Raw genomic sequence first — 139197 nt, 5'->3', positions numbered from 1 at the left:
TCTGGGGCAGAAAAGGGTCTTTTCCATCAATGGCGACGTGGTCCTTTTAAGCTGGAGATCCCGGGATCGAATCTGGGGCAGGTGCCCCACCAAGAAGCTACATGGGAGTCCCTCAAAGGGGTTTTGGGACCCCAGAAACTGCAGCCCATAAGAGCCCCCTTTTTAAATTCTCCTTCCCCGGTAAATCAAGGCAAGCGCCTCACAAGGAAAAGGAGCCAAATTTAGCCAGCGGAGTGCCTTCCCCCATTCCTCTCATGAGGGCTTTTGAAGGTAAATGCCAAGGGATATATTGGGGCCACGGTGGAGCGCCTGTTACTCAAGCGTAAAACTTGAAATGGATGCTGCTGAAATTAGCCCAGGATTTCGCCACTGTCAGAGAGAACAGGGCGGCCCAAACCGGAGGCAGCAACCAGCCAATTTAAGCGAAAGAGATGAACAAGTTCTACCTGTCTTAGAGAGATTTAATTTTAATTCTCACCAGGGCTGAAGCAAACAGCCAGTTGGTGCTGCTATAGTACATTTAAATCTGAAATGTCAGGAAAGCGGACTGCTTTCCTGAATGCAGACGCGACACAGTAGGGCAAAACTGAGATGGTGGGATTTGAATCCCACGACAACGTGGAAACCGTTTTCTTTTCTGTCTCTCACCCTGCCGCACGGCCTCTACGCAAGTTTAATCCTCACGGGGTTGTTGATTTTTCGTTCCCCGCACCCGCGCCCTTTGGGTTTTTTCCCCCTAGAGACATTTTTTGTGTTACTGCAAACCTTGGAATTTCTCCAAGCCTCCCTGATACCTCCCCGTTGGGCACAGTTGGTGCCATCTTGGCTACCTACGCAACGGCACCAGCACCTGAACACTGGAAAGAGAGACGACAATTAAGGGCACAACCTTATGCAGGCGTTGACAGCAAAAAAAGTCCTAGAACTCCAGGCATGCCCCAGGGAGCATGGAGGGATTTGGGCAGCTGTAGGACTTTTTTTCTGTCTAAATGTGATTGCACCTTAAGCAGCGTCGGCAAACAGGTCTCTGCACAGCAAGACAACAATAAGCCAAACCAAAGCTGTAGGGGCAAAAACAATCCTAAACGCCAGACAGCCAAAAGCCGGCTACCTCGGTCAGGGCTGTGTGGAACAGAAAGTGCTCCTTAGGTAAAGAAAAGGCGATAAAGCCTCTCTTGTAAGCTGCTTTCCATTTGACTCCTGGAAATAGTTTCTACTCACCTCTTTGCTTTTGTTTTGCATTTGCAGAACCTCAGAGTCCGCACAATGGGAGGGACGGAGTTTTTCACCCGCTCGGCGACGAGATTCAAGGGCGCTTTAGCTCAGAAGTTCATGTTTGTGGACGGCGACAAAGCTATGAGTGGGTCGTACAGGTATGTGCCTTCTTAGCAGCCAGCCTTTGACACGAAGGAGAATTTGTTGCTTTGCCCACAGCACGTGATGAAGAGCTCTGTGCAACTCAAAAGCTCGCAGCACTTTTACTCCAACACTGTGTTCCCCTGCCTTCACTACTGAATTTGCTGCTGTGATCGGAGCAAAAGAGCCATGCCAGTTTAGCCGGGAATTGAAACTTGCAGCCTTTCTCCAAAGAGATCCCTGCAAAATGCCCCCTTCCACCCAGCAACTCGCAGGGTTCACTGCTTTCACCCACATTATGAGCCCTCAGTGTCTTTGACAGTTGGGGCAGCTGAGACACCAATCCCCAGTTTCGTCTCAGACCTATTTGCATGGCCAACAACCAACATTACTGTTTTTAATTAGAAAAAGTCCTAGAAATATTTGGAAATGCATTCTCACAACAGACACACGCCTCACCCCCTAAGGAAATCTGCTTTGCTTAACAGACCAGGGAGCAAAAGCTGAAGACAAAATGTGGGCACATGTAAGTCAGCAAAAGTCAACACACCAGCACTTCATTCCCATTCTTGCCACCTGCAATTCAGAAGTTAATTAAAAGGAGGGCTCTTTCCAGCAGAGGTAGGATTTGACGAGGCTGTTCATTTGCTTTCTGGGAATTCCCATTACGCTTGTAAGGTTTTCTTCTTCAGGATTCTGCTAGTTGGTTGCAGGTTCGAGTAGGCTTTTTTATTTTGCTCATTTCCCCCCATCTTAGTGGTTTATTTTGAGCTTAAGAAAAGAGGCAGGCTGTAAATCCCCCCCCCAAAATGATTCCTGGTTTGTTCTCACCCAGCTTCACCTGGTCAGCGGCAAGAACCGACAGGAATGTCATTTCGGTTCTCTCGGGTCAAGTGGTGGAGACCTTCGACAAGCAGTTCCAGGAGCTGTACCTCCTGTCGCGGGGAGTCAGCCTGAAATCCATCCCCATGGATGAGGAGCCAGAACCAGAACCGATGATCCTGCCGTCAATCATGCCCGTGAGCACAGCCAACGCCGTGGTGAAGAAAATCGTCAACCCCAAGTACGCCCTGGTCAAGGCAAAAAGCGCCGACCAGATCAGCAACAGCGAGCCAAGCAGCGTCAAGAACGTCACAGAGCAGCAAAAGGTGGACGTCAAGAGCAAGGCCATTCCGGAAGGCCGGGTGTCCGAGCGCCCCAGCGACCTCCTTGACATGACCCCTCCGATCCACCCGGGTCTCCAGAACCTGGAGAAAGCCAACATGTTTGATTACTTGCCGACGTGGGTCGAGCCCGACCCGGAACCCGGGAGCGAGATTTTGGGCTACATCAACATTATCGACCCCAAGATTAAAAACATCCAGCTGTCCCAAATGAACCGCATCAAGGTGTGCGACGTCTCCCAAGCCAGTGCCCAACACAGGCTGATGCTCAAACAGAAATCCCAGGAGGCTAAAAAGGGTCATCACGGCAAGCCGGCCGCCCCAACTTCTCCCCACCAGCCGGACGCCGCCTCTGCCCCAGGGCCGACCCAGCAGGCCCCTGCTCCCAACGCCGCTGCGGCCAGCCCCACGGAGAAGACGCACGGGGAAACGGCCGACGGAGAAACCTTTGCCACTTTGGCCAACAACCAGCACTTGAAGCAACTGCTGGACCCCCAAACTCATGACCAAACCGACGCCAAGGGCACGACTCCCCCAGTGCCCAAACCGAGGACTGTCCACGTGACGGACTTGATCGCCACGAAAACCACACAGGCCCAGGAAGGAGCTTCCCCGGCAGAGGATGCCCAAACGCAGCAGTCGGGAACCAGCGGCACAAGCGCCCGGCACAACGAAGGAACCGGGCAGGTTCCGGATACGGGCCGCCCCTGCAAGCTGAGCAGGCAGGTGGCTGTGTGCCAGGAAGCGGTGAACGGGCTGCCGGTGGCCGAGGCTGAAGAGGCCGAGGAAGAGGACTACATCACCCTGAGTGACCACGGGAGTTTGTCTGGCGGCTCTGGTGGCCACAGCCGCCGCTACTCCGATGCCTCCTCCGTCTCGGACGAGTACTTCGAGGTGAGAGACCGTTCGGGGCCTTTGCGCAGGACCAATTCCGACTTCCTCCCCAACGGTGGAGGGGCGCACAGCCCTCAGCACCGGCCGCCCTTGCAAAGGAAACTGAGCGAGCCTCACATGAGCCGGGGCACCTTCGTGAGCCCTCTGGGCAGTCCTCAGGCCCTGCTAAGCCCGGGTCTGGAAGAGGCCAGCCAGAGGAGGAGGCACAGCGACAGCATGGAGGAGAGTAGGTGCGTTTTGGGAAGGGGCCGGAACCGGCACGTCTTACCCGACGGCCACATTACCTGTCTGAGCAATGCTCCACAGGTAGGATTATCTGTTGTAACTTTCTATGCTTAGTTTGTCTGTAAAATGATGGTTTTCCCTTGCAGGAAGTATGGATGTGATATCGATGAGGCCCAGGGCAGACTCAGAGGTGTTCTTGCTGTCATGGCCGCAACTGTCCCACGATAGCTGTGCCGTTTTTATTTTTCATTGCGCTAAACCTTCCATTTTCCCAAGAGCAGTGGACTTTGAGATCATGGTTGAAACGTGAGCGGGTGCTTAAAGCCCCCCTCCCCCCTGTGTCCACATATCCCTTGAAGAACTGCAAAGACGAACACTGAGGAGAGTGAACATGCGTCAGCCAGCAATGGCAGGCTATCACTCGACAGCCCAAATGCGTGACACGGCCCAGGCTTTCAAAGTTACCAGCCCCCAAAAACATACACTATGTCCACCTATATTTACAGGAAGTGGGTCTTTCTGTGGCAGAGTGAAAGAACCTCGTTTGCCCAGTTTACGAAGGATTGCCCTTTTCTGGTCACCATGGAAGTGAGTGTTACTCACCCCAGGTGACCAGAAGAGTTGCTCTTTGCAAGCCTGGCCTAGATCACTGTGGTGATGACCCAGGGGAGACTATTGCCTCCTGCTATCTCAGGCTAATCCCCCTAAATCAGGGGCAATTTGATCTTTCCCTGGCAGTCCAATGGAGGGGAAGGAAGAGGGAGGAGATACGGTAATGGGAGAAAAGGAGGGGGCCGCCCCTTTTTGGCTCTGGCCACACCCATCATGGTCTTTGGTCCCACCCACTGCTGACACGTAGCCCCCGACAAAACCCAGACAAACCTACAAACCCATCATCACCACCAGACGGTTGAGGCTAGAAGCACGAGTTTCTGAGCTCATCCTTGTGGACTCAGGTAACCAGCTCGTAAGAATTCTCTGAGTAATAGCAGCCACTCAGCACTTAAACGGGATCTGTACTATAATTAAAGTTGCTACCTATCCCCCACCCACCCCGGGCAAGGTTGTTATGCTTCTGACAGGCAGAAGCTCAGTAGGCAAAACTACAGCTCTTGAATTTGTGCCTGGCTGCAAAAAAACAAAAAAAAGTGTTCATGGAATCAATAGTCTTTATTTCTGGGCAAGTTGTCAACTTTGCTTACAGTCTCTGGTCATTCAGGTCTCCATGTGCTCAGAGAGAATTGTGGTGCAGCTCCGAAGTTTTCATCCCTGGATTTAATGGACGTGTGACGGGGCCTTTTGGATGGGCTGTGAATTATTCCTAATATTTCTCTTCGCCCCCCCCCCCCAACATCCCATGTTTTGCAACAGTTTGTAAAATGTTATGTTACAACGAAACTGACAACCCTATTTAAAGTATTATACTTTGACCTTGTGCAGTTTTGCATTTTAAACTCACTTAAGTCATAACACAACTTTGGAAGCGCCTTGGAGAGCTCCTTTATTGCTATGGCTCTTTCTGACTGAAACCTGGAACGGATTCATCGCCCCACTGGCATCAGAGTCAGCAGCCGCTACTGGCTGGACTACAAATACTGTCATTCCGAGACCAGGCGGTTGAACGCCCATGGAGGGCACCAGGTTGCAGGAGGCCGGTGCAAACAACGTCAACAGCCATCATAGAATCATAGAATAGTAGAGTTGGAAGGGGCCTCTAAGGCCAACAAGTCCAACCCCCTGCTCAGTGCAGGAATCCACCCGAAAGCATCCCTGACAGGTGGCTGTCCAGCTGCCTCTTGAAGGCCTCTAGTGTGGGAGAGCCCACCACCTCCCTAGGTCACTGGTTCCATTGCCGTACTGCTCTAACAGTCAGGAAGTTTTTCCTGCTGTCCAGCTGGAATCTGGCTTCCTTTAACTTGAGTCCGTTATTCCGTGTCCTGCACTCTGGGAGGATCGAGAAGAGATCCTGGCCCTCCTCTGTGTGAGGAGGCCCAATCATGGCCAATTGGCCCAAATGGTGGATGGATACAGATTCCAGAAGGGTAGACGTTTCGTCAGGGAGAAAATTATGAGAAGGCAAGGCTTGAAGCCATTCTCTCTCTCTCTCTCTCACAATCCCCACTAAACTGTATGAATACGACGTTTTAACTTCTCTGGCTTTCCCATCAGTCAGATTATAATCATTTCATGATAATCGTTTAACTCCGTAGCACCAGAGGCAACACGTCTGCCAGTCCCTGAATCCACCTCACACCTCTGGCATGCCATAGATGCCACCTTACGTAAGATCTCTTTCCCTCAGAGATCTTACGATTTGGAAGTGGCTGTCCCATGCCAGCCACTATCAGCAGCCTCCATCTTCCCCTGGGTTTATCACCAAGACTCTCCCCACAAATCGCTGTGCTTCGGGCGGAGACTGATATGTGGTAAAGAGATCCGAGGAGCGATCTCAAGAGCGGCTGTATTTCGGGCTTTTATTTCCCCTCAGCAAGGAAACTCCGCTCACCAGCAAAACAAGAGTGATGTGGGTTCGTCATCTATGCAAAGCTGAGGCATGGCGTGGCTTGCCCACAGAAGCACGCCCTTCTCAGCTGGGTTGTTCTTCCACTCCTTCCCAAACACGGGCGTCGGAGGCATAAACGCTTGGCTCCGTTGTCACCCAAGAACCCACCTTAAAACAAGAAGGATGGTGTCACTTCAACTAACATTGCCGTGGCCTGCTCGTGGGAATGCGAAACCAAGTATGCCTTTCAGACAAAGTCGGGGCAACCAGCTGGGCTTCCAACAAAGGTGAGCGGAAGGTAGAGTAGGACCTCCCAGGAGATCTCTGGGCAATTTACAGTACATTGGGAAGAGCTCCTGACAACAGAAACAAAACCAAGGGTCCCCTGCGCATCCTAAGTTGGGCTGCGAAACTGAAGAAAGCCAGGAGTTTTCGACAAACATGTTTGCCATCACTGCACAATCCCCAATTTTTTTCAACTCAAATTGTACTTCTGGGGAAAAGGTCAGAAGGAGGAGGAGGAGGAGGAGGAGGAGGACATCATAACGCTCATAGACCAAAAAAAGCACATACCTCATCGACATAGCAATAACGAATGACAAAAATGTTGTTGAAAAGGAAGAGGAAAAGAGAGAAAAATATACACCACTAGCCATGGAAGTCAAAGAACTATGGCAACAGGGAAAGGTCACTATTATTCCATTAGTCACATCAGTCACTGGCATCACAGCAAAAAACTATACAGAAAACCTTCAGAAACTGGGCCTACCAAAATACATCCACACCAGCATCCAGAAAGCAATCGTACTTAAAACATGCTCAATTGTTAGGAAATTCCTGAATCTGTAAAAGACAGCATGACTTGGCAAAACGCGTCATGTCTGTCTAGAAAAACTGCCATGGGCGAGAAAGAGAATGATGATGATGATGATGAAGATGAAGTAAGAAAAGCCGGGCCAACCTGTTGAGTAGTGCCCCATCGTTTCCATGGGTCTACAGAAAGCAATGTCCCTTAATTCAGAGTGCGTCTATTTAATTTATTTATTTTTAACTTTATTTTTATATCATTCTTTTTCAGTAAAACGAACACAGGCTAAACATAGCCTGAAAAAAGGTTAAAGACAACGAACACCATCCAATTCAATTCGAGTGCATAGAGTACAGAATTGCAAAACCTTCAAGCTGAAATTATTTTCCCTTAATAGGTCAGCAAAATCTTATAATGATCTGCAAGGGCTTGGTTCTGGGATGTAGGATTAACGTCCCGCAAAAATGGGTACCACCTTGCATAAAACGTTTCAGGTTTCACATGACCTTTAACAACTTTTATAGGGCAGGTAAGCTTGTCCATTAATAAAAGACCCCAAAGCCTCTGAAACTAAGCCTCAAGAGAAAAGTCCACCAAACATTTCCACTTGCTTGCAGTTTGGAAATACATCTGTGAGCTGTGCAGGCTGATGTAGAGACAATGAAAGAACCCGGCGCTCTGGATGAAAGCAAAATTAACTGGCCCAAGCCCGACCTGTGATTTGCCGGCACTTGGCCACCAAAGATGTTATTGGCATTCTCAATTCACCCTAGCCTTGCCCACGGGCCAGCTGGGTTTTGCAAGGCTAGGCGTGCCAATGTCTTTGAAGTCCTGACACAGCAGCGTTGGTGTGATGATGTGTCCTAATTGACTGGGTCAGGCTGATTTCTGTTATGCTTGCAACAAGTTTCGCACAGCGATTGTTTTGCACTGTCCTGATGAGACGCCCGCTGTCCCGCAGAGCGCAAAAGCCCTCTTAAAGTCGCCTCCGAGGCCAAGCTGCCGAAATGTGGGTTTTATTTCAACCTAGTGATAAACCAGCCAGCTCTGTTACCCCCACGGTACAAACACTGATTCACAGGATCTTTGATTTTCTTTCCCCCCAAGTCCCAACGGACCTCTCCAATAAATACAGATTGAATTTTATTTATTTATTTATTTATTACATTTTTATACCGCCCAATAGCCGAAGCTCTCTGGGCGGTTCACAAAAATTAAAACCATAATAAAACAACCAAATATAAGGTTGAAAGCACAAATATAAAATACAGTATAAAAAGCACAACCAGGATAAAACCACGCAGCAAAATTGGTATAAGATTAAAATACAGAGTTAAAACAGTAAAATTTAAATTTAAGTTAAAATTAAGTGTTAAAATACTGAGAGAATAAAAAGGTCTTCAGCTGGCGACGAAAGGAGTACAGTGTAGGCGCCAGGCGGACCTCTCTGGGGAGCTCATTCCACAACTGGGGTGCCACAGTGGAGAAGGCCCTCCTCCTAGTAGCCACCTGCCTCACTTCCTTTGGCAGGGGCTCACGGAGAAGGGCCCCTGTAGATGATCTTAAGGTCTGGGCAGGTACATATGGGAGGAGGCGTTCCTTCAAATAACCTGGCCCCAAACCGTTTAGGGCTTTAAATGTCAATACCAGCACTTTGAATCGGGCCCGGAACTGGACTGGCAGCCAATGAAGTTGAAAAAGGACTGGTGTAATGTGATCTCACCGGCCAGTCCCTGTTAGTAAACGGGCTGCCCTGTTTTGTACCAGCTGAAGCTTCCGGACCGTTTTCAAAGGCAGCCCCACGTATAACGCATTGCAGTAATCCAAACGAGAGGTTATCAGAGCATGGATAACTGTAGCTAGGCTATCTCCGTCCAGATAAGGGCGTATTTGCACCCATTAAACTGGCCTTCCCCAACTGGGGTGCCTTCCAGAGGTGTTATGCTGGCTGGGAATGATGGGAATTGCAATCCAACACATCTGGAAGGCACCCCTGTTGGGAAAGGCTGCATGAAACCCATTTTGTGAACGGCTTAACGCATGAACCATCCAACTGGTCATTTCTAGAGAAGTGCAATGATGTGGGTGAGGAGATACCAAATGAAGCAATTACGCCTAATACTAGATGGGTGCCCAGGGTCCCTTATGACACTGAGGTGCAATACCACGGCGCCATTAAAACAGCATCCCAAAGATTCTTTTTTTTAGCCATCTTACAATGAGATCACTCAAAGTTTCCCAGAGGTAACTGGGGGAAACTGTAAAGGATTTCTCCTATATGGAGCTCTCCCTTCACTCAAAGCATCAGGGGAGGTCTCACTCTGTATCACTATCACTATCTGAAACACAAAGAAGGATCATGGGAACTGTAGGCCAACAACAACAACCCAGCCTGGAGGGCCGCCATTTGCCCATTCCTGCTTTAAAAGGGGCATTAGTCAAATTCATTAGTCAATCCATGGCCACTAGCCATGGTGGCCAAATGCCAGTCGCTGCAGGACAAGAGTGGAGTAAGGCGTTTGCCCTCCCGTGGCTTCCCCCACGGAGACCCCTTGAGCACTAGGAAAACAGGACGAGATCGGCCGCTCTGGCATTTCAGCTTCAAGGGTTTAATTGCACCTTACCTGGGTACAGCACACGGCTGATCATTCCTGGCATGATGATGAGGACCATGGGAAGCATTTTTAAGTAGCTGGCTAGGATGGACCCGGCCTTGGCATGGCTGAGATTCTTTGCAGAGAGAGACCTTTGGACAATAACCTGTAAAAAAAAAAAACACCCAGCAAGGGTGAGACCAAGGGTGCTGGTTTTAAGCGGCTCGACACCACAATACCTGTAGCTGTAACTCAGCGGTAGAACTCTTGCTTCACATGTAGAAGGCCCCAGGTTCAATCCTATCCAGGTAGAGTTAGGAAAGAACCCTGCCTGAAACCCCGGACAGCCCTGGCTGCCAGTCAGTGTCGGCAATACTGGGCTAAGATGGAACAGTGGTCTGACCCAACATAAGGCAGCTCCCTACGTTCCTATTTAAATCAGACCGTTAAATCAGAACCATGTGGACTGGAATCTTAATTTATCTTTAGGGAGAAGGACCACAGCTTTGCAGGCAGGAAGTCCCAGGTTTGATTCCTGGCATTGCCAAGCAGGGCTGGAAATATTCCTGCCTGACGCCCTGGAGAACCATGCTGCCGGTCAGTGTCGACAGTAGTGGCCTACATGGACCAAGGATCTGAGTCAGCAGAAGGCAGCTTCCTAGGTCCTTTTGTAATACCTGATGAAGTGCCTCCGCTGGGGTGAACCTACCCTTGCCCTACGGATCAACATGTGAGGCCTTCCCCCGAGGGACGCTCGGAGGATGGCAACCAGGGGGAAGGCCTTTTTGGTGGTGGCCACCCTGCTAGGGAAAGCTCTCCCTAGCAAGGCACTTGTTGGATATAACAGGTTCTTTTAAGCATCGGTTGAGTAGTCTGTGGTTGTCACTAACGTATTAGTTGTTAAATGGCAATTTGATGGAAGATTGTTTTCATTTTGTAGAAAGTCGCCTTGAAACTTTTTTTTCTATTTTGCTAAAGGCGCCTAAGAGATTTTAATAACGGCAATAATGCTAGGAGAGGGGGACAGGATGTAAACACAAAACAAAAACACACTAACCCCCCCCCCAAAAAAAAAACCAATCAAGGAAAATGGTACAATTAAAGCAGCTAACCCTCAGCTAGCTTATTCTGGCACAACAGCCCCCCTCACTCCCTTGCAGTTTTGAAAGACAGCAGACCCCCCCTCCCCCTCCCACAAACACAATTTTCCTTTTCAAAACTCCAAAGCAAGAGGAGCGGGTGCAGCCAGGGTGCCCCCTCCCCTCCCATTTTGCCACAAGCCCCTCTCCCCAATTTGATTTATCCGGTGGTGTTGCTCTGGAGATGCATTTTAGCATTTTTGTCTAGAGAACAGAGCTGTGAATGGAAAAATGGCCCCTGCCCAGATTTCGCCTCGGCTACGGACTGGGGACGAAACCACTGGTGATGACAGCCACAGATCCTGCGGGATACCTGGGGGTCTCTTTGGTATTAATTACCCCCCCTCCCTGTCTGCCAGCACTACAGGAGGGTTGGGATGCTGCCAAAGGTGATGAATGGATGATTAATACAACAGGGGAGAGATTCAAAGAGCTTCATAGGCAGACCTATGAACAAGGCCCCGGAAGGTTTGCTCTTAATAGGCAATGAGGAGATGTGCGTGTCTGGACATGCCTGTTCCTTGCAGCTTGCAAAAGCCCTCTTTTGACCCACATGTTAAAAACTGCCTCACTGCTTTCTGTGCAGTCAGGAGCAAGCATAGTGGCGAGTATCGTGCTGAATGCTGCAACCCTTCGTGCAGTTACAAGAGAGGAAGCCCTACTGAACTCAGCAAAGCTTACTTCCAAGTAAGCACGCGCAGGATAATGTTGCGAGGTTTGGGTGGAGTTCCTGGCACGGAACACCACAATGAGGCTGTTCACACAACTCGCTAACCCACACTCAGTGGTTGAGTGTGAGTTGTCGTGGAACCATGGGTTGTTTGTTCAACTGTGGGTTAGAGTGTTGTTTGAACCCAGGAGGTTTTCCGCAGGCTGGCTGGTTTACCATGCAGCGTGGCTTATTTTTTCCCCGAACAAGCCACCTTGAGAACCCATGGTTTGTGGTTGGGTTATTCAGGGCAGTTAACTCAGCTGCACTGCAGACACACGATCGGTGATTTGGGTCATGGAAAAGGCACGTGTGGGGTGGAGGGTTAAACACCGACCCATGCATTAGCAACGCTGCCTAGAGCCGATCGCTGCTGATGTAGCAATGCGTAGCCCCTAGACCAGCCTTTCTCAACCTGGGGCGCTCCAGATGTGTTGGACTACAACTCCCAGAATGCCCCAGCCAGCTGGCTGGGGCATTCTGGGAGATGCAGTCCAACACATCTGGAGTGCCCCAGGTTGAGAACCACTGCCCTAGACTAAAACCAGAAGGGGAAAATCCCTTGACAAAAGGTAACTCCCAATAGTTGCAAAACAATTATTATTATTAATAATGTTTATTTATATAGCGCCATCAATTTTCATGGTGTTGTGCAGAATAAAATAAAACACAATGCAAAACACCCTGCCGTATGGCGTACATTCTAAAATCACAGTAACAAACAGGGAGGGGAAAAGCCAACCAGCATTGGGGGACAATAAAACAAGTAATAAAAACTAGTATCAAGAGAAACCAAGGCAGGCAGGGACTCCAGTAAACAAGCAGAAAGAGAATTCACAAATCTAGTTTGGGTCTTACTGGAAGACCTGGGAAGACCAAGGAGAACCGGGTGGACACCTCTTCTCCCTGGTGAGCTTATACCTTCCTCCCACCCAGCACAAAAAACTTGGACCGCTTTTGGAATCCATCATCAACGTCTGGATTTCTCTCCTAGGGCAGAAAACAACATGACAAACCATTGCTTCCTACGGGATCGCAACAGCCTGACAGCTCGATTCTGAGGGTGTTTACTCAGAAGTTTGGTTCCCACCACACTGTGGGACATACTGCCTTGCAAGAGCGTAAAGGAACGGCAGCTCAAACCTCCCCGAGGAATGAATATCAGCAAGGTCACGTCCGATTCCCGACTGCCAAAAAAGCCAGGTGGCAGTATTAAAATGCAGGTGGATTTTGCAAGCTGCCTAAAGCAGGGATGCTCAAACGCCCTCTTCGCCTCCGACGCAGGATGCTGGCAGTCATTATCTCTTGAAGCGCATCCTCCCAGGCCTTACTCACGGGGCTCTTGCGCGATTGCCCCCATTGCGCAGAAGAGGAAGACTGAACCAGAGTCTCATCCTCTTCCGAAATCCTTCCTTGCATCTGATAAACGGAGGGAAACGCTGAGGGTGAAGAATGACGACATTCCAGGAGACCTGTGACTCACAGGAAGCGGGTGATTCACCCCAGTGTGCTGCTTGAACGGGCAGTGCCAGCCTGCCCAGACTTTTCCCTGGCACAGAGGTTTATCCTGAGTGATCCATGACATCTCGTTCCTCCCCCCTCCCACTTTAAGGCAGCCTTTCCCAACCTGGAACATCCAGGTACGTTGGAGTTCACATCATTCCCATCATTTGCAGACGCTGCAAATAATGCAAGTTGCAGCCCAACGCATCTGGACGGCAACAAGTTGGAGAAAGTTATTCTCAAGTTACTCACAGAGCAGGAAAGGAGGTGATTTTCACCCATGGGGGAGAAAGGGTTAAACCTCCCTCCCCCTTGCCCACTGCAGTCCTGTTGAAAATCCCCCACCCCCTCATGAGTTTAACTTTTTTTAAAAAAAGAAAAACTAACATATTTGCACGCAGCACTACACATTTAACATAACGGGATTCTTAGAGGCTTTAGCAAGGAATTAGACAAATATATGGAAAAAGAAGAGAGGCCTAACCATGATTATGGTAACTTTGAGCTCCATCAGACGGGCATTTTATTGCACTTTCATTACTGGGCACTCAAGGATTTTCGCGGGTCCCTCTCATGACATCATCTGCCTCCCGCCCCTTCCAGCCTTCTTTGTGCCACAAAAAATAAAAACAAAGATGGAAGTTGCCGCTACCCGCTGCTGTGTGCAGGAGAAGCAGCATGATCAAAACGGCTCAAAGTGGTTGTGAGGTTCCTTATAGCTGGCAGCTGAACATGATCAGGGGTCTGGAAACAAAGCCCTATGAAGAGAGACTGAAAGAACTGGGCATGTTTGTTTATTTTATTTATTTATTTATTTATTACATTTCTATACCGCCCAATAGCTGGAGCTCTCTATCCCAGTAGCCTAGAGAAGAGAAGATTGAGGGGAGACATGATAGCACTCTTCAAATACTTAAAAGGTTGTCACACAGAAGAGGGCCAGGATCTCTTCTCGATCCTCCCAGAGTGCAGGACACGGAATAATGGGCTCAAGTTACAGGAAGCCAGATTCCAGCTGGACATCAGGAAAAACTTCCTGACTGTTAGAGCAGTATGACAATGGAACCAGTTACCTAGGGAGGTTGTGGCCTCTCCCACACTAGAGGCCTTCAAGAGGCAGCTGGACAACCCTCTGTCAGGGTTGCTTTAGGGTGGATTCCTGCATTGAGCAGGGCGTTGGACTCGATGGCCTTGTAGGCCCCTTCCAACTCTGCTATTCTATGATCCTATGAGAGACTGCTGGACAAGATGGACATTTGGTTTGGTCCAGGAGAGCTGGATCAAGCTGGTTGGCAGAGGGCAGGATCAGGTAGATGGTACATCAGGGAGTACTGGTAGAACAGCACGGATTCCCTACCTCAATTGCCAAAACACGCTTCCCCCGCTCTTAAATTAAGCTGCAAGACAGCTTGCAGGGGATTTGTGTGTGAGCTCTAACCGTGGTACTGAAAACCGGCAATTCTATGTCTGCCTTTCTGGGCCACCATTTTGCACCTGGCTCTGGCCAGCAGGTCTTGGGGTTCTAGTGAAAAACAAGGCAAATCCTGCAAGCCTGGAATAGAGTCAACGGGACTGAATATTACTATCAATGACGGGTCGTGTGAACATTAAATCATTGCGGTTAACGAGTGGGTCGTGACTGGACATCCTGTGGGTCGCAATCTTACTGGGCAATTGGGGAGAATGCTACTTGCATGTATTTCTTAGATCTCCATGACCAAGAGAGGACTAGCAACTTGATTTTTCTTTCTGCTTTTAATCGCAAGCTGAAAATCCAGGGAAGGAACCTGGAATATCTTCAAGGATGCCAGGCAAACCACCACCCCTGCTCCCCCGCCCCCCGGTGTCTTGGTATAAGGCAGCTCCCTGGGCCTACCCCCTCACCAGTGAGAGACACACACACATCCCAAATCATAGCATGAAATCCCAAATCATTCCCTGGTTGAGTCAGGGAAGAAAAGAGAAAAACAAAAACGTTCTCTAGCAATCAATATCCAAGCCTCACCCAAGTCTTCCGTTTTGGGCCCTGTTTGTGGATTAGGTGTGGCAAAGCCCCAACCGTTTAAATATTTGCTATTTTGCTGGGTTGCTGCAACACGTCTAAAGTCTGTCCTGAGCTCAAAGGTTTTAGCACGGCAGGCAAAGCACCTCTTTGGGGACAGGCCACAGCGGTGGTGGGTGTGCCTGTCAAATGCTAACTATGATTAATTGATTCATGCATTCATTAACAATACAGCGCCTTTTCTGTATTCAGCACATTCTGCATGCTTTATCCAAGGCATCCTTACAACAACCCTGTAAGGCAGGCTAGCATTCATTTATCCCTGTGTTGGAGATAGAGGAGGCTGGGAAAACAGGGGCTTGGCCTAGGGACACCTCACAAGGTCAGAGCAGGATGGAGGATCCAACCGGGAGGACGTACGATCCACAGCTCAGACTGAGACCCTAAATCAAGGGAGTTGAATATCTTTCAGCCCAGAGCGGTGTCCGCAGGTGCTTTCTGCCCACAGGCACCACCTTGAAGACTCCCAGGTGTAACGCCTCTGCTCTCTCGCTCCACCGGCCTCTGCCTTCAGGAGGTCTCCTGTCCCCTCAAATAACCACATTCTTTCTCTCTTGCTGCCCCGATGCCTAGAACTCACTCCCAGATCCCCCAAGATCCCATCTTCCTTCTGCCCACTTTTCTTTGTTGCCTTTTATGCTTAGAAAGGCCTCCCAGAACCCTCCTCTGTCTCCTTAGAACAACCTTTTCCATGCCGCTTTCGACACAACCTCCCTGGACCCCAGACCGTAGAGTACTCAAGCCTACGCCCATGTAAACTGAAAGCAATGTACAGTCTTCCTCCTGGGTATCCTTGCCTCTGTTTCTCCCCTGTGTCGAATTCCAGATTGTAATCCCCTTGGGGCAGGGATTGAAATTCTTGTACTTCCCTAAAGCAAAGCCATACGCATCGTTGGCGTGGTAGCAATAATGGCAACTCAGATCTTTACTTTTTAATGCACCAAAGCCAATGCTCGCTGCTAACTGACTTGTCCATTCTTTTACGCTCCGTAAACAGGGCCCACAACTGTTCTGCTATGGAACCAGGGTGCAAGTGTCCACCGGAAGAGGAAAAGGCAGCACCCGACAGGGGAAAGCTCCGGAAGACGGCAAACACCAGCGGGATGGATTCAGGGCAAAACGTTTCTCCCCAGGCCCAGCCAGCCAGCCCTACTGGCAGAGCAAAGCCTTCAGCTCCAGCAAGAACTCGCAGCCCAGTCGCTTCTCCCAAGGCGGAGATTCACCAAGAGCAACCTGCAACGCGCTGTCCCCATTCCAAGAAAGCCAGAGGGCCCAGGAAGAGCTAAGGACACCGTTGGGCATCCCTTTGTCCAAACTGTCACAATCCAAACACCTAAAGAGCAAGGCGGGCCAGTGGTCGGATTCCAAAAGAAGGCACCAAACCGCCGTCGCCCGCAAGGATCAATAAGACCGTGGGAGACGTCCTTCAGGGACATTTGGGTGTTTGAGAGAGACACCACCCCCACCACCCCGCGGTCCAGAGACCCAAGGAAGGGGCACCTGCGGTCGTGCTTTAGCCCAGGAGGGAAGAGGGGATAGTTGCGTTTACATTTACCTGGTCTGTGCACCAGTACCACATGGCCAAAACCGAGAGCCCAAACGTCATGCCGGTCCAGGGAAGGTCTCCAGAGACTGGATCCCGGAAAAGGTGCATCGCGTCGAGACGGGGCAGGTGGCACGTGGCGTTGGGGATAGTCTTAGACGGGATGGCCTTTAAGTAGGCCTCTTCCAGGTTGTGGTAGCCGCCAATCTCGTCGAAAGCTTTTTAAAAAAGGGAGGGGGAAATGGTGGGAGGAAGGAAGAGGAGGAGCCAATTCAAGACAGATGTACCAAATGGCCGACGGACCGCAAGAGCATGGCTCAGGTATTTCCCCTTATTCCAGCCTACTCCAAACGGGTTGCCCTCCAGATGCCTCCAGACTACAGCGCCCCATCCTACCCAGCCAAATCTGGGAACGCAGGTTCAGGAATTCCCATTCCTGAATCTGCTGCCATCGGTTTCATTGGATAAACCCCGAAGTTCAGTATGGCGAGGGAGGGAGGGAACCGTGAATTCAGGACACTCCGTGGCAGCAAACAGCAGACCGTCGCTCCCTAAGAGGGCACCTGCTTGGCTTGCAGAAGGTCCCAGGTTCAGTCCCAGATACCTCAAGTTGAAAGAATGACAGGTAGCAGGTGAGACAACCGTCACAGAGGACAAAACCATCTGTGGCTACTAGCCCTTATGGCTATCTGCTTCCACCAGTATCAGAGGCACTAAGCCTACGTACACCAGTTGCTGGGGAACATGGGCAGGAGGGTGCTGTTGCACTCAGGTCCTGCTTGTGGGTTTTCCATTGGGGCAGCTGGTTGGCAAAGGTGCAAACAGAATGCTGGAATAGATGGACCCTCGGTCTGATCTAGCCTCAGGACTCTTCTTCTGGGATAGGAAAGACCCGGACACACCCCTAAAACCCTCAAGAGCAGCTGCCAGTCAGTACCGACCAGACGTAAGGAACCCACGGCCCTCCCAATGTGGTCAGTCCCTTCCAAGTCTACCATTCTAATTCCCATCATTGGTCAATGCCGGCTGGAGCGGAGGGAAACTGGAGTAGACCAAACTGAGGCTAGATAGACCCGTTTTCCGACTTGGCATGAGGCCATTCACAACCGCTGAAGCAGGAGAAACAGGGTTTGTTTTGGACAGAGAGCTGCAGCGGTTGAACCAGTGGAGGCTGGTCGCTGCGATGCCAGACAGGCAGCGAATCCACCCTGGGTTTCAGTCAGAACTCTAAGGGAGCGATCCACGGTGCTCCGCGTGGGCAGTGGCAAAGAAATACGGGAGTTGCAGTCCATCAGATCTGGAGTGCACCAGGCTGGGGAAGGCTGCAGGAGACCTACTAGGCGAGGGAATCCATGGCCGGACTCCACACGCCGTTTCAGATGCTGCCCTGATCCTCAAAGGAAATTGGAAAGAACTGAATCACCGTGGGGAGAAAACCATGATTCAGCCACACCAGGCTTTGCGATTCTTCCAAGGCGAGTCGACGGTTTCCCCAGACAAAAACAGCCACCCCTGCAAAGAGGTCACGTCCCAGACCGGCACCAGCACCCACAGGATTAAAGCCGCCCCTCTTGGCATAGTTAACGATTTAAAGGAGTTTGCAAGGGCGGGGAGGGGAGTGAGGAGGGCATCCCGTTGCAAGCGCCAACAGGAATGTGCGTTTTAGGCTCTTTTCAAAGCCTCGTCATGGCAACCCAACGGCCAGCCGCCCAAGCAGGGCGTGGAAGGCATTACTGCATTATCCACTCCCACTGAGTGTCGGCGTTCGGTGCCCGCTGAGGAGGAAGGGCACTTTTCATGGGCTGCGGGGCCGGTTCAAGACATCTGGGTGTGTGAGGTCAAAAATCCAAAATGGCGCCCGCAGCCGCACCTATCAGACGCAGCCCATCTTGTCTGTAATGGATCATGAAGAAGCCGGCGTGGAGCTCTGGGCCAGTGCCTTTCCTTCGCGGGGCCTCTTCTCAAACGTGGGTAGATTTCTCCAAGCCAGGCCAGTGTTGTGGGTGGCCGTACCTGCATCCAGATCTGGACTGGGTCTCTTTTCTCCTCCAAGTCAGGCCCACCTACCGTTGCTGGGGAGATTGAACTGATGCAACAGACCCAAAGACTGAGCTGCCCGATGGCATAAAGCCCGCTCAGCTCCTGCTATTTATACCAGGCTTGGCCAATCCGAAGGCTTGACGCTGCCTGCCAATCATGGAGGCCGATGTTCACACCCTCAGCTCCTATCACAGCCTTCCCCGACCAGGTGGGTTGGACTCAGTGGAGGCTCCGATATCAGTGAGGCAGTAAATCCAGTCCGGGTTTCAGTCAGAACTCTAAAGGAGCTCGTTAGCTCCTTTAGAGTTCTGGCTGGTTCTGACTGAAACCCGGAGTGGATTCACTGCCTCACTGACATCGGAACCACCAGTCTCCACTGGTTAGACTACAGCTTCCATCATCCCCGTTCAGCATGGGGAGACCGCACTAGGGTAGGCCCCAAACAGAAGTCCCTGAGGGTTGCACCCCAGGATCCCTGCGTGACAGGAAAAGGCAGAGACATGCCAAGGTGAAGCCTCTTTGAAGTGCACACCTGAGCGATGACACCTCCTAGTGGGGAGGGCTCTTCAAAGCGTGCCCAAGTGCTTCTTTAGCCCTTGATATTCGCAGGAGTCCCTTTTTACAGCTACCGTCACTTCACAAACAAGAAGAGGGTTGTGGTTTTGCCTGCTTCTAAGCTGCTCATTCACTCTGCCACTTGAGCACATCCAGACAGAAAATGTGCAGGATCAGGAGGAGGAGGCAAAGCATCGCACCGGTGCGCTGTGGCCAGGTGTGCGCATCTACGTGCCTCTGCAGCACAATGGACGCACCCACCCACCCACCACCTATCGTTCTTAGCTTTCAGGGACCCAGAGAAGGGGCCCAAAACTTGAAGAATGCCCATTTCAGCCTCCCACGCGAACCACCTTTTTTTCAAGGCATCCTCCCAAAATCTATCCAAAAGACAAAACAGGGGATGATGGAGAGATACCTGGAAAAGATAAGATTGCCCCCGGTAAATACAGACATTTGGAGCATACGCAAATGCGGTCTCCTAAAGTACCCCTGCACAGATGGGGAATAGGTAACCTTGCTACAAGGTTATTATACATTGTGCTGCTGTTCTCAAACCTTCTTCTTTTAAAATTTGGCAAGATGTGCATGCCAGAGCAACAGGGTCCTAAAATGATGGACGGGTTGCTGCTGCACTCACCTGCCTCGTTGTACAGCCTCCAGAGAAATGGTTTACGAATTTAAACAATAAAATGAAAACTTCCAAAGTGCCGAAAACGGTGGGAAATTGTGTTGCTTATTCTCTCTCTCTCTCTCCCTCGCCCGATAAATAGCGCTGTGCCGTTCAGAGGCAAGGAATGAGAGGACGGACCCTGCCCCAAAGGGCTTACAGTCTAGAAGACAACAACAGAGGGAAGAGAAAGAGGGGGGGATAAAGGCCAGGGTTAGGCAGGAGAAGAAGAATACAGCACCATGATGGCAGTTTGACCTACTTAGGCTTAGTTATAGTCTATGGAGACTAAGGGGTTGTGTCACAGTCACAGAAAAGGTGAATTTTGAAGAGGGATGGGAAGGAAATGAGAGAAAATAAGACGTGCTGGGTGGATCAGATCAAGTTCTCCCTCAATCCTCCCAGAGTGCAGGACACAGAATAATGGACTCAAGTGACAGGAAGCCAGATTCCGGCTGGACATCAGGAAAAACTTCCTGACTGTTAGAGCAGTATGACAATGGAATCAGTTACCTAGGGAGGTGGTGGGCTCTCCCACACTAGAGGCCTTCAAGAGGCAGCTGGACAACCATCTGTCAGGGATGCTTTAGGGTGGATTCCTGCATTGAGCAGGGGGTTGGACTCGATGGCCTTGTAGGCCCCTTCCAACTCTGCTATTCTATGATTCTAGTCAACACACACACATACAGGGAGAGAGAGAAACACACACACACAGAAACAAGACTCACAGACAGACATGAGAGATAAACAAGTCACACACGCACACACACACGAGAGAAACAACACACACGCACAGAAACAAAACACACACAGACACAGACACAGACACACAGACGTCGCCAAGAGGGGTACAAAGGACATAGCCCTAACCTATCTTTTGCCCCTAGCACCTGTGACTTAGGGGTATACTGCCTCTGATCCTGGAGCTTCATTTGGAACATGCATGTGCTGCCCAATAACCAATTGCCTGCATGAGCAAATCAAAGCTGCAAGAGGCAAATCTGCCAAGCCTTTTTGTGCCAGTTCCCAAAAACAGCTTTGGATGTTTGATGGATGTGGGAGGGACGGAAGGTGGGGCGGCTCAGCCCAGCCCAGCCCGGACCTTCCTGCCCTTCCTCCTCTCTCCATGAACCGTTGCCCCCCCCTCCAGCGGTGAGCTGTGCATGTTCCCAATGCAGGGACTGCTTACGCATCTCTTCTCAGGTGGGCGGCGGGGTGGAGGGAAGAGGGCAGGCTCCTGGTCCTTACCTGTTACGGTTAAGATGATGGCTCCAACTACCATGATGAGGGTTTGTAGAGCATCCGTATAGATGACAGCCGCCAGTCCCCCTGCGAATGACATACAGGGAACGGGTTGGAGGAAGGGCCAGTACGGGGGGGGGGGGTTCCAGGCACAAGGATGGAACGCCCCCAACCCCCCCCCCTCTTCCTCTCCCCGTGTTTTCATAACTTCCAAGGAAAGCCTCCTGGGAGCACTCTCCCCATCTGAGATACAGCAGGGTCTTTTCAGTGATGGCATCCCATCTGTAGAACTCCCTGCCCAAGGAGACCGCTGCCCCCCCCACCATCTTTTTATTTATTTAGGTATTACATTTCCACATCGCCCAATAGCCGAAGCTCTCTGGATGGTTCACAACAATTAAAAACGTAAAATACAAGACGAACGAATACAATATAAAACTACAGTATGAAAAGAAGAAACAAATAGAACCTAGACGCAGGGCAAAGGTTTAAAATGCAATTCAGGAATTAAAACAGAAACTGAGAAACTAAAATGCTTGAGGAAATAAGGTTTTCACCCGGCACTGAAAAGAGCTCAAGGTAGGTACCAGGCAAACCTCTCTAGGGAGCCCATTCCACAACTGGGGTGCTACAGCAGAAAAGGCCCTCTTCTTAGTAGCCACCCACATGGTGTAGTGGCTAAAGTGTTGGACTGGGAGTTGGGAGATCCGGGTTCTAGTCCCCACTCAGCCATGGAAACCCACTGGGTGATTTTGGGCCAGTCACAGCCCAACCCACCTCACAGGGTTGTTGTTGTGAGGATAAAATGGAGAGGAGGATTATGTACACCGCCTTGGGTTCCTTGGAGGAAAAAAGGCAGGATATAAATGCAACAACCTCCTTTGGTGGAAGCTCCTGGTAAAGGATCGCTATGTATTATCTTTGGGTCCGGACAGGTGTACATGGGAGGAGACGATCCTTCAGGTCACCTGACCCCAAGCCATTTGGGGGATTGAATGAATGTTAATCCCAGCACTTTGAATCGGGCCCAGGCACGGACTGGCAGCCAGGGCAGACGGGAAAGTGTTGGCATAATTTGTTCACGTTAGACCGTGCCGGTTTAACAATCTCGCTGCCCTATTTGAATTCATGTGTGCAAGTGACATGATGCATTTGCCCTGCACTCAGAGATTTAAAATTTAGAGATGGTGGTGTGGAGTGCAGGGGGGGAGCTGAACTCCAAAGAGCAACGACGCCAGCAACTTATGCTAGCAATATTTTCACAGGGCATCTCCAAAAGGCAAGAAAGAGGGACAAAATCAGGGCACTGATTTATTGGGGAAAGAGACCAGAAAATAGGGGCTATCCCAAGTCAAGAGGGACAGCTGGAAAGAGTGAAGGACAATGCGCACCCCTACACCAGCCCCCAAGACCCAAGACTACATTCTAGTTCTCCAGCCCAAGGGCAGCCCTCAGGTCTTACTGGGCTGGGGCAGGCGTCATCTTACCCGCAATGGTGTAAACAGCCGTGACAACCAGCATCAGGACAGTGGAGAGATAGAGATTCCACCCAAGACAGACTTGGACAAACAGGGCTCCAGAGTACAGGTCAGTCTGCAGGCAAAAAGAAAATCAGATTTGGGGGACAATTAAGGAAAATTTAGGCCTGGGTCGCCACTTTTTCTAGACAGGGGGTCCTGTGCCTTTAACAGCTAGAAGTCAGGCCAAAATCCATAGGGAAAACCTTTCCTGGCACGGAGAGGGGAAACTTCACCTGTTGAATTCTGCCTGTCAAGTAGCGGTTAGAGGCTTGGAGCTTCACATCCACATCTGGAAAGAAAAGGGTGCTGGACTAGGTAGGCTTTTAGCTACGTTATTCGTCTATCAAATTAGCCTTCTGCTAATATGTAGGCAAAAATCAGAGCCAGAAGACAGACAGAATTTCAACCAGTGAAGCTGTTCCCATCGCCTCTTCTCCATGTCAAAGAAGGCTGCATGTGTTAAATTCAGCACTTCTTGCAACTGTTAATGGTACAGGGAGACCATAAGAAGGGTGGCTACTAATGCTGAAGCCGCAGGCAGAAATCCACAGGTGAAGCTGTTCCCATCCTTGCGCTAGGGGAAGCATCACTGGTGGATTTCTGCCTGTTATGCAGCTCTTAAAATGCGAGGTGTTAGGGGAAAAGGTGACGTCCCTATGCCCACTTCTATCCACAGCTGTTTTCACCTTTATTTATTGTATTTATGTATTTAGGACGTTTCTAATCCGCTGAATAACTCATGTTCTCTGGACAGATTAGAACTAGTTCATTGCTATAAGCTGGTGGTGGACATGCTGTATTTCAACAGACAAAAAATAAGTTCATTAATTTCATGGTAAAAGAAAACGAGGTTCCTGAGATGGCCGATAGCCAACGTCTATCCAGGCTGATGGATGCACCAAAGGCCATTCAAAATATTAACTCTTGGCTAAGCCAGTAGATTTGGATCAGAAATAGCACATCTGTTTCTAGATCCGTTTCTGGTTCTGATCCGTTTCCAGATCAAGAGAGAAGTGTATCACAACAGCTGGCAGGGATGAGGGTGAAGTTCATTTCTGAAGCTTAAACTCCTCCTCCTGAACGATGGGAGCTAGAAACCTGTTTCGGAGGAATCTTCCTTCTCAAGGATTCCAGTTTGGTGCAGCAAAGCAAGACGTGTTAGAAGTATGTAAACTGCAACCAACGTCTGCTTGGACCAACCTTCTGCTACCTGGTGCCCTCTAGATGTTTTGGACAACAATCCCCACTATCCCCCAACCAGGGATTGCCAGAGCCGCAGTCCAACTCTGTCCCAGCAGTTTTGTGGCTCAGCGAGGACTCAAACCCAGGTCTTCCCGGTTCAGGTCCATGTACTAAGCCATCAATCGACCAGGGCAACTAGAACGGTGCGCCTTTGTTAGCCAGATAGTTTCAGGCTGCTCCCTCAAGAGTTCAGGCTTGTCACCGCGAATTCTCTTGAACCTCTAAGCCTCTACCTCCTCCCAACAGGCACGGCCAAGGAGGCGGCTGTTTTTTTGCCGATTTTTCCTGCTGGCTCAGCAAACTCCTTTGCCGGCCTCCAGCTCCCACAGGGCCAAATGACGGAGGCAGCAACGCGGAAGGCGGCAGGTGGGGTGCAGCCGGGCATTTTCGCTCTTTCAACTTCAATGGGTTTTTGTTCCTTGCTCTGGCACCTGCCCCGCCTTTGAATGCGCTGCCAAGTTGGAGGCTTTTGCACGCTCAGTTCCAAACCCAACTGCGCTAGAGCTACAAAAAAGGTTCTCTCAGCTTCCCTGCTGTCCTTGGAGGAGGGATGTGCCAAAAGCTAGTAGGATCAGGAGGGATCTCAATGCCTGGAGGGGATAGCATATTCCCCCCCCCATCTTCAGGTCATACTTGGTTTGAACTTTAATTCATCCCTGAAAGGGCTACCAGAAAAACATAAGTGATCATGAGGACTAGTGTCATGGCTGGCATTCAGAATTCCCAGTTCTTGAAAAATCCCTGCCCACCACAAAGGCTCCTATCAAAATGTATATCTGCACAGTCAGCCCTACACAAACATAGATTCATTGAATGGCCTTGGGCAAGCTACCACGTCTCAGTCTCAGCTGCCTGCTTGCAATGTGAGGGTAATCACACTAGCCCGCTAAACGGGGACGTTGTGAGGATGGTGAAGACGATGTCCATAAAGCACTTGAAATGTGCTATAGAAACGAAGTCAATGCTACTGCTACATTGTCCTGAACAGAGGCCCAGTTCTGCTACAACCCCAAGTCCATAACCCCCACCAGTCACATCTCAGCCCAATCTGCATGATTCTAACTCCCACCACATCCCCTCCTCCCACACCACAGTGAGTTCTGCATGTTTAGCAGCAACTGTTGAGAAACCTTCTGATGTGCCCATTTTTGATCAATGTCAGAGATAACAACAAAAAGGGAAGAATTCACTTCGTTGCATGGAACCCGAGTGGACAAGCAATCCAGTCTGGCTTTTGTACAATATTTCTCCCCGTTCAAAAATCTTGACATGCTGCTCCCAAGGACTAAGAGGTTGAAGCTAAAATAGGCTCTGCAAACCTGCCTTATAGGCGGCAAAAGATGTTGGGGCACCGACTGGCGTGCGTGTTCATTCCCCCGGGAAACTGTCATGGACTTCGCGATCACACCAGGCAAAAAGGAAGCACAAGCCTAGGGTAGACCCACGCTTCCCCTGTGGCTACAGTAGGACGGCCAGCTGCCTTTTGAGGAAGAGCTTTCGTTATGGATAATGAAATATAACCACCCAGAGGGACAATGCAAGGTAAGGGAAAGCTGCTGCTTCTCTTATCTCCTCGCTCTTATCTCTGCTTGCATGCTCGGGGAGGAGGGGGGCAGTGAACAGGCCACGAGAGCAGCAGGGCTACAAGACTTGTGGGGTCAGAAGACAGTGGGCCTCTTGAAGGGTGGGTGATGCCAACCCCTACCTGTCTGACCCGTCCTTCCCCTCCAAACACAACTAAAAATCCAGCGTGTCACAAGACAGGTGTTCCAAATCACCCAGTTTTCATGCACTGCCTGATCTGCTTTAAATCAGGACAAGGAGGCAGCGCGAACGGATCCAGAACCCGCTCACCTCTCAGCGTTGCAGCTTGCTTTACACGCCCTCTCCTGCAGCAATGGGAGGCATCAAACGGGCCGCCGGGGCCCTGCCTGCTCTCAGCTCACGAGGCTGCAACCTCACACAGAGTAGGCCGTTCCAAATCAGATCACGCCAGCTTGAGGTCACCCAGAAATTTTAACGCTGTGCTATTTCCTCAAGGGAGTTTATAAAACACGCAACTCAGATGCTTGCCCAATTCCTCTTCTCAGATGATTCCACTGACCCAATTTGCCAGAGACGGTCCTAATACTTTCACGGACCCTATTGGGTCCCTGTCACTCAGGGATGCCTTGTTAAATTGGGTTTCTAGGCATTGCTAGTGCTGCATCTTTCAGGGCTGAGGAATCTCCCCAGAGTGTCAATCTCTGACTTGATTCCCACAACACAACAAGCCAGAATACGGGTTGAGAACGTGAAATGTCATTGAGCCATGGGTTGTTATTGAATTGCAGGTGGTTGTGTTGTGTGAGCCCAGCCACGCTAACAAACCATGGTTTATTAACCACAAACAACCCACAGTTCACAACCCAACAACAACCCATGGGTTCTCTTTTGTGGTTAGCAAACCATAGTTAGTTACCACGGCTGGGTTCACACAACACAACCGCTCACATCTATTTCTGAATGCTAATCCTTATGTTGCCAAAACAGTACCACCCGTGCACAAGAGGGAGGCATCAGCGGACTCGTCGTTGCTCCTAGATTTGCAGAAGTCCCAAAACATCCTGGGTCGACATTTTCAGCAAGCCCCACCACAGAAAGCTCGCCTCACCTTCTCAGGCTGGGGCAAGCGAGGGGATTTTCCTAAAATATGCTACCGCTTCATTTGAAGCGGCCCAGCCTCCTTCCGAACACACAGAAACACTTGTGGCCTTCCAGCAGGCCTGACGCTTGCAAAGAAGCACAGTTTCTGTTCCCAGAGCACACCCCTGCACCACATCAGAGGCAGCTGAGCCCTGTGGAGGCATTAACATTCTTCGTAGGATTACAGGCTGGTTCTGGTGCAACCGAGCGCAAAACGCACAGCTCTCACCCCTTCTTAGCGTGAAGACTCCCCACCCGCCTCCCCGGAGGCCTAGCTGGTTGGCAGGGGTTCAAGAAAAAGGGGAGACCTCACTGCACTTCATCGAATCATAGAATAGTAGAGTTGGAAGGTGCCTAAAAGGCCATCGAGTCCAACCCCCTGCTCAATGCAGGAGTCCACCCTAAAGCATCCCTGACAGATGCTTGTCCAGCTGCCTCTTGAAGGCCTCTAGTGTGGGAGAGCCCACAACCTCCCTAGGTAACTGATTCCATTGTCGTACTGCTCTAACAGTCAGGAAGTTTTTCCTGATGTCCAGCCGGAATCTGGCTTCCTGTCACTTGAGCCCGTTATTCCGTGTCCTGCACTCTGGGAGGATCGAGAAGAGATCCTGGCCCTCCTCTGTGTGACAACCTTCAAAAGTATTTGAAGAGCGCTATCATGTCTCCCCTCATTCTTCTCTTCTCCAGGCTAAACATGCCCAGTTCTTTCAGCCTCTCTTCATAGGGCCTCTGCAAACAGATCTGGTGACAAAGTGGCCGGCGCAGGAGCAAAGCAGAGAGGAAGGAGAAGCTAAGGAAATCTGTAGCAAGGACTTTGAACAGTAGCTGCAGAGATCAGCGAGGCTTGACCTTCACGTTTTCATGGGGAAGTAAGTAGAAAAAGGCTCATTTTATAACCGAGGGTTGGGCGGAAGTTAGATCTCCAGATGTTTGGGGATTCAACTCCCAGAAGCCCTTGCCAGCATGGCCAATGATCATGAATGATGGGAATTGGAAATCCAAAGCACCTAAAGATCTACTTACCGTCTAGCCCTGCCATAACCTATTGTTGCCCAAGACCTGTAATCCTGCAGTTCCCTACTTTGGTAACAAAGTCTAGCATCTCTATGGCCCCTCGTTCAAGAGCCACCGTGGGCCAGCCACCAACTGGCCAAAGGGAGGACCTGCAGGGACCCGCAAGAAAGCCTCTACAGAGGCCAGAGCAAATCACAAGACACTCCCCGAAGTCCTAGAAAAGCACGCCCTCTCAGGCTTACAGATTAGTTGGAGCGAAGGGGGGCAGGCTATGAGAGCCCATGCCTGTGAAGGACAGGGGTGCAAACTGACATCCTCTACAATCCCCACCTTTGCTTCTCCATCTTAGAACACAAGAAGATCTAGGTTGACCGCTTACATATCGCCCAGAAATGGAAATGCATCACCAAAAGGAAAAAGGGACACCAAATTGCACAATATTTGTATAAGCAAATTTAAATGTGTCGTGCCCCCTCCCCCCACCGGAGGAATTCTCCCGGAAATTTAGAGCACCACAGAACAGCCCATGTCAGAAGGCCAGGAGGAGCCCGAGTCCCCAGGGAAGATGGTCACAGGTCCAATCCTACAAGGCACAGGCAACTCCATCTCTGAGGCAGAGGCTGAGCAACCCCCGGACCTCCAGGAGCATTGTCACCTCAAGTAGGGTTCCCTTGAGAAGGAATCCTCAGTTACAAAGGAGGACTCCTCAAGAGGAAACGACTCCTCATGAGTAAGACTCTTGCCAGAGGGCTTTTTGTAAACCGCCCAGAGACCTTCGGCTATATGTAAATAATAATAATAATAATAATAATAATAATAATAATGATGATGAAGAACTGCAGCTGAGCCCTAGGTGGGGCTCAGGAGACTCTGGCTATATAAGCCTTCAGTTTCAGCCTAGCCGGTGCTGGAAACAACTGTTGCTGCAGGTCCTGTATATCTTGTACCCTGGCCTGTGTTTGGACCTCTGTGTTATTGATTTTTTTTACTTCTGCTGGACACAGCTTTTTGGAACTTTTGATTGCTACCCCATGTGTTTGACCTTGACTACATCTCTGACTCCCCTCAGGTAAATCCATGTTTGCCTGGTAAACTGTATTTGCTCAGCCAGTAGAGGTGCAAATTTAGAAAGAACTAGAATAAAAACAACAACAACTATAAAAGGTGGGCAACTTATGGCCTCTGTGAGTGCTTTGGCCTACAACACCTAACAGCCCTAGGCAACATAGCCAATGGTGAGGGATGATGGCGTTGCAGGCCAAAACATCTGGAGAGCCACAATTTGTGCCCCCAATCAAGCAGTATTCAGTGATAGACTCTGAACTTGGATGGCCCATTGAGCTCTCCTGGCTACTAGTGGCCAACAGACCCCTCTTCCTCCATGCATTTGTTTCACCCCGTTCTCTTCCCCTTCCCTGACCTGCCAGGAGTCAAATTTGGCAGGGTTCCGATAGCAGGTGAGAGCCTGAAGGGAGAGAAAAAAATATGTTTCATAATTACTCAGAGGGGTGGAGAGTATTCTTTAAGGAGCTGGCAACCATCTGCGCCCCATTAAAAATAATAATTTCTCGCCTTGGAATGCCAGAAGTCGAAGGGCGGAGGAGAGCGCATCACTCCAGCTTGTTAAGCGGAGTTGCAAACACAACAGCAGCCTCAATAAAACACGCACAGAAGAGGCATGGCCCATTCATAAAACAAAATCTGCAGCAGCTGTAAAAAGCGTTTGAAGTCAGCCTCAACAGCTCCTGGAAGGGAATTGCAGGTCCCTATATGAATCAATGGAAATTGTGTGGTTATTTAAACCAGGCCAAAAGAGCAAGGCTTCCAACCCCTCTCCAAGGAAGTTCTTGTTGAACCGCCCCAAAGGAAGTTTTCAAACCGAAACACACACTGCGCCCCTCTCCAGATCTTGATCTTCCTTCCATCAGTCCCCTCTTGGCCATGGAAGCGCACTGGGTGACTTTGGGTCACTTGCTGACTCTCAGCCTAGCCTACCTCACAGGGTTGTTGCAAAGAGGGGGGGAAAGGCAGGATATAAATGTCATAATAATACTAGAGGGACGGGAATCCTTATCGCTCAGAGTCCCCCAGCCTTTTCGGGTCAGGGGGCACATTTGGAATTCTGAGGGAGTGTCTTCTCAATCCTCCCAGAGTGCAGGACATGGAATAACGGGCTCAAGTTAAAGGAAGCCAGATTCCAGATGGACATCAGGAAAAACTTCCTGACTGTTAGAGCAGTATGACAATGGAATCAGTTGCCTGGTGAGGTTGTGGGCTCTCCCACACTAGAGGCCTTCAAGAGGCAGCTGGACAACCACCTGTCGGGGATGCTTTAGGGTGGATTCCTGCATTGAGCAGGGCGTTGGACTCAATGGCCTTGTAGGCCCCTTCCAACTCTGCTATTCTATAATTCTACGATCCTATGAGAGACTGCTGGACAAGATGGACATTTGGTTTGGTCCAGGAGAGCTGAATCAAGCTGGTTGGCAGAGGGCAGGATCAGGTAGATGGTACATCAAGGAGTACTGGTAGAACAGCACGGATTTCTTACCTCAATTGCCAAAACACGCTTCCCTCGCTCTTAAATTAAGCTGCAAGACAGCCTGCAGGGGATTTGTGTGTGAGCTCTAACCGTGGTACTGAAAACCGGCAATTCTATGTCTGCCTTTCTGGGCCACCATTTTGCACCTGACTCTGGCCAGCAGATCTTGGGGTTCTAGTGAAAAACAAGGCAAGTCCTGAATTCTATGATTCTATGATTCATGGATGCTCTCACAAAATGGCTACCATAGGACGTGGGGCTTGCCCAGTCATGGCCAGTCTTAGAACACTTGCTTCCCAGAAGTGAGACTAAAAGAAAAGAAAATTGTTCAAGAACCTACATTCTAGGCAGAGGTGTGGACTGAGCTGCAAAACACAAAACCACCCTTCTGAACCCAAATACACGTGGCGCTGGACAGCACCACTACGCTTTGCAGTATGCCAATTACTTAAAAAAAATAATAAAGAAATCAAAATCAGGGAGGGTGCGAAGACAGGTGTCCATGGCTACCACGTTGGAGCTTTAAGGCCTCAAACTGAGAAGCAGGTACCAGCTAGGTGTGTTACTCGCTGAGCCACCACCGTGGTAGCCTGCCAGAGGAGGGAGGCACTGGTGCGATTTCGGCTGCGCTCTAGCACCACCGCTACCGATGGCCAGAGAGTGGTATTGCAACCACAACCTCGGGGGGGGGGGGCTTGCACTGCTGTTCCGAGGCATAGAATTTCTGACCGTAAAAAAGCTGATGACTGTAAGCAAAATACCAGACCTGAATAAACGGCCCCGCCTGATTTCAGGCACCCCATGTGTCTGCAGAGATTTATTTCAGCAATTTGCTGTCAACAAGTTTATCCAAATTGACTGCGACTGGGGTTAGATGCTCGTTGAATCACCTGGACCAAACCATGGCTGAATAGCGAGTGACTCAGACAGCAGTTGCAATGCAATTAATAACAGGGCCCAGCCTGTTAGCTAGGGCAGGAGACAAGATGTCCTTTGAAGAAGCTAAAAGAAGCATCTGTCTAGGCCAGTGGTTCCCAAACTTCTTCAGGTCACCGCCCCCTTGGTTCCACAAACTCATGCCCAGTGCCCCCTATCCTACACTATAAAAGTCATTATTCAGAATAGCGGTTTTCAATGACCCACTAAGGAAGATAATAACAATAAAATTCAAAACAGTAACAATTAATTGAATATGTATTCAAAATCTAAAGCACCCGCTGCAGCCTTGTCGAGGGAGGGAGGAAAAAGAGAGTGAACGCCTCTGTTTTGCAGCCAGCATGGCGGGGCACACCAAACAGGGTATGTCTCTTCTTTAGTGTTTCGGTGCTTTTGAAACATTTCAATTTACCGTTAAAAGGACTCTTCTTAAACTGTATTAATACATGTGTGGATTCTTCCCCTATATGGCTTGGGACTAAACTACCTTCTCCCATAAAAATGTCCCTGGGTTTTAAGACCTTCTGGAGAGGCGCTTCTCAGAAAAGACCACCTCGAACGCCCCCCTGCCGCCCCTTTGCCTCTTAGCGCCCCCCCTGCTGCCCCCTTACCTCTTAACGCCCCCTATGCAATCCCACCACCCCCAAGGGGACAGTACCGCCCACTTTGGGAACCACTGGTCTAGGCAAAGAAAAGATCCAAAGGCAGGCTGAATGAGAGGAGCGGGGATGACAACGGAGAAGAGTACCAAGGTCACGCCTAGGTGCGACAACGAACCCCAAGGTCACAACAAAAGTTGGAACGTACTTGGTAGAATCTATGCCAGGGATGAGATGAAGATGAGAAGCTCAGTTTTTATCACGTCTTGTGTTGTTTCATACCTAGAGCAGCATCTTCCAACAGACATGGTGGACTACAGTTCCCATCATGCCCGAGCCAGGCATGCTGGAAGTTTTAATCCAAAACGTCTGAATGCTGTCAGATTCAGGGAGGCTGATGTAGCCTGGTTTCCACCCTGGTCAGAATTGAGTGTGATTGTGTGTGTGGGTGGGTGGGTGTGGGTGTAAAGTAAAAGGAGAAACTTCAGCTTTCACCCAATTTCACAATTTGCACGACAGAAGAACATACCGGCAAATCAAATATCTGGCCTCTTCACTGCATTACCCCCCTGGCCCATTTTTTTAAAAATGGTGGCTGTACATTTATCCATCCCTTCTTTGCCTTTTTAAAAAATATTCCTGCAAACTTAAAGAATTGCAAAACTGATCCAAGGATCAGGGGTGGTGACATCAAAGCTACAGCCAATAGGTGCCTTCCAGAGTCAGGTACTCCCTGTTCCAACTCAAAATAGCAAAACCAGATTTTCCAAGAGCTCACATCAGATGCTTATAGAGCAGTACGTCGCGCCCATCCTTCTCAAAGCCATACCTACGTATATGCACCCTTGCTAGCCAGCACCAGGATTGTGCCATCTTGGCCTGGCGTCGGAATGGGAGAACGCAAAACCATTTTTAAGTATTACAGCAGAAATGTCTGTGCTGTTCGCTTGGATGTATGAGCTCTCAGAGGACATGAATGCTAAACCTGGCATGCTCTTTGTGCAAATGCGGGCACTCCGCACCACCACACGGAAAACTGGCCCTGGGATAGGAGGCCTGGAGAGGCGACAGAGGCCATTTCAAGAGGAATTCAGTCCTTTTAATTATATTATTATCATTATCATTATTATTAGTATCCCACCTTTTGCCCAATGCTGGGCCTCAAGGTGGCCTTACAAAGTTTAAAACATACATTGGGGGAGGAGGGAGAACAAAACCATAAACGTTTAAAATACACAACAAAATTATAAGACATTAACATAGATGGAGGGCCAGATTATTCCCCAAAGGCCTGCTGGAACAAAAAAGTTTTAGCCTGCTTCCGAAAGCCCATCAAGGAGGGAGCCAGCCTAGCTTCCCCGGGAAGAGAGTTCCAGAGCACAGGAGCAGCCACCGAGAAGGCCCTCTCCCATGTTCCCACCAAGTGCGCCTGTGAAGATGGTGGGACTGAAAGAAGGCCTTCTCCAGAAGATCTCAAAGCACGGGCAGGCTCATAAGGGGGAATACGTTCTTTCAAATAACCTGGACCCGAGCCATATTAATTAGCTGCTCTGACACCTTAGAAAGCAGCCAGGAGGGCTGTTAACATTTCTGTGACCATGATAAACAATTCATTCATTCATTAATATTTCCTGTCTGGTTTTCCACTCAGTTCATCACATTGATCTAGCTACCAACTGTGTTAGGTCCCTCCTCTTTCCAATTAAACACTTCCTTCCAGGAAGTGTCTCATTACGTTCTGGATCATCAAGCCACTTTACACATCTTAGGATCAATTAATTAAGTATGTTGTCTCCCTCAGAACCTCTGGTTGTGACATTCTTACATTGTCCTCCAAGTTCTACTTCTCTCTCCAACTGAGAAAGATAAAAAACAACCCCAATTCCTATCGATGTCCCACCTGCTCACAATAGCTTAGAGTTTGCTGTGATGTACCTTTCACCATTACTCTCACCCTACCTATTCAACTTGTACGCAGAACACATCATGTGACGTGCTGGGCTTGACAAATCCAAGGCTGGAGTTTAAATCGCGGGAAGAAACATTAACAATCTCAGATATGCAGATGATGCCACTTTGATGGCTGAAAGCGAGGAGGAGCTGAGGGGCCTTATGACGAAGGTGAAAGAAGAAAGTGCAAAAGCTGGGTTGCAGTTAAACCTCAAAAAAACCAAGATTATGGCAACCAGTTTGATTGATAACTGGCAAATAGAGGGAGAAAACGTGGAGGCAGTGACAGACTTTGTATTTCTGGGCGCAAAGAGTACTGCAGACGCTGACTGCAGCCAGGAAATCAGAAGACGTTTACTTCTTGGGAGGAGAGCAATGACAAATCTAGATAAAATAGTTAAGAGCAGAGACACCACACTGACAACAAAGGTCTGCATAGTTAAAGCAATGGTATTCCCCGTAGTAACCTATGGCTGCAAGAGCTGGACCATAAGGAAGGCTGAGCGAAGGAAGATAGATGCTTTTGAACTGTGGTGTTGGAGGAAAATTCTGAGAGTGCCTTGGACCGCAAGAAGATCAAACCAATCCATACTCCAGGAAATAAAGCCAGACTGCTCACTTGAGGGAATGATACTAAAGGCAAAACTGAAGTACTTTGGCCACATAATGAGAAGACAGGACACCCTGGAGAAGAGGCTGATGCTAGGGAAAGTGGAAGGCAAAAGGAAGAGGGGCCGACCAAGGGCAAGATGGATGGAGGATATTCTGGAGGTGACGGACTCGACCTTGGGGGAGCTAGGGGTGGCGACGGCCGACAGAAAGCTCTGGCGTGGGCTGGTCCATGAAGTCACGAAGAGTTGGAAGCGACTGAACGAATGAACAACAACAACCTTTCACCACATCACCCTCACAACAACCCTGTGCTGTAGGCCACAACATCTAATTCACAGATGGGAGAAAGGAGGTTGAGAGATTTGTGAGCCAGTTGAGGCCATCAGTGAGTCTGTAGCTGATCATGGAGTGTGGAATAATAATAATAATAATAATAATAATAATAATAATAATAATAATAATATAGCCCTGCTAGATTTGACAGACCTGTCGTCTCATCCAAATTTGACTGGATTGTGCCTAATACCTTTAAACCTCACCTTGGAGCATAGATTCAAATCCCAACACATTTTCGGAAGAACAAGCAGGCACATGTGTGAGAGAGAGACCGTGATGCTGTATTAATAGCGCTGGATCATTCTTTCTTCCTTTAAAATTAATCTAAATTGTTGTGGCTGCTTTCAAAATTTAAGAAACTCTTTTGATGTGCGTTATCATTGGCCTTGTTGCGTTTCTTTTTATTGGGTACGCCGCCCTGAGAACTGAGGCTGTACGTGCTTTCGTTGCATAAACTGATTAATAAACAAATACCAAATGTAAATAAATGAGGGAAGAATAACATTTGACGCAAGAAACCAGCATTTGCAGGAGGCATCAAGGTTGCCGGCTGGGGCAGCAGCTCCCTCTGCTGAGGCGAGCGCTGCGTTACACCTGAACCATCCTTGGCAAAAGGTATGGATTGAGCCAGACGTATGATAAAAGCCGACTTAAACAGAGACGGAATATTGGTCCGTGCAGCCTGGTTTTGTCTTCCTTGGCTGGGAGACAGAGGCTCCCTCCAGAATCACAGGCCGATGCCTTCGTAGCTTTCCTTACATGGGAACCTTTTGAGATGGAGATGCCAGGAATCGAACTCAGGATCTGTTGCACGAAAAGCACAGGATCTATGACTGAGTGGGGCTCCTCCTCGTTGAACTGAAGCCCCTCCCCCAGAACTTGTTAGGGAGAATGCATTGCAGGCAGCCAAAGCAGCCGCCTCAGAAGTAGGCTGTTAATCGACTCTTAATCCGCTATATCTTTTTCCGGTTTCGTCGCAGAATTGAAACCCGAGCACTACACGAAAAGTGTTTCCTTTCCCTTCTTTTCCACTACATAACCTCTAGGTGGCACTGTGGTATAGCAGAACATCAAAAATATACCTGGGGGAAGCTGCCTTTTCTTTCACTTCTACAATTAAGTACTGCATTTTCCCTGCTCTTAAAAAACAAACAAACAAAACTCATCAGCAGTGCTGGTTAGACACAGAAGCAAAACTGGAAGGTCACAACATTGTCTAAAGAGCGGGGGATAAATGCCTTGGGTAGAAAAGCCCTAAATCAGTTGCTTGGGAACAACAGCCTGAGTTGTGCTTGTGGGCTTTTCGGAAGTATCTTACTGACCACTGTTGGAAACATCATGTTGAGCAAGATCAACCTTCCCTAACCCAGTGCCCTTCAGGGTTTTGTGTATGTGTGTGTTTTTGGACTACAGCTCTCACCAGCCCCAGCCAACATGGCCAATTGTCAAGGATAATGGGACTTGCAGTTCAACACATCTGGAGGGCATCAGGTGGGGAAAGGCTGAGCTAGAGGGATCCGTCACGTTTTTCCCATTATGGCTCCCTGTACCTCCACGTCCGCTCCAGTGTGAACAGTTCACGGAGCGCGGAGACAGGTACGCCTTCCTTGGTGTACCAGGTATTGAAACTGGTATATCTGAACCACAGCTAACAGCTTTTCCAATGAGCCAACGAGCGGCTGGCAAACGCTGCAGGTGCACTCAAGCTGCACAACCATTTCTGAGAGCCATGATTTCGCCAGCCGGCAGCTCCTCAACTCACAGATATCTTGGTGAAGATGGAGAGCAAAAGCGACAAGGACGAAAGATACATCTGGATTCTCTCCCCGCCAAACCTCTTCTGGAGATACTCAGGCATAGTGACAATCTGAAGGGGTTTAAGGGAGAATGAGAGTCAAACTCCGGTGCTATTAATGCAACGAGCCCTGATGAGAGATGGCGGAACCGGAAGAGAGGGGTTATGGCTGCGTTGAAGGCCGGATTCAACTTGTTTTGAAACCAGGCTTGCAAATCTGGTCGCCTGTGGTGAGGAAGGATCATCTTCAGGTGACTAGTCAAGGGAGAGGGTTCCACCCTCAAAGGCGGCCCCCAAATAATTTTGAATTAAATAAATAAAGAGAGATGGAAAACAGCTGTCCTCTTTGCAAACTGGAAAACAGCATTTTCCCTTCCCTTTTCAACTTTTGATGGGCTACGAATAACTAACGTTGGCCATCAATTTGGTGAATTGCTAAGTACTGAGTATTAAGTGCTAAGGCCATGAACCTCAGCAGGGTGTACCTATGAGGCTGGGAGGGCAGAGACTCACCTCCGGCCAGGTGCAAATATAGACACCTGGAGCTGCAAGAAGAGTCCAGCACAGCTAAGCATGTATTTTGTAAAATCCATTCTGTCTGCATTTCGCAGGTTGACAGGGGCCTTTTGTTCCATTGTCCGCTCATTGAAGGCATCAGTTTTTTGTCACTTTCCTGAATTTGTGCAAATTCACATGTGCAAAAATGCGCAAATCCCCTCAACATGCGCAAGCTCCCCCCCCCCCTCAAAATGCACATCTTTCATGCTTTAGCCTATGGCAGAAATGCACATTCTCAGCCAGTGTTCTTTTATTTTACATATTTTTCTATGATTAAATTTGTGTAAAATTCCATAAAAATAAAAACCGGTCCACAAGTGTGCAGGATCCATGCGTCTCAGGAAAAGCTGTCCCACTGCGTAATCTGGGGGGTCAGAATCATAGAAATCTGAACTCCTTGGATTCCGCTGAGGATTTCTCCAACATCTCTGAGCCCAGCAACGGATGTCTGAGTGGCAAGCCCAAAACCCAGTTCCTACTTACTAGGGCTGTGCTCCACTTCGCTTCTTAGAACCGATAGCGAAGCGGCGTGATCCGCCTCTGACAAAGGTGGAGACGGATTGGGTCGGGGGAGCTGCAGATCGAGACCAAGCGGATCCTTCGCCTTAATCCGGAGTTCCGAAAAAAAGGTAAGTGTGGCAGGACGGGGGCTTACCTGGCGCCGTCACAGTCCGTGCAGCGATGGTGGCAGAGTCAGGTAAGGGGGCAGGGGGGAAGGGGGCTTACCTGCCTCCGTCGCGTTCCGCCGGCGGCTTCAACTGAGCCCAAGGCCTCAAACAGGAAGACCAGGCCGCACGGGAAGGCCGCACGGCCTGGTCTTCCTGTTTGAGGCCTCGGGCTCAGTTGAAGCCGCCGGCGGAACGCGACGGAGGCAGGTAAGTGGTGAGGGAGGCCTTACCTGGCACTGCCATCTATGGGGGGGAAACATGGAGTTCCGATCCAGATCCGGAGCCACGCAGCGGATCGGAGCGGACTGTAGGCGGAACAACGCGGGGTGGAGTGGACCCGATCCAGAAGTTGCGGATCGGGATCGAGAGCGGATCAGGGGGGTCCATGCACAGCCCTACTACTTACCCCTGAGGAGACGTAGACGGGAACAAACACCCACGCCAATGCAAGAAGCACGTAGGTAGCCTGAAAGGAATCGAGAACCGGAGAGAAACGTAAGCAGGGAGGTTCCAGTCCTGCACACCACGTGTGTGCATGTGCAAAAGGATTTATGCCTTTGGTGTGCACATCTAGTCACTGCCCCGTTTCACGGCTTATATAAAGATCGCTCCGTGTGTCAGTGCAGTGGCCAGAAATGTCAGCGCTTCTAAGTTACATTGAAGGGCAAATCTGATGCGTGGGGTGGCCCTAATCCTGCTTTTTCTCCATCTCCTCTGTCGTCTTCGGCCCCCTCCACCACCAGAATCATTACTAACACCCATCGCAAGTATGTCTCGTTCTTGATTCTTTAACTACAACTTAATTAGGGGTCTTTTGACTCCAGTATCCGATTAATAAAGCCGTTCTTCTAAACCCATCAATGGTCACTCCAGTTGAGTTAAACTGTGAACCAGTGTTGAGAGAGGCAGTGTGGTGTAGTGGTTAGAGAGTTGGATTGGATTGGTTAGACCCTACTTCTAGCCCCCGCCCTGCCCTAAAACTCATTGGGAGTCTTTGGGCGGATCCTGACTCTCAGTCTAACCTACCACACAGGGCAACCAGGATGATCAGGGGTCTGGAAACAAAACCCTATGAAGAGAGGCTGAAACAACTGGGCAGGTTTAGCCTGGAGAAGAGGAGATTGAGGGGAGACATGACAGCGCTCTTCAAATGCTTAAAAAGGTTGTCACACAGAGGAGGGCCAGGATCTCTTCTCGATCCTCCCAGAGTGCAGGACACGGAATAACGGGCTCAAGTGACAGGAAGCCAGATTCCAGCTGGACATCAGGAAAAACTTCCTGACTGTTAGAGCAGTACGACAATGGAACCAGTGACCTAGGGAGGTTGTGGGCTCTCCCACACTCGAGGCCTTCAAGAGGCAGCAGGACAACCATCTGTCAGGGATGCTTTAGGGTGGATTCCTGCCTTGAGCAGGGGGTTGGACTCGATGGCCTTATAGGCCTCTTCCAACTCTACTATTCTATGATTCTAAGGTCGTTGTGTGGATAAAGCAGAGAGGAAGAGAGAGGCTATATAACCAGCAAACACACTAACACATGAATAAATAAACCGAACCCCCCCCCAGCAAAGCACCCCTTACGTTCCATTCGAAGCCAGCCACCGCTATGCCCCCCGCAGCGCCCGTGCCGGCCAGCCCAATGAAAAGTCCTGATCCTTCACTGCTGGCAAAGAGAGATGCGCCAATCTGCAGGCCAGAAACAGGCAAGGGGTTAGTTCCCGCCCCTTAACGCCTTTCAAGGCCCCCCTGTGCATTTTAAGACCATTATTTCACTTCGTAATGGCAAGTGTGCCAACCTGTTTGCATGCCAAACAGGGAAGTTGCATCTACTCACCGGCCACCAGGCAACATTCCTCCCAGCCAGGAAATAACCACTTAAAGTGTTTCTGTTTGCTCTGCAGGAAGACTGAGAAGGGGAAGAGATGGACACGACTAAGCAAAGGCACGTGGTAGAGCTTTATAAAGTAATGCATGGAGTAGGGAACGTGGGTACCTGTATTTTCCTCCCCCTACTACAATATTTGTATCTATTTATTTTATATCCTGCCCTTTTCGCCAAAAAATGGCACCAAGGCGGCGAACAATTAAGATCAAAACAGAGTTGTAATTAAAACATAACTATAAACAAATTAGTTAAAAACACAAGAAATCAACTCGTTAAAAGGAAAAGTCGTGGTTGATATTCTTTTCCGTTCCCTGTGTCATTTCCTACAAGTCACACCCCAGAATAAAAATTGCTTTTTTAAAAGGGAGCAGGCTCATAAACCTCAGCACCAGTGATCAACTAAAGCTTGTATAGATTAATAGACCCGTTCGACGAATCGGATGTTCCTGGCTTGGTTGCAAGGCCGCCTTACCCATATCCCCACCGACAAGTTTAAGACAAAATACACCACTACGACGATCACATCGGCAACGCTGAACTGAGAGGAAAGAGCGGCTACTTCAGCGTAGGAATCGCCTTCCACAGACATCGCGTTCGGGCCCAGCTCCGAGTTCCCCAGAGCCAAAAGCCAAGCAATCCTAGCGGCTTCCAAGTGTCAAGATATTGATCATTAAACAAGCCAAGGCTGGGGCGTCTTTGATTTGACGCGGTCTTGCACGTGAGCAGGCATGCTGTCCGTGGCTCTGGGGCTGCCCCCCCCCCTTTGCATCTCTGTGACTAAGGTTGACCCTGGGGTTAATCCAAGTTACAGGAGCCAGAAACCGAGTCCAGCGATGGAGTGAGCCAACAAGACATAAAACACCATTGGATGCCTCCAGTTGCAGACGTTTTCAGAAAGCAAGAACATCAGAAGAGCCCTGCTGGATCCGACCCAGGGTCCATCTAGTCCAACATTCTGTAGCCTGAGTGCAACAACCTAACCCTTCCGCCCATGTTCCCCAGCAACTGGTGTATATAGGTCTACCACCTCTGGCATTGAGGAAAGCTTCCTTCTGGAGTTTGGTTTCTTTCTGTTCATATTTTGATGTTCTAGGACACATCCTCAAAATCTTTGAGCTTGGCCTTCCTACCTAAAACTATTCTATCTTCTTCCCCATCCCTCAACAACGCACCATCTGGCAAAACTCCGAGAGTCATCTGAATGCAGACGTGACCTACAGATCAGGGCCCTAACCCAGCACTGGCGTTAGAAAGGAGAGCCGAACACGACAACATCTGTGACCCCTCTAAAACATACCTGGAGGCTTCGTAACCTGGAAGCCTCCAGGTATGTTGGAGACAAGTTGCAATCCAACACACCTGTAGGCCACCAGGTTGGGGAAAGGTGCACTGGAACGAAGCAACAGCTCTTCCTAAACTGGGGAGGGCTGTAGGGGACCCCCAATGTGAAATCAACAGAAAATCTTCCACTGACAGGCGTTCACTCATGTCTTCCAGGTGTGGAAAGACTGCCCTTTTGACAGTTCATAGCTGTACTTTTTCACACACACACACACACACCTGCAATCCACAAATGGTTTTGTTTTCAAAAAGCAAAGATCCCCATTATGGAGAACACACACTGCGCAAAATCTGTAAATATTTCCCCTTCCAAGGAGTCCCTTTGCGGGCTCACTTGCCTGCCCTCACTGACAAACACTAACCCTCTTTGTTAATGTGTTAACCTTTTCGTTCGCTAGTAAAACTGCTTAACAAGCCGCTCCCATTAAAGCGTAACCCTGCAACGCTGTTTTGCAACCCCTCCACACTTTAGGGCCTATGCCTGGCTCAAGACCAGAGGTCTCAAATTCCAGTCCGTTGCTCTCAGGCTGCGAGGTCTCACGCCCCAGTGCTCCAGGGGGAGCCGCTTCGGAAAGGTTATTTCGGCAGGCTTTTTAGTGAAATAACATTAGCGAGCAAAGGGAGAAGAGCAAGCTTGAAGTAGGGAAAGAAAAGGAACACCAAGACAACACAATGAAGCGTGTGGATCTTCTCTCTTGGGCAATGAACCTTAAGGAAACCAAACACCTTTTAAAACACAGGTGGACAACTAATTGGCCCAAATATCCAGAGGACCCCAAGATGCCCACCTGCTTTAAAGCAAAACCGTAAACAGCAAGAGAAGCACAAGGAAAGGAGAAGCAAGAAGCCGAGGAAGGCCATTTGTTCACTTTTCAGGCTCACGTTACAATTAAGGCCTGCCATTTTGTTCAAAGGCAAAACTGTAGCACGTGCAATGCCCAAGTTCAGTCCTAGAGCGGCTGCTTTGCATGCGGAGGCATCAGAGTACCATCCCAGGTGGGCATCTTCAGGTAGGGTTTGGAAAGACCTCCCTCCCCCTCCCCAGGACCCTGGACAGCTGCTGCCAATCCATATATTGAACTAGATGGACCAATGGTCCGCAGTAGGATCTACTTTGTTGTTTTACTAGAATCCTCAAGTCTACAAACCTGAGCCAGATGTGAAAATGTGGAGAGAGAGAGAGAGAGAGATGCTTAGAATTGAAGGACATGGATGTAGCTAAGGACATGTTCAGTCCAGGAATTTGTTTTCAGTTCCAGCACTGAGCCTTTTCACATGCACATCCACTGCTGATCTCACTCCATACTTCCTGTTTCAGCCACCTAGTTTAGGGGGGGGGAAAGAATGGGGGAAGAAAACCTTTTTGTTGTTGCTGTCGGTAAACAGCTGGGAGTCAGAAGTCCTGCTGGATCTACTACAAGTCACACAGAGATCTTCCAGTGGATAAAGATCTCAAAGAATTTGCTGTTGTGGCGAGCAAGAGGTGGAGGACTCTGTTCACTATATATTATACTGCAGATTATACAACAGCCCTAGGAATAAATATTTAGCTAGGTATTTGACCCCTATGGTGCATTTAACAGACCAAGCGAAATTAGGCTACCTACTAACGGCAGAGAAATCGACCCTACTGAATTTGGCCTATTTTGCGGTAACAGCTGCAAAAATTAGGAAGGAACAGGTTCAGGTGGATGGTTGTAAACAATAGATATACCATAGATATACAGAGTACAATGAGAAATTAGGATATGTTTACTGTAGGAGATGTGTGCTGATGGGGGTAATTGCTGTACGGAGTTCGGCTAATTTTAATTTTTTATGTAGTAACGTGTGATAATATGTGTTCGGCTAAAACTCATTTAGGGTAGCCATGAATAAAATTTGTAATTTGGATAAAGATCTACCTTCTGCCCGCTTCTACTTTGATACATAGCAAGCAGCTATGTTTTTTTACTCGAAAGTAAGCACTGGGGATCCGATCTGGGTGGGACCGCGGTGGTGGTGGGGATGATCCCACAGTTTGGCCTCTGGACCAAAGGAATGGAGTCTGAGAGTGGTCAACGCAGCACCAATTTTTAGAAAGGGATCCAGGAAATTACAGGCCACTTAGCACACTGTCTGTTCCAGGTAAATTGGTGGAAAGCGTTATTAAATATAAAATTATCAAGCACGCAGAAGGACAAATCCGGTTGAAAAGGAATCAGCATGGCTTCTGCCAAGTTAAGTCCTGTCCTGTCTAACCTTTTAGAGTTCTTTTAGAGTGTCAATAAACACATGGATAGGGGTATCCGGTAGATGTTGTTTACTTGGACTTTCAAAAGGGTTTTGGCAAAGAACCTCACCAAAGATTCCTGAGCAAACTTAGAAGTCGTGGGATAAGAGAAGAGGTCCTCTTATGGACTGGTAACGGGTTAAACAGCAGAACACAGAGAGCAGGAATAAGTTGTCAGTTCAAGAATAAATGGGATGTAAACAGTGGGATCTGAAGCAGGGAAATGCTTTTTAACTTTTTCAGAAATGCTCTGGAATTAGGAGTGAGCAGTTTGCTGACAACACCAAATTATTTAGGGTGGTTAAACAAACAAACAAACAAAGGGTGCAACGCATGTACGTTTCCCACAATGGTATTGTTCAGCCTAACAAAAACAACACAACCGCTGAACAAACGTTTCCTAAGAAGCTCACACAAAAACAAAATCTTTTATTCTTCTTGTTGCAGAAAATAAATACCAGTGCATATTCCATATGCTTTTCCTATAAAAACACTTCTACAAAAAATGTCACTGAACCGCGTACGACAGTGCAACCTTCATTTTTTTTTTTTTTTGGCTTGTCAGATGCAAATTCTATACAGTAGCTACCTTTTAATGTTATTAATCCTTTAAAGCACTCATAAGCAAGCTGCTTTTTGGGGGGGGGAGGGAGGCATGTTTCACTTAGGAGCCACAGCCCCCAGTGTGTGCGAGTGCGTTGCACGCTTGGGGGCCCCATCTTCTAGGGCATTCTTTCACGTAAGCTGAACCAGGAGTTGCACAAAGCAAGAGACTGAAGAGGGTATTTGCACCACGCTAGTGGCCCTTGTTCACTTTTGTGATAAACTGAGTTTCTACGGCGTGCGAGGCTATAATTTTTGCATACAAGCAGATGAGATCTGGGAAGGTCCTACGTGTCTGACCAGGAGGACGATTCCACATCATTGCCCCAGGGACACAATTCCTCTTCAAATAGTTCTCCTGGTCACCCAAGTTGTCAAGGGCGTGGGTGGGTGTGAACAGAAGCAGGGCTCTTGCACAATGCAACTCACTACAATGAGCAGAAGATTTCCCCAAGGAATATGCCCTTAATAAATGGTGCAGCTAATCTAACAGCAACTAGATTTTTTTTAAAAAAGCTTTTGGGGGGTTGGGTGGGTTTATTTGGGATAAAGTCCGTTTTTCTCAAAAAAATCGCAAAGAAAATAGCTCTGAAATTTTCATCTACTGAATCGAACCATAGGGGAGGAAGGGGAGAAGGAAGAAACTAAACAGAATGGGTTCCATTGAAATACAAAGTCCAAGCCACAATGCTTCACAGTTCGGTTTCTGTACATGTCCAGTTTGGCCCCTGAAAATATTGTCTTCTTCTTCTTCTTCTTCAAAGCCTCCCAAAAACTATCAGTCATCCAGTCCTATGTTTCTGAAAAGGTACGACATGGACTCCCCGTTGTGGATTCTGCGAATGGCCTCTGAAAGGATCATACTGATATCCACAGTCTTAATTTTGGGGCACTGCAGCTTTTGTATCTCGTGAGGAATAGTGTTGGTGACCACAACCTGGAAAGAAAGGGCAAAGAGGTAAGAAGTTGAGCTGCAGTATCAACCATACTACTTCAGGGTCTCACAACAGTTGTTTTTTTAAAAAATAATTAAAGAAGCTTGCCCAAAAAAGGATAATTCACCTTCTTCATAGCATGTTGGTACAGCTCCATTTATCCTAGCAACGCACTACGAGAGAAATCAGGAACAGGAAGGTTTTGTAGGTATCCCCCAGTTTGCTTTGTGTTGGGGTGTGAGGGAAGAGCACCAGAACAGCAATTGACCAGAGAGCCACTGTAGGGCAAAGCATGAGGCTTGGAGCAGGAAGACTTTGAGTTCAAATTCCTACTCAGCCACAAAGTTCATCACCACAACACACTTGGCCAGACAGACCTACCTCTCAGGGCTACCGTAAGGCTATTATTATTATTATTATTATTATTATTATTATTATTATTATTAGTATCCCGCCTTTTGCCCAATGCTGGGCCTCAAGGCGGCCTTACAAAGTTTAAAATATACATGGGGGGGGGGGGGAGGGAAACAAAACCATAAACAATTAAATAATACACAACAAAATTGTAAGACATTAACATAGATGGAGGGATGGATTATTCTCCAAAGGCTTGCTGGAACAAAAAAGTTTTAGCCTGCTTCCGAAAGCCCATCAAGGAGGGAGCCAGCCTAGCTTCCCCGTAAAGAGAGTTCCAGAGCACCGGAGCAGCCACCGAGAAGGCCCTCTCCCATGTTCCCACCAGGCACGCCTGTGAAGATGGTGGGACTGAACGAAGGGCTTCTCCAGAAGATCTCAAATCACGGGCAGGCTCATAAGGGAGAAGACGTTCTTTCAAATAACCTGGACCCGAACCATATAGAGCTTTATAGGTCATAACCAGCACTTTGAATTGTGCCCGGAAGCAGACTGGAAGCCAGTGGAGCTGTTTAACAGGGGAGTTGTTGTGTGCTCCCTGTAACCAGCCCCGGTCAACAATCTGTCTGCAGCTCTTTGAACCAGCTGGAGTTTCCGAACACTCTTCAGAGTGTAATAATTGCACTGGCCCTCACCCTCCGACCCACGTGTAGCCCCTCTGACCTTCTCGGAGCAAGACCAGGACGCAGGTACTGAAACCCTAATGGGAAAAGCAGCAGGTGAGGCATGAGATAGCTTAGCTCAGGTACTTTAAAGCCGGCCGGCCGGAGAGGCCACATTTTACACTTGCTTGAGAAAACCCAAAGGCCCATCGAGAGGGTGGGGGCATCCTGGCCGGAGGAAGCAAGGAAGTGCTTGTTTATAGCATGTTGTTTTGAAACCTTGTCAAAATCTGGATTTTCAAGGTCTCTGGAGAAGCTTTGCTGTGCTGTTCTGTTTCTATTTGCTTTACCCACTCTGCCCATTGCTTTTCATTGCTGGTTTTTAAGATATTTTGACGACCATCACTATATTTTAAACGCTTTAAGTATGTATTCCACTTTTTTTTTAAAGAAGCTTACAAAAATGATAATACAGGGTAAAAAACAACAACACCCTAATGTTAAGCAAGGAGTTGTGATGACTGTCAAGGGCGGATTGCTGAACGCATTTCTAAGCCACCTTTCAAAAACTCAAGAAACTTAACAGCAGCTATAAAAGCGGAGCACGCAAGTGGATTAAGGAGTGCAATCGCTGTTCCAGGATCCAACAGAAGGACAACAGATAAGAACGTAAGAAGAGCCCTGAGGCTGGATCAGACCAAGGGTCCATCTAGTCCAGCACTCTGTTCACACAGTGGCCAACCAGCCATTGGCCAGGGATGAACAAGCAGGACATGGTGCAACAGCACCCTCCCGCCCATGTTCCCCAGCAACTGGTGCACACAGGCTTACTTCCTCGAATACTGGAGATAGCACACAACCAATCAGGTCTAGTAGCCATGGATAGCCTTCGCCTCCAGGAATTTATCCAATCCCCTTTTAAAGCCATCCAGATTGGTGGCCATCACCTACAGAGTTCTCCCCTCCCGTCGAAACAAGTGTGCAACCTACAAAAGCTGCAAAGCTGAAAAAAGCAACAGAGAGGAACACTTCTCATGGGCAGGTTGATTGCTACCATTAGCATGGAGCACAAAGACCCAACCCTCCCAAATTTACAGCTGCATTTGAGGGAAGCAAATTTGTAGCAATTTTGGTGATTTGCTTTTGGGTGGGGTGGGGATGAAAGTAAAAAAAAAAATATGGTTATAACTTTAGGAGCCACAGAGCTATACGCTGCATGTTAACCCGCTGTTCTCCCTGTACTTGGCAGTTTTATACTGAAGTAAATCTCTTTGACTACAACAGAGCCCATGTGGCGTAGTGGCTAGAGTATTGGATCGGGAGTAGGGCAATCTGGGTTCTGGTCCCCACTCGGGTGACTTTGAGCCAGTCACACTGTCAGCCCAACCTACCTCACAGGGTTGTTGTTGTTGTTGTTGTTAGGATAGAAATTTAGTTATTTATTTATTTATTACATTTATATACCGCCCCATAGCCGAAGCTCTCTGGGCGGTTTGCAAAAGTTAAAAACAGTGGACGTTAAAAAGTATACAAAATTTTAAACCATCAAAAATATAAAAGCAGTATAAAACAGTATCCATTTTAAACAACAGTTCTGGGGTCCATTACAAAACAAACGAACTTAGCATATGTTGTTAAATGCTGTTAAATGCCTGGGAGAAGAGAAAGGTCTTGACCTGGCGCCGAAAAGATAACAATGTTGGCGCCAGGCAAGCCTCATCGGGGAGATCATTCCACAATTGGGGGGCCACCACTGAGAAGGCCCTCCCCCTTGTTGCCATCCGCGGAGCTTCCCTCGGAGTAGGCACTCGGAGGAGGACCTTAGATGTTGAGCGCAGTGTACGGGTAGATCCATGTCGGGAGAGGCGTTCCGTCAGGTATGGTGGTCCCAAACCGTGTAAATGGAAAAGAGGAGGATTATGCACACCGCTTTGAGTTCCTTGGAGGAAAAGAGGCGGGCTATAAATGCAATCAAGCAATCAATCAACTTTCTCCCAAGCAAACATCCACATGCAACACACGAGTTTCAGAAGCGAGCAGCCATCTTGAAAAACGGCCCCAGTCTGCCTGCGTACCTCATCAATTGCAGACTCCTCTATCAACCTGGGGGCATCCGAGGAAAGGAGGCCGTGGGTGGCCATGACGAAAATCTTGTAGGCACCTCTCTCTTTGAGCGTCTCGGCGGCCGCGAGGAAGCTATCCACGTCATCTATGATGTCATCCTAGCCAAGAGAACACCGAACAGTATGTCAGCATTTCCCTGGCGAAGCCGCACCGGAGAAAGAGAGGGATCTAGTGAGTCACGTTGCCTCCAGCGCTAGTCATACATCATTGTCAGCAGCCGGTTTTTTGGCTCAAGGAATAAAAGGGTCTTGGCCCTGAATTCAGAGAGCTGTTTTTCCCCACAGGCCTACCTGCATAATAAGGTCTTCCTCAAAGGGCCTGCTCCACACAGCCTATTCTGCCCGAAATAAGGCAGGAGGCCCCGCTTAGGAGAGTCTTTTTGGTTGTGGTGCTAATACTGCCTTGCTTCCCTCCCACGGTTTCCCAAGGAAGCCCGTTAAGAAAAGGCTGTGCTGTTCTGGCATTTTACCGGACTTGTATGATGTCTGTAATGGATCCATAGTAATTGCTTACACTGCTTTGTTTTGCTTGAATTGCTGTTGACCTTTGCCTGGTTATGTTGTGGTTTTTATATACTGGGTTGCAAGCCGCCCCGTGGGTTTTAAAACGGAAAGGTGGAAGGCTTTTCTAATCAAATAAAGAAGCAAAAGAGAAATGAGCCTGGGGGCTTCTGAGAAGGCTTCCAAGGACTTCTTATAGAAATGACACCACAACTATTCAGAGGGCCTATTAAAAAAGAAGAAGAGTGAGATCGTTCTCTCAGAGTCTCAGACACGTGGGAGCGGACTGATAACTCAGGGAGGGAGAGGACGTTGCTCAGCCTCTGCCTAGAGACACTGTTGACATCACACATTGCAAGAGCAACCTTGGGCTCCTGGGATCGAGCCCTGGGGATCTCCATCACTGCATTCCAAGCACGTTTTGCAACGGCAGATAGCCGCAGGACGGAGGGGAAAGTGATCCGAGATGCAAATGGTACAGCATTTCCTGTTGCTTCCAGGGGTCCCAAATGACAAATGGCCACTGACAATTACTTTTACCAAACGCGAGCTTCAAAATCCCCTAAGGGGCACCTATAGCAGGCCGCAGCAACAAACAAGCCAGCAATGCATTCCCCCGCAGGCCTGCCCAACCTGTTTTGATTTTGAGCACTTGGGAAGCCTTTCCGAGGCGCAAAAGGGACTCGCTTTTCGGAGAGACTTACTAACGAATCATGGAAACACGCTGATGCTGCTCTATTCATGGCACTGTCCTTTCCCCTGCTCTCATCCAACCTTCCCCAATCTGGTGCCCCTCTAGCTGTGTTGGACTACAACTCCTAGCATCCCCCAGCAAGTATGGGAGTTGTAGTCCAACACAGCTGGACAGCAACAGATTATGGAAGGCAGCCCTATTCCATCTTCTCCTAAAGTTATCTCAGCATCTCCCTAGATAACTTTAGTCCTTTGTCTAACTTACAATAATAACAATAATAAATTTATTTCCTGCCCACCTCTCCATCCTGATCGAGGCGGGGAACATAATACATAATACTCAATTAAAACCTAATATACATTGTTAAAAACATCCTAAAAACATTTTAAAAACATCTTAAAATCCCCCTGGATAGGCCTGCCGGAAGAGATCAGTCTTGATAGCTTTCTTGAACGCTAGTAGACTTTTCAGTCGACGAGTCTCCTCCGGCAGGCCATTCCACAGTCCGGGAGCAGCACAAGCATCTATTAAGCTCATTTGCCCTGTCCCTGTGCAGTATGAAAAGCTGACTGCCTGTTGTAAAAGGGGCAAACATTTCTCCACTGAAGCATCCTCGCTCTTTTCACCAGTGGAACTACGCTACAGAGGTCAGGATCAAGTTTTCACATGGCCTGGCTTAGTATTCCAACACACAAAATGCTTCCGTTTAAGGGAGTTACGGCCCACCCTTCAACAAGTTCCTAGGGAAACTTAGAAGGAATTAAAATTACAACAAAAACAAGTGAATGTACAAGTATGTTGTTAAGGAAAAAGCAGCACAAATGCATCAATACATCACAACGTAGAAGAGCAGCATAAAAGCAGCCCAAAATCCACAGGTTTGCTGCACTAAGATTACTACATACCACAATGATGGCTATCCTTCCGCCTACATCTCCGACAACCGTGATGGGAGGCTTCTCTTTGGGAATGAGCACTGATTTAGGAAGCAAAACCAAAAAGAGTTATTATATCATATATCCTTCACCTTTCTCCCCCAGGTAGGCAGCAGAGGGCATTCTACGGGACACAATTTTCTACAGGAGAAGTGGGAGAGACCAAGAAGCAAGCGTCAGCACCCTTGCCTGCTCACGACAAGCCAGAACGCTCAGCGGCTCTGCTTTATCATGACATGCAAACTGAGGTAGATGACTCCTAAATGGAATTGCAAAAGGACTTAAGGGCAAGGCCAAACTCTCAAATTTTCCTCCACAAATCACCATGCTGTAGCATAGATGAGAGAAAGCTACCTGTTGTACATAGAGATGTGAAGGCCTGGAACCCCCCCCCCCCAAAAAAAAAAAAGCTCAGGGGGACGACACAGTTTTTTCTGAAGCCTTGTTTTGTTTTTCAGAAAAAAATGAAGAAAAATGGATTGTGGAATGATTTATTTTAGCATGATGAATAAAATGTTTAAGACAAGGTATTCATATATTTACTTATCCAGAAGATTTCTAGAAACTATGTAGAGTATCAGATTTTTACAATTTCTGTGCACTGAGGACAAGCAAGCAAGGTTGCAAACTGAGACTACAACTCTCAAATGCAAGAGCAAGATGCATTTCTGCCTCTAGGGGGCAGCACTGCCATTGAAGCAGAGACTGAACCTGATAGTAATAGCTATAGCTCAGGAAATGTCTGATTAAATTTCATGCATATTCACTGAATCTTGGTACCCCCCTTTTTCTCAGTTCTTTTTATGGGAACGGCTGCTTTATGTCTGCTTGACACTGGAGGACTAGCGGAGACATAAATAATTTTCTTTGTTACTAATGTTGATGGTTTCTTCTCTGTGTGTGTGTTTTTTAAATTGTTTTTTGCCTGCTCCTCGTAAACCGGCAAAACCAAAGAGATTCCTTACAGTTCAGGAGCTTGTAGCTCCATTTGTTACAAAAAAAACAAACATGTTTTTTTTCCCATGGCTTCAGAATTTCCGGAAATTTTACATCTCTAGTTGTACATGAAGCGCACATCCAGACAAGCACAGGCTCTCACATACCGCTACTTACTGGGCATCTCTAAGCTAGGATGAATGGCAGCGACACTTTTGGCTGTCGGGGGCGAATGGCGGCCATCCACCAGGTCAGACTCTGCGTCTTGAGCCTCACCGTGTATCACAGCAATCCCCAGTCTCAAGCGCTCTGCAAACGACTGCGCTCTAAAGACAACACAAGACAACATTGTTAACGCACCTCATTAATGATGTGAAAAACAGGAGAGAAACAACAAGGAATGATGCAAAGAATGGGAGGTTAAGACAGGAATTCCTCCCCTACGGATCTTAGCCGATGGTTGCACACTGAGGCCAAGCCAAGTCAATGACGAAACACCGATAGGTTCACGCAAACATCCATCCCAGTTACCATGTGTCCTTTTGTATTTCAGTTTTAAACAAAGGTCAAAGGCCATTTCCACATATTACATGGCAAACAACCCAGGCTGATGTGTTGACCCACCAAGCTCAGTGCTCTCACAAACCCGGGGTCGTCCCATGAAGCTGATCAGTGGGAGATCCCGGACAAATAAAAGGAAGGATTTCTTCACACAGCGCAAAGTTAAATTATGGAACTCATTATTATTATTATTATTATTATTATTATTTATTTATTTATTTATATAGCACCATCAATGTACATGGTGCTGTACAGAGTAAAACATTAAATTGCAAGACCCTGCTCATAGGCTTACAATCTAATAAAATCATAATAAAACAATAAGGAGGGGAAGAGAATGCACCAAACAGGCACAGGGTAGGGTAAAACTAGCAGTATAAAGTCAGAACAAAATCAAGTTTTAAAAGCATTACCACAAGATGTAGTGATGGCCACCAATCTGGATGGCTTCAAAAGGGGGTTGGATAAATTCCTGGAGGCAAAGGCTATCAATGGCTACTAGCCCTGATGGTTGTGTGCTATCTCCAGTATTGGAGGCAATAAGCCTGTGTGCACCAGTTGCTGGGGAACATGGGCGGGAGGGTGCTATTGCACCATGTCCTGCTTGTTCATCCCTGGCCGATGGCTGGTTGGCCACTGTGTGAACAGAGTGCTGGACTAGATGGACCCTTGGTCTGATCCAACATCTGGGCACTTCTGATGTTCTTATGTTCTTAAGTATACTTGTAGGGAGGTTGTGGCCTCTCCCACACTAGAGGCCTTCAAGAGGCAGCTGGACAACCATCTGTCAGGGATGCTTTAGAGTGGATTCCTGCATTGAGCAGGGGGGTGGACTCGATGGCCTTGTAGGCCCCTTCCAACTCTGCTATTCTACGATCCTATGAAACACAACTTTCTGAAACCACCTGTTTGTCACATTCATATTATTGCATTTGGAGATTTCAGTAGGACCCTGGGAGAGGGATGCCACTCTCACAGCACAGTGATCTAAAACGTTACTGGCAAGTCTGAGACCACCCATTATTTTTAGTCCTGCACGCAGATGTCCTGCAGAAGAGCCAAGATATCTTGCTGTTTTCCAATTGTTATTGCATGTGCTTCTTACAAATGAGACAGCAAAGGCATTTTGTTAAGACGGTGTTTCAATGTCTTTCGTACTGTTTTTTATTCTTTTAGTTTTTGTCATCCACCCAGAGAATGCCTTTTATTGGGCAGATTAAAAATAAATAAATCATAGCAGCTTTATTAGTAGAAGTATACACAGGTTGAGATTTTCTGCTCATGCCCTCTGCCTCCTCCTGCAATTTATTAGAAGTGATGTTCACCCCTATACAGGTGCAAACTTCAGATGTCAAAGTTAGTGTTGGGTTGTGTTTATACTCTTTCCTCACCCGAGAGGAAGGAGTCCGCGGATTCAAGCTTACTCCCCCACGCTGCTGTAAAGATAAGTTCTTACGCCAAGAAGGTTAATAGGAGTATAGCTTTACTTTTCAGCATTGGCAATAGAACAACATACAATTCATTTCATTTCATATTCAGATTGCATTCTTCTTCCTTTCTTCTGAGAACTTTTAAACAATCTTTCCTACCAGCAATTAGTCTCTGGGAGTTTCAGTTTTCAGACCTTTTGCTTTGAAGCTTTCCTCCCGTGCCAGCCAAACGATGCAGTATCAGCAACCTTGCTTCCAACTCCTTTTCTGCCACAATGTTCCTTTCGTCAATTCTTTTCCTCCTTCCAACCCCCTCGTACCAACTGTTTAAGACACTCCCTTTTTAAACGGTTAGCAAACTGACATCAATTAACTCAGGTGTTTCTTGCCTTCATTATAGACACCTGCCTAATTTGCTGCTGCGTTTCTCTACTTTCAATCTTTAACTACACCCATTCGTTGTAAAATATACATTTGATTATTTACACAATTTCAAAATATCAACAGTTAGTTTGACTCTACAGTTAAATGGTTCGGAAGATTAAACTATACACCCACCTCTTTGCAGACGCAGGAGATTTGGCCACAATCACAGCATTCCTGTAGTCTGGAATCTGTAAACAAAGGCGGAGGGATGGAACACAGAGCCACATACAAAAGTTGTCATTTTCACTTCACCTTTCGCAGTGGAAATTTAAAATTGCCCCTATACTGGCTTTGCTATAGTGGGAACTCCTAACACAAAACTTAAAACATTGCTTCTCCTTCTTTTCCCGACAGGCCATTTCCTTTTAGAGAGCTTTTCTCACAAGCCCCAAAGAGCATGAAGCTCTTGTTCCAGGCTGGCTGGGCATCCCAAACAGGAAACATCCTTGTAAAAGGGTTTGGGATGCACCGGCATGCTTTAAGTCCTGAATAGTAGAATTCCTACACCAATAATAATAATAATAATAATAATAATAATAATAATAATAATAATAATATATTTCTTACCCGCCTCTCCACTTGGATCGAGGCGGGGAACAACAGTGAATATAAAACACATTAAAAACTGATTAAAAACATCCTTACATGATTAAAACATCCTTAAAACATCCGAAAAACATTCTAAAATTTCACTGGGTATGCCTGCTGGAATAGATCAGTCTTTATTGCTTTTTTAAATGCTAAAAGACTGTCAAGTTGCCAAATTTCCTCTGGCAGGCCATTCCATAGTCTGGGAGCAGCAGAGGAAAAGGTTCTCTGGGTAATACCTGTCAGCCTAGTTTTGGCTGGCTAAAGGAAGTTCTTCCCAGAGGACCTGAGTGTGCGGGGCGGATTGTACGGGAGAAGGCGATCCCGCAGGTAGCCTGGACCCAAACCATGTAGGGCTTTAAAGGTGATAACCAACACTTTATACTTCGCCCGGAAACTAATTGGCAGCCAGTGAAGAGATTTTAAAATTGGTGGATTTGCCGGTTGTCAACACATTATCTAACTGTTCCCATCCCTGCAACCCAATATCCATACTTGATCCTCATTAGGTGAGAACAGTTATGCTCAAACAAGAATTGCCCATCATACTTGCCAGGCCTAGGAGGGGATGGACAGAGATCACCCACCCCATTTGGCTTGGAAACAGGTGACACGTAATGAATGAAATGAAATGAAACACAGTTTTGCTCACCTCTTCCTGGATGTACTGTAGCAAAAATGGAGACGCTCTTAGGTTGTCGACAGGGACATTAAAGAACCCTTGGATTTCCTTTTGATGTAAGTCCATAGTGATCAGGTGAGTCAGACCTTTGGGGAAACAGAGGGAACCGATATTTTAAATGTCAGAACCGCAAGAAACAGGTGGCAGATAATAAAAATGTATTCCTCAAGTAGAGATGATTTAGGAAGTACTTCTCCCACAATAAACATTACAATCCATACTTTAAGTATCTGCCTGTGCATACAGTAAATTCTGTTATCTTTATTTATTACATTTATATCTCACCCCAGCCGTGAAGGGGCTCAGGGCCATGCACATGGCCAATCCTGCCCACACCGGCTAATGGGCGGTATAGAAATGTAATAAACACATAAATAATACCGAGACAGACTCTTGGTCCATTTAGCTCAATATTGCCTAGTCTGACTGGCAGAAATGGCTCTCCAGGGTTTCAGGCAGAGGTCTGGAAACCTTCTGCAAGCAAAAACAGGTGCTTTGCCACTGAGCTGCAGCCGCTCTCTCTAGGGTTTCAGGCAGAGGTCTTCTCCCAGCCCTGCCTGGGGACCTTCTGCAAGCAAAAACAGGTGCTTTGCCACTGAGCTGCAGCCGCTCTCTCTAGGGTTTCAGGCAGAGGTCTTCTCCCAGCCCTGCCTGGGGACCTTCTGCAAGCAAAAACAGGTGCTTTGCCACTGAGCTGCAGCCGCTCTCTCTAGGGTTTCAGGCAGAGGTCTTCTCCCAGCCCTGCCTGGGGACCTTCTGCAAGCAAAAACAGGTGCTTTGCCACTGAGCTGCAGCCGCTCTCTCTAGGGTTTCAGGCAGAGGTCTTCTCCCAGCCCTGCCTGGGGACCTTCTGCAAGCAAAAACAGGTGCTTTGCCACTGAGCTGCAGCCGCTCTCTCTAGGGTTTCAGGTAGAGGTCTTCTCCCAGCCCTGCCTGAGGACCTTCTGCAAGCAAAAGCAGGTGCTTTGCCACCGAGCTACAGCTGCTCATCTGATAGCAAGGCATCACTTTCCTTTATAAGCCCTCCCTCGTTTCCTTCCTTGTCTCATGGAAGGACCTTTAGATGAGGGCCAAGCTCCTAGACTACAGAGAGATGAAAAGGGGGATTGTCCAAGGGCCCCGCCATGCTTCGCCGTTGCCCGTCACCGTTCTATGTCCTTACCTGCCTTGCACATCATCGAAGCCAGAAGCTTGGAGACAATGGATCCCCTTTTCCTCATCTTACACTGCTTGCTGTATGGGAAGTAGGGGACCACGCCAATAATGCTTTTGGCACAAGACGTTTTGCAGGCGTACACCATGATAAGGAGCTCCATGATGGTCGTGTTCACATCCCTGCAACGACAAGGCGCTGGTTCTTTATCTAGACTCCGTTTTACAATAAATCCTGCATTGTGGTGGGATTTTAAACACAAAAGTCCTTCATTCGCTGGAGAACGAAGCTGAGAATTAAACCCACTACCCGGAAATTCCCTAGGAAACCTTGCTGAACTTCATGCAAAGTTTTTTTAAAATTATACTTAATGGCTTTCTCCTGCTGCCCAGAGTCCACAAACATATAGCTCCTCTTATAGACAGAATACCTAGCAGACGGCCTTCCCTTACATACACCCAGACATTATTTACGATTTTCAGAGGAGGTCTTGCTCGACAGTCCAAAATGAACAGAATGTCACAACGAAGGACCTCGACGGAGGTGGAGGGGCTTCTCTGTAGCAGCACCCACCCTCTGGAAAAACCTCCCTTGTGTGGTTCGGGAGGTGGAAAATGTAACATCCTTTAAACACCTCCTGGAAACGTCTCTCTTCAGACAGGCTTTCCCTGGACTATAACTTATTTTGGTGTGAGTTGGTATTTTTACCTCTTAAATTTGGTCTTGTTGAATTTTACGGTTTTAATTGTGCACTGCCCGGAGAGCCTCGGCAATTGGGCAGTATAAAAATGTAACAAAGTAAAATAAATGTATCTATTCATTTTATTTATTAATAATAGTTATATACCGCTCCCCACTCAATTTTGGAGCGGTGGACAAACAGAATAAAAGAATAAAAACAGAATAAAAACCACACTGAAATTACGTTTTTAAAAGAAACGACGTGCAAATAAAACTGTGGCTGGTCATTAAGGGAGGGATTCCTGGAACAGCAGCATTTTCAAGAGGCGCCGGAAGGAATACAAAGTTGGCGTGTACCTGACCTCCAGAGGCTGGGAATCCCATAGGTCGGGGGGCCACCACACTGAAGGCTCTTCCCCTGGGGGACTCCAATAGGACCATAGGTCTATGTGGAACCACCAGGAGCAGGCCCTCGAATGACCCCAGTGACCGGGCAGGTTGGTAAGGGAGAAGGCAGAGCTCTCTCAGGTATCCTGGTCCCAAGTTGTTTAGGGCTTTGAACACAAGTACAAGAACCTTAAACCTGGCCCGGTAGCGAATAAGCAGCCAGTGCAGTTCCCTCAGATATATATCTAGGAACTGCAGAAATTCCATTTCTTGGACAAGCACCCTGGGGGGAGGAAAGAAAAGCCATGTCCCACAAAGGCAGCACAGCAATGCTCGTTTCCCCTTCCTTTCGCCTTGGAGCAAAAATGGGCCATCATGGCAGAAGCAGGGGCTGCCTGAGTGCCTCTTTCAGCCTGAGTGCCAAATTCTAATTTGGAGGTGCTCTCTCTGTTGTGGGCCGGGCCCCAAACACTCCAGCCTATTTTAACTTAACGCTCCCACGGCCAGTAACTAGTCACAGGTGCTTACAACAGTCTGGGTCTTTGCTCGCTCAGGTTCAGCTACTGGCTTCATCGATGAGCTACGGATAGCGACTGAATCATCTTAAGCGGCACTCTAGGCAAGAGAGCAAGTGGGAAACTTAAGAATGGATAGACACAGCATCCCTTCTTTTTATGCAGAAAGATGCAGGTGACCACAGACAAATACTGAGGAAGAAGAGAGTTAAGAAGGGTCCAGGAAAAGTTATTAACGCCCTATCCCACCTCAGATGTTTCAGAAACACAAATACAGGAGTTGCAGAGGCTTTACCCGGAGCAGGGATTTGTACTCACTTTGAAACAGTCTGGATGATAAAGACATCTTTTCCTCTCACGGACTCTTGAATCTGCACTCTTGTTTCTGCCAAAAGAACACATATGCTCAGTGTATGACGGTCAGTGACCGACCTCCCTCCGGAGGTGCAGGCCAGCTCTGCAAGAAAGCTGCCCGTTGGGTCTTTATTTTAAGGTGTAAGGTAGGTCTAGTGGGATCCAGCAGCATGGATGTTCAATGTTGAATGAACACCTACAACCCCACTGGAAACATTTACAGCAGGGTTGCTGAACCTCTTTCAGCCGCGGGCCAAATTCAATTTCAGAGAATCTCTTGGAGGTGACCTAAAAACTATTTTAAAGGTGGCCTTAAAAAAACCTGTAAACGGATGAATAAATAAAATTCCAGCGGAGAGCGGGGACGAGGGCAAAAGAAGGCAGAGCCACAACACCCAAGATACTGGGGCATTTTAGCTTGAAGCTCAGACTACCCGTTGCTAAGCCCTAGGAAAGACAAATGATTGTTAATCGGGGTGTGCGTGTGGCCATCTGACGAACACCGGAGGACCAAATGGGAAGCCTATGTGGGCCAGAGGCTCGACACCCGATTTACAGATTTATATTGCAGTGTCCTAGAGAATCATACAGGGGCTGATGCAGATGTGGGTACAGCAAGGGCTCTACTCTACAAATCCTTGCAACACTCACACGAGGACCTTCCACCCAGCACTTGCTGATGGACCGGCCAATGAGCATGGATGTCAGTTCCAAATAAGGCTGGAAGCCTGACGTGTAGAAGCAACTCCACCTGGTAGCGCCAGGTAATAGGGACAAACAGGGGAGGCTGCTGCCCTTATGCCCCTGCTTGGGGGCTTCCCAACGGCATCTGGTGGGCCACCGTGCAAAACAGAATGCTGGACTATTTATTTATTGAAAATATTTCTAGGCTCTGTTTCAAGGCAGAAGCCCTCCTACGGTGGCCTAGAAAGGACTGGATGGGACTTTGGTCTGATCCAGCAAGGCCCCTCTCTGCCTAACAGGATCGGGAAGGGCCATGGCTCAGTGGCAGAGCACACAGAAGGTCCCGGGTTCGATCCTCGGCATCTCCAGGGAGCACTGGGAAAACGCCTGCCTGAAACCCTGGAGAGCCATGGCTGCCAGTCAATGTCGACAATGTTGGGCTAGATGGACCAAGGGTCTGACTCAGTCGAAGGCAGTAGAAACCAAAGGCACAGTTACAAGATGGGGGATACTTGGCTCAGCAATACTACAAACGAGAATTTGGAATTGTTGTAGATCACAAGCTGAATACGAGCCATCAGTGCGATATTGGCTGCAAGAAAGGCAAATGCTATTTTGGGCTGCATTAATAGAAGTATAGCTTCCAAATCACGGGAGGTACTGGTTCCTCTCTATTCGGCCCTGGTTAGGCCTCATCTAGAGTATTGCGTCCAGTTCTGGGCTCCACAATTCAAGAAGGACGCAGACAAGCTGGAGCGTGTTCAGAGGAGGGCAACCAGGATGATCAGGGTTCTGGAAACAAAGCCCTTTGAAGAGAGACTGAAAGAACTGGGCATGTTTAGCCTGGAGAAGAGAAGATTGGGGGGAGACATGAGAGCACTCTTCAAATACTTAAAAGGTTGTCACACAGAGGAGGGCCAGGATCTCTTCTCGATCCTCCCAGAGTGCAGGACACAGAATAACGGGCTCAAGTTAAAGGAAGCCAGATTCCAGCTGGACATCAGGGAAAACTTCCTGACTGTTAGAGCAGTGCAACAATGGAACCAGTTACCTAGGGAGGCTGCGGGCTCTCCCACACTAGAGGCCTTCAAGAGGCAGCTGGACAAGCATCTGTCAGGGATGCTTTAGGGTGGATTCCTGCATTGAGCAGGGGGTTGGACTCCATGGCCTTAGAGGCCCCTTCCAACTCTGCTATTCTATGATTCTATGAAGGCAGCGTCCTATACGTCGAAGGCAGGACCACAAAAGATGCCACTGCATCATGAAACGCAGGCCAGGCGCCTGTCAAACAGGGAGCAACAGGAGCTATTTTCATCTAGTGAAGTCCACGCTATATGATGCAATACCTGACACAGAACTGCAAGCGCAAGCTGACAACAAGGATAGGCTGCTTCTACTTAAGCAACTCAGGCAGGAGCGGAGATCAGGAAGTGGCCTCTCTCACCTGTGTAGGTAAAGGTATTGTTCCCCCTGCCCCACAACTGATAGCACAGGAGTGAAGGATGCTAATATTAACGCATGGGTCATCTGAAGGGATTCTTGGGTGGGGGTGAGAGGGGAGAGGCAGCTTGTAATGAGAGACATTTCATAAACTAGCGCCTCCTCCTTCAGCTTTGAGTGATAAATGTCCCAAGTGGCAGGTACTTACCTCTGTTTGGCTCTTGGTACACCTGAACTTTGCCCATCTCTACCCCCAGCCGCCTGCAAAAGGATACAAGGAGAAGCAAAGGTCACCACAAGGAAAATGAACTCAAAAACTAGGACCCCCAAATTGTACAAGGCTACAGATTTATGAGCCATAGAGGAAACATACATTTATTGTAATCGCACTTTTTTAAAAAAATAAGTGCATTGTAATTCATTCCAAGACTGCTTGCAACAGCTAGGGAATCCGTCAATAGCTTCACAATTTACTGTTTTAGGGGTGACGGATGTTTTGCCAACCTAAGAGCAGTTTAAAATGCAGACTGGATTGGGTCACAAGAAATGTCAATTGCCTACAGTTTCAGACAGACTACAGAGTGAACCCGGGCGTACCGAACTAGCTAGCTAGATTTCTACTCTTCTTGAAGGATTTGACTGTTTTCCCAGCATCAATGGCCAATGCTGCCAATTCCTGTGCAAACACAGACCCTGGTTGTTCCAGAAGGCCCCCCATAAATTTAGTAGTAGTAGCAGTAATATCCCGCCTTTTGCCCAATACTGGGCCTCAAGGCGGTCTTACAAAGTTTAAAACATACATTTTAAAACCTAGGAAAAGAAATGTAAAAAAAAAAGAGTTTAAAAATACACAACAAAATTATAAGTCATTAACATAGATGGAGGACCAAATTACTCTCCAAAGGCCTGCTGGAACAAATGATGACAATAACTCCCCCACATCCCCAAACATCACACTATGAATTCTTCTTGTAGGGGTCTCTTTTCCAATAAAACTCTCCTACTTCTCCCCTTCATTTCTTAAGTCGGCAAAATCAGAACCTTTTCTGCCAGACTGGCTGGCCCAGCGACTGCCTTCTAAAGGGGTGTTCTGCTCCTTGTATTACTCATCCAAGCCAATAAAGTCGCATTTCTGAGTAACTACATTATTCAGTAACTGGTTTTCTTTCTGGCCTGGCCAGGCTGCTGCCAAGGGCAGAAAATTAAACCCATCCTGCTCCAACCAGTATTTGGCTGAGCTAAACTTCCATTTGGCGTCTGAGGAGGCTAAACAATCACTGGAACAGGTTTGGCCTGAAGGAAGTGTTCTCATCAAAAGATCATTTGGAAAACGAATTTGAAAGTCGCCCAGCGTCAAGGGATCCTCAGGCTACAAGGAAACCTTGGATAAGTGGAGAGGACACGTTTAAACCAGGACGGACAAGACCTGGAGGAGGGAGCAGAACAGTGTTTGTTTACTGAAGTCTAAAACAGAGTCAAGCAGGAGGCGTTGCATGCAAGCTGATGAATTTACAGAACTCTTCCAAGGTGGCCGCTGACGGAACGACGCACGGAATTATTTCTAAGACTGCAGTTCTAAATGCACTAATTTCAATGTTGTGGTACACTGGCCACGGAACGTGACTTCCCTTCAAGTTGGGGTGCCACATGGCTCAGTACTTGGCCCTTTGTCGTTCTCTTTATACACGTTATTTTTAGGTAATCTTATTCGGTCTCATGGCATCCAATATCATCTGTATGCAGACGATACACAATTGTGTCTTTCTTCTCCCGAACTTTCTTCTGATGTTCAGGCTAGGATCTCAGCCTGTTTGTCTGACATCTCAGCCTAGATGCTTCAGTGTCGCTTAAAACTAAACATGGCGAAAACCGTATTGCTTGTCTTCCCTCCTAAACCGTCCCCTCGCTCTTCATTCTTTGTTACTGTTAATAATGTCACACTTTATCCGGTGGAAAAAGCTCATAGTCTTGGCTTCATATTTGATTCTTCACTTTCCTTCTCCTCACATGTCGAGGCTGTAGCCAAGTCCTGCCGCTTTTTCCTATATAACATTGCTAGGATCCGTCCGTCCTTATCTGTATCTTCTACTAAGACTCTTCTACACACTTTGGTTATCTCCCGTTTGGACTTTTGTAACCATCTCTTGACTGTTCTTCCTCCTGTTCATCTTTCCTCTTTGGTCTCTCTTCACCATTCTGCAGCCAAGATTATTTTCTTGGCTCGTCGCTTTGACCATGTTTCTCCTTTGTTGAAATCTCTCCATTGGCTTCCGATTCCATATAGAATTCAATATAAGCTTCTTTTGCTGACATTTAAATCGTGTCATGGTCTTGCGCCTTCTTATCTCTCCTCTCTCATTTCACTCTACCATCCCCCTCGTATCCTCCGTTCTGCAAATGCTATGTTGCTCTCCCGCCCAAGAATTTCTATCTCTCTTGCCCAGCTTCGCCTGTTCTCTTTGCCTGCCCCGTTTACTTGGAATGCTCTTCCAGAGCATCTACAAACTACGAGTTCCATCTTCGATTTTAGAACGCGTTTGAAAACTCATCTGTTTTCCATAGCTTTTGGTATTTTAGCCTGATTTACCGTTCTCATTGCTATGATTATTCCCTTATTTCTGTTTTGTGTAACCCCTTCCCCCCTTCATATGTTTTAATGTGATTTTAGACTGTAAGCCTCTGGGCAGGGTGTTGCTGTTTTATTTGTACATTCTGCACAGCACCAAGTAAATTGTTGGTGCTATATAAATAAAATAATGATGATGATAATAATAATAATAATAATAATAATAATAATAATAATGTTTAGGATCACCTTGCAAGTTGCTTAAGTCCTAGAACAGCCTTCCTCAACCTGGGGCGCTCTAGATGTGTTGGACTACAACTCCCAGAATGCCCCAGCCAGCTGGCTGGGGCATTCTGGGAGATGCAGTCCAACACATCTGGAGCGCCCCAGGTTGAGGAAGGCTGTCCTAGAAGGTGCGATTCCTTGAAGAGCTCCACTCTCTCTCTCCTTTGCTAGTCTCTATGCTTGAACTCTTTCCTCCCATTAAGAACCTAAGGAGAACCCTGATGCTGGATCAAACCAAGGGTCCATCTAGCTTCGCCCAGAGAGCTTCGGCTATTGGGCGGTATAAAAATGTAATAAATAAATAAATAGTCCAGCACTCTATTCACGCTGTGGCCAACCAGCTGCCCTTAGCCTCCAACTGTGACAAGAGCTCTCTGTTGTATCAAGTTATGCTATTTTGGTTCACTAGTTCTTTGCAAAGAGGCAAGCTGCTCTTTCGATTTAACTTTTGAAATCTATACTGAGAAGTGGAGAAAAAGAATGGAGGTTTTCAGATGCTTCCATCCCGGTCGTAGGGACCACTTAACAGGTGCACAAAGAACTGGTGGTGCTCCACAAATGAAAAATTAAGAACCTCTGCAGTAAACCCTCTCGGGTCACAGCTTTCTAGCTGTGAATGCCTGATTTATCAGATAATGCTTTAAAATAAGAAGATCAAATGTGCACATATGGCTCATTAGAACAGAGCCCACATTGTACTGATCCTGCACCTTATATGTAACTTTATCTTGGCAAACAGCCATGGCGCATTACTAAGTACCTTGACAGTATGCGCTAACCTTGCTGAAGGCTGTGCTTTAATTCCACACCCACCCAAACCAAGGCTGAAACAGAGTCAGCAAAAAGTGCTTAAAAAAGAAAATAGCTATTACTTACTCGGCAATTCTCTTTGATAGTTCCATACATGATGGATTGGAATTGGCCGAAAACAGCACCAGCCCGCCCTTCGTTATGTTCATGATGGGTCCTACTCCAACGGGCGCCACACAAAACATTAAATCCTCCGTTGTCTTCCCGCTTTTAAAATACTGCAAGGAGATCAAATGCACGTTAACCCTTTAAGCAATGTCCAACAATGCAAATGGAAGAACGCAGAGACGGAAGACCTGCGTTTCAATATTTCTCTTAACACGTTTGCGACGCTGATGCAAATACTACTTTGCGAAAGTGACTTGGGTCCGGACGATCGCGACAGGGAATGACGCCATAGTGGCTTCTCCCTCCCTCCCACCCCTTGCATGTGTTGCGCATGCAACTGCCACATGCATAATTCCCTGAGCAGCAGCACAGGTTGGCGTGTCATCCGACCACGGTGCGTGGTGTGGTGGGGGTAGCCTCATACCCACCCAACAACCTATATTGTGCAGTAGAGGCTGTAGGGCCAGTGCAAAGCCACCCCAGCCCCACCACATACTGGGTTACTGAACCAACCCCCAGAGAGATTTCTGCAAATAGCGGTTGTGTGCACAGCACATACAGGGGCAAGGGGAGAAGCCACGATAGCTTCTTTCCCCCATCACTATCGTCTGAACAAGCCCAATGTAGGTGTCTCACTTCACAGGAACACATTCAGTTCACATGGAGCACTGAACCTGTTAAGCCTTGGGTGAAGACAGCCCAACACTCCCCCGTGGCTGCACATTACGGGCAAGTCATGTTTCAGGAAGCTTACCCACAATAGTGATCGCCTCCCTGAGGAACCTCAATCAGTCTCCAAGACATGCCATCGCTCCCCACAACTGTTTGAAAGCTGCCATGCTACACAAGAGGAATAGGTCAGGCATGGAGGCGAACCCCAAATTCAGTCCCTTGATGTAGTATATGTATCATAGAATAGTAGAGTTGGAAGGGGCATCTAAGGCCATCGAGTCCAACCCCCTGCTCAATGCAGGAATCCACCCTAAAGCATCCCTGACAGATGGTTGTCCAGCTGCTTCTTGAAGGCCTCTAGTGTGGGAGAGCCCACAACCTCCCTAGGTAACTGGTTCCATTATCTTAAGGCCTGCATGCCAAGGGGAAGCACAAACAGGCCCACAGTATATGCCTACAGTACCGTTCTGAGGACGGGGTGGGATAGACTAAGCATATTCCAAGTTCCTTGAATATCTTTTTTTTTTCTTTTCTTTATTTGCTCAATAAACCCAATTGCAATTTCATCTGCTTACTTAACTACCGTATTTCTTCGTTTCTAAGTCGTCATCGATTGTAAGACGCACACTAATTTCAGTACCACCAACAGAAAAAAAGCTTTGATCCTAAGAAATAATAAACGCACCGTAATTCTAAGACGCACCCCGTTTTTAGAGACGTTTATATGGGGGGAAAAGTGCGTCTTAGAATCGAAGAAATACGGTACCATTAAAATTCTTTAGATATATGTGTTAAAATTGTTCAGATATATGTGTGCCTGTGTGTGTGCTGTCTGTTTATATGTAAATGGTTTTTAATACTATGTATAATGTATTTTTAATGGTTTTTAATCTTTGTAAACCACCCAAGAATTTTGGCTATTGGGTGGTACAGAAATGGAATAGATGAAATGGAATAGAAGTATAGCTTCCAAATCACGTGAGGTACTGGTTCCTCTCTATTCGGCCCTGGTTAGGCCTCATCTAGAGTATTGCATCCAGTTCTGGGCTCCACAATTCAAGAAGGACGCAGACAAGCTAGAGCGTGTTCAGAGGAAGGCAACCAGGATGATCAGGGGTCTGGAAACAAAGCCCTATGAAGAGAGACTGAAAGAACTGGGCATGTTTAGCCTGGAGAAGAGAAGATTGGGGGGAGACATGATAGCACTCTTCAAATACTTAAAAGGTTGTCACACAGAGGAGGGCCAGGATCTCTTCTTGATCATTCCAGAGTGCAGGACACAGAATAACGGGCTCAAGTTAAAGGAAGCCAGATTCCAGCTGGACATCAGGAAAAACTTCCTGACTGTTAGAGCAGTGCGACAATGGAATCAGTTGCCTGGTGAGGTTGTGGGCTCTCCCACACTAGAGGCCTTCAAGAGGCCGCTGGACAACCCTCTGTCAGGGATGCTTTAGGGTGGATTCCTGCCTTGAGCAGGGGGTTGGACTCGATGGCCTTGTAGGCCCCTTCCAACTCTGCTATTCTATGATTCTATGAATTACTGTCTTGGGCATCATTATCCTGCAGGCAAAAATGCGAACTCATTTCAATCTCTGGTTATGTTTCTCTGGTGCACAGAAGGGAGGATTCAAATCAGCGTAGGAACATAAGAGGGCTGCTGCAACAAAAACAGATCTGCAGCTGGGATGTTGTACCCATATTAACACAGAGCTGCTGACTCTGGGCAACTCTTGAATCAACCACTTCTAATATTTCTATGCATGCGAGCCAAACTGCAGAAGATAAAAGGGTTCTCAGTTTCTCCGTTCATTAAAAGTCTCTCACCACTGTGTAATTCTAAAACAAAAATGATCTTAGGAGCACTTACAAAAAAAGGGTGTGACTGAGGAAAGCGCTCAGCAAAATTAGCAGGCAGCACTAAATCCCTCTTGTACTTTGCTCTCTCCTGGCTACAAAACCGCTACCATCCTTTGACATCAAACTTCAACCTGTAGAAACGGAGCAGAGAGTACAGAAATATTAGAAGACAATGGAAACAAGAGCAGAGAACAAAATCATTGCAAAAGTCTTTATTCTCAAGATGATGATGATAATAATAAGCATCATAAATTCCATTTAACACCCTTTAAAAAGTAAGGAGTTTGGAATACATAAATGAAACCGAGGAATTCAGCCACCAGTGTCAGATTAGAACTTGAAAAAAGTTTTATTTTGTTGTTGCTGCTTCTGATGCTGTTTATTCATTTTTATTTTATTTATTACATTTTTATACTGCCCAATAGCCGAAGCTCTCTGGGTGGTTCACAAAAATTAAAACCATCATAAAACAACCAACAGGTTAAGTAACCTGCTGTTAATAATCACCATCATCATCTATCAAGTTATATTGCAGTTTGCCTACAAAAAACAGTTCAATCTCTTCATCTTACATCTAAGTTCCAATGCCAGAGACATTTCTTTTTTAAAAAAAGAAGCCCAGACACTTCATCACAAACACGTTCATAATTTGGGAGAAGAACCCCCTGGTCAACATAAAGTAACTGAGGATAGCATCATTTACTCCCTACATTTATAAAAACACTGTTAGTCATCATTATGTCTAATACCATGCAACAGCGTTATTAAAGCTCTTTCCCGGCCTCTGCAAACAAGCTGTATTCTGTTTGTCTAGACTTGGTGGAATTTTCACAGCTAAGGGGAGGATGAAGAATCTCATTCATAGCAAAGCTCTTGCTGCAATCTCCATTCATGTACAATAAATCAGAGCCTTGACCATCAGAAAGCAGCTATTTTGAGGGGAGAAATATTACAGGCTTCTCGATAGGCATGGAATTAGCTAATCAGACAGTAGGGCAGGCAACGTCAAAAGCAGAAGCAGCCCAAAATGTACAAGGAGGAAGCAGAAATTTCAACACAACGGAAGACAGGGAAACCACAATCTAACAAGCAAAAGCGTTCTACACTCACAAATGATTTTATGGTGATTGCAAGGACTGAGGGAGCACATTTGAGACAGGCCTTAAAGACTTGCGTGAAACAACCTGTGAAAAGCGGCGGCACACAAATATTTTCAAAACATGGGCTAAGATAGAACCTAACGGGAAAAAACAGAATGCGAAAGCGGCTAAACATCAGTTAACTGAAGACACATTTGGGCCTAAAGTAGATGCCTGACCAGCGGCCAGGAATGAAATAGCTCAGACTTTTAGAGCCTTTTCCACACTCTGCACAAAACGCACCTAATAGCACCTTTTAATATAACACAGACCAGAGTGGATCTATTTCAAAACAAATTTTCTCATTTCAATATTCATGCTTATTTTAAACGTATAAGCATACATAGAATATAGCCCTTATGTTTAAATCCATCTGATACAATAGAAGAAAATGCTTCTCATGAGAAGACTAAATAGCACCACGGAAGTCAACTTGTGCAGGGTGATCCTAAACATGTTTACTCAAAAGCAATTTCTCTATCAAGTTCAGTAAGGGCTACCTCCTAGTAATTTTGGTTGGTCCCAATAAAGGTATTGATTAACTATGGATTTGGGGTTCTTTTCTCATGGACCGGTGCAACTATCTTTGTGTTTAATGTACATCCCAGAAATATGCTTAGGACTGCAACTCTAAAGTTAGCACTACTCAGCAGTTTGCAGTCACCAGATCAGCATTATTAATCAGGTTCACAGGTAGGAAGATAAGAGGTAGGAGGTTAATCAATGGGTTCAGAACCACTGAGCAGCCATAGTCCTTCAAGTGACCCCACTCACCAAGATAGCGCATAGCACCAATGACAGGCCCAGAAGCCCTTATCCACTGCTGAAATCAGATGAAACGGAGTATATGTATAATTAACATTCCAAAACACCACAACTACGGAAATTACACTAGAGGCAAGTATTGATCACAAGGAGAAAACAAGAAAAGTGGCCCTAATTCATACAAACAAGTCTGCACAAATCTTTTTTTGTTCATTACTAAAACTGGTGCAAAACTAGAGTACATGCAATGCCTAATTATTTATGGGCAAATGTGTCAACAAATGTTAAAGACCTTTACAAGATTCAGAAGTCCAGTTACTGAAAGCATCCTCTACGTCCTAATGAAGGGAAATGAAGACAGGTATCCTAGTACTAACAGACAGGGAAAGATTAGACACAAACATTACACAGTTGTTCTTCTGTGTCTTAATTCAGACCCATCATATAGTTACTGCCAGTGGGAATAATCTGAGCTCAAATCCACAGAATGGCAGTACATGGAAACAAGCTTATTTAGCACAACCGAAATACGATCCCTAGTCACATACCACACCCATTGTGCACAGAGCACATGACTTGGCTGCATTGAATCCTAGTCATTTACAGCCATGGGGTCCTGACAGTGCCCCTGGACCACAAAGGCTTTCAGCAGCTGAAGAGAGATAGACATCATCACAACTCCCAAAGGAGGAAGCTTCTCCCAGCTAGGGCTTCTGTGTACAAGGGCCTCCGCCATTGTTACTGTACCGCCGAAAGGATGAGGATAATAGAGATGAACCAAATGCATCAAGCCCAGGGGATCAACATATTCATCCCAGCACCATGCAAAATTAACAATGAAGCCGAACCCTGCCTGCTGTAACTCTCCTAAAGGACAGCAGTGAACACAGAAGAATACAGAACTAGAAAAAATAAATAAATCTCCCCATCCTCCAATTGTGTTTTAGGAGGTGACTCGTGGTTAAGAATTGAGGGGAGGGGGTTATTTCCTCTCTTTTGTGTACAGGGCCAGGGAGAGAAACCCTAACATTACCTAGACTATCTTTTTTTATCCTGATGACATGAATTAGAGGACTTTTTAGTCGTTGATTCCAAATACTTAAATTGGACATACAAGACAACAATGTAAACGATTTCTCACCACATAACTCTAAAATTCTATGTACTACGAGCGTTTCTCTGTGCGTGTGCTAAAATCCCAAAAGGCCACACTCCTATGTATATCAACTAGGAAATACATCCCATTACCCACATTACAACTGAGCTGCTTCTTAATAAAGAGGGAAGGCTTTGGGGAGAGAGAAATGGAGACAGACCCACCCTTTTGCCTTATATTCCTGTGGAGATACAGCCTCATTTCCTTTACAATCCCATTTTGTGGTTGTTGCTATTTTAAATTGGTAAGAAAAAGTTAAGTTCAGGATCCGTGGGTCCCCCAGCCCAGAATAAAAACATTATGCGTGCCTCATCAGTGAAGAACTCTGCCCACCCCCCATACAACTGGTGTGAAAGATGGAGAAACATACACGCTAAACCTTTTCTTCTCCTTCTCCTCACCTGTTTTCTTTTTCTTTTAAACAGATAAAGAACAGCTAGATTTGGGGTCTGCGTATGTCTGCACAGCTCAACCTGAAGAGCACACAACAACAATAGCTAAATATTCACTCACCCCCAAAAGCCTCCCATCACATGGAAAAGGGGAGGGAGCTTTACAAGAGGATAAATCTCATTCCCTCCACCCCACACACACAATCAGTGTGATGTAGGGGCACAAAAGCACACCCTCTGCCCCCCTTCTTTCTTCCTCCCCCTGACCCTGCATCATCACAGCCACACACACCCATCCGGCACCCCATTTCGATCTTATTTAATGTATTTATATCCCAGCCTTAACATTATGGATTTCAAGGCAGCTGACAACGTTCAATCATCACAAAACTCAGGCCTGAATTATCATAACCCCCCACACCTAAAAAGAAAAAGAAAAAAAAGGAGGGGGAACTCTACAATTAAATAAATATTGCTATGTTAGATCAAGGAGGATTTGTGCACAGTCCCCTGAACATTTATATAGGTATAAATAAAATGTTATACATACATCTGTGTGTGATACACAGACAGATTCATACATAATACAGACATAGATAGATAATGTATTATTATTTATTACATTTCTATACCGCCCCATAGAAGCTCTCTGGGCGGTTTACAACAACTGACAAAAATACAGAACACAGCATCATCATAAAAAATAGTCCAAAAAATTAGAAAAATTAAAACAATGTAAACAGCTAAAAACAAATAGACAATATATGGGAGTATATACATGTATAAATAATACACACATGCATGCACAGAGCAGAAGAGAGATATTATTATTATTATTATTATTATTATTATTATTATTATTATTATTAGTATCCCGCCTTTTGCCCAATATTGACAGTTTATACATGTATAAGTTGTGTGTGTATATATGCAGGTATACATAAACACGCATACAATACACACATGCATATAGATAGATAGATAACATACACACACCCCACACACATGTCTCTTTCCCCACATGCGTGCATGACACACGCGCTCTATAAATACACACCACAAGGGGTTTGACACGCAAGTTGGACTTTCCCACCGACCTCCGGCCTGAATGTTGGAAGCCACCAGCCCTGCCTACCCAAAGACCCCCCCCACCGCCCACCGCCCCACAAGAGGCCGGTCCGTGGCTATGCCGGGGGGGGGGGGAGGGTGTCTTGCGGGTCCGTGTGGCGAGGAAGACACGTGGCCGGGCGCGCCGCCGCCCCCTCCCTCCCTCCGTCCGTCCCCGGTTACCTGCTCCCTCAGCGCCCCTCAGGCCCCCTCGCTTGGCTGGATAACGGGCGGGCGGGCGGGCGAGACAGGTGATCCGACGGGGCTGGGCTGGGCTGGGCCGGGCCCGTCCCTCACAGACACCGGCGCCTCCTCGCCCTCCGCCTCCTTCTCCTCCCTCACGCGCCTCCGAGCTCCGTCCGGCTGCAAAATGGCGGCGGCGGCGGCGGCGGCGAGCACGAAAGGTCTGAGGGGGGCGGAGCGGCCCTGAGGCGCTGGCCTCCGGCCTCCACCCCCGCCCGAGGGGGCCACGCGGGCCCGGCAAGACCCCACGCACCCACCCCGGACACGCGTGCTCGGCCTCTGCCTTCTCTGCCCCACTCTCCCCACCCACAACGCCAGCCCCGCCGCCGCTGGCCTCCCCTCACCACCGCCAAACACGCGTGTTCAGCGCTTCTCTTCTCTTTCCTCCTCCCCTCCACAATACCAGCACTGCTGATGCTTGCCTTTCTTAAACACGCGTGTTCAGTGCTTCTCTTCTTTTCTGGCCCCCCACAACACCAGCCCCGCCCACTCTTGTCTTTCCTCACGACCGCCAAGCACGCGTGTTCAGCGCTTCTCTTCTCTTTCCTCCTCCCCTCCACAATACCAGTGCCGCTGATGCTTGCCTTTCTTAAACACGCGTGTTCAGCGCTTCTCTTCTTTTCTGGCCCCCCACAACACCAGCCCCGCCCACTCTTGTCTTTCCTCACGACCGCCAAGCACGCGTGTTCAGCGCTTCTCTTCTCTTTCCTCCTCCCCTCCACAATACCAGCGCCATTGATGCTTGCCTTTCTTAAACACGCGTGTCCAGCGCTTCTCTTCTCTTTCCTACTCTCCTCCACAATACCAGTGCCGCTGATGCTTCCCTTTCTTAAACACGCGTGTTCAGCGCTTCTCTTTTCTGTCCTCCCCCCCACAACACCAGCCCCGCTGGCACACGCGTGTTCAGCGCTTCTCTTCGCTTTCCTACTCTCCTCCACACAATACCAGTGCCGCTGATGCTTGCCTTTCTTAAACACGCGTGTTCAGCACTTCTCTTTTCTGTCCCCCCCCCACAACACCAGCCTCGCCCACTCTTGTCTTTCCTCACGACCGCCAAACACGCGTGCTCAGTGTTTCTTCTTTCCTCCTCCCCTCCACAATACCAGTGCCGCTGATGCTTGCCTTTCTTAACCATCGCTAAACACGCGTGTTCAGCGCCTCCTCTTTTCGACTCCCCACCCGCAATACCAGCCCCGCTGGCACACGCGTGTTCAGCGCTTCTCTTCACTTTCCTCCTCCCCCCCACAATACCAGTGCCGCTGATGCTTGCCTTTCTTCACCATCGCTAAACACGCGTGTTCAGTGTTTCTCTTCTCTTTCCTATACCACTCCTACAAAACCAGCCCCACTCAGACTTACCCTTTCACATGACTGCCAAACACCCAAGTTCAGCCTCTCCCTGCCTCCAGTTTTATGCACCTAGGGTGACCCTATGGAAAGGAGGACAGGGCTCCTGTCTCTTTAACAGTTGTATTGAAAAGGGAATTTCAGCAAGTGTCGTTTGTGTGCATGCAACACCTGGCGAAATTCCTTCTCCTTCACAACAGTTAAAGCTGCAGGAGCTATATTAGAATGACCAGATGCAAAAGAGGGCAGGGTTCCTGCAGTTTTAACTGTTGTGATGGAGAGGGAATTTCCCCAGGTGCTGCATGTATACAAATGACACCTGCTGACATTCTCTTTTCAATACAACTGTTAAAGAGACAGGAGCCCTGTCCTCCTTTCCATAGGGTCACCCTAATGCACCCCAACAAACGGGCAAAGAAGGAGCACTATAATGAGGTTGGTGCAGGAGAGTCCTCCGTGTCACCCTGACATGAATGCGTGTTTCCCGACACTCACAATGGAGAGATATGCAAACACACGTGTGTGCACTTCCCCACTCAGGTAGGTCGACATTACTTCCTGCAGAGCCTTTGCATTAAGTGCAGGTGGTTATTTATTTATTTGATTTATATACCACCCCATAACCGAAACTCTGAGCGGTTTACAAAGACTGTGGGCATCATGTGGCCCTTCTGATGTGCTTGGACTGCAAGTGGTTAGGTGGCAGGCTGCACCACAATGCTGCAAGGAGCTAATGTGTAAGTATGTGCAACTATGTTCTGTACACTATCCAGGGAACTTTAGTTAATGGGGGAAGCCCAAAAGACATAGGGTGTGCTTTCCTTAATTTCTTAGTACTCTTCTCTTCCACTCACCTTAATCACTCCCGTTTCTAAACGGTGATCCTCTCAGAACAGCATTTTGCTGGCAGAAATCCCCCCCCCAAAAAATATACGCCAAGGTTGGGCAACTTGTAGTCCTCCACATGTTCTGGACTGCAATTCCCAACATCCCTAGCCAGAGCAGCCATTGGTGGGAGATCATGGGAACTGCAATCCTTGCAACATCTGGAATGCCTCAGGTTGCCCAGTCCTGCTTTAGTGGGTAGATATTTGGCAATATAAATTGCAATGGGGTGCAGTGGGGCACAGATCGGGGCCTCTACCCCCAGCCTTCTCCATCCTGGGGTCCTCTAGATGTGTCAGACTGCAACTCTAAACTGGATGGGGATTATGGGGATTGTAGTACAGGATATCTGGAGGGCCAGTATTGGGGAAGGATGTTCTATCCCCCTGCCTTGCCCAAACTATGGTCCTGATCTGTGTGGGCGACCAGGTGTGTGTGTGTACTTTAGAATAAAACAAAAAACTTTTGGCTGGCCTAGTAAGGACACAATCCTATGCTTGTTGGCTAGGGAACGCCGGGAGTTGTAAGGCTTTTCTGCTGTCTAAACCAGCCTAAGATTGCCCTCTAAAGGTATGACAGCATCATGGACTTTGGCAGGAAAAAGATTTAGCTGCTACCAACATCTGTAGCCATGGTTAGAGTGTCGGACTGAGAGTCGGGAGATCCGGGTTCTAGTTCCCCCTTCGCCATGGAAGCTCACTGGGTGACTCTGGACCAGTCACAGACTCTCAGCCTTAGCAAGAATTAAGCTCTGGGTTTGGACTGGGGACATTTCTGTACAGGTGCAGCTTCCCCAATTCTCTGGAGTAATGGAAGAAACGGCATCATTTAATGAAATGCTTGTCGAGTGCCGCTCACATTTGAGTGCCGCTCACAATCTCTCGGTTGGACTACTGCAACCTTCTTCTCTCTGGCCTTCCTTCGTCTCACATCAGTCCGCTGGTCTCTGTCCACCACTCTGCCACTAAGATCATCTTGGCCCGCCGCTCTGACCATGTCACTCCACTTTTGAAATCTCTTCATTGGCTTCCAATTCACTCCAGAATCCAATACAAACTTCTCCTGTTGACCTTCAAAGCTTTTCACGGCCTAGCTCCTGCCTATCTCTCCTCTCTCATCTCACACTATTGCCCCGCTCGTGCTCTCCGCTCCTCTGATGCCATGCTTCTCGCCTGCCCAAGGACCTCTACTTCCCTTACTCGGCTTCGTCCTTTTTCTTCTGCTGCCCCTTACGCCTGGAACGCTCTTCCAGAACACTTGAGAACTACAAACTCAATCACAGCTTTCAAAACTCAGCTAAAAACCTTTCTGTTCCCTATAGCTTTTAAATATTGAGTTTGTTCTGACTCTATACTGTTTAGCTTCACCCTACCCAGTGCCTGTTTTCACTTCCCTGTGCCTGTTTGCATTCTCTTTCCCTCCTTATTGTTTACTACAACTTTATTAGATTGTAAGCCTATGCGGCAGGGTCTTGCTATTTACTGTGCAATCTGTACAGTACCATGTACATTGATGGTGCTATATAAATAAATAAATAAATAAATAAATAAATAAATAAATAAATAAATAATAATAATACCTGAGGCTTTTCTCCAGCATGGAAGGATCACAGTGCTGTTGACCCTTCCCAACCTTTTCCCTGCAAGTACGCCCTCTCCTCAGCCAACTTTTGTGATTGGATGAGAGCCCTATAGAATAAACCTCTTTCGGTCAGGCAACCCCCATGCCTGCTCCAGGACACTATGCCGGTGTGACTGTTGAGCCAGGATGCTTTGTACTGCAGTTTATCTGACTTCTGTCGTTATTTCTGTCCTATCGCTGAACTGCTACCTTGGGTTTTGACCCAATTTGCTCCACCGATGGGTTCAGTCACAAGAAGGATCATGTTGGTCCATCCTTAATTTGGATTCATGATCTCCCAAGTGGTGGTAGCTTAACTGCCCAACATACATGATGATGTACGCTGCATTCACTGCACAACTGATAGATTAGCCACAAAGGAAAAATAACCAGAAGATGCTGGGAGAATGTGTCCTCTGCAAAAGTTGCATAACAACTGCACCTTTATTGTGAAACAAAAATGCCCTCTGAGAAAATGCCTTGCACAAAACTTGTAGGAAACAATAGTGGCCATCAAATCTCGTGCTAGATTTTTGGCTTTCCAGGAGCTCCTTCTCTTCTACTCCTGCCTCTGCTACTTGCTTTTATGGATTCCGAATGTTATGAAAAACACCCGGGATCCTCTTTTTTATGCACTGCTTGGGGAATTGCTCTCCACCTCCTTCAGGATCATGCCAACTTTTCCAGTCAGCAGAATTTAACACATTTCTCAACAACTGCAAACAGTTTTGCTGGACAAGCTGTCAGTGTTTTTGAAAGTTCTCAAACACCCATTTCACCTCCCCTTTGAAAGTCAAGTGTTAAAGTTTAAAAGACCTTGAAAGTTGAGCGGCACAAGAAAAGCAGGGAAGAAAGTTACTTGAGAGGCACTTTGAACCCCTTTAATCCCAACCACAACAATACAGGAAATAAGAGGGCTCCTTGAAGGTCTCCTCAAGAGTAAGAGGCCTGGAAGACTGGGCTAACCAGTTTTAGCTGGCCGTGCTTGGGGCTTTGAAGATCAGGCTACATCTGCCTTCAGTTCTGGTCTATCCACCTCTGGAACGCAGATGTTGTGCAGAACCCAGCTGGCCGTGTTTCTGACACCCAGCTACATCTCGTTCCTTGTCCATGCTTATCCCTTAGCTTCACCGGGTGACTTTGCTAACAGACCAAGCAAGCAGGACTCCTAGGAAACACACACAAAACAGCATAGACAACCATATTGGCCCATTAGAAGAAGAAGAAGAAGAAGAAGAAGAAGAAGAAGAAGAAGAAGAAGAAGAAGAAGAATCCACAGTAGGACAATAATTTTATTAGGACCAACTTAAATGTCACAAAATAGTGAGCAAGCTTTCGAGTTCTGGAAAACATTATTTGGAGCAGTCGTATATAGAGTGGCCACTGCGTGGCGCTCAAGCATTTTATACAGGAAACAGTTTTGGTTAAAAATAAATAAACATCTGCATGCCACAAATGTGACAGTTGTGAAGGTCAACAAGCCAACCAATCCAGCAACCCAATAAAGCTTATTACGTGGATGTAACCGTGTAAAATAAGGCTGAACAAGAGTTCCCAGTGGGTTATTTGGCAAAAATAATAATAATGGTAGCCTATTGGCTACTGAGGCAGTGTGGTGTAGTGGCTAGAGTGTTGGACTGGGAGTCGGAAGATCCGGGTTCTAGTCCTCACTTAGCCATGGAAACCCACTGGGTGATTTTGGGCCAATCACAGACTCTCAGCCCAACCTTCCTCATAGGGCTGCTGTTGTGAGGATAAAATGGAGAAGAGGGGAATTATGTACACCGCCTTGGGTTCTTTGGAGGAAACAAGGCAGGATAGAAATGCAGTAAATAAATAAATTACTGACTAAGTCATCTGAATCTCTGCCTGAGAGATGGATCTAGATTTTCTCTTGCTGGACAAAGACAGGATGAAGTCCTCGCCAAAAGCCCCCTCAAAGGCTGAGAGCACAGACTGACGGAACTTCTTCTGCCCTACAAACACGTAGAGGATGGGATTGATACAGCTATTGAAGAAAGCCAGGCTGGAAGCCAAAGGGATCCCTAAGTAGAGAGCCATCTTGAGCTGATGGCTTGCCGTTGTTTTGGACATCTCCAGCAAGGAGAAGACATGGTACGGGAAATAGCAGAGGAAAAATGATGCTGTGACAGCAATGATGATTCTAAATGGTTTGGTAGATTTGGTTAGGCGTCTCCTTTTCATCCTGAACGCCACGATGCTGTAGCAGACCAGGATTACGGTGAAGGGAAAGAGGAAGCCAAATATGAACCTGGTTACTACCATAGCTCTGTGCCTTGTCTTCCAAAGCCTTCGCGCCTCCTCGCCATCATAATTTTTGGAGAGAGCAAAATTATTGTAGCAGCTGGTGATGTTCTTGGCATTAGTTGCAGTGTCTCGGAAAATAAGATACGGCGAGCTAATGATGAAGGCTGCTACCCATGTCACCAAAGCAGTACGGTACGCCAGCTTTGTGGTCCGGTAGTTTCTGGACCATACAGGGTAGACCACTGAGACACACCGATCCATGCTGATGACCGTCAAGAGGAAAACACTGGCAAACATGTTTAAGAAGGCAATGGTGCTGTTGAGCTTGCACAGAAGTTTCCCAAACGGCCAGTGGAAGCCCAGGGCTGTGTAGGCAATGCTGAGGGGCAGGAAAAAGGTGAAGACAAAATCAGCGACGGCCAGGTTGAGAAACCACACTGCGTTCACGGTCTTCTTCATCTTGAAGCCAGCGATCCAGATGACGAGGCCATTCCCACTTACCCCTAGGAGACACGCAATACTGTAGACCACAATGGACAGGAGATGCATGCTCTTTTGAAGGCCCCGATAGCTGTCAGCGTTTGAAGAAGTGGTGTTCTCGTGCCAAAAGGTGAAATTGGCCTGGAAAGGCGGCGAAGAGATGTTCTCCATCCCCAGCAAAAGAATACAGCTCCTGAAGTCCTTATAAACTTCATCCGGATATTAAAATAAATACATTGAGCTATTGAGAAAAAGCAGTTCAGGGGAAAATATATATATATATAAATAGGAAGTTTCTTGGCTAGTTATCGAAACACAGTGAATGTTGGTCAGTCAACAGAAACTTGTGTCTTTTGGCTAATAAAACAAATACAAAGTTTGCCTTGGCAGGCCTGAAATGTAGTAAATTCCAGTTTGGATAATTGCTGCTAAACGTTTTGTTTAATTAATGAATTATTTCAAGCTGTGTGTTATATTTCTGTTCCTTGATCATTTTCCTTTATATATTACTTTTAAGTAAGTTGTTGTTCTGTTACTTTAGATGCTTTTTATTATGATGAATGGCTAAAGAAAATAAATCGATTGATTACCCTGCATCGAGTTGGACTCGGTGGCCTTATAGGCCCCTTCCAACACTACTATGATTCTATGATTCTTCTCTAGTTCAAGGAAGATAATTTTGCCCCGTATCTTCTCTTTACTTGCTGAGAAAAATACATCAACATCCTACCAATTTATTTCTTTTTTATTTTACCATTGTCTAAGAAAGGAACGGGGCCGGGAGAGAGACTCACCTTTCTTTTTGCCTCTTCCAACAGAAGTTTTACTGGGTCCAATTCTTGGAGCGACCAGTGTCCGTGTTCCAACACATTTTGTCTTGAAGACTTCAAGATAGTGTTTCTTCCCAGTAGTGATTCACCTTGGGCTGAAGTTCTTTCCATATGTCTGAGTTTAGGGGATTTTAGAGAACGTAATTTATTCCAACCTCTTCTTCCTCAATGTGTTATTAATGGAATTTAACCCTTCTGGCTAATTATTTAGGGTGCTACATCATTAGAACAGGTCGGTTGGCTTAGAATTCTTTGTCTGGAAAAGCAGCCTATAAACCTAATGCAGCCTTTCCCAACCTGCCCCCACTACAGCCTTCATCATCCCCATCCAGAAGGGGAGGGGGTTCGCCTTGCTTGTTGGGGATGATGGGAGTTGTAGTCCAACACATTTTGAGGGCATCAGGCTGGGGAAGGCTAATCTAAATAATATAAGCAATGTTTTTTTCTTTTTCTTTTAAACTACTGTTGAAAGGGAAAAGCACTCTGAACATGACCAGGAACATTTCTCCCTTAGATCATTATTAATTTTTTAAAAATATTTTTTAATAATAATATTAATATTATTTTAAAAAAATACATTTTTTAAAAAAAATCTGCTTACTAAAAAAAAAAAAACACCCACGCTTCATATACCCTAAGAGGCACTTCGCCTGAGCTGCCAAAATATTGCAACACTCAAAATGTGCAACGCTCAGGCGGATTAAGCATCCTCCCCCGCCGGCTCCACCCATCCATTTGGCCAAAGGCAGCTCCGTGGGAGAAAGGCGCGCGGGGCGCCGTCTAAAACGAGCCTGAGCGCCCTCCGCCAATGGCGTGCAAGGAAGAAGAGGGAGGCCCGGGTCGCTTTCTCCCGATTGGCTCTGCCGCCCGACGGGGGAATCCTCCGGAACGCGCTGATTGGGTGAAACGCGGGGCAGAAGGTGCTGAACGTTCCATTCCGCGTGCGGGCTCGGCCTTGAGGATTTAAGCCCCGCGGTGAAGAAGAAAGTCTTTTTCCTAACAGGGACTTTACAGCGCGTGGAGGGTGCTTTGAGGGACCCAGTAAGTATGGGGTGGGGGGAGGGCTGCTTTCTCCCCCGTTGCAAGATCACTGGCTCTTGCGGGCCCACTTCTGGTTGCCTATTTATTTCCCCCTGCATTTGACAGATGTAAGACAGGCAGAAATTCAGCAGGTGAAGCCTGCTCCCTCCCACGCACCCACCCAGGGAAAGCTACACCTGTTGCATTTGCGGCCTTAAAGGCTGGGCAGCTCTCAGCAAAAGCAACTAGTGTCGTCTTTAGCCCCCGAACTACAGAAAGGCGATGTTTTGGCAGACGGGAATTAGTCTGTTGGAGATTAGAAGAGTTCTGGATGCACTTTGCAGCTGAAATCCGAAGGTTCTCCTTGCAGTTGGGTCTTACTGGGTCTAGCAAGAGAACGGTGGAGTTTAGATCTTGCACTTGGTAGCACTTTTTCTAGAACAGGCTGCCTTTTCCCTAGGGCAGTCCTAGGCATGTCTAATTAAAATCAAGAGATATCTACTTAAAATTGCCCCCAGGTAAGTGGATACAGGACTGCCGCTTCAGTTACCTTCCTCACAAGGTTGTTGTGAGGATAAGTGGGGCAACGGGGAAATACCGTATTTAGCTACTGTGAATCTGTTGAAATAAGGGTGGGAAATAAACCTAATGAATAATAATGCCAATGACTAATATCAAATCAGCACAAAAATCCATCAAATTAATATCCAGTATTATTTATTTATTTATTTATTGCATTTCTATACCGCCCAATAGCCAAAGTTCTCTGGGTGGTTCACAAAAGTCCACCAAAAGTCCCATGCTATGTAATTCTAAGCATGTTTACTCAGAAGTAAATCCCTCTGAGTTCAATGATGCTTACTCCTATGGAAGACCATGTAGGATTGCAGCCCTCATCTTCCTGGGATACTCCAACCAACCCCTTTCCAAGGCCCATGACCCTAAGTACACTAGAATGAGGAAAGGGTAGTCAAGCTGCTGTTTACTCCCTTTAAATCAGGGCTGCAAAGTTTAACTGGATAGATTACAAAACATAACACTTTAAAAACTGTCCTTAATTGGTCAGGTAGCAAATTAAAAAAAAAAATTATTATAAAAATAAATACTGTAAAAAAGTGCAGATGGCTGTCGTCGTTTTCTAAGGATGCTTCCTAAGAAATACGTGTCCATCTGCTAACAAACAAAAAAAGACTATGGGTCTTGCTTCCACAATACTATTTTTACCGTATATAAATGTAATCAGTAGATTAATCAACTAAAACTTATATGACTTATCGGCTGAAATGACTTTAATGGGGTGACATTCCTACTGTGCTCATTGCACAGTCCGGCTTGAGAGAGGGAGCGTGGTCATGTGTGGAAGCCAGGAGGGCCAGGTGGATAATCCAGGTGAGCAGCTTTTGACTCCCAGGGCCTGAGGTTGAACCCCCTTGTTTTAATACTTCCTGGGGACATAGCGGTTCTTATGTGGACGCTCACAACATTCTTGACGTTACACGGTATTTCAAAATGGACTTTAGCTATTTGTCGATTGCAAACGACACGCGGTTGCCCAATTAGTTCCACATGGCCTTTTGCTATCCTTGAGGAATTAATTATTAACTGGGGGGGGAGTTTTTCCTCCCCCTCCCTCCCCCCCTCTTAAGACAACCCTGGCTTTGTTCATGCCTGTTAGACTGCAGTTCCGACAGCTGTCATGGTGGGAGTCGGAGGGTCAGCAGATGCGGGATGTCTCGAGTTGCCTTGCACAGGCTAGCTTGTCAGTCTCACTGCTAGCATGACGGCTGGCTGACTTCAGAGTTTCAGGGGCTAGAAGCAGCTCAGCAACAGTTGCCGGAGAGCCAAGACCAACCCTCTGTTGTGCTCACATCCTGAGGATGCTAGAACAGAAGGACCTTTGATCTGATTGTTCAGGGTTCCCATGTCCCCCTTAGCCCAGGGGTGTGAAGCCTTAGGCCTGCAGACCAAATCCGGCCCTTCCTAGAGTCCCAATTACCGCCCACTTCAGGTCCTCAGATAGTAGTGATTTTCTGGCTAAAATGTCGAGATGGCTCCCTTATGGCTTAGTTACTCACAGTGGCAACTGGCGGGCCACTGTGGGAAATGGGCGCTAGGCTCTGATCCGGCAGGGTCTTCTTTCGTGTGCACGGGGCGTTTGAATATACGTGGGGCTGCCTTTGAAAACGGTGCAGCTGGTCCAAAAGAGGGCGGCGAGATTGTTAACAGGGACTGGCCAAGGTGGGATATAAACGCAAAAAAAATAAAGTAAGTTAATTAATTTAATTAAATGGGTTGAGGCGCTCCTTTATGAGGGGTGTCACTCGAGGCTAAACTCATTCTAGGTTGCAAAATGGCTTGAGAGAAACCATTCCCCCCACCCTAGAAACAATGACAACAATTTGAAGACAGAGATCAGAACTACTCAAGTAAAAGAATCTAAAAGAGGCTGTCCCATTGGATAGCATACTTCTTCTGTTTTAAGGACTTGGGATTCTTCTACAGTTCTTCTCTCGCATATCTTTCTTTCCAGCCTCCCTACAACCTCATACTGCCATGGCCACCAGCCCCACCAGTGACGGCGGAGACCACATAACTAAGGCGCTCTGGGCTTCTCATGATAAGATGGTGATGGAGCCCCTGGACACCAACGACCCAGAGGTAAGAGGGCTTCTTGTTTGGACGGTGACGTCAACAGGGAGTGGATGGCATTGATTCTGGCAGAAGAAATAAAAGGACAGGACTTTTTCCGTTTGCCATCAGCAGTTCTGAACGACCGAGGGCAAGGGAGCAGCAGAAGGCCGGAGGAGTCATCGACTTTTTAGCATTGTGACATTCATTGAGAGTGTTTCCTAATTTAGCCACCTTTCAACCTCCTGCACGGACTACGATGCAATGAGAACTTCATGTCTCAGGGCTTGGATCAACTATTCCCTCTCAGCCTCTGGCCACCATGCACAATATAGGAGTAATAACAATACAGGTCTACCTTACAGGGGTGTTGTGATTTCTTTGCTTAATATACCCCAGGCACTAGTTTTTGGACTGCAGCTCCCCTGGGACCCAGCCAGCCCTAGTGAAGGGTCAGGGATTACGGGAGCTGCAGTTCAAAACATCTGGAAGGCACATTTCCTGCCTTTCAAAAAAGTCCCGCAGATCAGCACATGACAAAATATATAAAATACACAATTACAGAAATATACAAAAATTTATATTTATAAATGCAACGTAACAGTCAAAAACATAAAAGAGCAGCATAAAAACCAAACGCTGGAGGAAAAGGCACACGAAATATCTTAGAAAAATAAGGATTACTGAGGAACACCCCCACCACTCCTTACACCCAAATGCTAATCGTCACCAAACAGGGAAACCCAGAGGGCAGGATTGGGACCTGAAGTGGGCCGGATTCGGTCTGTGGACCTCAGGCCTCGCAGCCCTGATTTAAACTGATGGATTCTGTTTAGTTATTTCCTATCAATGAGTTTTATTGTTTTCACTACAACGTTGTTCCTTTATTTTATTCTATTTATTTATTTATTTATTTATTTATTTATTTATTTATTTATTAGCCGAAGCTCTCTGGGCGGTATCTTCATTTTATCATTAGCTGCCTTGAACGCTATTTTTTAATGGAAAGCCGAGGTATGCATTTGGTTCACAAATAAGGGCAGCCCCTCAGAGCTTTGCCCAGATACAACCAGCGTGTGCTTATCCTGTCTTGCAAAGGTGCACGACATCATCAAAAAGGAGAAGCGTCGGCAGAGGCTGGGCCTGGAGCTAATCGCGTCGGAGAACTTTGCCAGCCGAGCTGTCCTGGAGGCCCTGGGCTCCTGCCTCAACAACAAATATTCGGAGGGATACCCAGGGCAAAGGTGGGTACCGGAGGTGGGGCAGGATCGTCAGCGACTATTACAGCCTGCCCAATACTAGAAACCTCTTTCTCTTTCCTTGTTAGATACTACGGCGGGACGGAATTTGTAGATGAGCTGGAAAGGCTGTGTCAGAAGAGAGCACTGGAGGCTTATGGGTTAGACCCCCAGAAATGGGGAGTCAACGTCCAACCCTACTCAGGTACTCCGGGACCAATCCTTGAATTGGGCGTAGAGGGCTGTGGGTAACCAGGGCTCATCTATGGGAACTTACTGATTTAAATTGTAAGCCCCTTGGGTTAGAGGTCTTCCCCCTGGTCCTTTGTAAAGCATCATGTACGTGGATGGCTCTGTGTAAGTCACCCCCATTGTCATAAGCTGTTTCTCATGTCTAAGGCAAGTTGGCTATGAATCAGAAGGTGGGGAACGCTTACCAAATTCCAGGCATTCAGATTCCCTCAAAAATCCTTTGGGCCTCAAACTCCACAACTTTGAGGTACACAGGAGAGAAATGTAGCCCCAAACACGAGGCTACGTTAAATGTGTGAATGCATTAAATTGTTTTGCTTTTTAAAATAGCTATGGGGTAGGGCAGATATCGGATCCTTTATGAGATAGAGGGCAAATATCAGATCAGGACTACGTCATACAAAGACGGAAGAGTTAACCCTTAACCCTTCCCTGTAGTGCTGATGAAAACTGAACCCCAACGTTGTTTTCCTCCACTGGGAAGGAACCTCCTCTTGACCCCAATAGGAGCTTTCCTCCCTGGGGGGGACAGCAGATTTGGGGGAGAAGGATTTTCTTGGAGACCACGGTGGAGGTAAAATGGGTTAACCTTCCTGCATGCCAAGTAGGCAGAATTCCAGCCGGCTGCTTCTGCCTGTGCTCAGTCAGGCTTCCTGTTTCCATTTCAGGGTCTCCTGCAAACTTTGCCGTCTACACTGCGCTAGTGGAGCCCCACGGAAGGATCATGGGCTTGGATTTGCCTGACGGGGGTCACCTGACCCACGGCTTCATGACAAACAAGAAGAAGATCTCGGCCACCTCCATCTTCTTCGAGTCCATGCCCTACAAAGTGAGTCCCGTTCCACGCCTGGGAGAGCCGGTTTGGAGAAAGAACCAGAAATAGTGTAGCTGCTGGTCAAAAGCAGAGTTATGGGAGCTGTGGTTCATAGAATCATAGAATAGTAGAGTTGGAAGGGGCCTATAAGGGCATCGAGTCCAACTCCCTGCTCAATGCAGGAATCCACCCTAAAGCAGATGGCTGTCCAGCTGCCTCTTGAATGCCTCCAGAGTGGGAGAGCCCACCACCTCCCTAGGTCATGGGTTCCATGATCATTCTGCTCTAACAGTCAGGAAGTTTTTCCTGATGTCCAGCCGGAATCTGGTTTCCTGTAACTTGAGCCCATTATTCCGTGTCCTGCACTCTGGGATGATTGAGAAGAGATCCTGGCCCTCCTCTGTGTGACAACCTTTTAAGTATTTTAAGAGTGCTATTATGACTCCCCTCAATTTTCTCTTCTCCAGGCTAAACATGCCCAGTTGTTGAGCTGAGGGAATTTGGGCATGTCACTTCTCTTGTTAGAATCTTAATAGCCCTGCAGTGATGTCCTGGAGCTGGGGTCTCCTGCTTTTTATTTTTTCCCATACTGTTTTTTTAAATTACTATTTTTCTGATCAAAAGGCTAGCGTGCTGCAATGTCATAGAATCATAGAACAGTAGAGTTGGAAGGGGCCCACAAGGCCATCGAGTCCAACTCCCTGCTCAACGCAGGCATCCCTGGTCCTGCATAAGTATTAAGAAAAACGTTTCTCTTTTCTGGATTGAGAGCAACTGATCTGCCCACGCATTTGCAGTGGGTGAGATCAGAAGAGTTAAAATTTGAGGTACACAGGAGAGAAATGTAGCCCCAAACACGAGGCTACATTAAATGTGTGAATGCATTAAATGTGAGAGCCTTTTTTGGCTGAATGGCGGCATAAAAATCCTTAAATAAATAAATAAATAAATAAATAAAAGGCAGAACAGCTTCCCCTCACTCAATGATGTGATTTGTAGTCAGACACATCTGGAGGGCACTGTTCTAGATTCCGCCTTAACCAGTGGATTTGGTTAGACGACTAGGCTCCTTCAGACTCTAAAATACTATGATTCTATAAGGGCGTGTGTTGAAGCAATCCAGCCGGAGGCTGTACAAGAGCTGGGTTTGTATTCTCCCCGGCCCTTTCCTTGGCACAACAGCCCGGCAGCTGATTCAACATGTGATTCCATCATGAGATCAGCGAGGCAGGGATCGTAGGACCTCTTGTACCCTTTTGGAAATGTAAGCTTCATATAGAATCATAGAATAGCAGAGTTGGAAGGGGCCTAAAGGCCATCGAGTCCAACCCCCTGCTCAATGCAGGAATCCACCCTAAAGCATCCCTGACAGATGGTTGTCCAGCTGCCTCTTGAAGGCCTCTAGTGTGGGAGAGCCCATTGAAGCTTAAGAAAGCCTCCATGCGCCTGGGGCAGAAGGCAGCTTTTAGCCTTCAAGGCCTGCTGGAATCTCGGGGTAGGATCCAACTAAAGCCCTGCTTAGAGTAGGCCCATTGAAAGGAACGGGACTTAAGCCTGGTGATGAGGGCCATCAGGATCCGGCTGCCCGTCTTCCTCCTCTGTCCATCACCCCTTAGCTTTGGAAGTTGGAAGCGGCACACCTGCTCAGCTCTTTCCTCCTCCCCCCCTCTTCTCCTCCTCCTCAGGTTAACCCTGAAACGGGCTACATTGACTATGACCGACTGGAGGAAAACGCCCGTTTATTTCATCCCAAGCTGATCATTGCAGGTAAGAAGCTGGGGAAGTGAGAGGCCCTCTCCGTGAAGGCTAGAGGCCAAAACAGATGTTACTTTAGATTTGTACCTAGCAGCTGTGTCTTGTTTTCCTTTTTTACTCAGGAGTAGACATGGGGGGGGGGGGGCTCGGTTCAAATTGGGACCATAACGTGGGCTTTTAAGATCCGGTTCAGGCCCCTGTGCCTACTCCAGAGTAAAAATGAATTTTAAAAAAGATGCACCTTCTTGATACAGATGTAAACTCATGTCTGTTTGGCCATGAGTGGTGAAAAATAAGCCAAAGGTGGGGGCGGAATCAAGGCTATCTTCTGCAAAATATTATTTGTAAAAAAGTTTAATGAAAGTGCCAAGTGCCTACATGTTTCGGACGCAATGCGTCCTTCCTCAGGGCTTATTTTTAACAAGGTTTTTGCAGTTATCTGCTCCATGATGTACTAGGGTTAGGGTTAGGGTTAGGGTTAGGGCCATGAGTGGTGTTCAGAAATCCCTCGTTAGAAGTTTCACACTTGGATCTGAGGGACATCCCCCCACGTCAGCAGGATTATCCCAGGATCTGGCCTTTTTGGAATGTCTCCGCTTCTCCTTGCTGCCTTCCTCCACGCTTCCCTGCAGAAGTGCATGGATCACCTGCTCCTCAATCCTTTGGGAAACCGGTCCCGGTTGTCCTGATGGGTTTCTTCGGCCCTAGGTGTCAGCTGCTACTCGCGGAACCTGGAGTACGCCCGCATGCGGAAGATCGCGGACGAGAATGGGGCGTACCTGATGGCTGACATGGCCCACATCAGCGGCTTGGTGGCAGCCGGTGTGGTGCCATCGCCCTTCGAACACTGCGACGTGGTCTCCACCACGACCCACAAAACCTTGCGAGGCTGCCGCGCTGGAATGATCTTCTACCGGAAAGGTGAGGGCTGCAATGTCAAACCAAGGGCAGTTATCCCAAGAACAGGGGAGTGGGCTGGACCAGGAGTGTGGAACCCCCCTGGCCTGGGGGGCGGGGAGTGCAGATCCAGCCCTCCTGGGCTCCCAGCCTGATGCTCTGAGATTCCCTAAATAGTAACGCCCCATTTCCTTGGCCCACCCTCCCCCGTCCCCCACCCACCTATCGCTCACTGGCCTTTGAGCTAAGAGGTTGGAATGGATCTCTGAAGCTACTGGCAGCAAGAGCTTTAAACTAAAATAGACTCGTGTGCTTTGTATTTCTGGTCATCGCCCTTCACCCCCGTTTGCTTCCAAGAGCTTTCTCTCTGTTTGAATTCCGCCCTCGAGACGAAAGAAATACAACCACCCCTGCCATAGACCCACCTTCCCCCCCCCCAAACTTCTGCCCCTTCAGATGTTCTGGACTACAACTCCCATCATCCCCAGTGGTTAGGGATGGTTGGGAGTTGTAGTCCAACCCAGACCAGCTTGGAGAAGTCTGCCTTGGCTCTGAGCCCCTTCTTCCGCAGAGCAGGGGTCTCTCTCCATTTCAGCCTTGTATATTGCTGATGGCCTTTGGAGCTCAGCCTCCGGCTCCAAACATCTGCAAGGCCAGCACCAGGAGAACAGCCCCCTCCCTTCCCTTTCTCTCCAGGTGCCCGCAGCGTGGATCCGAAAACTGGGAAGGAAATCCTCTACAATCTCGAAAGCCCCATCAACCAAGCGGTGTTTCCTGGTCTGCAGGGCGGGCCCCACAACCACGCCATTGCAGGTGAGAGGCCTTCTGAAAAGAACGTAATCGGATCATGAAAACTGGCTGTGGGGTGGGGATTTGAGAGAAACCTTCCTCCGACAGGCCCCTTCTGCAGCTCAGGCGCCTGCAAGTTCTCTGCGCGAGCCGCTCTGAAATCATCCTCTTGCAGCTCAGGCGTTTTTCACGTGAACGTAAGACGAGCCCATGTTGGACCTGAGCAAGGGGTCCATCTAGTCCAGCGTTTTGTTCACACTGTGGCCAACCGGCTGGCCACGGGAAACCCTCAAGCCACGCAGGAGTGCAACAGCATAACCCTCCCACCTATGTTCCTTGTACACGTTCATGAATCTTCTCCAGTTTGTGTGCATCACTTGTGCTTAAAGTGCCCTTCACTACTTCGCTCTGCCTCCCTGCCATGCACACCCCGTCTCCTTTTTCTTTTTTGGCCAGGAATTGCCGTCGCTCTGAAGCAAGCCATGACTCCGGAATTTAAAACGTATCAGAAGCAGGTCGTCGCCAACTGCAAGGCGCTCTCCAAGGCTCTCGTGGGCTTGGGATACCACATTGTTACTGGTAAGAAACTGCTATGATGCGCCCCGCCTCTGCCGGATCCTTTTTCTGCATCTTGCTGCTGCAAGATTACGATCGAAGGCGATTCTGCCTTGCGCCAGTTGCAGACTAAGCTGCCAGGAAGGTCCACAGGCAGCCACTGCTTTTACGTAGGAGCAAGACTGTGAACATGAATGTTTTGCTACACCTCGATTAGGACTTGTCGATTAGGACTTGCCTTGGGTGGTCAAAGTACTACTTTTAGATCGTAAGCCGGTGAGCAGGGACGGTCTTGTTTTACTGATTGCATGTGCGCTGCTCCAGCAGGCCTTTTTGGCTCAGGGGTGGGATAAAAACGCTTTAAATAACGGAAGCTGTATTTTGCCAGGGATGCCTGCCTGCCTACTTAAGAGCAGGAGTTCAGTAGAACAAGCCCGGCAAGGACTGGGTTCATAGTTAAGGGTGCAATCCTAGGTATGTTTAGACAGGAAAACGTCCTCCGACTCCCTGACTGAGAGATGCTGGGAGTTGTAGGATGTTTTTTCTGCATAAACATCCATAAGATTGCGCCCTAAGAGCATGAGCTGTGAAGTCTGTGGGTCAGTTTTCCCCAAATGGTGCCCTCCACTACAATTCCCACAGGCATACAATCCCAAAAAACATGACACGCAAGGAAAGAGAGAGGGAGAGGGAAGAGGAAAAGATGCTCTCCTTTCCCACACTGTTGTCACAAATTCCAGACAGCACGAATAAAATCACGGTTCCATCTGGCTTTTCTTTCCAGGCGGCTCTGACAACCATTTGATCCTGGTGGACCTGCGCAGCCGAGGCACGGATGGGGGACGAGCCGAACGGGTCCTTGAGCTCTGCTCAATCGCTTGCAACAAGAACACCTGTCCAGGTGAGGGTGGCCGAAGCAGAGGAGGTCCTTTTTGTGATGCTTCAGGGGGTGAAACATGGCCTGCGGCAGGCTGTCTGGGTGTGGTGCGGGCTGGGGGAGGTTGTCCTAAGGAATGGGCAGTGACCTTTTTGATAGATTGGACATGGGGGCCTTCTGCATGCAAGGCGTGTGCTCTGGCTCCCAGAGAGTTCAATGCCTCTTGCTTAACTAGTTACGAACTGCCTTACCCCAAGTCAGAGCCCTTAATCCTAAGTCAGAGCCATGATAGCACTCTTCAAGAACTCGAAAGGTTGTCACACAGAGGAGGGCCAGGATCTCTTCTCCATCAGGACACAAACTAATGGGCTCAAGTTAAAGGAAGCCAGGTTCCAGCTGGACTTCAGGAAAATCTTCCTATTAGAGCAGTACGACAATGGCACCAATGACCTAGGGAGGTTGTGAGCTCTCCCACACTCGAGGCCTTCAAGAGGCAGCTGAACAACCATCTGTCAGGAATGCTTTAGGGTGGATTCCTGCATTGAGCAGGGGGTTGGACTCAGTGGCCTCATGGGCCCCTTCCAACTCTACTATTCTGGGATTCTATGATCAATCTAGCCTGGCCCCACCTTGCCAACTCCCATGGGCAACTGCTCTCCAAGGCAGAGAAAGGTCTTCCCAGAGCCGAGCTCCCTTTAACTGGAAGCGCCAGGGATGGAACTCGGAGCCTTCTGCAAGCGAAGGAGGGGCTCTTCCCTCCCAGCTGTGCCCCCTCCCCATTTCTGCCGAAATTCAAGGCAGACAGAGAAGGAACAATTTGGTGATATAAAAATACTGAGCAGCCAGCCAAGAATCACGGCTGCCATCGGTTTTCACGGAATTCTCTATTGCATCCTTTAAGCCTGGCCGTCTTGGTTTTGTTTGATTTTATTCATGACTTCTTCCATCTTGCTAGGGGACAAAAGTGCTTTGCGCCCCAGCGGCTTGAGACTGGGGACACCGGCTCTTACTTCCAGGGGATTCTTGGAAAAGGACTTCCAAAAAGTTGCTCACTTCATTCATAAAGGTAGGTCGTGTGTGCATGTGTGTGCGTGCACTGGCTCCACCAGGGTTGGGGTGCAGGGCACAGGCCCAGGGCCCTGCAGCCCAGGAGGGGCCCCTAACAACCCTATGAAGGCAGTGGCAGCCGCTCCTCCTCCTCCTCCTCCTCCTCGCTTGGCTCTGCTAGTAAAAGGAAGTGCTGTGGCAGCTGGCTGGGCAAGGTTGCCAGGCCTGCAGCAAGCCAAAAGAACCTGTTTTCCCCTTGAGGTTTGAGTAGCAGCAGTCTGAACCAGTCAGACGCTGTCTTTGGAGGGATAGGGCCAATGAGGACACAGGAGCGGCAAAGAGGCAGTCCTCACGTCACGACCACTGAGCTTTTGTCACTCTGTGCCAGGGCGGCAGGACCACAGGCCAAACGCCAGCCCTCCAGCGTCGCCTGCTTTCCCAAACACCCTTTGGCGGTTTCCAAACTTCTGTGTTGTTTTTCCTCCCATTCTAAAAGTTGAAATGCCTCTGCTGAGGCTCATTTACCGTCAGCAAGAGCTTTAAGCTAAAACAAGCTAGTATTTATTTTATTTTTTTTTGTATTTTTGGTCCTGCCCCGCTGACCACGGGGATGCCACCTGAGAGCTTCTCAAAAATCGAATTTGGGCTTCACGCCGAAAGCCGTTCTGCACCCATTCTGCGCTTACACTGAGGTTTTCGTAATCCATCAAAGCAGCAAGCCAAGTCAGCCGCTGATTTTAATCCAGGTGTCTCTATTGCCCACCCAGGTATCGAACTCACCTTGCAGGTTCAGAAGGACATGAGCCCCAAAGCGACGCTGAGAGAGTTTAAAGAGAAGCTGGTGTCCGACGGGAACTACCAAGCACCGCTGAAGGCTCTCAAGGAGGAGGTAGAGGCCTTCGCCGACTCCTTTCCGCTCCCTGGCCTGCCGGTGCTATAAAGGGGTGTTGTGAAGCAGCCAACTCCAGCGGGCACGGAAACCCTGTCCTGGGATGGCAGAGTGGCCGCCTGGCTCCTCCTCCAGAGCTTCTGTCGCCCTGTCAAGTGGCCCTCGTGCAAACTGGATCTGGGAGGGACGAAGCCAGGCATTTCAAATGCTTCCCCTCCCTCCCTTCTCCTCCTCTTCCTTACTGTTCATGCAAGCAAAGGCTGCTTTGACAATTTACTCTTTAACCACCCTCCCCCCCCCCTTTTTTAATATGGTGCAAGGATTACAGAGCTCAGAAGGAATCCGACACACATCCAGCAGAGTTTAAAGCCCTCAATCAGTGGGGTTATTATTAACAGTATTAATGGACGTCCCTGCAAAATAGTGTTGAGCAAACGGGTCCCCTCCAGTCCCTGTGGATTGAAATCTCAGGTCAATAAAATGTAGAATACAGGATCAGCCGCTGCCGACAGCGACGTTGGTCGTGAAAAGGAAGTGAGAGGTTGATACACTGCCGGCGGTGACTTCCAGCTCCACTTAGATGTGACAGGAGAAGTCAAGCATGCCATGAGTAGAGATGTACGAACTGTGTTAAATCCCTTCCCTCTCGGTTTCACGGCTTTGCCAGGTGACTTGTGCCATCAACTCACTGACAGAATCGGAATTTTCTGAATTTCCCAAACTTGCCTTCGCGTTGGAAAGCGCACGTACAAATCATCCCCCAAAGCCAACCTGTTGGATGCGGCTCGTGCTTTAGATACAGTTCCAAGGCTGCCTTTTTGGCAGGCTGCAGGGATTTCAATGATGTATCACGAAGGAAGGGCCCGTTTTTCCCTTCAGGGGCCTTTCCCATAATAGTTACCTGTGGAATAGCAACTGACGCACGTTTTCCTTGCCGCCATGCCAAAGAATGAGTGGGGTTTAAGCAAACCATCTCAGGTCTCCTTTTTTGTAAAAGCAACAGCACAGATTACCGCAGGAAAGCAAGATTTGGTCTCTTCTAATCGATCGTGTGTCCTGCTGAGCTGCACCGTTTTGCATTCTCCAGTTCTCTCCCCCCGACCCCGACAAATGAGCCAAGAAGCATAGTCAGGACAATTTTTACTAAGCACAATAAAATTAAGAATTTAACCACAATATATGCCAAGGGTTATATAAGCTTTAAAAAATACAACAATTTTTTTTTTTTGTATTTCAAAAATATTTGAGCCCAAATAAATAATTTCTTTTTCTAAATGTACATGTTTTTCATTGTAGTCACTGGGTGTTTTAATATTGTTTGTCAAGCTCTTGTGCAGTACACACCTTAACAGCACTAACACACGGGAAGGCATGCTGCTCAGAGTTCTTCAACGACGACACTCCCCTATTTAGGTTTTTTTTCTCCTCTAACTATTGCCTACGCAAAAGTGTTGTGTACATACAGGTACGGACGAGAAACTTAACATGCAGTAATGAGAGAAGCCGTTTGGGGCGGGGAAAGTTCAAGAGATCTGCCGGTCCAATCCAGTTTGGGACAGAGAGGGAGAGACTGAGTAGTAGATGGTGGATGAAGAGAACAAGAGGCAGGATTATGGGTCCTCCACACCACCGAGGAAGGCTGCAATTCCTCACGTTAAGGAAGTGGCAGCGGCTCAACTTATGCAGCCCTCTTTGCCTGTGAAAGCAAGCAAGCACCGTTTCACCTACCTTGAGGGGCTGATTATGCTGGAGTTGTATTTCCTGTTGTGGCATGTTCGTCTCACCTACATATCCCGTTCCATATATATATATATGCTGCATTATAACTGCAAACTAGGTTGACTACTCAGTGATGGAATGCCTAAATGAAGCTCTAGTCCATAAGCAGCCCTTACTGGGTAAGGGTTCTGCCTCTGCCTTTAGCCCACCACACGCATTAAAACTGCTCATCTTTTACTATGATGCAAGATTGGGAGCTCCTTGCGGGCTCCTTCCTACTGCCACTCAAGTCCAATCTCAATTCCCTTCTGAGACCAGTGTTCACTCTGGTGTAGGGAGTCTGCCCCGAATTCACGGCTCACCATGGTTAGCTTTTAAACCAGGGTTTGCACCATCAGCGTGACCTTCCGTGTGGATGTAGCATTACACTACGGTTAAAGCTGATGAGGGATGGGAGGGGGGGCACGAGAACTTGCAGAGTGCTCGCAAACTCTTAGCTGTGGCCAGCAGTGATCATGTTTGCTCTGGCCTTTCACAGCCAGCAGGATGAAAACACAAAACTATCTTGTCTTCTTCCACAAATCAATGCACCATCTTTCAAAGCGGGCTGCTGCAGGGCAGCCACACCCACGTAGTTGGCCTTGTAAAGTTTTTCTGTTGGACGAATCCATTAATTCATTGTTGTTTTTCCATGGAAGAGGCAGTGCGAAGATATGAAATGGCAACCAGTCCCTAATGGAGTCAAGGACGAGGAAGGGGATTAAAAGGAGCGAGAAGGGGACACCCACCATAATAATTTTCACAGGATAGGATGTTTCGATGACACCAGGCTCTGCAGTGTTGCTGTTTTGTTAAGGATTGTGGCTTGTCAATGGGACTGCACCCACTAGCTGACCTTGCACCTACCTACAGGGGAATCCTCATAAAGATCAGCAGCAGATGCTACTAGATGAACAACAGACCTGCGAACAGCCAAGACTGACTTCAGAGCCTTGCAATTCATGGCTCCGTTCCCCTCACACAAAATGTTCAGGCATATCTGCAACGATGACGTGTCCTTTTATGCCCACAGATGGTAAGCAATATGAGAGCCCTAATCGCAAGCTGAAAACTTGTTTGAAAGACCGAGTTGATAACACCGCTGTAGATCTAGATCAGATCTCTTCACTGTGTATTTCTGCTAGTAGTGCAAGCTTTGAAAAGGTATTAAGATTCTTTTAAAGATATTCGGGTGTGGCTACGAAGAAGGTATTCTTAAGATATTCAGGTGGAAGGCATTGCCACCTGAGCTACAACAAACTGAGAATGGAGGGCCAGAGGTAAGTTTTGGTTCCGAGAGGACTTGATGAAGATTTTCTGATGGCTCCAAATAAAACAGATGACAGATTTCCGGGGGGGGGGGGGGGCAGGGGGTGGTGGAATAACTAAACAGAAGGCTACTATTGTATGAAGTAGATTTGTTTACCTTAGGAAAACAAGAAAAGGTTACCTCTGCTGAGGCACTGCTGACCACACGACAACCAACCCCTCTCGCTATCAAAGAAGAAAATGTCTAGAAATGAAGACTTGCAATTGAAATGTAAGGAAATGGCAAAATGGTGGAGAAGAACTAGTGTCTAATGCAACTCAAAGTGAAGGGGGCTCTTGGAGTAGACCTAGACCTTCTCAAGACCTCCCGATGGCTTCTTCTCCCTCTGATGACCTGACATTTCCAGCAAAGGTTGCCACGCAATGGGATGTCAACCCGCCATGACTCGGACACAGCCACGGCCAATGTTAAGGAAGGAAACTGGCAATGTGATGCCACGCTACGGGCAAACGTTCCCAACCCTCATGGTGGGGAGAGGTATCTTTCAGAGGAAGGAAAAATCAACCATGTTCCGGAAGGCTACTCTACATCTTGGAATATTGATACTCCTGCATAATCCTGACATGGCAGAGGGAGGAAGAGAAGATGAGACGCCTACAAGTTACCGTCTCCCTGGCTTCTATTTTTTTCCAGTACAAACACAGAGGGGTTGCAGCCTCTTCCATTTTACAGCACAACCCACAATCGGCTGCTTTGCAGATTGTGCAGCAAGACACGTGAGCCCGGAATGCTGTTTAGGGGATAAACAACCCAGCAGTTAACTTACGGGTTGTTTTGGGGTTAACCGCTGGGCTGTTCAGCCCCTAAACTATCCAGTGCTTCAGGTTCGCACATCATGCTGCACAACCTACAAAGGAGCTGATCGTGGGTTGTGCACTGAAGCAGAAGAGGGGGGGTTCCCACTTGCTGTGATGGGCTGTTGTTACATGCGAACCAGGTCAGACACTTTCTCCAGAAGCTCTCACTAGCGAACAGCGTAAGGTCGGCCTGGACGGCTTCCTCCATTTAGGTAAAGATTACATACAAGCAATTTGCGGGGCTGGGAAAGTAGGAAGTAACGCAGAGCCGATCTCTAAAAACCTCTGAAAGTTAGCTGCCTGCTTGACGGAACGACACGTGGCCTGATTATGCCAAAAGGTGGTACCGCCACCTGCTTTGGCCAGAAAGCTCCTGCTTCATCGTGGCTGACAATGAGGGCTAGTCTTCCTTTCCCACCCTCCCCAATTTTAAAATGAAGCATCAGGGCATGGTGTGGGGAAGGTCTAGTCATGCCACTCCCTCAAACCCCTGCCATTTTCTCTAATATTAAGTCGCGCGGTGTCTTTTCGAGGGTGGCCTCTACAAATACCCTTTACTTAAGTAACTCAAAAGTGCAGCACAACAAGGCGTCTCCCTTTGAAATCGAATGCTTCTTTTTTTTACATATAAATATATACAATAGTGCAGCTTTTGCATCAAGTTTACCAGAATTCTTAAAACACTACACCTGATACACAGTCTTGAAGCGTCCTCCGATACATCAGAAACTACATTCAGTTCCAGAACTCTGTCTCGCATAATCGCATTGAACAGAGGATTTAAAATAACATACATACATACATACATATCCAGTTAACTGTGTAAAGTTTGTGTCTCTCCACCCCATCACCACCAGCCTCCTGACAAGATAACTTTTTCTTTTTTTTAAAAAAAAAAAAGGGAAATAAAACCAGTAAGGCGTTTCTCTACCCTTAAAAGTTACAACCAGCATTAAGATGCTTATCCACAGCCAAGAAGCAGAAGCAGATGAGATGTGATCTCATTGGAGATCTCAAGTCTCTACTGGGCAAAAGAGAGAAAGAGAAGAGCACAAATTCTACTGGATTCAACCGGAATTCCAGAGATTCGTAGAAGGCCAGAACCGATGGCATCCGGCAGAGCTTGTGGCTCACAGGGAGTTTGGCACAAAAGCCCTCCGTCGTCAGCAAGCTACCTGACCAGCAACCATCAAAACACACAGCTACGGTAGAGGTAGTAGAATCGGTGGAAAGGCTTGGCGTTCAAATAAACAGAAGCAGCGTGGCCAGACAGAGTTGGAAACTGCCTGTGCCGATGTCTACGTCAGAGGCTGGAGATATAGCAAACAAAACCCATCCGCTGAAAAGCAGCATAGGCGTGCATGGGGGCAGGAGGCCTAATCCAGTACATTCATTCCCAATGACACCTGAGTGCTAAGGTTGAAGGAGATCAGCCGCTTCTAGAGACCTCTTCCAGTATGCCGGCGGGGGGTGGGGGTGGGGTGGAGAGAAACTGCACCAGTCTAAATGACAGCACGCCCATCCTGGCTGCCATCTTTCCTTGCATTCTCCAGTGCTGCAAACGCAAAGCTATAGGGGGACCTGTGGTTTTCCCTCCTAGAAAAGGCAAACCAGACGCTGCAGACTTCTAGTGCTCAGTGTTCACGCCACCGAGGCCGCGTTGTGCTTTCAGGCGTCTAGAAGGCCTTCACCACACCTTTGACCTGAAGAGCCAGGAAGTTCCTTGTGCGATTCTCTCTCAACGCCCTGCGCCTCCGTTGCCCAGGGATCCACAATTCCAGGAGCTGTTCCGATTCCCACGGACACTGCAAAGAGACCCCGTGGACGGGCCAGCTCCTGATTATTGCGATCCTCTTACCTGCTTAGATTTCAGAAGAAGAAAAAAATAAACTCCACATTCTGCTCCATCCCACCCTCTCCCCACAAAAACGTTAGGCTTGCTATACTTCTGAAAGATGTTTCTGTAGGTCATTTTAGTTTCTTAATTGCACACAGGTCCTCAGTGCCACCACACACACACACACACACACGCCAACCATGTGCCAAGCAGATTTCCAACTTCTACATAGCCAACCACTCCACAAAGATGCTACTACTCCATTTCCCCTGGCATTTTTAACAACCATTTAAAATTTGACTGCATCCCTTTTTCAAAGAGGTGCACCCGAGATTATGGAAGCCTCATTTTAATGAGGTTGGCTTAGCCACGCAGGGTCCGTCCGAAGGGTGCTCACGGACAAAGATGTTGACTGAGGAAACGTGTCGGCCTGTAAAAAGCCACAGGTGAGCACAGATGATCGCCATGTGAGAGGGGGCGCAACAGGGCAGGCTGGACACGACTAAATTTTGTACAAAGCGCTGGGCACGTAATCAAACCTGAGCACTGGGCTGACCCCCCGGATGGGGTCCTGAACATACTGCAGTTTCAGAAGCTCGGCGAGGTACTGGACGACTTTGCTATCCTCGTTTGCAAGCCCCAGCTGCATTTTCAGGAAGTTCAGCCGCCGAGATGCTACAGACTCTTCCGTCTCGCCCTCTTTGATGGGGAGGTGCAGGTGGTGGCAGAAGGTGTACAGAAAGGCCTTGGAGCACAGCTGAGTCAGGGCGGTCTGGACGTGCATGTAATAGGTACTTCCCCGCTTGATTTGTGTGCGGTGGTCAGCAAGTCGGGGGATCAGGGTCCCTCTGTACTGAGGGCAGCGGAGAGTCTTGCTGTCAGCATCCAGAACGCTGATGTACCGGCTGTACCGGCTGAGAGAATGCATCATGTTGACGCCCGCTGGAGAAGACGACCTGGAAAGGGAAAGGGGAAATCCATGCAAGTTCTGAGGTACAAGGTTACAGACATGCAGAACTCTCCCCGAGGGGCAGTGAAGTGAAGTGGCGGAGAGGGGTGAGAGCTGTGAGCCAGTTCAAATCTCGCTTAAGCCACCTCCTTGCCTGGTTCCTCATTTCAGTTCCAACTTGCTCTCCCAACAGCATTCACCAATTGCACTGTCACAGGGAAATCAACTTGCAATCGTGATTCCTGCTACTTTCATATTTAACCTCTGGAATTGTGTGTGTGTGTGTATGGGGTGGGGGCGGGGGAAGCAGGAAGAGAGGCCTCTGATTAGTTAGGAAGCTGACATGACCAATGAAAAGCACCCATATGATTGCGCCCTATAAGAATTTCGAAGCAGCTACAATAATCTAAAATAGTTTTAAAAAGGGGGATACATATTTAAGCAGCTAAAACAGGGGGAGAAAGATCATTTTAAACACAGCTTTACGCACAGCATTAAAAATAAAACAAGCAGCAGTTAAATAATAAAACAGGCACTTCGCCATTTCAAAATCGGTTTGACAATAGCAATACATGCACTAAGAGAGCATAAAATCTGTCTCTCATCATACTAGAAGTAAACGTCTAAAGCAGGGGCATGCAACGTGGGGCCTTCCAAATCTTATGGACTACAGTTCCCACAATCCCTGATCATTGGCCATACTGGCTGGGACTAATGGGAGTTGCCCAAAACATCTGGAGGGCACTGTGTCACCTACGCTTGGCCTAAAGGCAACAGTCCTCTATATTATTTGGGCTGGATCCAAATTTGGTCATATTTAGAGCAGACCCACAGAAATCAATGAGACTTTAGTTACTCATGACTAACTGACTACTACTACTACTACTACTATTATTATTATTATTGTTGTTGTTGTTGTTGTTGTTGTGCAGAATGCTGCAGCTCGGCTGTTGTCTGGAGCTGCCCCTTTCCAGCATGTAACTCCTCTGCTGAGGGAACTGCACGGGCTGCCTATTCGCTACCGGGCCAGGTTGAAGGTTCTTGTACTTGTGTACAAAGCCCTAAACAACTTGGGACCAGGATACCTGAGAGAGCGCCCGGTCACTGAGGTCATCCAAGGGTCTGCTCCTGGTGGTTCCACCTAGATCCATCCTCAGATTGGAATCCACCAGGGGAAGAGCCTTCAGCGTGGTGGCTCCCCTCCCGTGGAACTCCCTGCCTCTGGAGGTCAGACAGGTACCAACCTTGTCCAGCGCCTCCTGAAACATCTTTATTCCAAGAAGCCTTTCCTTAATATGCAGCTTTGAATCTCTGTTTTTGCCTCTTTTAAATTTTGTTTTAACTGTTTTATTCGGTTTTTATTCTCATTTTATCTTGTACACCGCTCTGAAATTTTTCAATGGGGAGCGGTATATAAATATTCTAAATAAATAAATACTACTACTACTATTTACATTTCTATACCACCCCATAGCTGAAGCTCTCTGGGTGGTTTACACACCCCAAGCATGTGGTACTCAGAGGAAGATTGCGTCTGATTATGAAGGTGCCAATTGACTATTATAGCAACCCCCCCACCTCACCCCAAGTTCTACTATTATAAGAGAGGAAGAGGAGCGTCTTTCTAGCCACTCTCCATATTGTGTACGGCGATGATCTAGGTCAGCCTTCCTCAACCTGGGGCGCTCCAGATGTGTTGGACTGCACCTCCCAGAATGCCCCAGCCATGGCTGGGGCATTCTGGGAGTTGCAGTCCAACACATCTGGAGCGCCCCAGGTTGAGGAAGGCTGATCTAGGTGGATTGATTCTTTTTACCTCTGCAATCCAATCAGCTTCCACTTCTGAAAATCCGTGACGTGCAAAGGAGACGTGGCCCAGTGCTTCACAGGCTTGGCGTATGCCCCGCAATTCGGAACAAAAATGGAGAGTGCAGCTATGAGTTTATCTACAATTGACTTGTCTTCCCCCAGCACGATCAGTGTCCTGCCGCTCAGCAGAGAATAAATGGCCGGGTGAGCAAAGGGATACTGCCGGATGAACCGCAAGGCGTTCTGCCCTGCCTTTTTCTTGTGCCTTTCTCCGGAGTGACCACTGAAGGGAGCAGGGGATGGAGTCCGGTCCGAGCTTGTAGACGCTGTGCTGCTTATGTAGCTCGTGGAGTCTGAACATTTATCCAGGCTCATTTTACTCGTGTCTCTGCTGCTTGAGAGATAATGTGGATCGAGTTCATAAGTGAGGAGGCCTCCCAAGACGCCATCATGGGAAGAATAGTCCGTGAAGTTCACATGAAATCCCTGGTCCCCCTGCCTGTATGGCTGGGGTGGGATACTGACCACACCATCATCATCGCCATGTCTTGGGGCCAAGTCAGTCCGAGGCTCGAGGAAATTTGGACTCTCTTTTCCAATGCAACAGGCTGAATCCACGGGGAGTCTGTTTTCCGGTTCAGGATTGCTGTCTATCTCCTCAGTGTTGTCTGGATTTAAATCGGGGCTGAAGTGAAGACCTTCATCTTCTTCATCCACATAAGGCTCTTCATTAATGGCACTTGGGTAGCTTGCTTTAAAGTCGTCTGGAATCAGCGCTTCCGAGGGACACGTGCTGAGGACCTCGATGCTGTCCTCACTCACGGTCCTTCTACTGGCTGCTTTGCTCCTCACCACTTGTGGACTCGGGTGGGATTGTGGCAAGCTTGCCTGACTTTCGGACTGAGTCGAGGCAGTGGCAGACTTCTCTGTTCCCAAAACCTCAATGCTTTCTCCGCTACTGACGCTTCCTTTAAGATCTGCATCGAGATACTCAGTTTTGTCCTGATGGTCGTAAGTAATAGGGTCAGTGACTTCTGTCTCTTGGGTGTCTTCAATCTCTTGATCCATCTTGATAGGAACAGACTCAACACTGGATTTGTAAGATCCCAAGCTGACTAACCTTTTAGGAATAGCACAGACTTCCAAACATTTCACATCGGTGTTGCCCGTATTAGATCCCTCGTATCCATTCAACTGCCTTTCAGGCTGCCTTTCATCGACAAGGAATAACTCTTCAAAAAGGAAGTTGGTCACAGCTTGTTGCTTTAAAAGTGCTCTACTGATCTGATTGATCAAGAGATAGCAAACATCACCTCTGAACGTTTTCTCAATTTGATGCAACTGATCTAGAGTCTGAGTGAAAAAATAAATATCGCACAGTTCCTGAAGGGTCTTGAGTTTTTTGTCAAAGCACTTGGCAGATTTTGCCTTGATGAGCTTTGGGATGTAAGAGGGCTGCGGAGGATAAAGGTGGGTTTCACTAGGTTCATCAGGTTTCGAGGTAGTCAATCCTTGTTCTGCACTCTCATCAACTTGCTCTATTGCACACTCTGGCTCGTAAGGATGAAAGTCAGAATCTTTCAGCTTACTATAAGGATACGATCTAATTTGTTTTAAAAGATCTTGATGCTCAATGATAGATTTTTCGACACTGGCCAGTTCGTTCGCTTTCTCAATGGCTTGAGTGGTGTAGTACCCTTTCTCGTTGTTTTTCTTCTGGATCTCGGTTTCATTGTGCAAAACAGTTCTAGTGTAATCCAGGTCTTTCAGCTTTTTTTCCAGTTCATTGGCAAACGCTTTCCGGTTGCCTGTCTTTAGACACTCTGAAGCTTTTGAGAACTCCACGGAAAGCTCTTGAAACATCTGCATAATTTTGTGTTCGTCGGCAGAAATGTAGGCCATGCAGAAAGGCCTGACAAAGCCCCTCGCTTCGAGATCGTAGAGAGTTAGGTGATGGACGTAAGCGAAAGCCCCTTCCTTGGAATCTCCCAGCACTACTTTGGAATCCTCCACAAAGTTCAGCTTTGGGTAAGGACACCCGGGAGGGTGCCCCACAAAGGAGGCCTGATAGTCCACCGACATGATGCGGAGGGAAAAATAGTTGAGATCGAACGTGCCGGAAACTTTGGCATCATCTGGGATGGTGAGCAAAGGCTGAGGCCCCACTTGCTCTGAGAATTCCGAGATAAGGATGAAGTCCCGGGTGAACTTGGCGCCCGAGAGCTTGGACCAGGGGTTGGACCCATGGCTGGCAAAAGGGAAGAGCGGGACAGAGTATTCCTCGGGCAAGGCCGGCTCATTGTACGCCTCCTCTTCGTACTCCTCTTCTTTGGTAAATGCCACCACGTCTGGGGCGCTGATCATATTTCCAGGTGGGGCCGGTGAAGGGGCATGGAGAAAGCAGAGCCTGTCTCTTGTCCACTGACACTCAAACAGAAGCCATGGAGGGCGGAGGAGGCTGTGGGAGCGGAGGGGCCCTTCGGTCCCTTTTCTAGCCTTGACTTCCCTTGCCTGGCAGGTGGCCCTTTACCCTACGCCTGAGGAAGCCTATTGCACTCCCTTCTTCACCTCCCTGCCAAAGAGGCCACTTTTGCACACACACACACGCTTTTCTCTGTCCAGGGGGTCACTTGGCCCTCACCTGAGGGGAGAGGCTGCGTGTGTGGGGGTCAATCCTCTCCACCGAGTGGAGCTGTCGAAGCAAGCCTCTTCATGCTGGGGTCGGATTCCGCCCACCCCCACCCCCACCCCCACCCACCCCTTCAGCCCCCCTCCCCAATTGAGAATGCCCTTGAGTTCAGCTGCCCCCAAGTCCAGCCGACCTGCCCCGACCAATCCCCCAGGAGCGTCCAGGGGTTAGAGGGGGCGCCTCTCCTCCTCGTCCCCCCACCCCCAGCCTCGACTTTCCCTTCCTGGGAAATGGGCCCCTCGCCCCCTCTTCCGAACCTCTCCTTCCCCCCCCCGCTCCGCCCTCGTCTCAAATCGGTGGGCGCTAGGACCTCCCCCGACCCCCGACCCCCCGCTCCGTCTCGCCCCGCTTCCCTCTGCCCCGCGCCTCCGGCAGGAACCGTCACTTCCCCCTCACAGCCACCGCTGCCTGCCAGCCATCTTGGAGTCACATGACCTGCTGGGATGTGACCCCTGACCCCGGAAACAAATTTCCCTCAAACAGAATATCGTAAAAAAATTAAAAGTATATATATATATACACACACACACACACACACACACACATATATATATATATATATATATTGGAGAAGGAGATATATATAAATATATATATATATATATATATATATATATTGAAATAAATATATAAATTAAAATGAAGTAATATATGAAGTAACCTCAGGGCACTCTGGGGGTTGTAGTTCCCGCCTATTCTTTCTAACCTGTCCCCTCACCTTTTTTTTTTTGACTTTTTTTTTTGTACGACAAGATAGTAAAATCAAGAAGATATCTATTCAATCAGTCATACCCGAAAATAAGATTAAAACAAACATTTTTATAGGTTTTGATTTAATCTCCGTAGTACGTCACTGCCGCGGGGTATTCTGGGGGTTGTAGTTTTGACAGGCGCCAGCGCCCCACTCGGCCGCCTCTTTCGAGTACCTTTTTCTTTTCTTTCCTCCGCCAGTTCACGTCAAGCCGTAAAGCGAGCGAAATGGTAAACAAACCCAGCTCCCGCCCGCCAATCGCCTTCGCTTCTGGCGTTTACGACGGTGCCTGGCGCGGAATACGGTTGGCGCGCGGGAAAAGACGAGTCTGTGGAGAAGGGAGGGGGACAGAGAAGCTGGGGCTGGGGCGGGGGGTCGCTTCAAGAAAGAGAGGGGGGCGGGAGGAGCCCCCGGGCTGAGGTGAAGTCAGGGAGGGGGGGCTCTGAGGAAGAAAAAGGGGGTGCAATAGAGGAGAGAACAGGCCGGGGGGGGTCCAAGCAGAGGGGGAGGGGCGCCTCTAGTCTGTGTGAAGCACTCAAAGGGAGTCGGGGGGGGGGCGAATAGAAGGCCAGAGGGGTGAGGAGCAGGCAGAGAAAAGTGACAGCTGAGGTGTGTGTGGGGGGGAAGGGTTTTTTTGGAGGGGGGAGCATGAAAAAGAAGACCAGGGGGACAAACAAGTTGGAAAAGGCCTGGCCTTTTTTAGGATGCAATAAAGGAGAAGTTGAGTGGCAGCTGGATTAGAGGCTGGGGAGAAAAGGCAGGAATAGGATTGATATCTGGGGTGGGGGTGGGCAGGGAGAAAGAGTGGTGAAATAGGACTGGTTAGGCAGGAGAGAGTTAAAAAAAAGCCAAAAATGGTGTGTGTGTTGGGGGGGCTGAAGGTGGGAATAAAAAGGTGGGGGTAAAGCTGTTTTTAGGGGTAGATTTAAAAAAAAAGGAAGAAAAGGGTGGAGGAGTACAGCAACGTGTGCGGAGCGATACAAAAGGCCCCCCCGAGGACTGAGGCCAAGCAGGTGTGAGGTGGGTGTAGAGATAATACAGAGGAAGTGTTGCTAAGTTTGGGGGTGAGGTAGAACGGGACACGCCGGCATTGGGGCTGGTCAGGAAGCCGCTTGGGTTATGTGTAGCCAGAGCTTGGTGGGCTTTTGCACCTGGAGTAAGATCTGGAGAGGGGGATCCGCGTTGCACCTCGATAGGGCGAGTGGTGAAACAGATTTCCTCTTTCTTAGATACCGAGGTGCATGCCGTCTGGTTCTGGTTTTAATCTTCCATGCTGTGATATGACTTACGCCGGTTGATCGTCTCCTGATGAAAAGCAAGGATCTGGCTGCTGTTTGCTCCGGCCGTCCTTGGTTGTCAAAGGACTCGGTCCCTCATGCATTCACCTTTGTAACAAATGGAAAGCTGTAGAGATCAGAACACCTGGAGGTGTGCAGCCTTTAATGTTTCATGTTTGGCAAGTGAACTGCCGTCTTCTGTACCCAGAGCTGAGTTTTAGTCTTTTCATGCCCGACTTTTGCTGCCCTTTCCATTGTTTCCATGAAGGCTGCAAACAGAGGAATATAGGAATATAAAGCACCATTCCAAAGAAACCTCCACTATGCCTTGGCAGGCTGGGAATCGTCCCCAGCACTCAGCATGATCGGACAGACCAGATTGTTTACTTGCTGTGGAGTCAGGTTATTCTCCCAGTCCTGGAAACTTTGCTTTTCTCAGGCTGCTGAAGGCATGACGTTCCGAAACATCCAGAAGGTTCTCTGTGTGGCAGAGAAAAACGATGCTGCCAAGGGGATTGCAGACATCCTTTCTAACAGCAGGATGAGGAGGGTAGGAGAATATATAATGTCTCTATCATTTGTTTGTTTATTTGAGTTGAGACTTGCTTTGTCCCAAAAGCTTGGTGGGAGGGGAGTATCAAGAGATTTAAAATACATTATACAACATCAATTCATAGAATCATAAAATAGTAGAGTTGGAAGGGGCCTATAAGTCCATCGAGTCCAACCCCCTGCTCAATGCAGGAATCCACCTTAAAACATCCCTGGCAGATGGTTAAGAGAGCCAGTGTGGTATAGTGGCTAGGGCAGAGCTTTCCAAACTTTTCATGTTGGTGACACACTTTTTAGACATGCGTCATTTCGCGACACAGTAATTCAGTTTTAAAAGCAAACCGGAGGTTAAACTAACCCCTTATTTTTATTTTTATTTATTTATTTAAGGATTTTTATGCCGCCATTCAGCCAGAAAAGGCTCTCACGGCGGCTTACAAAAGTATTTCTTGACAAATATATTTCTTATAAGAGATACGGACACATACATAAATTGTAATAACGAAATGTCTGGGGACACAACATATCTCATGAAAACCTTTCATTTATATTTTTAAAAATATATGATTTGCAAGATAATAACACACATTTCCAAGACTTTTCACATTGAACCAATTTTGTTGAGCTGCGATCGAGCGGCGGTTGAGACGGTGTTCTATCAAAAAACTGGACCCATAGAATTTCTCGAATGCGTCACTTCAGGTGCAGCTGCGTCACCGGAAGTGATGCAGAATCAGCTGTTTTGACCCGATTATGCATACTGCGCATGCGCAGTCCCTGTATGATCCCTCGACCGTGGTGTGCATACACGGATACGACAGAAGGGGAATATACTAGTGCACCATACTAATCGGCACCTTTGCTGCATAAAAATGCATGCAAGTTGGTATTGCTTATTTCACATAGACTCAGAGGTTTCTCGTTACGTTCGTGTGACACACCTACACACTGCAGCTGACACACTAACGTGTCGCGACACACAGTTTGGAAAGCTCTGGACTAGGGTGTTGGACAGAGAGTTGGGAGATCCAGCTTCTAGTACCCACTAGGCCATGGAAGCACACTGGGTGACTTCCAGCCCAGCCTACCTCACAGGGTTGTTGTTGCTGTGATGATAAAACGGAGAGGTGGAGGATTACGTTTGCCGCCTTGGGTTCCTTAAGGAGGAAAAAATGGGGGATATAAATGAAATAAATAAAATTAACTTTAAACACACTCTCAGTGGGTTTAATGCTGGTCCCTCCCTCAAAAGAATCCTAAACCTGCAAGGTTGTACAGTTGTTTGTTGTTCATTCGTTCAATCGCTTCCGACTCTTCGTGACTTCATGGACCAGCCCACGCCAGAGCTTTCTGTCGGCGTTGCCACCCCTAGCTCCCCCAAGGTCAAGTCTGTCACCTCCAGAATATCATCCCTCCATCTTGCCCTTGGTTGGCCCCTCTTCCTTTTGCCTTCCACTTTCCCTAGCATCAGCATCTTCTCCAGGGTATCCTGTCTTCTCATTATGTGGCCAAAGTACTTCAGTTTTGCCTTTAATACCATTCCCTCAAGTGAGCAGTCTGGCTTTATTTCCTGGAGTATGGACTGGTTTGATCTTCTTGCGGTCCAAGGCACTCTCAGCATTTTCCTCCAACACCACAGTTCAAAAGCAACTATCTTCCTTCGCTCAGCCTTCCTTATGGTCCAGCTCTCACAGCCATAGGTTACTACGGGGAATACCATTGCTTTAACTATGCGGACCTTTGTTGTCAGTGTGGTGTCTCTGCTCTTAACTATTTTATCAAGATTTGTCATTGCTGTCCTCCCAAGAAGTAAACGTCTTCTGATTTCCTGGCTGCAGTCAGCGTCTGCAGTAATCTTTGCGCCCAGAAATACAAAGTCTTGCACTGCTTCCACGTTTTCTACCTCTATTTGCCAGTTACCAATCAAGCTGGTTGCCATAATCTTGGTTTTTTTGAGGTTTAACTGCAACCCAGCTTTTGCACTTTCTTACAACTAATGAAATATATAGGAGATTCACACACTGACATGAACCTAAGGTGGTCCATTCTCATTCTTTGCTGAGGGTTGCTTCAGACGAGCCCAGTTCTCATATGGAAAGCATTTGTATCCAACCTGAGCATAGTGTCTCACTTGCACTGATTCCAGCCACATAGATTTTTCTGGAAGGCAGTCAGTTCTTCTTCATGGTCTCTGTGCATCACACATATGGGCTCTGTGCCTGCGTGAAATCTCAGAGCCCATATGTGTGAATGCACAGATGACCACTCAAAGAACTATCATTACAAGTAAGCAGCCTATGTTTCTCAACGCATGCACACATAGCAAAAGATGCGTTTATTATGAATTCAAAAGTATCTGTACTGAAACAGGTACAGGTATGAATGAATATAGGCAGAATCAGGGACTAGATCACTGTATTATAAGCGTGATAACCCTCACCTGAAAGGTACCTGTCACAAATCTTTACAACATACCTTATTGGTTTAGCCATGTACTGATTTAATTTGTTGGGGATCTGCAGTTTCTTATAAGCCAGGATTGTTTCTTTTTCTCTTTTTAGAGAGAAGGGTTTTCCAAATTCAACAAGATATATGAATGCCAATATCACCTGTTTGGTCAGGTACGTGTCAAACTAACCTTTACTATTATCTGTTATACATACATGTATACACTGTGTGTGTGTGTATCTGAAAATTTAATAGCAATATTACAGTAGTCATATCAGTATTAATATCTATATAAACAAATGCTTACATTTAAAATGGGGCTGCATGAGTGTTTTTCAACATCTGTCTAGATGGGAAACATGAGACTAAAGAGCTGGCAATATCATCCATTTTTGACTATAGCGTTCAAATAACAGATTCAGATGAGGGAAGAGAAAGTTTAATGAAAACTTGTTGAAGCAAAAAGATAAGGGGGGGGGTTGGGACAAGAGGCTGTGACGTGGGAGAAAGAGCAGATGAGAAGGCAGCTGTCGAAGCCCAATTCTCAAATCACAATAGTTACCAGCCTTGGTGGCTCAATGGAACCTCCATGTCCAGAGGTAGCATACCTTTGAGAACTAGGTGCTTGGGACAAGCACAGGTGAATTGGACTTCGTGCTTTGCTTGTGGGCATCCCAGATGCATTTGACTGGCCATTCCTGGAACCAAGATTGTTGAATCTGGCTTCCTAAAGAAGAACCAGAGATATTTTCTCTGATTTCCTCAGACGCCCTCCAGCTTCTGAGTAGACACCAGTGATAACTTTGTCATATGTTTTCCTTGAACTTGTGAAGGGTAGAAACTAGGCCATATAAACAGGCACGATCTGGATTCAGAAAATATTTCAGGTTCTTCTTTAGAAGCCAAATCAAATGGTACACAGAATAGTTTATAACAGATTGCTTGATATTTTGGGCAGAGAGGCTTTTGCTGAGGATAATCCTGTTTACTCTGTCTTCTGCAGAATGTAAATGTGGTAATGACGTCTGTGTCTGGACACTTGTTGACTCATGACTTTAAGTTGCCTTTTCGAAAATGGTATGTATTGGCAGATCCCTGAGGATAGTTGTGTTTACACTGAGAATTTGAGGAAAAAACGATCAGAAATGGTCACCTGTATCTTAGAAAAATCTAGGAAACAGTCCTTTATTACTTGTTTTTTGTTTTTATCTGGTCTCTTTTTACCTTAATCTTGCTGTTTATACTCTTCTCCAGGCACAGCTGCAACCCGCTTTTCCTCTTTGATGCTGAAATTGAGAAATTCTGCCCCGAAAACTACATAGACATTAAGGTGTGCACTGCTACAAGGCTTACTGATGGTATTATGGGCAACGTGTTATCCTTTATCCATTTCCCTCTGCACAATCTCCATTTGAACAGCTTACCTGGGATAACATCTTCCAGTTGCATTCCTCTCTGCAACTAGGTGCTCAAGCGGGAGAAAAATTACAGAGTAGTGGAAAGTCTCACCTGGAAGGACCCACCAGGTCTCTAGTCTGTGTGTGGGCCTCTGCCAGATGTGACATTCCATACATACTTTGTTGCTTGAGGAGTTTTTTTCTCGAGTGCCAGTTGATGCCCTGATCCATGTTTTGGACACAAGGCTGGAGCATCTCTGGGGCAGCATGGCTTATCTGTTCCTGTAGAGATGTGTTTATGTTCTCACCACCTGCTGCTTAGGGGTCAGGCAGTGATTAAATTCAGCTGCGCTGTAGGTGGCTTGCTTTTGTGCTCCCTCGACTTGTGCTGTTACTCATTCCAGCGAACCCTTGAACGAGAAGCAGCGCAGTGCCAGGCTCTGGTGATCTGGACAGATTGTGACCGCGAAGGAGAGAACATTGGCTTCGAAATAATTCACGTTTGCAAAGCAGGTGCGTAGGATTGGCAGGTGGGCAGGAGGCCTGTTGTCAGAGCTCGCAATCCTAAACTGATGCCCCCAGAATAGAAATTCTGGCCAGTGAGGTATAGACCAACCATACCTCTTAAAGCAAAATCTTCCAAGTTGTAATCTACACTTGATTGTTGCGTTGCAACCAAACAACAAATTCCATCTCTTAGTAAATAGCCTTTATTATACAAGTGTATACTTGTGTACACAAGTGTATACAAGTTATTTGAAGGAACGCCTCCTCCCATATGTACCTACCCGGACCTTAAGATCATCTACAGGGGTCTTTCTCCGTGAGCCCCTGCCAAAGGAAGTGAGGCAGGTGGCTACTAGGAGGAGGGCTTTCTCCGCTGTGGAACCCCGGTTGTGGAATGAGCTCCCCAGAGAGGTCCGCCTGGCGCCTACACTGTACTCCTTTCGTCGCCAGCTGAAGACCTTTTTATTCACTCAGTATTTTAACACTTAATTTTAACTTAAATTTAAATTATACTGTTTTAACTCTGTATTTTAACCTTATATCAATTTTGCTGCGTGGTTTTATCCTGGTTGTGCTTTTTATATTGTATTTTGTATTTGTGTTTTTAACCTGTTGGTTGTTTTATGATGGTTTTAATTTTTGTGAACCGCCCAGAGAGCTTCGGCTATTGGGCGGTATAAAAATGTAATAAATAAATAAATAAATAAATAATACAAGTAAATAGCCTTTATTATGCAAGTCGGTCAGATCAATAGCACTTCAGGTTACAGCTTATCTCCTGAAACCTTGGTAACTCCCCCATGGCTTCGCCCTTTTCCTCTTCGTACTCCGAGTTGGTTCTCATGTGCTCTCGAGATGCTTCTGCAGAGGTGTTGGATGCAATCCTTACAGCTTTTCCCTTACAACCAGCAGAGAATAGGATGCCTAATGATCTGACCCTGCTGTTAGTTGTCCAGAATGCTGGACTAGATGGACCCTTGGACTGACCCACCATGACTCTTCTCATGTTCTTGAATAGTTTCTCCTGGTAATGATCTTCAACACTGACTTGTTATTCTTGTCGTGGTCTTGTGGACTATCTGGACCAGTGGTGGGCCACTGACCACAGTTTGCTGATCCATTCAGCTTTGAGCACAACACACCTGAGGACATTTCCTTTCCTACCTCTCATTGTGACCTCTTAAATTGTCTTAAGAACACCTTCTTCTTAATGCTAACTGTGATGTACGGGTGTCAGTCATGCTCTTTGGATTGCTGGGTTGCTATTGATGCTTATTCTTCAGTCATGTCGCTTCTTCCATCTAAATCTGCCTTGAATCTCTTTTTGGTGGGCAGTAAAGCCAAGCCTCCAGGTGTTCCGAGCCCGCTTCTCCGAGATCACGCCTCGTGCCATAAGAGCTGCTTGCGAGAACCTCACTCAGCCTGATCAGAACGTTAGCGATGCTGTGGAGGTCCGGCAAGAATTGGATCTCAGGATAGGTATGAGAGCAAATGGTAGAGATGTATTTATGGACACCTTCATGCTGTTTAACAGCCTTACCAAACCTAGCGCCTTCCAGATGCGTTCGACTACAGCTCCCAGAATCCCTCAAACAGCAGAGCTGGCTGGGGGATTCTGGGAGCTGTAGTCCAATACATCTTGAAGGCACAATGTCAGGGAAGGCTCCTGTATAAAATCCTCGGGACACTGAATAGAATGATATGACTTGAAATAGATTTTGTAGCATAAGTCTTATGTCAAGAGTCTTCTAGCGTATTGTTGAATCAGGTCACCCAAAGAGCTGGTGTTTGATCGGCACTAGTTGAATTTCCAAAAATTGTGAGCTTTCTGTTTTTATTTCTTTTCTGGTTTCTAAGCCAGTGCATCATTTGCTATACTTCCCCCCCCCTTTTTTTAAAAACTCTAAAAAAGCTTCTGAAGAGTCCAGGAAGATTTCACAGGGTATCCAGAAGTGACGCTGTCATTGACCTCTTCAGTAACTCTTGCATCTCCAAAATGGACGGATGCACAGCAGCTTAGCTTTAATATTAACCTTTATTTTCTCTCCTTGTTCATCCAGGTGCTGCCTTTACCCGATTCCAGACGATGAGACTCCAAAAGATCTTCCCTGATGTGTTAGCAGAACAGCTGATCAGCTACGGGAGCTGTCAGTTTCCAACACTGGGGTTTGTGGTGGAAAGATTTAAAGCCATTCAAGCCTTTGTTCCTGAGGCATTCTACAAAATTAAAGGTGCCTTTCAAAATATCAAATGCTGGAGTTAAAATACTTTAAGTGTAAAACGTACATTAAAAAAAATGCAAAAATGGTCTGCATTGTCAAACCTTTGTCTGTGACCATAGGAGATAGGAGCTTGCTTTATCCACAAGTGAAACTTGCATATCCATTTCCTAATTCTGAACTCTGCGCTTCTCCTGTTATAGTGATCTGTCTTCTCTCTGTAGTGACCCACGACCACGAGGAAGGCACCGTGGACTTCAACTGGAAGAGGAACCGTCTCTTCAACCACACAGCATGCCTCGTTCTCTACCAGATGTGTATGGAGGTAGGAGACTGCACAGCCCAGTCCATGACTGTTTAACATCCCAGGGCCTCTGTATAGCCTCTCTTGCTGCTTGTTTTTGCTTTTAGGATCCGGTGGCCACAATCATGGAGGTTGGGAGCAGACCGAAGAGTAAATGGAGGCCTCTGCCATTGGATACTGTGGTATGTTTAGGAATAGGTGATCCTGAAATTAGAATATACTAAAAGGTCTTGCAACCCAAGCCCCTGCACTGAGTCAGTATTCCTAATATATCATCTTTTAGGAAGCCTCAGGGAAAGAGGCTCCACAAAAAGGATTAAAGGCCAAGTGTTCTCAGGAAATTGTATCTATCTAGCTCAGCCTTCCTCAACCTGGGGCGCTCCAGATGTGTTGGACTGCAACTCCCAGAATGCCCCAGCCAGCTCTGGCTGGGGCATTCTGGGAGTTGCAGTCCAACACATCTGGAGCGCCCCAGGTTGAGGAAGGCTGAGCTAGCTAGCTGGATGGCGAGAGGGAAGAGAAAGCGGGGGAGAAGAGATAAAAGATCTAAGTTCTTTAATCCAAGCCTCCAAATTCTTTAACTTTGGGAACTCATGAAATATTAGGTAGAGAGTACAAGAGAGAGAGGGAAGTGTCTCAAGTGTGAAAAGCTCTCGGAGCCCTGCATATTGGAGGCCTGGAAACAGACGCCGGCGTTACGGATTTCAAGGGTTGGATGGGTGTGCTAGAATTTAAATAGTGGCACGGCCCTGCCAAAGCTAGTAGCCCTGCTTATTTTATGGGATGTGGTGGGGAGGCCGTTTTCTTTAGGATGATGCAGTGATCGGGTGTATTTTTCCTTATTCCCCTCTGATACAGGAACTTGAGAAGTTGGCCTCTCGTAAGCTGAAAATAAACGCCAAAGAAACCATGAAGATCGCTGAGAAGCTCTACACTCAGGGGTAAGAACCACCGTTCTTCTTTGTCTGCATTAGTGGTATAAAATGAGCAACATTCAGGTCAGTCTTTTCAGAAACAGTTGCGGTGGGAGATGAGTGACTGATCAGGATCACATGCAAGTCCTTGTCGGCAAATTTTAATACTGGTATTGGTATTTCAATGCTGTAATAGGTGTTTTGTCGAATTTTAATATTCTCCCCGTGCCTTTAGAGATGGGGTAAGCTGCAAATGTGGCTAGAAATATGTAGTGTTTTTACAACATTGGGTGTGGATTTATTTAATGAATTCATGTTAGATTTTTTTAATCTTTATTTTATTTATTCATTTATTTATTACATTTTTATACCGCCCAATAGCCGAAGCTCTCTGGGCGGTTCACAAAAATTATTTATTTTTATTTATTTATTTATTTATTACATTTTTATACCGCCCAATAGCCGAAGCTCTCTGGGCGGTTCACGAAAATTAAAACCACAGTAAAACACCCAACAGTTTAAAACACAATTATGAAATACAGTATAAAAAGCGCAACCAGGATAAAACCACACAGCAAAGTTGATATAAGATTAAAATACAGAGTTAAAACAGTAAAATTTAAATTTGAGTTAAAATTAAGTGTTAAAATACTGAGTGAATAAAAAGGTCTTCAGCTGGCGACGAAAGCAGTACAGTGTAGGCGCCAGGCGGACCTCTCTGGGGAGCTCGTTCCACAACCGGGGTGCCACAGCGGAGAAAGCCCTCCTCCTAGTAGCCACCTGCCTCACTTCCTTTGACAGGGGCTCACGGAGAAGGGCCCCTGTAGATGATCTTAATAATTATCTTATTTTTAATTATCTTATTAATCTTATTTTTAAGGTACATAAGTTACCCTCGAACAGAGACCAACGTCTTTCCAAAAGACTTAAACCTCCCCAGTTTGGTGCAGCTTCAGACCCAAGACCCCCACTGGGGAGCCTTTGCACAAAGGATCCTAGACGAGGGTGGGCCGACCCCGCGTAATGGAAATAAATCCGATCAGGCTCACCCCCCCATTCATCCTACAAAATACGTGGGTAATTTGCAGGTGAGTCCATGTGACTGGGCACGCTCTTTTCTCTGTGGTTGCACCACTGTGCTGCTTTTGTTTCTTAGAATCATGGAATCGTAGAGCTGGAAGGGGCCTCTAAGGCCATCGAGTCCAACCCCCTGCTCAATGCAGGAATCCACTTTAAAGCATCGTAGTGTATTATATATCCCTGTTTCCACTCCTGAAACTGTCTCTCACACTTGAAACACAAACCTTTCTTTCCTTCAGCTGTCATTCACTCTCGACATATTTTCCTTTGCGCACTGTTAGGGGAACGACCAGCGGCTGTACGAATTCATTGTACGCCATTTTCTGGCCTGCTGTTCCCAAGATGCTAAAGGGCAGGAAACGACAGTGGAGATTGACATTGCTAATGAGCGCTTCGTTGCTCACGGGCTGATGATCCTGGCCAGGAATTACTTAGATGTCTATCCTTACGAGAAGTGGAGTGATAAGGTGAGAACACATGATCCTTTGTGCCTGCAGACAATAAGATGGTTTGTTGGATCTGTTTGGATTTAATTTAGAGGTAAGCAACTGACTTCCTCTAGGCAAAATCTCCCCCCTCCAGTTAACTTAAAGATAAAAGGGCCTTGCGATTGGGCCACCCAACATTGTCAGCCGTGATTGGTTTGATTCAGGAGGGCACTTATAGGTAATCTCAGTGCCTCAGATTTATGTATGTATTTTAAACTGGTATGTGTCATTCAAAAGCAACTCTGTTTTGGACAAGGTTTGGGCTGGAGTGTCAGAAACTGACATGAAATTGACACACATCTCACTGCTCAGAAGTGACCAGCCTAAGACCCTATTGCCCCCTTCCGCTATTGCACCTCTGCCTCATGCATCAAAACAGGCTGAGTTTAGTTTATTTGAAGCCAGCTTCTCAGATCTACGCTTCACTCGAGAACAAGAACATAAAAAGAGCCCTGCCGGATCAGAACCAAAGGCTTGTCTCGCTCTGCATCCTGTCTCTCGCAGAGGCCTTTGGGTAGCCCACAAGCACAGCATGAAGGTGACATCCTTGTTGCTGTTCCCAGGGAACGGCATGCAGGAAAATGCTGCATCCAATCCTGGAGGTAGCATGGAGCCTTCATGACAAACAGCTAATGACAGGGTAATGTCCAGTGTTAGTCTTGCTTAGATTAGACTCCTTGAACGGCATAGCGAAGATCGATTTATTCCAACCGGTGTACTCTAAGTAGGACTAACATTAGATGCTACCCTTATACTCCGTGAATTTGTCTTACCTGCTTTTAAAGCTGTCCAAGTTGGTGGCTGAGACGGCACTGACCTCACACAGAAGGCCTTGCCTGGCACGCCCTTCCCAAGCCAAGCGCCACCTCTTGAAAAGCCTGAGGAAAGGGTAAAAACAACACAACCTCTCCCCTATATGTGAGGGAACAAGGAAAAGGGTTTGGGCAAATCGGTTCTATTGTTGAGGTACTGAACTGCAGGTGTATGTTAGATGCTTTTACACTGTGTAACATAGCAGGTAATAAATCCGAGCTGAACACAAAGTAAAGTTTATTAAAATTAAACAGATCTTTGGTGTTTCAATTTCAGATCAAACCTGCTTATTTTTATATTTAAAACAACAATCCCAAGTCCCTTAACATCCTATCTCTTCTCACTCCTCACACACCAAACACTCTCATGAAGCACAAGCCAGACTAAAACTCCCAGACTAAAACCAAACAAACTAACCCACAATCCCCTCAGCCAACCTATTTATACTCCCCCTCCCCCTCTCTCACCGCATCACTAGCCACGCCCACTCAGTCAAACATTCCGCACTCGCTTGACATACAAATCCAGACATACCTAAGGGGCAGAAAGGTGGGTATCGCCACAGTGGCCCTCACCACGTCTTGTGGTAGCAAATTCCATAGTTTAAGTGTGTGCTGCGTGAAGAAGGACTTGCTTTTGTCTGCCCTGAATTTCCCACCATTCAACTCCATCGGATGACCTCCCTATCCGCTTTGCCCACACTAGGCATGACTTTATAAACTTTTATCATATTTCTCCCCCTTTCCCCCCCTTATTCTCAAAAGTCCTAAACATTGTAACCGTCCCTCATTGTATTGTTCTCTCTCCCCCTGCCCCAATCCCATTCCACAGGTTATCCCCGTGTATGAGAGGGGATGTCGTTTCCAACCCACCACAGTGGAGATGGTTGATGGAGAGACCAGCCCACCCCAGTTGCTTACAGAAGCGGATCTCATTTCCCTCATGGAGAAACATGGCATCGGTCAGTTCCGTGCAGGCAGCCTACTGGAGATGCGCATGTATTAAGAGGCACCGGCACTTCCATGCTGTCTAAAAAGTAGCTGAACATGTGATCGTCTGCCTTTGGGTTCCCCGTCAGTGAGAATTGCCCAGTCAGGAAGTGTTCTGTAGAATGTATGCTCTAGTGGTAAAATAGGGCAGTGGGAGGTTAGTAAATGGAAAAGGCAGGGTGGATTTTCAGGAGATTGGTGAGCAACAGGTACAGAAAGTAGCCGGTAAGGAGGGGACCCCAAATAACGAAGGAACAAAAAAGGCGAAGGGTGGAACCTGGAGTATGTCCAAAAAGATTTATTATAGCCTACATGTTTCAGACTGTGTAGAGTCCTTCATCAGGGCACTTCGTACAGCAATATGAGCTCACTTTTCTCCTGAGCGATAATGTGCTATGTTTTGGAGTCGAAGTCCAACAACATTCAGAGGGCCACGTGTTACCCACCCCTATTTTATGGTTGTAACCCACAAACCCACTACTTGCCTTCTACTGTGTGCAGTGAATGCTGCTGTGTGAAGTAATGGGAGAGGTAGTATGTGTAGTGGTTAGAGCAATGGACTAGGAGTGAGGAGACTCCGGTTCTACTCACTGCTCAGCCATGGAAGCTCACTGGGTGACTTTGGGCCAGTCAGAGACTCTCAGCCCAATCTAGAATTACAGAATAGTAGCGTTGGAAGGGGCCTAGAAGGCCATCGAGTCCACCCCCCAGCAAAACAACCTCACAGGGTGGTGGTTGTGAGGATAAAGAGGGAGCGCAGAAAGATCACGTTCGCCATCTTGGGCTCCTTGGAGGAAAGGCAGAATTTAAATGTAGCGGCGAGGCCTCTCTCTGCTTGTGGGACCTAACGGAAATGATTTCTTTCAGGCACCGATGCCACCCACGCGGAACACATCGAGACCATCAAGTCCCGCATGTATGTGGGTCTCACTCCAGACCAGAGGTTCCTTCCGGGACACCTGGGCATGGGGCTGGTAGAAGGTAAGGATGGCACTTCCAGGCAGGCTTGGTCTCCTGCCACTGTGGATCCTTCCCCTCACTGCAAGGTGTCTCTCTCTCCCAGGCTACGATTCCATGGGCTATGAGATGTCCAAGCCCGACCTCCGAGCTGAACTGGAGAGTGACCTGAAGCTGATTTGCGAGGGGAAGAAAGACAGATCGCTCGTGCTGAGAGAGCAGGTCCAGAAATACAAACAAGTCTTCATAGAAGCTGTGGAGAAGGCGAAGAAGTGAGTATGGAGAGTTCTTTCTCGGGATGCTGCAGCACCTGAGCCAAGAGAGATGTCTGAGCTCCACAGCTCACTGCTTGAACGCCGTTGCTTTTATTCATATTGCGGTTCCAGCGGATAGAGATATGGGGGTGTGCGCATTCTAAATGTGCACAAATGTGGGATCAAAGCCTTCCTCTCCCTGTGGATTCATGGCTAAATCACTCTTGGCCTTGTTTCCTCGTCTGTAAAATGGGAATATGCATTTTGAAAATGCAAAATATTATTTTTATTGATTGATTGCATTTTTATAGACAAAGCTCCCTGGGCGGTTCACAAAAACTAAAACCATTCAAAGTATAAAACAAACCGTATAAAAACATGATATAAAATACACGTTAAAAAGTGATTAAAAACATACCGCACGTGATTAAAACATCTTTAAAACATCCTTAAAACATTCTAAAATTTCACTGGATAGGCCTGCCGGAATAGACCAGCCTTTATCGCCTGTATGTGTCATGGAACTCACTGCATAGACTGGGACCGTCTGGCTCATCACAGGGCGTGATTGCTCTTCTTTAGGCATTTACTTACGCAACGGTTGTGTAACTAAATGCCTAAAGAACAACTGAGCTGACCTCTCCCATTCTGTTCGTGACAATTGCCATTCGCTGGGAGTGGCTCGTGGTTATGCACCAATTAGGTCTTGTATTCGGTTGTGCTTTTGTGTCGTAACGTGGGCGCACCAATTGCTGTCTCTTGAATTGCTTTGCTTTTTGACCTCTAAAGAAAAAGAATTGCGTTCTACATTCTTCTCTCCCTGCTCATGGGAAACCTACCTGGTCCACTTAGCTCACTGACTTCACTCATTGCCAAAGCAGACTCTTGATTTTACTCTTTCATTTCATTTCTTTTTCTATTTCTCTCTTTATTGTTCTCTTTTTGTTTGTTTTTGTTCTGGCTTTCTTCCTTTCTGCATCACCTCCTCTACTACAGCAGGGATACAGAACCTGTAGCCATTCAGGTGTTCTTGGACTCCAACTCCCATCATCCCAGCGAGGGATGATGGGAGTTGTAGTCTAGCAACCTCAGGAACGCCACAGATTTCCCAATCCCCGATCTAGAGTATGACCTCTTCAATTTTTCCTGCTGGAACTAATGCTAAATTGCTTGTTGTGTTTTCTGTGCAAATATTTAGAATCCACTAATCCTCCGAGCAGAATACTTGACGCAGTGCTTTATCTGTCTGTTTTTACAGGCTGGATGAGGCGCTGTCTCAGTATTTTGGGGAAATGAACCAGGTCGCACAGCAAGAAGAAACCTATCCAGCAATGCCAGATCCCGTTAGGAAATGTCCACAGTGCAACAGCGACATGGTCTTGAAGACCAAGAAGAATGGAGGGTGAGTTTTTGTGTGTGTGTGTGTGAAAGAGGGGGAAGGAGAGAAAGAGCGCAACCTGACCCCTTAAATGGTAAGAGAAGGGAAATGATTTCATCGAGCAAACGACTGTAAAGACCTTGTTGGATAAGCCCACAGGAAGGACGTTTTTTGTCCGAAACGCGTAGGCACCTCCCTTAAACCTTTTTCATACAAATAATATTTTGCAAAGATTATCCTTGGTTCCGCCCCTGCCTTCGGCTTGTTTTTTCACTCCCTTAAATGGTAGCCAGCTTACAGCAGCTTTGCAAAGAAGTCCACAAAACCGTCCTTACTAGTGAACCGGCCGACATGCCACCTTCTAGACATAGGTGCACTTAAAGGAGAAAAATGACCCTATTGTTTTGCATTTTACCAAAGTTATGTGTGAAAGGTGGAGACGGAATGACAGGAAATAATACTGTGAGGCATGTAGGGTAGGGGGGAAGGGTGAAACTCTTTTTTTGGATCTGCAAATTTGTCCTGACTTGGGGAGGCTGAGTAATGATACTTTGATGGCCACCAATTTGGATGGCTATAAAAGGGGGTTGGATAAGTTCCTGGAGGCAAAGGCTATCCATGGCTCCTAGCCCTGATGGTTGTGTGCTACCTCCAGTATTGGAGGCAATAAGCCTGTGTGCACCAGTTGCTGGGGAACATGGGCGGGAGGGTGCTGTTGCACCATGTCCTGCTTGTTCATCCCTGGCCGATGGCTGGTCGGCCACTGTGTGAACAGAGTGCTGGACTAGATGGACCCTCGGTCTGATCCAGCATCTGGGCACTTCTTACGTTCTTAATGTCTGTACTTCAGTTGTAGAAAGCTGATCTATGGAACTCCCTACTGCAAGGAAATCGCTGTGGCAAAGAATTTAGCTATTTCCAAAGAGGGATTAGCTAACAATACAAAATGATATCAGTAATTGCCAAATGGTTATGCCAAACTCTGCCTGTACCTGCCACCATTTTGTGACTGGTGGGCCTCAGTAATTTTCAGCTCTCTAAAATGGGCCCTGGAAGTAGAAAGCTTGAGACATCCGTGCCCTAGAGACAAAAGCAAGAATATATGGTCCCATGCTATTGGCTGTAGCTCAAGATGAGTTTTTGTGTCTGAAAGGATTGATGATGACTCGAACAGTGCAACTTTGCAACGACGTCTACCACAGCTAGTCCACAAAAAAAATACTTGCTGGATTCCCTGCACATAAAGCCAATTATTATTTGTAGCACATCCAGAGGTGGGGCGAGAGTGGGAAATGACTGTGTTTTCAGCTGATAAAACCACCTTTGGTCCCCTGAAGTTGATTCTTGTTTGTTTGTAAGATGGCTATTTATAAACATTGACAGTGTGGTTTGGCAGCTCACAGGGCCTGAAATTTACACGGCTCTTGCCAGTTTCTGTTAATGGTTTTTTAAAATATATATATATATATATCCCCAGATTTTACCTCAGCTGCTTGGGCTATCCCACCTGTAAGACCGCAGTGTGGTTCCCCGATTCTGTGCTGGATGTTAGCAAGGACAGCTCCGTCTGTGACGTGTGCAAACCCCATCCGGTGCACAGGTGAGTGTTTTTGTAGAGAAGGGAGGCCTTTGGGTTCTGCTGATGTCACAACTTGGAATGTGTTGAGCGGTAGATTTTTATAGCAGCTGAAGATTACAGGGGCATGCTTGCATTTCAGCGAAGGAGTACATCTGCTCCTATCCACCCGCTCAGGAGAATTACAGGAAGGAAGTTGCCTCACTAAGGACTAGACAGTGTCCATAGTCTTCATCAGCACCTGCTGAAGTCAGAAGCCCACCAGTGGGTGAGGGTGGGTGCTTGCAATGCAATATCCACGTCTTCTAAATGCTCGGCCAAGTTTCCTTTCTTGAGGAAGATGTTATCTTGCACACTTCTTCCACATTCATCAAGACAACGGACAGACCGTTCTCTTTGTAAGCCTTTCAGACCTGTCGCTAGAAAATAAGTTTGCGAATAGATGCAGCTGCTTGAACTATGATGGCAGAATACAGACTAGGGCGGGGGCAACTTTCGGCCCATGGGCCTAATCCAACCCGTGGAAGTTGCCCATCTGGCCGGCAGAGCCTTCCTGTATTCCTCTGGAATCCCCACTGAGATCTCCAAAACGTGATCGAAGGTAGCAGCAAGGATTCCTCCTGCACAGGAGCACCTAGACCCTATAGCTCAGGCGTGGGCTACACACAGCACATTGGCCCCTCCCTGCAATGCAGCCTCCATTGCCTCCTGTTGCACCTATTTATTTACTTCTCTATCCTCCAGACGAAAAACAGTAGGGAGAGGAATAGTGGTTTGCTGCCAGAATTCAGCGGCAAGTTGCAAAGGAGGCCCCAGGTTGGGCAAAAGTGACTTCTTTTCAAGCTAAACATGTCCATTCTAAGGCTTGGAAGGCTACTTTCCCACTTACTTTTTGCCACGACAACAATGCTGGTGGGAACGGGGCGGTGGGGTGGATTGACCCCCAGACCACCCAAATTTGTCCACCCTAGTCTATTTTTTAAAGTATTTGATTTATACCCCCAGCTTTCTACCAAAGAATGGTACTCAAGGCGGCTAGGTGCTGTTGTCCCATGAATGCTCCACCCTAGCTACCAATCCCTTGGCCAGGAGCCAGCTGTAAGCGGGAGCAAGCCCCCGCTAACTTCTAACGCCTCTCTCGTTCAGGCTGAAACTGAAGTTCAAGCGGGGCAGCCTCCCTGCCATGATGCCGCTGGAGTTTGTCGGCTGCATCGGAGGCTGCGATGAAACCCTGAGGGAGATCCTGGATCTGAAATACCTGCAAGGGCCGCCCAGGCCTTTGCAGCCCGCCAACCAGCTGACTAACCTCTCACAGGCCAACCCGTCCCTCCACCCCACGGCCGGCAACCAGGCCCATCGGAGCCTGTTCTCACCGGCCACCCAAGCACTCAGGAATCCTCCCGCTGCACTTCTCGACACTGGCGGGAACGACGCGGTGGTGTGCAACTGCGGAGAGGAGGCCGTGCTGCTCACGGTCCGGAAAGAAGGGGCCAACCAAGGCAGGCAGTTCTATAAATGCAACGCTGGCAGCTGCAACTTCTTCCTGTGGGCCGACCAGCAGCCGGACGACAGGCGCAACGGGCTAGCCAGGGGCTTTGCACCTCCACCCTCAGGCGCCTCACATAGAGGGGACAGGGGCCCAGGCCGCTCTTGGAGTGATGGCTCCGATCCAGGAGGAGGGAACGGGCGAGGCAGCGGAGGAGGTGCCGTCTGCAGGTGTGAGCAGCCCGCCGTCACCAGGACAGTTCTGAAAGACGGACCCAATAAAGGCCGCCAGTTCCACACCTGTTCCAAGCCCAGAGACCAGCAGTGCGGCTTTTTCCAGTGGGTGGATGAAAACGTGGCACCAGGTAAGAGGAAGAGCCGGCGTGGTGCGGTGATCAGAGGGTCAGACCGGGACGGGTCGGTTGGTTTCACCGACAGCTCCCATGATCCCTCTCCATTGGCTATGCTGGTAAGGGCTGATGGTAGCCCATTCCATGGACTAGAACCAGGTTAAAATCCCCCCTTCAGCCACAAAGTTGGGGGTATGATTTTGGCCACTCTCATCCGATTCGACTTCCCAGGCTTGTTGTGAGGATAAAGGTGTGGTGGCTAAGAATCACACCTGCCACTTCGGCCTCTTTATAGAAAGGGTGGGATAAAAATGTAGTCATAGAGAAAAGGGACATGGTGAGCCTGGAGAATGTTTAGCATGTTTAGCCTGGAGAAGAGAAGATTGGGGGGAGACATGAGAGCACTCTTCAAATACTTCAAAGGTTGTCACACAGAGGAGGGCCAGGATCTCTTCTCGATCCTCCCAGAGTGCAGGACACGGAATAACGGGCTCAAGTTACAGGAAGCCAGATTCTGGCTGGACATCAGGAAAAACTTCCTGACTGTTAGAGCAGTGCGATGGTGGAATCAGTTACCTAGGGAGGTTGTGGGCTCTCCCACACTAGAGGCCTTCAAGAGGCAGTTGGACAAGCATCTGTCAGGGATGCTTTAGGGTGGATTCCTGCATTGAGCAGGGGGTTGGACTCGATGGCCCCTTCCAACTCTGCTATTCTATGATTCTATGAGATTTTTTTCAAAGTGGCAGGGAAATTCCCGTCTCCTGTATGGTTCTACTTGTGAATTGAGCTCCCACAATAGGATCCAACCTGTTGGATTCTTGAGGACTCTACCTTTTATTATTATTATTATTATTATTATTATTTATTATTTATTTATATAGCACCATCAATGTACATGGTGCTGTACAGATTGCACAGTAAATAGCAAGACCCTGCCGCATAGGCTTACAATCTAAATGTTACATGTTTGTAGTAGCAGAGAGATACTTACAGGGAAGACGACAACTCCTGTCACTTAAGGAGTATTTAGACTAATACTCAGGTCTTCTGTTTACTCAGGTCTTCTGTTTATTTATGTAGCACCATCTATGTACATGGAATTTTATGTGCTGCAGAGTTTTGGTTCTGTAAAGCTCAAAACACTCCCAGCCCTGCCTAAGCCGCTCCTGTCTTGACGGTATTTCTCCATGGACTTTACTCTAGCCTTTGGGCGCTCCTTATTGGAGAACTTGCTCTGTGGTGCACAACTTGGCAGCAGAGAGAAACCTTGCATGTAGAAAAGTCCCACATTCAAGTTCCTCATCTCCCCATTTACCCAGTCAATTAGAAGGGGTAGAAAAAAATCTAGAACAGTTTTGAGCCTTCATATCCTAATGTGACTTAGGCATGATAGTCATTTGAAACAACAATCTGAATTGCATGTAATGACAACCCAAAGTGTGGGTTGTTGAATCGTGGGTTGTCGTTATGTGTGAAGCCTGCACTGTTGTTTAACTATGGGTTGTTAACCACAAACAACCTAGGAAGAGAACCCATGGTTTGTGAGCTCTTAATTGTGGTTAACAACCCATAGTTAAACTGTAATGGAAGGTTGGCACATAACGAGGTACAATTCAGCAACAACCCATTCTCTGGGTTGTCCTTACGTGTGCATCAGGGCAATCAGTTTCCTTTATTTTGCAGCAGCCTTTCCTTCAAGCCACTTCATGGATGAAGGGAACGTGAGGGGATCAGGAACCAAAGTTAAAAGGTCAGACAGCGATTCTTCCCTGAAAGCACCTACCACCAAGAGGCCAAGGACTTGCGGGATTTGCCACCAACCTGGTCACACCAGGAAGACGTGTCCCCAGAACCACTGAAGCTGGTCAGCCCACAGAATTTGGTCCAGGATATTCTTGTAGAAGGACAGAAGAGAAGGAATCCATGAGATACAACAAGGATGTGTTTGCTGGGGATATTAAAAGCCTGTTTGCAAACACAAGTCCTTTTGGAGCTTGCACCAAACTCTCTCTGCGAATACTGGCAAAAGACCAAATCTGCTTTCTATAAAGCAAATACAGCACAGGTCTTTGTTCTCCTCGTTCTGATGTAGACAGAAGGAAGTCTGTCCACTAACAGTTCCTGTGCGGCAACCTATAAGTCTCCTGCATTTTTTTCATGGTTCCTTTTTAAGTGTCTCTTCAGCTCCATAAACTCTGTAAATTAGAAGAGGATTTTTATCTCTTTCTGTATGTTGTTCCTTCAGAGTGGGGCAAACTCTGCAAACAGAAATGTGTGTTGTTGTTCGTTTTTAACACAGGCCAGCTGAGCAGGCGCTTAACCTGAAGTGCCTGCATCTTGGGTAATGTTTTATTTTTTATAATGACACACAGACACATGGAAATTCATGGAAAAAATAATGCAAAACATTAACTTATATATACTCTGCTCCTCAAGAGAAAATGGGAGGTAGAATAAGACTTCAGAGCTTAGCTTTTTCCACAGCTATGATTTATAAATACTCAGATCCTTAAATGTGGCTGTTGCTACTATGAAATAGCTCATCGCTACAGTGACGTTGCATCTGAAGGAGCTGTAAGAGCGCTGTTCTTACCCAGGAACCTTAATTTTAAAGCTGAGTGGGGAAGGATTCAGGTGTCTCCTCTAATAAATGTGTAGGTGATGTCTCCATTCTTGGATATAGACCTCTTCCTCCAAATGAGAACCACTTCAGTTACTTCTACAAACAGGAGTAGATGAAACATTTGCAACACATACAATTTAATCTTGGTTTTCTCGTGTTGTCTGGTAAAAACCATGCTCCTATCATCACAAAAGATGCCGCTGCTTGGGTACAAACCAATTCAGGTAACTTATCTGCCTTTTTTAAAATTAAATGTGTTTTTTTGTAAAGCTCAACTGCGTCACGATGTTTTATTGTTTTGCCTTGTCCCGTTAGCAGCCGTCAGTACATCACGGATTCTGCACTGCACTTGGTTCGTGCTTTGTCGACTTCGCAAGAAAGTAAGGAAAAGTTATGAGATTGCGCACGTGAATGGTAATCACGGGAACTTTTGTTTGTGGCAGGATTCTGTAGCTGGCTTGTTTTTAAGCTTTTTCTTCGCAGCTCTGAGAGTGGCCAAGTTTCCTCTTGATGACTATTGAGCAGTGCTTCCCTTCCTCCCTCCCCCACTCCCCAAATCTTCCTTTGATTGCAAGAGGGAAGTTAAGCCTTCAGCAGAGTGATCTCAGCCTCCTCTCTGTGCTGTTTTCCAGTGGCGGAATGCTAGCTATGCTGTAGTGTTGAAACCACCTTGTGACATCGTACTGTTGACAGCACGTCTGGCTTGGGTGAGATGTATTTTCCTTTTAAAAGTGTATATGCAAACATTTGTGTAACGCTCCAGGCTGTGAAGATTATATCAAACCCAGAATTCACTTTAAATATTTTATCCATACACAGACATGTTCTCTAGTGGTCTTTATTTTTACCTGTAGAATCTGAAGAAACTTCCCTCCTTTCCAACATCAGTCTTTCAAAGTTAAGGAAATCAGAGCCTACAAAAAAACACACCCACCATCGTGTTGTTCTCCCAAGAACAGGCATATAACGTAAGATACTTAAGTTTCCAGGATTTCTCCTCCAAACACTACACACAGATTTGTTTTTCAAACATTAGTAAGAAAACATACTCAAGGGAGCGGGAGAAGCAATTTATCTTTTAGGAGTAAAGGATGAGTTTAAATTATCCCTCAGCCATTGTTCTATGATTATTTCTTCTGTGCCATCACATCAACCCACAAACCGCTCTGATCAATTTTAGCAGCTACTTTTAAAAGCAAAGTTTCTTTAAATTAGTAGTGAATGATTCTTCTAGTTGGATAGCCTGGGAATTTCACATGAAAGCTCAATCATGGGATAATTTCAAGGAAAAGACCACCGCATGGCCAGTTTCACTTGGAAAATGATTGGTACTGAAAAGGTCTAAATATAAACTACACAGAACCAACTGCTCACGCTTTTGAGTTCCAACTGAGAGTAAAAATGGGGAGAAAATGGAATAATTTGCTATGTCAGGGCTCCTTAAAACAACACATTCTTGTGATTTGCTTTGTTGCTCTCTCTGACAAACAGCAACCGATAAGACTGGATGAGTCCTTCAAGTGTGAATATTTTGAGAACATAGAGAGATGGGAGCAGTTAATATTTCCAGTTATACTGCCAAGGAAGATGGTACCTTCCCTGTGCATCATTTAGGGCAGCCTTCCTCAACCTGGGGCACTCCAGATGTGTTGGACTGCATCTCCCAGAATGCCCCAGCCAGCTGGCTGGGGCATTCTGGGAGTTGTAGTCCAACACATCTGGAGCGCCCCAGGTTGAGGAAGGCTGGTTTAGGGGATTCACACACGTTCCTAAAGACACGCCGAACGATGATGATGGCTTGAGTCAAGCTACTGCCCTAGAAGGAACAGACACAAGTCACTATTGCACACAGGCTCACTAAACTGCCCGATGTCTCCAAGTCTCAGGGCTGCTCATTTGGAGAACCCAAGACATACAAGGTCTCCTACAACCTCCGTCTATGTCCAAGGCTATCACCACACAGTAGTTTTCCATCTCAGTGGCAAAGACTTCTGTTGACATGCCAGCAAGCACATAACTACAACGAGGCATAAATGAAGCATACAAACTACTCATTCTACAGTTCGGAAACTTTGATTTCGCGAGAGCAGCCTTCTGCACTCTGTCTCCAGATGTGTTGGCACAGCTGGAGGGAGTCAGGATGAGCCTCGGTTAGCTTTACAACGGCAATCCAAGATCTTGATGAATGATCAGTTATTCAGTTTTCCCAGGTTACGGGACACCCAAAATCTAGACTCCTCTCCCATACCCCCCCCCCACTCCTTTGGCACTTGGTTAATTTTTGAGTGCTGGCAACAGGTATGACCGACAGCTGAGGAAAACGAAACCGCAACTTTGTGCCCCTGAGGTAGACAATCGGTCATTCCGTGACACTTCGGACCACACTCATCAGGACAGGGCGCCTCCAGCAAGCAAGAATTCCTAGACCCTTGTTGATTTCTAGCAATGTGCAAAGATGTTGCAAACTACGACTACTCGAGGCAAGTGCAGCAGCACCACAAGGAATGGAGACGCACACGCGTTTGCAATCGGGGAAACTATTTCTCCAGGTCTCGAGTGCTCACTCTGAGCACCCAGTGCCTGTAAGCACCTACAGTAAATTTGGGGTAGCCTGCACAGCAGATTAGGGGGAAATTACTGGCTCAGCATCTATGGCAGAACCTACGCTGCTTCCAATTTCCAATTTATGCATCCATCCACCCCAGGTATTTTTTCCAGGACTTCCAAGTTGTGCAAAAAAAGCAGACACAGCACAGCTCAGAGACATTGGGTAGACCAGGGGTCCCCAATCCCCAGGCCACGGACCAGTACCGGTCCATGGCCTGTTAGGAACCGGGCCGCGCAGGTGAGCTGCTTTCACCAACCCACCCCCACCCCAGTGTACCTGAGCGCAGGACGCCATCTCGCCTGCCCAGCTGAAGCGAAGCCAGGACACGGGTGGGGTGGGTGGCTTTGGAACGGCACACCCGTCCGGAAGCTGCTCTGGGAGAGCAACTTCTGGGCAAGCCGTTCCGAAGCCGCCTGCCCCAGCATCCTGGCTTTGCTTTGGCTGGGCGACCACCCAGCCGAAGCAAAGCCAGGACGTTGGAGTGGGGGCGGGGGCGGACGTGGCTTCCCAAAAGCATCCCCTCAACCCCCCCCCCCCCGGTCCGTGGAAAAATTCTCTTCCACAAAACTGGTCCCTGGTGCCGGCTCTTACATGGGGTAGGTGGGGGGTGGGGACGTCTTCAAGGTTACTGCTCCATCTCACCCTACTCCTGTTACAGAGTGATGGGGGAAAACCAAGTAGGAGGGGGCAGGGGGAAATCACACCAAATCCCCATGATGCAGCCAGTGGGGTGGGTGGGTGTTTCTCCCCCTACGGAAGCTCAACCTTCCAATCTGGCTTGGCAATTCCTACAGTAGCACAGGATCCAACCATGGGGGAATTACAACATCAACCCTAGATTTCAAGATCTGGGAGAGAAGAGAAGAAAATAGCTCTTACAACCCAGGACCACTTTACTGCAAGAGCTAATACTTTCATTTCATTAGGTGCAAAGAACTGCATTGGGGATGAGCGGACAAGAATCTCCCATGCCACTCAACCCCCAAAGTAGACAAAGTGCCACAACTGGGTCATGTGTTTATAATCCCAGTCCAGTCGCCAGGTCTGGCTCCGCTAAAGCCTCGTACAAGGTACAACCGATCTCTTCTATCTCCTCCAAGGGCAGGCGGCTGAAAAGGTTGATCCTGCTGTCGAAAAAGCAAGGCAGGGAACCTTTCGCCAGGTACTGGACCAGCTCTTCCAGCACCTGCTGGAACCTATCAGCCAACGCTGCTTCTGACCAGTCAAGTTCGGTTTGGCTCAAGTGCAGGATGACGTGAGTCAAAGGACTGCCAGCCAGCTTGCTCCAGAAGGGATGGTTTTCAAAGATAACCTTCAAGATATTGAGACAAGATTGCCGGACGCCTGAATCTCCGGCATCCAGGTCTTTAATCTTGGAGATCTCTGCCGCGTAAAAGCTTAGCTGCCAAAGGTTCTCCACAGGTTCTTCAGAAGATGCAGCGAGCAGAATTTTATCCCCCATTTCTATCATGGGGCAGAGGGTTACGTCCAGATGGATCTGTTCATACCTCACCTCCAGCTTGAGCTCCTTGGGAGCCATCACAGGCCTGACCACGCATTCCAACATGCTGCTGATGACAGGCCAGTTGACGGAGGCCACCAATATCTTATGGAGGGCGTCATTGACGGTGTTGGACGAGAGATACCCGCCCACAAGGAACCTGTCCCAGGGGCTGTTTCCCCGCGGGAAATACTCCAGACCGGTCCGTTTGATCATCCCGAAGCAGGGGTTATTCACGACAGTCTGTTCTCCTGGGATCAGGCACCAGAGATTAGATTCCAGCACTAAGGGAAGCATGAAGTCAACTTCGAGGTGGTTGCGGCCGACGAGGTCATCGCAGAGGTAGCCACTAAGGAATATATTCCCAAAGGGCAGTTCCGAAGACTTGTTTTTCAGGAAGCTTTGCAACTCAGCACAGATGTCCCCTGCCAGCTGCTTCCCCATAGCCTTTTCCATCTCTGACATGGAGATGTGGTCCCTGAAGAATGAGAGAAGCTTCTCCTGCAGTGTGAGGCACAACAGGGCCCTCAATTCCACCGGAGGGACCACAGAGGACAAGATATGACTGTCAGGTTCTGCAAAAGAGGAGAGAACAAAATAAAGTCCTATCCCGGCTTCTGTAAGAATGTAAGCAGAGCCTCGATGCTTCGGAACAGAGGTGGTGCAGCGATCTGATGGAGAAACACTGGTCCCCACCAAGGCAGACCAGTAAAGCTCCCAGACCTCATGGTTTCTAAAAGGAGATGGTCATTTGGAAAGCCAACGTGGGGTATGGAAGCAACACCCCTTCCCCATCATTTCTGTCTCCACTGTACACTGCTCAAAGATTTACTGCCTCTGGGCATGAAGGTTTCAATGAGCTCGCAAAAGTAGTAGGCAGTTGCTAGGCTCGTTTCCCTCCGTCAATTCATCTAGGCCTCTTTTCTTTTTTAAAGCCATCTAAGCTGGTGGCCATCACTTCATCTCGTGCTAGAGGATCCCATAATGTTGTGTGAGGAAGGAGTACTTCCTTTTGTCTTGTCTCAAACCTATTGCCCACCAATTTCACCAGATAACCTTTGATTTACAGGAGGAAAGGGCAAAAAGTTCCTCCACCTACTGTCTTAAGACTCCGAACAAAATGTTGTAAGCTGCTCTCATGTCCTTCCTTCTTTTTATATGTATATATAAAAAGATCAAAGGGGACGATCTACTTTACAGAGCTGAGCACAACAACACAGCCAGACATTTGGGGATCTGGAGGTGCCACATCCGGTCCTCTTTGGACCAGGTCTCCATCCGGGTTTCCCCTGCCATGACGGATGTACAGAAGACAACAGTTGCATTCATTCCGGCTCTAAACATTCAGAGTCAGCATGGCCCAAAAATCAGAGCTTTGTACCAGGGTTCAAATTAGTCTCACTGGGTGGATCTTGGGGAAGTCATAGCCTTAGTGGCTGCAGAAGAAAAATGGGAAGATTTCTGCAGTTAAACTAGGGAGTGCAAAGTGTTAACTGAGTCACTGGAATAAAGCAAGGCCTCCCATATATATTCTGAAGAGGGCCAACCTAAAAGTGGATCTTTTGCCAGAGTCACCGAGGAAAAGATGGATGTCCATCATAGCGTTACAGAAGAAGACATAAATCCAAGAGCCAGAATTGCCAATGCACCCAGGGCATGCACAGAACCTGGATCCTGGCATAGCAAGAAACCACAGCATCTATCCTGACCTTGTGCAGTCACTCCCCGGACTGGAGACAGCAGTGGCTCCTCAAGGTCTTCCCGCCGTGTCTTGGGCATCGCCTTGATCAGGCTGAGTTCCTGCCAGCTTTCCTCGAAGGACTTCTGCTTGGCTTTTATGTCGTCGTCATCGTCTGGTGGGCTGGTGGCTCGGTCTATCAGCTGTGGAGGGACAGTCCCCAGAGGTAGCATGAATCCCTGACATCTGGTTTTGTCGCCAAGGCACAACCTCAAATGTGAATCTATACCCACACGCAGGCTACAGTATAGAGCAGGGGTGTTAAACCTCTTCCAGTCCGAGGGCTGAAATCCATTTCAGAGAAGCGCTCGGGGCCTGCATCCCAGTGGTGGGTGGAGCCAAAAAGGGGAGGGGCCAAAATCCCAGCATATTTCAGCTTAGAGTTCTTACTGCCAGTAACTAAAGCTTAGGAGAGGCATTTCAACTTTTTTGAATGGGGTGAAAGAAAATACAAAAGCCGGGAAGCCACCGACCAACTGATGGTTGTGGTAAAGGGATGGGGCTAGGGGAAGAGGGCAGGACCAGGACCCCCGGCAGGCTAGATTGTCCCTGCTGGGGCTGAGCTTGAACACTCCTGATCTAGACAGATTGGTCAGCAGTGGGGGCTCTGAAGTCAGTGAGTGATTCTCTTCCGGGTTTCCGTCAAAACCAGCCAGAACGGATTTACTGCCCCACTGACTTCGGAACCACCAGCCTCCACAGTTAGTCAGGCGAGCATCTATGCACAGCTGGGGCTTTCTGTGGCAGCTCATCATGTTGGACTACAACCAGCTTTTTTTCCAACCCAAGTGTGTAAAAATAAACCCTGAATGGCACCGCTGTTGCGGAGGAAGGGCACAGAACCAACCAGTTGCACGTGTGCCTAATTGAAGAGCGTTACTGCTTTTAAACATTTCCTGTGGCTAGCTGCTTGAGCACTTTACCTGCGGAATGCTTTTGCGCAGTTCGAGCTGGTGCATCAACAGCGCCTGTTCCTGGTGAACATGGACCTGGCCACGCATGTCTTAGTTATACATCTAGGTTCGATTATAGTAAAATGTTTTGACACAGGGCTGCCATTGAAAAGCGCCCAGGAACATCAGTTACTACAAAAAAAGAATGCAGCGACTAAAGTCTCGACCAGGGCTGGTTTAATAAGATGCCAATGCTCTGACGTTGTACCAGCTTCATTTGGCTTCTGGTTTATTCTCAAGCCCAATTCAAAAGTGCTGGTTATCAGCCTTACCTCTCTCAACAGCTTGGGACAAAAGTATTTAATCATAGAATTGGAAGGGGGCCTACAAGGCCATCGAGTCCAACCCCCTGCTCAATGCACATGGGGTTCCCTGGTAGTCACCCTTCCAAAAACTGACCAGGCCTAGACCCGCTTAGCTTCATCAAGGTTGCAGCATCCCATGCCATCACACCAGATAAGCTGGATATAAAATAATAATAATAATAATATTTCTTACCCGCCTCTCCATTTGATCAAGGCAGGGAACAACAGTAAATATAAAATATATAAAACTGAATTAAGAACATAATATACATTGTTAAAACATCCTAAAATTCCCCTAGATAAGCCTGGGGACCATCTCCTCTCATTCGACTTTGTCTTTCTGTTAGATTATTGGGAGAGGCCTTGATCTTTGTTCAATTGCCAGCAACAGTGGTGTGAACAGGTATAACAAGACAGGGCCTTCTCCACAGTGGCCCCCAGGATATGAAACTCTGTGCCCAGGAAACTCAACCGGCCCTCAGTTTGATGCCAAGTAAGGACTGTTTTATTTCATTGTGCTTTTGGAAGAACGAACTCCTGAATGCTTTGATTCCCTGGCTTTTTATAAGTGTATGCTGCCTCTGCATGTGCACAACATACATTCTGTGTTAGTGTTTTAAGTTGTTCTTGCTAGGTGCCTTAGAAAAGCCAACTGCAGGCTTCCACAACAGGTGAAAACTCACCCTGCCAAATACATCTGCCACATATAAGTAGCTTGCTAGGTTGCCACCAGCGAAGCCCATTTGTGCAGTCCTATTCAGGGAGTAAAACCAGGAAGATTACTGAGTCCCTGAAAAGCCAGCCTATTTGGCCAGTGGGCTTCTCAGCTTGGTGGCTCTTTCGCAATTAGCGCAAGCCATTGTCGTGTACTGTAGCTGCTCCAGCTTTCTCTGGGAGACGAATGAGGCAAAGTGCTAGGAAATTTACAAAGCTTTATGGTAAACAATAAATACTTCTGTAACACAAACTAGGCACTTTTTGTGAAACTCCTCCTTAGGCAAAAACTATGCAAACTAAGTAAGACAATTGTCGGTTCAAAGAAAAGGCTTTTCAAATGTCTATAACTTCAAGGTGGTTGATGCGTGGACGATTTCTCATGCAATCTGTCTGACTGTCTCTTTGCCGCTAACCTCGCTGAACGTTTTAGTTTCCAGCGATTCTTAGCATCAAGTAAGGTTTCTGAATGCTCACCCCCAGAAGTTGACTCCCTGTCCACTGAAAGCATAGAATTTGGCCTTGAAGAGATAGACCCTGGAGGGGGCAGATTTTCAGCTGAAGCCTCTCCTGTGTGAGCCTCCTCCCCCACTGGCTTTAACTGCCTGGCGTCTGGCTCAGCGTCTTCTGAGCCTGAATCTGTTTCTGATTGATTACCTGCATCATCTGCTCCCAATACAGGAGCAGTAGAGCTATACATGACAGCCATGTTCTCCTACTTTCAACTCAAGGGCATCAGTTAAAGTCGACTTGCCCACAGGGCAGAATCCGCTTTCATCATCGGCTATTAAAAGCACGCTTGCCGCAGATCGCACAGAAAGGAGAACCAGCCCATCTTACCTTCTTCACAGCCAGCGTTGCAATGGCCAACACAGCTGCTCCGCTGACGCCCAAGACCACCCTGGCATTGGCCAGCAGGAAGTCCACCACGCTGCCCAAGCCGCGTTCGTCACTCCTCTTCCCCTGCTCGTGGCCGTAGCCCGCCATTGTCCACCTTCCGGAAACAAAAGCAGGTTTGGCTAAGGGGACGCCGTTATGGGATCAATGGGAAGAAGAGAACCAGAGACACTGTGGACCAACAGCAACGCAAGGATGTCAGGGGCTGCTGGCACATTATCAGTAGCAATCACACCTAGAACGGGCAAGGGCCACAGAACCAGTAGCCGTAGTTATTATTTATACAAATAAATACATAAAAGAAGGCGAGGAAGGAGAAAAACAACACAGCCTTACCCAACCTGGTACCCTCCGTATGTTTTGGACTACCTTTTAATACTTTTAGGGTGCAATCCTATTCATGCTTGGAGGATATATAAGTATTGCACCCTTAAACACGCCTAGATTATTTTGCTTTAATTTATTTATGTCCCATTAATAGTTTACCTGTACCCCAAAGTCACATTCCTATGGATACATTTCTATTCCTAAATCAACTATCTCCAAACAATTTTACTGTAATCAAGACCTCTTAATAAGCTCTGAAACTAAAAAAAAAAACTACCCAGACTTTAAGATCATCCACAGGGGTCCTTCTCCGTGAGCCCCTGCCAAAGGAAGTGAGGCAGGTGGCTACTAGGAGCAGGGCTTTCTCTGCTGTGGCACCCCGGCTGTGGAATGAGCTCCTCAGAGAGGTCCGCCTGGCGCCTACACTGCACTCCTTTCGTCGCCAGCTGAAGACCTTTTTATTCTCTCAGTATTTTAACACTTAATTTTAACTTAAATTTAACTGTTCTAACTCTGTATTTTAATCTTATATCAATTTTTGCTGCGTGGTTTTATCCTGGTTGTGCTTTTTATACTGTATTTTGTATTTGTGTTTTTAACCTGTTGGTTGTTTTATTATGGTTTTAATTTCTGTGAACCGCCCAGAGAGCTTCGGCTGTTGGGCGGTATAAAAATGTAATAAATAAATAAATAAATAACAACATGACTGATTCCCATGACGTGTTACAGGTGTGCTTACGACATAAGAATTATTTCTCCAACTACACACTGGTTGTTTCTGTGTTTCCCAAAAACAGATCTGCTCTATATACGATCTGAGGAACTTCTTTCTCTGACTACATTGACCATTTTATGGTTCTTTTATGACTTAAATGACACTGTAGCTAGTTCGGCTTACAATATCTGCTTCGGTTTCTTCTATCACTTAAGAGAAACTGAAAGGTAGTTATTTAATTGCCTGTACTCTGGCACGTATGCCTCCATCCGGGGAAGTTCAGAGAAAAGGCACGTGGTCATTCTAGCAAAGCTTTCTGTGGACCACTGGCCCTTGGAATCAAATCATTTTATGTTAATCCAGAATTTGCTTTAGAGGCCTCCAATTATTAAATTTCCTAATTGCGTAGCTGGGACAAGGTGTTCCAGATACATGACAAGAGTCTTTTCCATCACCAGCTACCTGAGTCAAGCCATTGGTCTATACAACCCAGCATTGTTGACACGGACTGGCAGCAACAGCTCTCCAGGGTTTCAGGTAGGAGTTTTCCCAGCCCTACCTGGGGATGCCAGGGATCTAACCTGAACCTTCTGCATGCAATCAGGAGCTCTACCACACAGCTATGGCCCTTCCCCCTAAAGATAAATTAAGATTCTAGTCCTCATAGTTCTGAATAAAGATCTGATTTAAATAGAGACATAGGAAGCTGCCTTGGTCCATTTAAGCCAATATTGTCAACACTGACTGGCAGCCTTGACTTTCCTTGGTTCAGGTAGGAATTTTTCCAACTCTACCTGGAAATGCTGGGGACTGAATCGGACCTCCTGCATCCAGAACAGGTGTTCTTCTGCTGAGCTTTGGACTTTCCTTTGGGGAGCAGGGGTCTCTTTATCTCATTACTCCTAAGGCAGCACCAGCAGGCTTCGTTCAAGCGACCACTGGCACGGCCCACCTATGCAGATGACTTTTTGGACATCATGGTCTGGTATGATTCTTTCAATGTGTTTAGTTTTTAAAGAAATTATTTTTTCCTTACATTTCATTCGGACCCTTTAGCATTTAATTGCCTTAGATTGCAAGGTCCAGAACTTGAAACATTTCTAAAAGCTGCTCTGAGACCATGGGATAGACATCAATAAAATAAATTTAAAAGTTAACGTAAACTGGCAACTAGTTTTCGGGAAGGGGACCAGCTGGTGGCTCTCAGGTGGCCAAATTTGACCGTGGGGGCATCTCCATGATAGAGGGACTGTGGCTCAGAATGTAACACCTGCTTTGCCTGCAGAAGGTCTCGGGTTCAATTCCTGGCATCTCCAGGTAGGGCTGCAAAAACTCCAGCCTGAAGCCCTGGAGAGCCGTTGCTGTATGGACCAGTGGTCTGACACAGCAGAAGGCAGTTTCTGATATTTCTTACTTGCTGACCCCTTGAAAAGTCAAAAGTTAACTGCCAATTTCACATGGAAGTCCTACCAGCATTGTCAGGGCAAACAGAGCAGCGCCTACGACGGCCAGCTCCATAAGTATTCAGTTCCCTTGTTCTTCCTCCTTCCCTCGCCCACCAATGTTCAGCTTGGCATGCGTGAGTCAGAACTCCCAATATGACTAAATAGCAACAGCGGCATCGTTATGGGAACCGAGAGCAAACAAAAACTCAGCCCCAAGACGAGGATTCCAATGGTATTCAGAAAGCGGAAAACCAGGTTCCCAGACCCTGAGCAGATTTACTCAGCAGCAGTACATCTTAAGCTCGATTGAGTGTGCTGCTCACAGGTTGCAAACGTGCTTATTTTTTCTGCACACCCCAAACATATGTAGCAGTGCGCCACACTTAAACCAGATGACTGTGGCACTTTTGCAAGGCTCAGCCAGCCATGCTAGGCCTGGACCCATGAGACCTTGGCTGCAAATCTATCACCCAAGCACCCAAATGTATTTCCCAAGGCCTCCGAATCTCTTCCACAGAGCCCTGAGTGTCTTTTCTCTGCTTAATTGCCATTTGGGGGTAATTTTCAAGGGGGGGGGGTGCAATTGGGGAGTAAGGGTTAACTCTAATTGCCCTTCTTCCTAAATCTTCCCTTGCATTGCAATTAAGCGGATTAACACCCACCCACCCATTGGTTTGGGGTGATCCAGGACACAAATTAACTAATTCCTTTTATTTGGGATTACTTGGAAATTAATTGGCTGCCTTTGCCTCCTGTGGAATTTCAATAAATCCTGCTAATTATGTCGATATTTGCATGTATATACATAAATTAGCAAATGCAGATTTGTGTCCTCTGGCCTGGGCTCCGGTTCTTTTAAGCGTTTGCAACACACCTGCCAGCTACGCTGAGAAAGAGCTTTGCGGACTGATCCGTGACAAGGTCTGAGAATAATAATTTGCTACAGAGGGGAAGGAGTCAGGTTTCCGGTTGCTATTTTGAAGTTGTGTAACAATATCTACATGCCTCTTCACCCCTGCTTGTCTTTTCTATTCTGGGGAACAGACTCCAGGACCTGTCCATAAATTCAAGAGAGGGATAGAGAGAGACCCTCTAGGTTTAATTTGAAACTAGGCTCAACCTAGACCTGTGGATTTTATCCCAAAACTTTTCAACCCTGGCACTGCCCCTGGAGCAGAGGGTTTCTAAACATATGCAGAGTGTCATTTTCTTTCACTGACAAGTTATGTCACCTGACCAGAAAGGGTGGATGTGCACAATTGTTTATCACACTGCAGTGAATTCTTACGTGACTTTGTGTGTTGAATGTGTGTGGGGGGGGGGGGGGAGGGAAGGGAAATAAATAATTATGCTTTATCCTGAATAACGCCCCCCCCCTCAAATAGTCCTACCTCTGCTGCCAGTTGCAAAAGCCACAAATGTTTGCCTGGCCAAATGGCTGTCCGCTGCAGGTCACAGGCTCCCCACATGATTGCATGTGGACCCATATGATGAGGATTTAAACAGACTTTGTGGGGGCATAGCTCAGTGGTTAGAGCCCCTGTTTTGCATAGAGGGACCCAAATTCAATGCCCAGATCCTCAGTTAAAAGGATAAAACAGCAAAGCTAAGGAAGGTCCGTTGCTGACTGAGAGTAGCTACCAGTCAGAGCTGACACAGATGGACGGATATATGACCCTTCCTCACATTCATATGTGAGGAAGGACCCAGAGCTTTGCTTGCAAAAGGTCCTGGGTTCAATTCCTGACCCCTCCAGTTAAAAGGACCACATAGCTAGGAGCAATCCTTCACAATCCAAGGCCCGACCGCTGCCAGTCAAAAGTAGTCAATACTGAAAACTTATTAAATATGTGGATAAAGAAAAAAGGTGGGAAAACCCCCACTGGCATACTTAGAAATATGGAAAACATAGGTGGAAGGGGAAAGAGTTAGTCCCAGGATGCCCTAAGTTGAATTGTATTGAATGGAATTTAAATTAAATCAAATTAACTAATCAATGTTAAATATTTTATACCCAGGCTTGTATAATTAAGTAATTAGACTCCGAATGTACATATGCGACACATTACTTGACCCTTGTAACCAGAATCACACAATAAAAACATTTTTTTTTTAAAAAAAGTAGTCAATGCTAAGCTAAATGACCAAATAAATGCTTTGATTTGGTGAAAAGCAGCATTGCATGTTTGTACACTTAGTTTTCCTATCCCCACCCCCACCCAGATATAGCAAATTATTCATCTCAACATCTCATATTGGGGACAGGGTCTCTATTACAGTTGGAGGGCTTGAGTCTGAGGAAAGCCTCAATGAATAAATGTGTTTCTTATTAGAGATCAATGGTTCTTCAGGAAAGCAGAAGGGCTATTCCTCGTTTTTGCTAGCAAAGCCAACTGATCAGGGCCTCAGCCAAAAATGTGGAGGTGATAGTAATGGAGGGGGATCAAAACCGTAAAAATATAAATACGGGTGGTTAACAAGTCATTTCATCGATTTATTTGTTAGTGAGCATTGACAGCCACTGCAAAGTATCAGAAATTGGGCAGGGCAAGCGTTTGCAGGGCTTTAGCCAGGGTGGGCGAACCCACCTACCCACCCTGGTTAAAGCCCTGCGGCTGCAAGCGAAATGTCAAGGGTCACACCGCCAGGTCTGTGGCACCGTAGCAGACCCCGACAGCCCTCGGTCCCCCTTCCCAAGACAAGGCAGCCTTAATTAATGCAGGGCAAAGGGGTGGGGGTAGCCGTATTAGTCAAAAGAGCCCCCAGTGAATCCTGTGGCGCCTTATTTATTTTTAAAGCGCTTTTCACCTTGAAGGCGACCACAATTGTCCATCTTTTTAAAAGGTGTCACGGGACTCCGCTGGGTTGTGTGGGTTTTTTTTTAAATCCTTCTATTTATCCTTTTTAAAGGTCATCCCTGTTGACCCTTGAAACAGACCAATGGTTCCCCAACCGTCTTGGGGAGGGGGTACACCTCCCCCTCCTTATTAAAGGGGGGGTTTGGTTAGGTTAGCCTTTACGACGCTGTCCCGGGGCTCTCAGGTGTGTGTGTGTGTGTTATTTAATCAGCAGCTCACCTTTGCACCTGACTGAGAAGGTTAAAAACCACCACCCCCATTATCCCACCCCACCCCATTATTCTCGCCTTCCCCCCCCCCGGGTACGTCCCTTGGAAACGCGGAAGCTTGCTTGTTTTTGCACTCACCTCATTCAGCACCAGCAAGCAGCCCGCGGGAGACGGCGGGTCGGGCGGCCGGGGCTGCGTTCTCCGGAGCTCCCCCCCCCCCACCGACCCGCGCCTGCAGCGGACGCCCCCCAGGCAGCCGCCAAGGGATGGAACGTTGGCCGGGGCCGCGCGACAAACTCCCCGCCGAGCAGCCAATGGCAGCGCGCCGCCCGCGTCTCAACGTTCCAACATGGAACGCCGAGTATCTTCTCGGGCTTCCTGTCCCCTTTGATGCTGCGTAGTCTGCCGGGCTCCTCCGCCTTAAAGAGGCAGCGGCCCTTTTTTAGTCCTCTCTTCTCAATAGTTTGTTCACGCGTAAAAAATACCAACTCAAACAAACAG

At 47.5% G+C, this 139197-nt stretch overlaps 8 protein-coding genes across 17 annotated transcripts in view; 3 read left to right on the top strand and 5 right to left on the bottom strand.

The window, feature by feature from the left end:
* FAM83G (family with sequence similarity 83 member G) overlaps positions 1-16593 on the top strand; it is a 34900-nt gene extending 18307 nt beyond the window's left edge. Inside the window, exons 3-5 of one of the 3 annotated variants that reach the window (XM_063143536.1) lie at positions 1249-1373; positions 2192-3413; positions 15954-16593. In XM_063143536.1, coding sequence (XP_062999606.1) covers positions 1249-1373; positions 2192-3413; positions 15954-16364 — 1758 coding nt within the window. In that variant the 3' untranslated portion in view covers positions 16365-16593. Of the gene's footprint in view, positions 1-1248; positions 1374-2191; positions 3720-15953 lie in introns of all 3 variants that reach the window. The other 2 variants (XM_063143534.1, XM_063143535.1) reach the window with 2 other exon arrangements.
* The window catches only part of SLC5A10 (solute carrier family 5 member 10), an 80163-nt gene extending 40227 nt beyond the window's left edge, over positions 1-39936 (bottom strand). Inside the window, exons 1-9 of the mRNA XM_063143537.1 lie at positions 39820-39936; positions 39297-39368; positions 39044-39148; positions 37870-37929; positions 36205-36309; positions 22494-22599; positions 21013-21093; positions 16512-16717; positions 9574-9709 (exon numbers count right to left, since the gene is read on the bottom strand). Of these exons, the coding sequence (XP_062999607.1) occupies positions 9574-9709; positions 16512-16717; positions 21013-21093; positions 22494-22599; positions 36205-36309; positions 37870-37929; positions 39044-39148; positions 39297-39368; positions 39820-39936 (988 nt within the window). The remainder of the gene's footprint in view (positions 1-9573; positions 9710-16511; positions 16718-21012; positions 21094-22493; positions 22600-36204; positions 36310-37869; positions 37930-39043; positions 39149-39296; positions 39369-39819) is intronic.
* Positions 39937-43369: 3433 nt separating this feature from the next.
* PRPSAP2 (phosphoribosyl pyrophosphate synthetase associated protein 2) lies at positions 43370-74561 on the bottom strand. 3 transcript variants are annotated; one of them, XM_063143114.1, is made up of 12 exons: positions 74516-74561; positions 65913-66033; positions 63332-63483; positions 59813-59865; positions 57445-57511; positions 55553-55725; positions 54361-54476; positions 53253-53308; positions 50881-51029; positions 49738-49808; positions 47590-47736; positions 43370-44500 (listed from the first exon to the last, which is right to left on the bottom strand). In XM_063143114.1, the coding sequence occupies exons 3-12, from the start codon at positions 63448-63450 to the stop codon at positions 44342-44344; spliced, it is 1110 nt and encodes a 369-aa protein (XP_062999184.1). In that variant the 5' UTR covers positions 63451-63483; positions 65913-66033; positions 74516-74561; the 3' UTR covers positions 43370-44341. The 3 variants fall into 3 exon arrangements, with proteins under 3 accessions (XP_062999184.1, XP_062999182.1, XP_062999185.1); XM_063143112.1 differs by lacking the exon at positions 74516-74561 and adding an exon at positions 70645-70772; XM_063143115.1 differs by lacking the exons at positions 63332-63483; positions 65913-66033; positions 74516-74561 and having other exon boundaries at positions 55553-55777; positions 59813-59828.
* Positions 74562-75851: 1290 nt separating this feature from the next.
* On the bottom strand, positions 75852-78534 carry LOC134410013 (chemerin-like receptor 1). Of its 2 annotated transcripts, none has more exons than XM_063143051.1 (2): positions 78099-78534; positions 75852-77545 (listed from the first exon to the last, which is right to left on the bottom strand). In XM_063143051.1, exon 2 carries the CDS (start codon positions 77473-77475, stop codon positions 76405-76407), a length of 1071 nt encoding a protein of 356 aa, XP_062999121.1. In that variant the 5' UTR covers positions 77476-77545; positions 78099-78534; the 3' UTR covers positions 75852-76404. The 2 variants fall into 2 exon arrangements, with proteins under 2 accessions (XP_062999121.1, XP_062999120.1); XM_063143050.1 differs by having other exon boundaries at positions 75852-77505.
* A 532-nt stretch (positions 78535-79066) lies between these two features.
* Positions 79067-92174, top strand: SHMT1 (serine hydroxymethyltransferase 1). 2 transcript variants are annotated; one of them, XM_063143246.1, is made up of 12 exons: positions 79067-79175; positions 81685-81812; positions 82881-83026; positions 83110-83225; positions 83941-84101; positions 85772-85853; positions 86550-86762; positions 87435-87551; positions 87984-88106; positions 88867-88983; positions 89915-90025; positions 90774-92174. In XM_063143246.1, the coding sequence occupies exons 2-12, from the start codon at positions 81708-81710 to the stop codon at positions 90944-90946; spliced, it is 1464 nt and encodes a 487-aa protein (XP_062999316.1). In that variant the 5' UTR covers positions 79067-79175; positions 81685-81707; the 3' UTR covers positions 90947-92174. The 2 variants fall into 2 exon arrangements, with proteins under 2 accessions (XP_062999316.1, XP_062999315.1); XM_063143245.1 differs by lacking the exon at positions 79067-79175 and adding an exon at positions 80868-80913.
* Positions 92175-92178: 4 nt separating this feature from the next.
* On the bottom strand, positions 92179-102084 carry SMCR8 (SMCR8-C9orf72 complex subunit). Its single transcript, XM_063143238.1, has 2 exons — positions 99383-102084; positions 92179-97573 (listed from the first exon to the last, which is right to left on the bottom strand). Exons 1-2 carry the CDS (start codon positions 101737-101739, stop codon positions 97120-97122), a joined length of 2811 nt encoding a protein of 936 aa, XP_062999308.1. The 5' UTR covers positions 101740-102084; the 3' UTR covers positions 92179-97119.
* Positions 102085-103918: 1834 nt separating this feature from the next.
* TOP3A (DNA topoisomerase III alpha) lies at positions 103919-124701 on the top strand. 2 transcript variants are annotated; one of them, XM_063143668.1, is made up of 19 exons: positions 103919-104642; positions 107206-107265; positions 108096-108169; positions 108347-108422; positions 108894-109002; positions 110332-110475; positions 111057-111227; positions 111440-111540; positions 111627-111701; positions 112378-112460; positions 113314-113521; positions 113795-113980; positions 115646-115775; positions 116671-116784; positions 116867-117032; positions 118273-118416; positions 119870-119992; positions 121115-121818; positions 123490-124701. In XM_063143668.1, the coding sequence occupies exons 1-19, from the start codon at positions 104454-104456 to the stop codon at positions 123660-123662; spliced, it is 3030 nt and encodes a 1009-aa protein (XP_062999738.1). In that variant the 5' UTR covers positions 103919-104453; the 3' UTR covers positions 123663-124701. The 2 variants fall into 2 exon arrangements, with proteins under 2 accessions (XP_062999738.1, XP_062999737.1); XM_063143667.1 differs by having other exon boundaries at positions 103920-104642; positions 123487-124701.
* Positions 124702-127038: 2337 nt separating this feature from the next.
* Positions 127039-138924, bottom strand: MIEF2 (mitochondrial elongation factor 2). 3 transcript variants are annotated; one of them, XM_063143135.1, is made up of 4 exons: positions 138835-138924; positions 133086-133239; positions 130245-130416; positions 127039-129110 (listed from the first exon to the last, which is right to left on the bottom strand). In XM_063143135.1, exons 1-4 carry the CDS (start codon positions 138837-138839, stop codon positions 128053-128055), a joined length of 1389 nt encoding a protein of 462 aa, XP_062999205.1. In that variant the 5' UTR covers positions 138840-138924; the 3' UTR covers positions 127039-128052. The 3 variants fall into 3 exon arrangements, with proteins under 3 accessions (XP_062999205.1, XP_062999207.1, XP_062999206.1); XM_063143137.1 differs by having other exon boundaries at positions 133086-133377; positions 138835-138920; XM_063143136.1 differs by lacking the exon at positions 138835-138924 and adding an exon at positions 136504-136614 and having other exon boundaries at positions 133086-133377.
* Positions 138925-139197: the final 273 nt, after the last annotated feature.

Source organism: Elgaria multicarinata, chromosome 17 (genome assembly GCF_023053635.1).
Source record: "Elgaria multicarinata webbii isolate HBS135686 ecotype San Diego chromosome 17, rElgMul1.1.pri, whole genome shotgun sequence".
Taxonomy (NCBI): domain Eukaryota; kingdom Metazoa; phylum Chordata; class Lepidosauria; order Squamata; family Anguidae; genus Elgaria; species Elgaria multicarinata.
This window is presented reverse-complemented; position numbering and strand designations above follow the sequence as displayed.

What these genes read in the sequence shown, in the direction of transcription:
- PRPSAP2 (XM_063143114.1), bottom strand. Translation starts at nt 63,450, where the DNA reads ATGTTTTGTGTGGCGCCCGTTGGAGTAGGACCCATCATGAACATAACG. An exon ending in CTATCAAAGAGAATTGCCGA is followed by an intron (nt 59,866 to 63,331) that starts GTAAGTAATAGC and finishes ATCCTTTTGCAG; the next exon opens with GCGGCTGGGGGTAGAGATGG. An exon ending in GTACCAAGAGCCAAACAGAG is followed by an intron (nt 57,512 to 59,812) that starts GTAAGTACCTGC and finishes TTCTTTTGGCAG; the next exon opens with AAACAAGAGTGCAGATTCAA.
- LOC134410013 (XM_063143050.1), bottom strand. Translation starts at nt 78,245, where the DNA reads ATGGAAAGAACTTCAGCCCAAGGTGAATCACTACTGGGAAGAAACACT. An exon ending in TGGAAGAGGCAAAAAGAAAG is followed by an intron (nt 77,506 to 78,098) that starts GTGAGTCTCTCT and finishes GAAGTTTATAAG; the next exon opens with GACTTCAGGAGCTGTATTCT.
- SHMT1 (XM_063143245.1), top strand. Translation starts at nt 80,883, where the DNA reads ATGTCTCGAGTTGCCTTGCACAGGCTAGCTT. An exon ending in CAACGTCCAACCCTACTCAG is followed by an intron (nt 83,226 to 83,940) that starts GTACTCCGGGAC and finishes TTTCCATTTCAG; the next exon opens with GGTCTCCTGCAAACTTTGCC. An exon ending in TCGAGTCCATGCCCTACAAA is followed by an intron (nt 84,102 to 85,771) that starts GTGAGTCCCGTT and finishes CCTCCTCCTCAG; the next exon opens with GTTAACCCTGAAACGGGCTA.
- SMCR8 (XM_063143238.1), bottom strand. Translation starts at nt 101,739, where the DNA reads ATGATCAGCGCCCCAGACGTGGTGGCATTTACCAAAGAAGAGGAGTAC. An exon ending in AAGCTGATTGGATTGCAGAG is followed by an intron (nt 97,574 to 99,382) that starts GTAAAAAGAATC and finishes TTCCCTTTCCAG; the next exon opens with GTCGTCTTCTCCAGCGGGCG.
- TOP3A (XM_063143667.1), top strand. Translation starts at nt 104,454, where the DNA reads ATGATCGGACAGACCAGATTGTTTACTTGCTGTGGAGTCAGGTTATTC. An exon ending in AAGTTGCCTTTTCGAAAATG is followed by an intron (nt 108,170 to 108,346) that starts GTATGTATTGGC and finishes ACTCTTCTCCAG; the next exon opens with GCACAGCTGCAACCCGCTTT. An exon ending in AATACGTGGGTAATTTGCAG is followed by an intron (nt 113,522 to 113,794) that starts GTGAGTCCATGT and finishes GCGCACTGTTAG; the next exon opens with GGGAACGACCAGCGGCTGTA.
- MIEF2 (XM_063143135.1), bottom strand. An exon ending in CAACGCTGGCTGTGAAGAAG is followed by an intron (nt 130,417 to 133,085) that starts GTAAGATGGGCT and finishes GTCCCTCCACAG; the next exon opens with CTGATAGACCGAGCCACCAG. An exon ending in CCGGGGAGTGACTGCACAAG is followed by an intron (nt 129,111 to 130,244) that starts GTCAGGATAGAT and finishes CCTCTTTTGCAG; the next exon opens with AACCTGACAGTCATATCTTG.